Source organism: Crinia signifera, chromosome 6 (assembly GCF_055691185.1).
Source record: "Crinia signifera chromosome 6, ASM5569118v1, whole genome shotgun sequence".
NCBI classification, from domain to species: Eukaryota; Metazoa; Chordata; class Amphibia; order Anura; family Myobatrachidae; genus Crinia; species Crinia signifera.
The window spans coordinates 36,020,219-36,139,512 of record NC_139222.1 but is presented as its reverse complement, the minus strand read 5'-3'; the positions used below and the strand labels follow the sequence as shown (position 1 = coordinate 36,139,512).

The 119,294-nt window shown below is 47.0% G+C and overlaps 4 protein-coding genes across 6 annotated transcripts; all 4 read right to left on the bottom strand.

The window, feature by feature from the left end:
- Positions 1-6,122: 6,122 nt before the first annotated feature.
- LOC146009584 (membrane-spanning 4-domains subfamily A member 4D-like) lies at positions 6,123-16,391 on the bottom strand. The gene is made up of 7 exons (XM_083150031.1): positions 16,380-16,391; positions 13,692-13,817; positions 13,130-13,252; positions 11,751-11,807; positions 10,407-10,532; positions 9,613-9,732; positions 6,123-6,642 (listed from the first exon to the last, which is right to left on the bottom strand). The coding sequence occupies exons 1-7, from the start codon at positions 16,389-16,391 to the stop codon at positions 6,451-6,453; spliced, it is 756 nt and encodes a 251-aa protein (XP_083006157.1). The 3' UTR covers positions 6,123-6,450.
- Positions 16,392-28,056: 11,665 nt separating this feature from the next.
- Positions 28,057-43,634, bottom strand: LOC146006911 (membrane-spanning 4-domains subfamily A member 4D-like). The gene is made up of 6 exons (XM_083145348.1): positions 43,250-43,634; positions 42,903-43,025; positions 39,303-39,359; positions 38,855-38,995; positions 37,994-38,116; positions 28,057-29,530 (listed from the first exon to the last, which is right to left on the bottom strand). The coding sequence occupies exons 1-6, from the start codon at positions 43,415-43,417 to the stop codon at positions 29,351-29,353; spliced, it is 792 nt and encodes a 263-aa protein (XP_083001474.1). The 5' UTR covers positions 43,418-43,634; the 3' UTR covers positions 28,057-29,350.
- Positions 43,635-49,568: 5,934 nt separating this feature from the next.
- Positions 49,569-59,312, bottom strand: LOC146007534 (galactose-specific lectin nattectin-like). Of its 3 annotated transcripts, XM_083145966.1 has the most exons (5): positions 56,264-56,684; positions 54,805-55,055; positions 52,269-52,403; positions 50,190-50,295; positions 49,569-49,757 (listed from the first exon to the last, which is right to left on the bottom strand). In XM_083145966.1, the coding sequence occupies exons 1-5, from the start codon at positions 56,316-56,318 to the stop codon at positions 49,699-49,701; spliced, it is 606 nt and encodes a 201-aa protein (XP_083002092.1). In that variant the 5' UTR covers positions 56,319-56,684; the 3' UTR covers positions 49,569-49,698. The 3 variants fall into 3 exon arrangements, 1 of the variants encoding a protein (XP_083002092.1); XR_014444349.1 differs by lacking the exons at positions 54,805-55,055; positions 56,264-56,684 and adding an exon at positions 58,832-59,312; XR_014444348.1 differs by lacking the exon at positions 54,805-55,055 and having other exon boundaries at positions 56,264-56,514.
- An 8,483-nt stretch (positions 59,313-67,795) lies between these two features.
- LOC146006910 (bone marrow proteoglycan-like) lies at positions 67,796-79,347 on the bottom strand. Its single transcript, XM_083145347.1, has 6 exons — positions 79,269-79,347; positions 79,132-79,188; positions 77,722-77,963; positions 72,085-72,219; positions 69,096-69,195; positions 67,796-68,001 (listed from the first exon to the last, which is right to left on the bottom strand). Exons 2-6 carry the CDS (start codon positions 79,184-79,186, stop codon positions 67,943-67,945), a joined length of 591 nt encoding a protein of 196 aa, XP_083001473.1. The 5' UTR covers positions 79,187-79,188; positions 79,269-79,347; the 3' UTR covers positions 67,796-67,942.
- Between the last annotated feature and the right edge of the window lie 39,947 nt (positions 79,348-119,294).

Genomic DNA, 119,294 nt, shown 5'->3' with positions numbered 1-119,294 from the left:
CCCTCTATCCCTCATTACTCTAGCAATCTCCCTCATGTCACCTAGCCCACATTACACTGTTACATCATAGTTACCTCTCCTCCTGCATTCTGCAGGAGAATCCCTGAAATAGCAACAATCTCCCTCTCTCCCTTATTGGTCTTGTAATCTCCCTCATGTCACCTAGCCCACATTACTCTGTTACATCATAGTTACCTCCCCTCCTGCATTCTGCAGTAGACTCCCTGAAATAGCAACAATCTCCCTCTCTCCCTTATTGGTCTTGTAATCTCCCTCATGTCACCTAGCCCACATTACTCTGTTACATCATAGTTACCTCCCCTCCTGCATTCTGCAGGAGACTCCCTGAAATAGCAGCAATCTCCCTCTCTCCCTTATTGGTCTTGTAATCTCCCTCATGTCACCTAGCCTACATTACACTGTTACATCATAGTTACCTCCCCTCCTGCATTTGACTCCCTGACATAGCAGCAATCTCCCTCTCTCCCTCATTAGTTTAGCAATCTCCCTCATGTCACCTAGCCTACATTACACTGTTACATCATAGTTACCTCCCCATCTGCATTCTGCAGGAGACTCCCTGAAATAGCAGCAATCTCCCTCTCTCCCTCATTAGTTTAGCAATCTCCCTCATGTCACCTAGCCCACATTACACTGTTACATCATAGTTACCTCCCCATCTGCATTCTGCAGGAGACTCCCTGACATAGCAGCAATCTCCCTCTCTCCCTTATTAGTCTAGCAATCTCCCTCATGTCACCTAGCCCACATTACACTGTTACATCATAGTTACCTCCCCTTATGCATTCTGCAGGAGACTCCCTGAAAAAGCAGCAATCTCCCTCTCTCCCTCATTAGTCTAGCAATCTCCCTCATGTCACCTAGTCCACATTACACTGTTACATCATAGTTACCTCCCCTTATGCATTCTGCAGGAGACTCCCTGAAATAGCAGCAATCTCCCTCTCTCCCTCATTAGTCTAGCAATCTCCCTCATGTCACTTAGCCCACATTACACTGTTACATCATAGTTACCTCCCCCCCTGCATTCTGCAGGAGACTCTCTGAAATAGCAGCAATCTCCCTCTCTCCCTCATTAGTCTAGCAATCTCCCTCATGTCACCTAGCCTACATTACACTGTTACATCATAGTTACCTTCCCCCCTGCATTCTGCAGGAGACTCCCTGAAATAGCAGCAATCTCCCTCTCTCCCTCATTAGTCTAGCAATCTCCCTCATGTCACCTAGCCCACATTACACTGTTACATCATAGTTACCTCCCCCCCTGCATTCTGCAGGAGACTCCCTGAAATAGCAGCAATCTCTCTCTCTCCCTCATTAGTCTAGCAATCTCCCTCATGTCACCTAGCCCACATTACACTGTTACATCATAGTTACCTCCCCCCTGCATTCTGCAGGAGACTCTCTGAAATAGCAGCAATCTCCCTCTCTCCCTCATTAGTCTAGCAATCTCCCTCATGTCACCTAGCCTACATTACACTGTTACATCATAGTTACCTTCCCCCCTGCATTCTGCAGGAGACTCCCTGAAATAGCAGCAATCTCCCTCTCTCCCTCATTAGTCTAGCAATCTCCCTCATGTCACCTAGCCCACATTACACTGTTACATCATAGTTACCTCCCCCCCTGCATTCTGCAGGAGACTCCCTGAAATAGCAGCAATCTCTCTCTCTCCCTCATTAGTCTAGCAATCTCCCTCATGTCACCTAGCCCACATTACACTGTTACATCATAGTTACCTCCCCCCTGCATTCTGCAGGAGACTCCCTGACATAGCAGCAATCTCCCTCTCTCCCTCATTAGTCTAGCAATCTCTCTCATTTCACCTAGCCCACATTACACTGTTACATTTTGGGGGGAAAAGGAATGAGAGATAGATACATTCACATTGAATCATCACCCATACTTGCCTACTTTTGAAAACTAGTTTCAGGGAGATTTTAACTGCTAGAAGAATGCGCCGTGACGCTGACAGGGTGTGTCATGCTCCACCCAGAGGGTGAGTCTAATTTCACCTATGGGCATAACTATTGCTATTAAGGGTTGTGTCCTGCAGTGGCAGAAGAAAACTCTGACACAGGGAATGAGACGAAATTCACGTTCTGACACAGGGAATTCTGTTATGCGGGGGTGTCTTCACAAGTGCAAGTTCATCCCAGTTTCTGCCTGCGATGGGGAGCACAAAAATCCATAACAGGCAGCATCTGGGATGAACTTACAATTGTAAATACACCCCTCCCCCATCCCACTGCATAAAAGCATATACAAAAAAACAACAACCTGTGGACTGTATAGAAACTCATCCCCCACATGCAGGGCATATACCCGCATTCTGATACCCCTTTTACACCACCGCAAAACCCCGGGTCTTGGGCTGGTCAGACCCGGGTCAGCGGTGGTGTAAATGGGACATGCCGTGTCCCCTTACATGGGACTTCTACCCTGGTCCTGACCTGGGTAGAACACGGCTAGCATAGGGGTTTACTCCGTGAGGAGTGGGGTGTGTATCCGCACAACCTTGTGGTGGGTTAATTAATCGCTGATTTTTACAGGATAGAGAGACCCCAGAAAAATGTTAATTTATGTTGGGGGTGCAGTTCCCTACAGCATGGCTATGTACATTTTAGTAGTAGTAGTAGTACGTTTATTTATAAGGCGCCACAAAGTGTCCGCAGCGCCGTACATAGCAAACAAAAAACAAATTACAAGGTAACGTACAGGGTGTGTTGAAAAATACAGCATAAATAGGGGTATAGCTGGTAGAACTAAAATCAGCATCAGCTCAGAAGTAGGTGTGGAAATTGTCGAGGAGACTGAAGATGAAGTAGAGGAAGGGAAAAACAGGACAGGAGGACAGGTGAGGTAATGAGGTAGGGTGAGTACGTGAGGAAGGAGGACCCTACTCATAAGAGTTAACATACAAAAAAAAAGAGGGAAAGGACTGTTTAGGGGAATGCAATGGTCATTTTAAAATATAACTTTTATTAGTTAAAATTTTAATATTCCCTATATCAGGGTTGGGAATTCATGTAAACAGCAAAAAGATTTTTTAGGGGTTAAAATCACATACAACATATACACAAATACATATGGGGCCTTATTCTAGTTCACTCTTTCTGACAAATTCCTTCTTAGATGGACTAAACCATGTGCACTGCAGGTGGGGCAGATGTAACGTGCAGAGAGAATTCGATTTGGGTGAGTTATTTTGTTTCTGTGCAGGGTAAATACTGGCTGCTTTATTTTTACACTGCAATATAGATCTGACTTTGAAGTAAAACCCCACCCAAATCTAATTCTCTCTGCACAAGTAACATCTGCCCCACCTGCAGTGCACATGGTTTTTCCATCTAAGAAGGATTTTGTCAGAAAGAGTGAACTAGAATAAGGCCCATAGTGTGTTGAAAGAAAGAAAAATATTAGTGTGTTTAAAATTACACAAATGTCTGTATGAGAGAAGTATCTATTTGATATAGCCAAGAAGAAGACATTTTATTGACCACCAATAATGATCTGTGGTTATGACTCTGATATAATTTTGGTGGCTGTATTGTATGCTTAATCCTTACAAATATCAGCATGAAAAAAAGAGGGATGTATCGTGTCCTTATTATAGGACAATATGCTTGTTGTAACAATGTTTCAATTTCTAGTATAATACTGGTATACATTTGACACTAAGCACAGTAATTGTAAAGTGTTACTGTGTATTACAATTCATTCAGATGTAGTGATCTTTTGGCGCCCTCCTCTGGTCATCCCATATACATGGCTATGATGGTCAGAGGTACAAAATGATAATCTCTAGATGCCCTCCTCTGATCACTGCATATACATTATTTTCAGTGATTCAATGTGCTGTGTTGTAAATAATGATATCATGCAACATAGCAGGAAGCAGGAAGAGCAGGGACTGGGAGAGCTGGCCTCATGGAGCTCAGACTGTGAGGTGGGCGGGGCCAGCCTCCGGGAAGTAGCAGAGCTCTGGCTGTCAGCTCTCGGCTCTTTCCGATGCCTTGCACATGTGTCTCCTTCCTGTCAGCGGCAGCATTACAGGTTACAGCAGCACGGCCACCGCTACCCTGCGGTGGCCGGCTGCGAGCCCTGACCCCACCATTTCCAGACGCGTGCATGCGCACTCTGGAATTCTGTGGAGGGGTCCCAAAAACCAGGAGGAAAGGGGTGTATGCAGGGTAGTGGGAGGCTCCTGTAAAAATCGGGAGCGTCCTGCTAAATTGGGAGGGTAGGCAAGCCTGTCATCACCACCATTTCCTGGGGCTCATCTACATTTGGATATGTAATTTTAACAGATTCCTCTCAGATGTAGCAGTGCACACCCACGCCGTTTTTTATTTATTTTTTTTTTCTATTTTTTTTACACATTGCAGCCTGCACGGATCTGACTGATCCGTGCAAACTGGCTATACAAATTCGTATTAGCGGCCGTATATACGGCCACTAATACGAATAGTTACGCCATCGGAGGGTTACAAAGCAGTCGTATTTGACTGCTTTGTAAATTATCCTCCGGAACACGAATTTGCATACGGCTGAAACAGCCATATGCAGTCGTATTCATTCATATTAAGAATACGAATACGAAATTTCGTATTCGTTTTCTTAGTAAATTTCCCCCTATGTGTCTATGTTTCAGTTCCAATAGACAAACAGATTTCTTTTCAGCCATAAATTATTAGAATTATCTTTAATATATAAGGTGCCATAAAGTAGGGTAAACAGTAACAAAGAATGAGTACAAAACACAACAGCTCACCATTACGTAAGTACAAAACACGACTATAGCACAACAGGGTGGGTGAGTAACAGCCGCGGCACATGATGACTCATAGACAATTTACAAATAAGCAGAATAAAAATGAATGGATGGGATTTTAACCAAATTGCATGGTGGACAGAAGGAGACCTGCAGACATACACAGACGTGTTCTGCACAATAAGATGCAAGGGTGCAGCCAGGGCGAGTCGGGGTGGGGGTGCCCCGGTGCCCGGAGGGGGGTGTACCTGCTGCGCCATCTGGGGAGCGGGCAGGGGGGTCTGTGACGGCGTCTGACAGGAGCGCGCAGGGGTGTCCGTCCGTGCCGTGGGGGTACCTGCGGCACTGTGTATAAAGTTGGCAGCGGCGGCGTCCCTGCAGTGATTAAGAAATAACTAGCACTATCCGCCTGGCTATGCGGTAGCACGGGAAGCGCTTCTGATTTTGAAAAAACTGGCCACACGCTGATTGGCTGAATCTCAGCCAATCAGCGTGAGGCAAGTTTTTTCAAACCCAGCAGCGCTTCCTGCGCCACCGCATAGCACTAGTAATTTCCTATTCACTGCAGGGACCTACGCTCACCTCCATGTGGAGGGCGAGGGGTGAACTGTTGCCCTCCAGTAGCCGGCGCCCTAGGCAAATGCCTAGTGGTGGCGCCGGCCCTGGGTGCAGCTTGACCTAAATACACATAGGGGTAATTCAGACCTGATTGCACACCCGCAAATTTGCAGTGGCCAGTTAAGCCACCGCCCCTTTACAGTGAAATCCCGCCTTGAGGATTTATGTGCTCGCCGTGTGAATAGATGTGTACTGCTCAGAGAAGCCAGAGACTTACTCAGCAGCTGCAATGCAAACAGGTATATCTGGCCTGTAGCTGACATCACCAGTGGCGTCAAGAGGGAGGAGACCAGTTGCAGGGAGAGAAAGATGACTGGCTGCAGCCGCAGCGCAGCCTCTCTCCCCAGCTCAGTGCATGCTGCTCAGTGCTGTATGCTGAGCTGGGGAGAGAGACAGCTGCAGCAGCAGCCTGACCGCTCTCTCCCTCTGTGTGTGTGTGTGAGATGAGGATCCCGTACACCACACAAATTATGTTTTTTTTGTTTTTTTTACAAGGCATGGCTGCGCCACCTCCATTTTACCATGGCTCGGCCAACCTATCAGCATCTCTGGACATCACACACCCTCCCCTAAAATGTTTTGGCACGCCTGCATTTTTCTTAACACTAACCCACTAACCGGCCAGTTACAACCAAAGATGCCGGCTTTCTGTCAATCACCTTGCAAATGGCCAGCGATCAAAACAAAGTAGCAGAAATTCCTCGCTGCCGGGCATCGCGCCCTCACATTGTGTTCCATATACATGCACAGCAGATCGATAATCAGCCAGTGTACGAATTCACGGCCATGCAATCAGGTCTGAATTAGAACCATTTCAGCATAAGTCGAAACCGGGACACAAGATAAAGATGGAGAGAGGGCAGACATGAGGCATAAGGCGGAGGGCCCTGCTTACTTTGTAATGGGAAGGTAACAGGAGACAACAGGAGAGAGTGGGACAATAAGCATAGTGGGGGCCTGGACTATAGTGAGGCGTGGAAGCGGAGTCCTGGATTGTGCTGATGATGCTGGTGATGCCGAATTCTTTGCAGGATTCTTTATTGTGATGTCACAGCAGTATTTGAGTTATTTAAGTTGAAGTTGTTGCTCTTTTGCTCTTCATAATAGATCTGAAGATTTGGATACTGAGCACTGACAGGTGCGGGTGCGGGAGCAGATGGGTGGACGCCAAGGGGAGGACTAGTTGGATGAGGGTTCCTGGACAGGCCATTATTCGGCATTACAAACACCTGATGGGAAAAGATCACATACTAGTAAATATGCTTACATTTAGGTCCATATATATATTTGGATGTGGATCACTACGTCGACAATGTCTATGTCGACAGTCATTAGATCATTGCACTGTATAGTCATTGGGGTGTCAGTCATTGCGCTGTATAGTCATTGTTGGTCAGCCGTTGGGGTATCAGCCATTGTGCTGTATAGTCATTGTTAGTCAGTCATTGGGGTGTATAGTCATTGTTGGTCAGTCATTGTTAGTCATTGGGGTGTCAGTCATTGCGCTGTATAGTCATTGCCAGTCAGTCATTGGGCTGTCAGTCATTGCGATGTATAGTCATTGTTAGTCAGTCATTGGGGTGTCAGTCATTGTTAGTCATTGGGGTGTCAGTCATTGCGATGTATAGTCATTGTTGGTCAGTCATTGGGCTGTATAGTCATTGTTAGTCAGTCATTGCGCTGTATAGTCATTGTTAGTCAGTCATTGGGGTGTCAGTCATTGCACTGTATAGTCATTGTTAGTCAGTCATTGGGGTGTCAGTCATTGTTAGTCATTGGGGTGTCAGTCATTGCGATGTATAGTCATTGTTGGTCAGTCATTGCGCTGTATAGTCATTGTTAGTCAGTCATTGCGCTGTATAGTCATTGTTAGTCAGTCATTGCACTGTATAGTCATTGTTAGTCAGTCATTGCGCTGTATAGTCATTATTAGTCAGTCATTGGGGTGTCAGTCATTGCACTGTATAGTCATTGTTAGTCAGTCATTGGGGTGTCAGTCATTGTTAGTCATTGGGGTGTCAGTCATTGCGATGTATAGTCATTGTTGGTCAGTCATTGGGCTGTATAGTCATTGTTAGTCAGTCATTGCGCTGTATAGTCATTGTTAGTCAGTCATTGGGGTGTCAGTCATTGCGCTGTATAGTCATTGTTAGTCAGTCATTGGGGTGTCAGTCATTGCGATGTATAGTCATTGTTGGTCAGTCATTGCGCTGTATAGTCATTGTTAGTCAGTCATTGCGCTGTATAGTCATTGTTAGTCAGTCATTGCGCTGTATAGTCATTGTTAGTCAGTCATTGGGGTGTCAGTCATTGCGCTGTATAGTCATTGTTAGTCAGTCATTGGGGTGTCAGTCATTGCGCTGTATAGTCATTGTTAGTCAGTCATTGCGCTGTATAGTCATTGTTAGTCAGTCATTGGGGTGTCAGTCATTGCGCTGTATAGTCATTGTTAGTCAGTCATTGGGGTGTCAGTCATTGGGCTGTTTATGTTTTGTAACATGATAGTGTGAGAACCGACCGTGCACAAGGCTGTAGTAATTAAATATTGGTCACTATAGACACGTTAAGTTTTACATAAAAAAACAGGCAGCCAATTGAATATGTGCCTTTGTATGCCAATAACAATTCAAGTGAAAAACATATAGATATTTTTTAGGTCATAAAAGTAAATAGAAAAACAGCAATACCCTAATTCCGCACAGTAAGTGGGCGTATGCTTCCATAACAGGGCCATAGCCATAGTCATAACGTCACATCGCATTCTACAGCAAATCGTGTATTAAAGTGATTACATCGGCCAGCAATGAAAGTCATTCTAATTAAAGCTAAATAAAGGTCAGCTGCTCCTATTGGGATTACCCATGGTCTGCACGGGGCTTTCAGAACATCTACTCTGTCACAATGTTGAAAGACAATGTTCTTGGCACTGCAATGCCTTACCGTGGTACCATGCAAGCACAGTGGTGTAATGGTTGTGGGCAGGGTCAGTGATGCCTATTGTGGGGCATCCCCGAGGGCTCACCCAAGGCTTCCACTGCATTCCACCTAGGACTTCCGCTGCGCTCCCCTGGGACTTCCACTGCACTCCTTCATGACTTCTACTGCCCTCCACCAGGAATTCTACTACCCTCCACCAGGACTTCCACTGCACTCAACTAGGACTTCCACTGCACTCCCCTGGGACTTCCACTGCACTCCTTCATGACTTCTACTACTCTCCACCAGGACTTCCACTGCACTCCACTAGGACTTCCACTGGACTCCACCACGACTCCTACTTCACTCCACTATGACTTCTCCTGCGCTCCACCAGGACTTCCGCTGCGCCCCACCATGAGTTCCACTGCACTCCCCCAGGACTTCTACTGTACTCTACAATGACATCCACTGCCCTTCGCCATGACTTCCACTGCACTCCACCTGGGCTCCCTGCCCCCAGGCTTCCTCTCTTACCCAAGGAGCCTTTTAGAAAGTAAGTTCTGTCTACAAAAACCTTTTAATCCATTTTTAAACAAAACTTTAAGTGATGTGTCAGCTAAGTGTGTAAGTCAGAGCTGCCTACAGGAAACTGTATTTATTTAAATGTGGATATAAAATGTTGAGCCAACCGATATCCACTTGGTTTATCTACAGTAAAGGGATAGACTGTCGGTAGGTTGACCCCAAGTCGACAAGGCCAAATGAGCGACAGGATCAAGCAGTCAACGGGTTAACGGTAGACATTACAGGTACATAGGGTAAACATAATCATGGTCATCAAGTTTTATATTTTATTTTTCATATGTCATTTACCATCCACGTGGACTATGAGTGGAAATCATAACCTTGCAAGTGTGGCGAGTGAAGAGGGCCCAAAATTGCACTTGTGTTCATTAATTACATCCCATTGGTAGCTATACCAGCTGCTTGGCCCCTCCCATATTTAACACATATTGGGGGTTATTCAGACCTGATTGGACGGCTGCTACTTTGCTTCCTATCAATATGGCCAGCATAGTAGCAGGATTTTACCACAGAATGGCCTCGCACATGTATACTAAGGGCCGTACACCTGGGCAGTCTATCGATTATCGCCCCGGCTTGCAAATTTGCAGCTGTGCGATCCGGTCTGAATAACCCCCATAGGTAAGTAGATTTTAAATTGGCTTTAATTTACACTGCCGACATAGATATATACTGTACAATGATGCTCCTCTTACCTGCTGAGAGACAGAATTATCTACCAGTGAGCTACATCCGAAGGAGGAGATGGCAATAGACAGACACAGCTGGAGGAGACTGGCCATTATCAGTGATACGAATATAATCTCCCTGATTACCTGCAGCAGGAACCAGCATAGACCTCAGTTAGATTTATAAGAGGACATGAACTGAATAACAGGACATCTATGAACATGTGTTACAGTGAATGTGTTTTTTCTCTCAATATTTTTGTAGCCCGTTGCTCACGGGTGGATCGGGAAGGGGGGCATTGGGGTGATTGCTACTCCCCCAGCAATTGCATGGTTGTGCCTATCCGGTATAGTCAGAGAGGGAGGATGGTGGGGGTGGTTTGGCTAATTCAGTCAATCAGGGCACAAGGCCAACATGCACTAGGTTGACATTGACAAAAAGTGGACACATGGCAAACGATAACGCATGAAACTGTTGACATGAGTTTTTCATGATTTTTTTCAATCTGTCATGCTTTATCATCCACGTTGACTCTTATTGGGAACAGTAAAGTTGCACAAAGCAGGACGAGTGAAGTGAGCCATGTGAGGGTATGCAGTACACTATTTGGGGGTCTGAATGCTCTGGTGTTGACATTGACACCCAAAAAAATTAGAAAAACTCATGTCGACGTTTTGCTTGTGTTGACCTTTTGTCATTCTTGACCACATTCATGTTGAACTTTTGTCACAATGCGATGTGTATGATGTATAAATGTGTGGTTTGTATAGCAGCGGTGTTATGTGTATACGTGTGCATGCACATTAATCTGCTTTCTCACCCATATTGCACCGCAAGACTGATCGCAGACATAATTTCCATTTATCACTGCATCTATCGTGAGAATAATTAACTCCACAGAAGATATAATTGCGCTTATAATGTTTAAACCCAAACTGGCTCCAATCTGCAAAAAAAAACAACCAAACAAAAACACATAAGGACAATGGCATCTCCCTGTCAACACCTGGTGTGGCAGCTGCTGAAAAGGGGGAGGAAACCTCATGGGGCAGAGGCGTGGCTTCACGGGAGGGGCGTGGCTAAGTGTCCTAACTGCCTGATTTGCAGTGTCCACTTCTAAATGCTAAGAGGATATGGAGGCTGAACGTACTGTAACACCCGGTACCTATCACTGAACAGGAGCTGGAACGTTGATATCAAGAGCGGCCCACTCCCCCTTGGGATGCCACTACATAAGGATGACTGAAATTAAAATAATCACCTGAAATATTCATGTTTTAGGTGTTTTCTTATTAATTAGACTGATGTAACTTGTGGCGGCTTCCTCTCTGACTGTGCTTCACTGACCTTAACTTAACCCTAACTTCCCCCTTCTGCTCAGCCTACTGCAGGGTACACACCAGGGCGACGAGGGTCCGACGGATTGGATGTAGCTTGTATGTTGATTGGGCCCTTTTCTGTCCTGTTCCACTCCAGCCCCGTGGGTCAGTCGGTCGTTATTCAGATCCTACCTGCAGCAGGGGGGGGGGGGAGTGGGACCCAATTTTTGGGAGCCTCCTGGCCATTTCGGGAGGGAAGGCAACCCTTTATTCAGTGGCGTAACTAAGTTTTGGGCGCCCCCCCCCCCCCGCCGTTAGGGGGGGTGCCCCCCCCCCGCCCCGCCAAGCACCCCCAATCCCCCGCCGCCCATGCAAACCCCCCCCCCCCAATCCTCTGCAGCCTTACCTATCACGCTGGTCCCAGCGGCTCCGTTCTTCTTCTGCTGAGGACCACGACAAAATGGCCGCCCCCATACAGCAGACATTTTGTGGTGGTCCTCAGCAGCAGAACGGAGCCGCCGGGACCAGCGAGATAGGTAACTCTGTGGGGGATTGGGGGGGGGGGGTGTAACTATAGCACCGCAGCCCCCGGCGCCCCCACATGCACAGCGCCCCCCCCCCCCGCGGTGGCGGGGGCAGCGGTGCTATAGTTACGCCGCTGCCTGTATTTACTGAAACACTAGGTTTAACACCAGTGCCGTATTTATAATGGGTGCACCCATTTTTCTAGGAGGGGGCCTGGTTGGAGGAGGCTGCACACCGGCCTACTCCTCTCTCAATACGACCCTGTTTAATCCCCTCTTTTGCTGGATGAACCCAATTGAATGACATATCCTGTAGCTTACCAGACAGCGTGACTCTTTATTTTCGGCTGCGACTGCCAGAGATCCAGACATAACGTACTGCAAAGATCAAAGCCGATCAGAGATATTTTGGGGCCTTCACATTTTGTAAACCAGCAAACAAATGAGCGTTGCAGAAATGTAATATTTGTGTGTTGTGGAATAAAATAACAACCAGTCACAAATTACTAGCTGATGGGTGGAACATTTTACCCCTGATATTTCCAGAATCCCTGGGTGGCCGCAAATAACTGTCACAGTTTCCAGACCACCCAGTGGTCCCATGTTCCAGAGCACAATAGTGATACATTAGATTGACAGTGTCTAAGGCAACAGTCAATAAGTCGACCACTGTTGGTCGACAGGCAGAAGTTCAACACATTGAAAATGTCCGCATGCATTTGGTTGACATGGTCAAAAGGTCCAATCAAGCAAAATGTTGACGTGAAAAAGGTTGACATGAAAAATGGTCAACGTGAGTTTTTCATGATTTTATTTATTTAAACGACCTGTAACGTTTGATTGTGTGGATCCTTTGACCATGCTGACATAATGCATGTCAACCTTTTGGCATGTGTCGATATTGTGCCTGAGTCGATGTTCTGCCCGATGATGACCATTAGTGTTAGGTAATAGGGAGAGGGTTAAATTAAGGCTGCAGGAGGGGTGTTTTAGGTTAAAATGCTCACCAAAATGCATCAGGATTTTGGCCATCGTAATTCCATTGCCGGTGTTTTGACCATCGGCAAGGTCACCACCAGGATATCGTACCCAACCCGTCCACCCTATGTGGTTGATGATTGGAAGTCTATGGCATCAGTCTAACCATTAGCCTCATACTCTACACTTCCAACTCAAGTGGTCTCTGTGGCTTCTAGCACTGAATGATTGGGCTCAGGAATGTTATCTGTGATCGTGCCGGAGATGGGGACAGTAGCTAACAAGGTTGGGGGCCAGATGTATCAAGCTTTAAAAAGTGATAAAATGGAGAGTGATAAACAGCCAGCCAATCAGCTCCTACCTGTCACGACTGGGTTTGAAAAATGACAATAAGGAGCTGATTAGCTGGGGTTTTTTTTATCACTCTCCAACTATCACTTTTTGAAGCTTGATATATCTGACCCTTTGTGCGGATTGATATCCTACCCGGGCATGTGTGAGTCGCCTGGGTCAGCCGCTCCCCTGTGCGCTGTGTGCCATGGCTAGGCACATAATATTTTTCATCATTATTTTAGAGAGGGTGTGGCCATGACTACCTCATCCCACCCCTCACCCGCCTCTCTCCCTGCCCCGCCATGTTTCTCAAAGGCCCTGCTTATACCATTTCCACTGATTTGAATTATCCCTTTGCATTATAAAATGCCCCATCACTTAATACTCACAACTCCAGCTGCCCAAAAGTTGATCACCGTTTCTACAGTCAGACTGTTATTGTAAACTCCGTCAGAGAGCACCAGGATGATCCCAAATACGATTTGTATGAAAGCCATTGAAATTTGAGTAATCTGAAAAGAAAATCAGTATCGGCACTTAGTAGCAGCCAGGTGAGTACCACTTACCCCCATGGGTCTCTATGCCCACATTCATTATTCGTACATTACTGCAGTTAAAAGCCTGTCAAAATAATGGCGTTTGCAATATACTTTCACTTTGAGCTGTAACAGTTTTTTTTCTTTTACTTTGAGCGGTGACAGTTTTTAGCTCACGAACACTGCACCCCCACCCCCAGTCCCTATCTGCTCCTACTTCCAATCTCTGTCTTCACAGCTCCCTCTCGCCATATCTAGCAAGTTTGAAACAGATCAGTGTCCCTGCAAAAATAGCTTTCACTTTCAAGGAGTAAATTGGTCTGTTGAGGGGCCTCTAGTGGCCAGCGGCGGTACTTCACCTCATAGAACAAGTGTCAGTACTTTAGCTTCATTGGTTACCTTGACGGTTACTCACCCCAAGCGGCTTTGGTTGTCCTTTCAGGTATATCAGATAGAATGTAGCTTTCCTTTGTGGGGGCAATAATGGCTGATTCCAGTTCGACGATTGGCTGTTGGCTGCAAGAGACATTTTGGAAAATTCCTGTAGAACAGAAAAACACAACAAAAACCATGAAATGTTCAGACATGACCGCGCGGCTGCTAATTTTGGGAGATCAGGTATACGCCGCCCCGCCAGAGTGAGATCCCGCCCCGTGCAGGCCTGCAAATTGCTTGTCGCGGCTTGCAAAAATATCTGGGTCTGTGACAGCGGCGTAGCTACGTTTTGGGCACCCCCCCGCCGTTAGGGGGGCGCCCCCCGCCGCCCATTCAAACCCCCCCAATCCCCCGCAGCCTTACCTTTCACGCTGGTCCCGGCGGCTCTATTCTTCTGCTGAGGACCACCACAAAATGGCCGCCCCCATACAGCAGACAGTTTCAGAGAACTGTGTGCTATATGGGGGCGGCCATTTTGTGGTGGTCCTCAGCAGAAGAACGGAGCCGCCGGGACCAGCGAAATAGGTAAGCCTGCGGGGGATTGGGGGGAGGTGTAACTATAGCACCGCAGCCCCCGGCGCCCCCATATGCACAGCGCCCCCTCCCCCCCGCACGGTGGCGGGGGCTGCGGTGCTATAGTTACGCCAGTGGTCTGTGATTAGCTGCAAATCAATTCGCAAGGCGCTCGCCAATGAATGGTTATTCCAGTGTGTGCAGTCTGTGCGTAGCCAGGACTTAATCAGTGGCTGCGATAGAAACAGGCTGATCGGGATCAGAGCTGACGTCACATGACTTCCGCTCAAACCCCCCGGCACGCCTGCGTCTTCCTGACACTCCCAGAAAACAGCCCGTTACCACCCCCTAATCGCCGTCTTCCTGTCAATCACTTTCGGAATGGGCAGAGATTAAAAAAAAGTAGCAGGGTTTTATGGCTGGACGGCCATGTGCAGGCACGCTATCGATAATCGCACATCCTGCTAATTTGCAGCCATGCGATAAGGCCTGAATCAGTCCATATGTGCATCTGTGCACAGTAGCAAAAGTACCCGGGGATCATTCAGGTGAGGTTGGATTTGCTATCACTGTGCTTCTTTGGAGGTAGCAGTGATAGCGCTGTAATGCTGCAAAAGGTGTATATTACAGTGCAGCAAAAGGTGTATATTACAGTGCTGCAAAAGGCGTATATTACAGTGCAGCAAAAGGCGTTTATTACAGTGCTGCAAAAGGCGTATAATACAGTGCTGCAAAAGGCGTATATTACAGCGCAGCAAAAGGCGTTTATTACAGTGCTGCAAAAGGTGTATATTACAGTGCAGCAAAAGGCGTATATTACAGTGCAGTAAAAGGCGTATATTACATTGCAGCAAAAGGTGTATATTACATTGCAGCAAAAGGTGTATATTACAGTGCTGCAAAAGGTGTATATTACAGTGCAGCAAAAGGCGTATATTACAGTGCTGCAAAAGGTGTATATTACAGTGCTGCAAAAAACGTATATTACAGTGCAGCAAAAGGCGTATATTACAGTGCAGCAAAAGGCGTATATTACAGTGCAGCAAAAGGCGTATATTACAGTGCTGCAAAAGACGTATATTACAGTGCTGCAAAAGGCGTATAATACAGTGCTGCAAAAGGCGTATATTACAGCGCAGCAAAAGGCGTTTATTACAGTGCTGCAAAAGGCGCATATTACAGTGCAACAAAAGGTGTATATTACAGTGCTGCAAAAGGCGTATATTACAGTGCAGCAAAAGGCGTATATTACAGTGCTGCAAAAGGCGTATATTACAGTGCAGCAAAAGGCGTTTATTACAGTGCTGCAAAAGGCGTATAATACAGTGCTGCAAAAGGCGTATATTACAGCGCAGCAAAAGGCGTTTATTACAGTGCTGCAAAAGGCGTATATTACAGTGCAGCAAAAGGCGTATATTACAGTGCAGCAAAAGGCATATATTACATTGCAGCAAAAGGCGTATATTACAGTGCTGCAAAAGGTGTATATTACAGTGCAGCAAAAGGCGTATATTACAGTGCTGCAAAAGGTGTATATTACAGTGCTGCAAAAAACTTATATTACAGTGCAGCAAAAGGCGTATATTACAGTGCAGCAAAAGGCGTATATTACAGTGCAGCAAAAGGCGTATATTACAGTGCAGCAAAAGGCGTATATTACAGTGCTGCAAAAGACGTATATTACAGTGCTGCAAAAGGCGTATAATACAGTGCTGCAAAAGGCGTATATTACAGCGCAGCAAAAGGCGTATATTACAGTGCAGTAAAAGGCGTATATTACAGTGCAGCAAAAGGCGTATATTACAGTGCAGCAAAAGGCGTATATTACAGTGCAGCAAAAGGCGTATATTACAGTGCAGCAAAAGGCGTATATTACAGTGCAGTAAAAGGTGTATATTACAGTGCAGCAAAAGGTGTATATTACAGTGCAGCAAAAGGCGTATATTACATTGCAGCAAAAGGCGTATATTACAGTGCAGCAAAAGGCGTATATTACAGTGAAGCAAAAGGCATATATTACAGTGCAGCAAAAGGCGTATATTACAGTGCAGCAAAAGGCGTATATTACAATGCAGCAAAAGGCGTATAGTACAGTGCAGCAAAAGGTATATATTACAGTGCAGCAAAAGGCATATATTACAAGCAGACAATTTACTAGAACTCCCATCTTAGTAAATTTACCCCCTTGGGTCTTAGTTGAATTGCAGATTCAGTGAAATTACATAATTTTGTTACTTAAGACCAACGGCGGCTCCTACCTGTAACCATTAGGGGGCTGCTGCTGCCTGGTCCGCTAGAGGAGAGCCCCTGCTGCTGCAGCTGCTGCTGGTGCCGGGGTCCCAGGCATCACTCAAACACTTGGCTTTTATTGACTGCTCCGACTGCAGCCCAAAGAAGCCAAATTGGACTGCACAGCAAGGCAGGGAGTGGATTTCTACAGAAAGTCATCTCTCTGCCTATTGTAGCCCAGACTGGCAGTCCTGGAGGGAGGAAGTCACTACCAGTCACGCTGAATGCAGTGCAGTCTCACGGACTACATCTGGCTCAATCCCGCAGTGGCAGATTTCACTGGGGGGGGGGGGGGGCTGCAGTTCTGCAGCCCATACAGTATAAGATCCGCCACTGTTTAAGATTCACAATTTGGGAATGTCTTGGAGCATAAAGACGGGGCTATTTGGCGTGCCTGTAGCAAGAGTAATAAAGGCTTATCTGTAATGTATCTGTGTTTATTTAAGCATCACGTGAAAGGAAATTTCAAGAGTCCCAAGAATTACTTGAAAAGATCAAAATACACTAAAGAAATCCCTAAATTGATACAGGAATGACCAAATGAAAATATCAAAATAAATGTACCAGTTACTATATTAAAGGTACATTACTATATTAAAGGTACATTAAAGAGTACAGAAATCAAATAGGAAAATAAACAACTAAACAAAAATATTTATATATTATGTATAGAGATAAAAGTAGCAATTAAAATAATAAGAAATAATCTGCCACCCTTATAATTACTTCAAGGTCCTTGTAGGGTGTGGATTTTTAGTGTCGACAGTAAATCAATAGGTCGACCACTATTGGTTGACAAACGGTCGACACATGGAAAAGGTTGAGTTGCATTAGCTCGACCTGGTCAAAAGGTCGACACAGGCAAAATGTTGACATGGAGAAAAGTCAACAGGGAGAAAGGTCAATATGAGTTTTTCAGTTATTTTGGTCCGTTTAAATTCATGTCGACCTTTTTCCATTGAGGCCTTTTTTCATGTCGACCTTTTTGCCATGTCCACCTTTTGACCATAATGACTGAATACATGTGAGCCTTTTTATGTGCCGACCTATGGCCTTTCCACCAATAGTGTCGACCTAGTGACGGCAAACTGACCTTGTGATGTAAGTGATTATTTTCTTGTTTTTGCTCATATATGTATTGTTAAGCGCTGCAGAAACATTGTAGCACCATATAAATAAATAAATAATAATAATAATAATAATAATAATAATAGTAATTATAATTCATGGGTTAATAGAAACAAATGTAGTCAGGCATTCTAACCAAAAGTAAGAGATAAGTTTCAGCACAGTAACTGGATATCTTGCATACTAATACTGACACCTAGTGGCAATATTGTAGAAGGCAATATGTTCTTGTCACATAAAAGATATATTACCCAATTGTAAATGACACCTTTTTACTGTTATTATGTTTCAGTTATCTACGAGGCATAAAACATTATGGTTTTGTTGCACTATAAAAACCTAAAGCACCGTACACACGGGGCAACAGGGGAGCCTGTGCTGTGTGGTGTGCTGAGAGACTGAGGGGCAGATGTATTAAGCCTGGTGAAGAGATAAAGTGGAAGTTCATAACGCACCAGCCAATCAGCTGTGTTTGAAAAATTACAGTTTGGAGTTGATTGGCTGATACGTTATGACCTTCCACTTTATCTCTTCACCAGGCTTAATACATTTGCCCCTCAGGTGAAATAGCACCTCTTCACTCTCAGCTCTTGTACATCACAGAAATCTGATGGCAGGGTCTGTGAAAAAAAAGGTCTGTAATCATTTTACCAAATACAGTTGTGTGATCTTGAAGCCATTATCACACTGTTTTTAATTGCCCTACAGTAAATAAAGGACTGCACATCTATATAAAGGACTGCACATCTATATAAAGGACTGTATATCTATATAAAGGACTGTACATCTATATAATGGACTACACATCTTTATAAAGGACTGTACATCTATATAATGGACTAGACATCTTTATAAAGGACTGTACATCTATATAATGGACTAGACATCTTTATAAAGGACTGTACAGCTATATAATGGACTACACATCTTTATATTGGACTGTACATCTATATAATGGACTACACATCTATATAAAGGACTGTACATCTATATAATGGACTACACATCTTTATAAAGGACTGTACATCTATATAATGGACTACACATCTTTATAAAGGACTGTACATCTATATAATGGACTAGACATCTTTATAAAGGACTGTACATCTATATAATGGACTACACATCTTTATAAAGGACTGTACAGCTATATAATGGACTACACATCTTTATATTGGACTGTACATCTATATAATGGACTACACATCTTTATAAAGGACTGTACATCTATATAATGGACTAGACATCTTTATAAAGGACTGTACATCTATATAATGGACTACACATCTTTATATTGGACTGTACATCTATATAATGGACTACACCTCTTTATAATGGACTACACATCTTTATAAAGGAATGTACATCTATATAAAGGACAACACATTTTTATAAAGGACTACACATCTATATAATGGACTACACATCTTTATAAAGGACTACACATCTATATAAAAAACTGTACATCTATATAATGGACTATACATTTTTATAAAGGACTGCACCTCTATATAAAGGACTACACATCTATATAGCGTACTGTACATCTATATAAAGGACTACACATCTATATAGCGTACTGTAAATCTATATAAAGGACTACACATCTATATAGCGTACTGTACGTCTATATAAAGGTCTGCAATTCTATATAAAGGACTGCACATCTATATAGCGTACTGTACATCTATATAAAGGACTACACATCTATATAGCGTACTGTACATCTATATAAAGGACTACACATCTATATAGCGTACTGTACATCTATATAAAGGACTACACATCTATATATCTATATAAAGGAATACACATCTATATAGCGTACTGTACATCTATATAAAGGTCTGCAATTCTATATAAAGGACTGCACATCTATATAGCGTACTGTACATCTATATAAAGGACTACACATCTATATAGCCTACTGTACATCTATATAAAGGACTACACATCTATATAGCGTACTGTACATCTATATAAAGGACTACACATCTATATAGCGTACTGTACATCTATATAAATGACTACACATCTATATAGCCTACTGTACATCTATATAAATGACTACACATCTATATAGCCTACTGTACATCTATATAAAGGACTACACATCTATATAGCATACTGTACATCTATATAAAGGACTACACATCTATATAGCGTACTGTACATCTATATAAAGGACTACACATCTATATAGCCTACTGTACATCTATATAAAGGACTACACATCTATATAGCCTACTGTACATCTATATAAAGGACTACACATCTATATAGCGTACTGTACATCTATATAAAGGACTACACCTCTATATAGCGTACTGTACATCTATATAAAGGACTACACATCTATATAGCGTACTGTACATCTATATAAAGGACTACACATCTATATAGCATGCTGTACATCTATATAAAGGTCTGCAATTCTATATAAAGGACTACACATCTATATAGCGTACTGTACATCTATATAAAGGACTACACATCTATATAGCGTACTGTACATCTATATAAAGGACTACACATCTATATAGCGTACTGTACATCTGTATAAAGGTCTGCAATTCCATATAAAGGACTACACATCTATATAGCATGCTGTACATCTATATAAAGGTCTGCAATTCCATATAAAGGACTACACATCTATATAGAGAACTGTACATCTATATAAAGGGCTGCACATCTAGAAAAAGGACAGTACCTCTATATAAAGGTCTGCACCTCTATATAAAGGACTATTTATCTATATAAAGGACTTCACCTTTATATAAAGGACTGCACATTTATATAAAGGACTACACATCTATTTAAAGGACTGTACATTGGTATAAAGGACTGTACATCTTTATAAAAGACTACACATTTATACTGTAAAAAGGTATATACATCTATGTAAAGGACTACACAACTATATAGAGGACTAAACAACTATATAAAGAACTGGACAACTATATAAAGGATTATACAACTACTAGGTGATTCATCGCACCCTACGGGCGCTCTTCACACCGTCGTAAGGGGCTGCGCCCCCTTAATTTGTGAACGTTTGTATATGAGAAATATGGTTAGAATTGTATGAAAGATGCCCTGTATTGCAACTTAGGTGTCCGCGAATCGCGGGAGGGGGGGTCGCGGGGGTGCCGCGAATTGCAGGAGGGGGGGTTGTGGGGGGGTGGATGCTGCGAATCGCGGGAGGGGAGGGATTGCAGAGAATCGCGGGAGGGGGGTCGCGGGGTGGGTTGCCGCAAAACGCGGGAGGGGGGTTACGGGGGCGGGGGTTGCGGCGAATCATGGTAGGGGGGGTCGCGGGGGGTGTGCCGTGAATCACGGGAGGGGGGGTCACGGGGTGGGGTGCCGAGAATCGCGGGGGTGTGTTTGTGTGCCGTGAATCGCGGGAGTGGGGGTTGCGGGGTGGGGGGGGTGTGACGCGAATCGCCACAAGAAAAAATCAACACAGAAAGGTCAACACATGTAAATGTTGACATAAGTGTGGCACTTCATTGGTGTCCATGTCGACACATGAGAATGAATATGAAAACATTCAAAAAATGAAAAAAAAACTTCAAAAACTCATGTCAACCTTTTTCATTGTCGACCATAGCCATGTCAGTGTTTTCCATGTGCAATTTAATTCTGGAGCTGCCGCGAATCGCGGGGGGGTGCCGCGAATTGCGGGAGGGGGGGTCGCGGGGGTGGGTGCCGCGAATCGCGGGAGGGGGGGTTACGGGGCGGGGGTTGCGGCGAATCATGGGAGGGGGGGTCGCGGGGGTGTGCCGTGAATCACGGGAGGGGGGGTCACGGGGTGGGGTGCTGAGAATCGCGGGGGAGGTGTGTGTGTGTGTGCCGTGAATCGCGGGAGTGGGGGTTGTGGGGGGGGGGGTGACGCAAATCGCCACAAGAAAAAATCAACACAGAAAGATCAACACATGTAAATGTTGACATAAGTGTGGCACTTCATTGGTGTCCATATCGACACATGAGAATGAATATGAAAATATTCAAAAAATGAAAAAAAAAACTTCAAAAACTCATGTCAACCTTTTTCATTGTCGACCATAGCCATGTCATTGTTTTCCATGTGCAATTTAATTCTGGAGCTGCCGCGAATCACGGGGGGTGCCGCGAATTGCGGGAGGAGGGGGGTCGCGGGGTTGGGTGCCGCGAATCGCGGGAGGGCGGGGTTCACATGGGTTCAGGTGGGGTGTTGCCGCGAATTGCGGGAGGTGGGGGGTCACGGGGGTGCCGCGAATCGCGGGAGGGGGGGTTGCGGGGGTGTGTGACGCGAATCGCCACAAGAAAAAATCAACACAGAAAGGTCAACACACGTAAATGTTGACATAAGTGTGCCACTTCATTGGTGTCCATGTTGACACATGACAATGAATATGAAAACATTCAAAAAATGAAATAAATCTTCAAAAACTCATGTCAACCTTTTTCATTGTCGACCATAGCCGTGCCAGTGTTTTGCATGTGCCATTTAATCCTGGGGCTGCCGCGAATCGCGGGGGGTGCCGCGATTTGCGGGAGGGGGGGGGGGTTGCGGGGGGTGGGTGCCGCAAATCGCGGGAGAGCGGGGTTCATGGGGGTTCCGGTGGGGGGCTGCCGCGAATTGCGGGAGGGGGGTGGGTTGCGGGGGGGTGCCGCGAATCGCCGGAGGGGGGGTTGCGGGGGGTGTGACGCGAATCGCCACAAGAAAAAAATCAACACAGAAAGGTCAACACATGTAAATGTTGACATAAGTGTGGCACTTCATTGGTGTCCATGTCGACACATGAGAATGAATATGAAAATCTTCAAAAAATGACAAAAAAACTTCAAAAACTCATGTCAACCTTTTTCATTGTCGACCATAGCCATGTCAGTGTTTTCCATGTGCAATTTAATTCTGGAGCTGCCGCGAATCACGGGGGGGTGCCGCGCATTGCGGGAGGGGGGGTCGCGGGGGTGGGTGCCGCGAATCGAGGGAGGGCGGGGTTCACAGGGGTTCCGGTGGGGGGTTGCCGCGAATTGCGGGAGGTGGGGGGTCACGGGGGGTGCCGCGAATCGCGGGAGGGGGGGTTGCGGGGGGTGTGACGCAAATCGCCACAAGAAAAAATCAACACAGAAAGGTCAACACATGTAAATGTTGACATAAGTGTGCCACTTCATTGGTGTCCATGTCGACACATGACAATGAATATGAAAAAATTAAAAAAATTAAAAATAAATCTTCAAAAACTCATGTCAACCTTTTTCATTGTCGACCATAGCCATGTCAGTGTTTTGCATGTGCCATTTTATCCTGGGGCTGCTGCGAATTGCGGGGGGGGGGGGGGGGGTGTGCCGCGAATCGCGGGAGGGGGGTCGCAGGGGGGGTGCCGCCAATCGTGCAAGGGGGGGTCGCGGGGGGGTTCTTTTTGCCACGAATCGCGGGAGGGAGGTCGCGGGGCAGGTGTTTTTTCCGCGAATAGGGGGGGGGTCACGGGTGAGGGTTTGCCACGATTCGCGGGAGGGGGGGGTCGCGGGGTGGTGGTTATGCCGCGAATTGCGGGAGGGGTCGTGGGGGGGTTCTTTTTGCAGCGAATCGCGGGAGGGGGGGTCGCGGGGGTGTTTTTGCTGTGAATCGCGGTAGGGGGGGTCGCGGGGGAGCGGGTGTTTTTGCCGCGAATCGCGGGAGGGGGGGCGCTCGGGGGGGGGGAGGTTTTGCCGCAAATCGCGGGAGGGGGGCGCTCACCTGGTGGCTGTGGAGTAGCAGTGCTGGGCAACATGGGAAGTCAGTGGGTGTCTGGCACTGTCTGTGGGCTCACTGGGCTGGTTCTCTGTCACATACCTCCCAACATGACCCTCTCCAGGAGGGACACAATGCTCTGTTTCTAGACTTCCCCTTAATGTATGATTGCCATCACCTGTTTTAAACTTCCCCTTAATGTATGATTGCCATCACCTGTTTTAAACAGGTTAATTTCTCAGAAAGGTGTTCAGCACAGATGAAGGCAATCACACATTAAGAGGAAAGTCCAGGAACAGAGCGTTATAGACACAGACACCCACTTTGAGTGACAGATGTAGCCAAATATATAGGAGATGTAAATGACTACGCAACTATATAAGTACTGCATAAGTACTGTACATTTATGCAAAATACACACACACACACACACACACACATAGGACTGTACGACAATGTAATGGACTGTACTTATATATAAATGACTGCACATGTATATAGACTCTGATTATAGTATATTGTATGTCTATATTACTCTTGACGGAATAAATGTATTTCTCTGGCACCCATTATCCTCACCTCTTATTCCTATGTACTGTAGACGATCCTCACTGTGATACCATCCATACACCAAAGCCTGCTCCTTCTGCTTCCCTTATTGGTTATAGAAGAGCCAACAGATAATCCGTGTTCCCTACACATTGCCGTCTGATATTACATTCTATGTTCTGTGCTGTTTCCATGGCTGGCCTGTATTGTGTCATCCGGCACTGACTGATATTTCACACCTTCAGGCTACGTATCATTGTACCACTGTAATTCAATCTATTTAGCAGTAATTATTATTTATAACCTCTCGTCATTTACATGTGTATACTATGTAAACACCATAGAGCAGCCGCTAAATGTGTTTTATCATGTGTGTCAAACAGGGCTCAACGTGGACCTGGAGAGGTGGTGGAACTCATTTCACCCCTGCCACCTCTCCCCCCAATAGGAGAAGCCCATGCCATGGCCAGGGTTTTCAGCACCCCTCTCAAACTACAAAATTTGTTCCCTACCTTCCATATTCTATAAAGGGACAGTGGCCTCGCAATAGGGCCCCCAATTCAAAATATGCCACACAGTAGCACAGTCATATTCACATTACGCCACATGTACTGACCCTGATTCATATTTCACCATAATGTAGTGCCCCTTATACATGTTATGACACACAGCAGTGCCCCTTATTCAAGTTACACTACACAGTAGTATTCCTTAACCATGTATGCCAGCCATACAGTAATGTCACTTACAAATAATGCCCACAACAGTATTGCTTATATACATAATGCCCACAGCAGTAGTACCCCCAGGCATGGTCAAACTGTGGCCCTCCATCTGTTGTGAAACTACACATCCCAGGAATCCTTGCCATAGTTTTAGCATTCCCTAACAGTAAAACTGTGGCAAGGCATGATGGGACTTGTAGTTTCACAACAGCTGGAGGGCCATAGTTTGACCATGCCTGCCTTACACAAAATGTCCACAGTAAGTGACCTTTATACACTTATCTATTTCTGTCCTTCTAGCAGGTACCTCTCCTCTCTTGTAACCTCCAGCGATGGAGATGGCATGACAACACTTATGCCGTGTCAGAAAAAGAAATCCGCTGGGACAGGCTTTCCTGTTGTAATTAATGTGCAGGGCTGTGGTGGAGGTGGAACTGAGTTCCCCCTACCATTCCACCCAGCCCCCCCCCCCCCCCCCCCACACACTTTAAACCCTGGTGTCAAGTCTAATGTGTAACTCCATACACTTCCAGTTTTAGGGGGCAAGTCATGAGGGCCACCAGTCATCAGACATTTCCCCAGCATTCATGTAAAAAGCGTTGGTAAACTCATACCCTCAACATGACCCATTGCATTCGGTACGCAATGCTCTGTTCCTGGACTTCCCTCTTAATGTAGGATTGCCATCACCTGTGTGGAACTAGAAAATTGACGAGAAGGGTGTTTCAACTCAGGTGACGGCACTCATACATTACCAGGGACGTCCAGGAACAGAGCATTGTGTATCGAATGCAATGGGTCATGTTGGAGGGTATGTAAACTGGTAAGGGCAGCAGCAGTGCCAGATTAAGGGGGGTGGGGGCAAAGGAGATACTGTACTCCGGGTCCCCTCAGTCAAGGGCCCTCCTAGCCAGAGCACATAGAAATCAACATCTCTCCCTCTTGTGCAGCAGCAGGAGGAAGAACATAGATACTTGGGGTAATATTCATGAAAAGTAGCCTGATAAGGCTGCAGAGGGCATTCCCAGAGACAGAGCTTTCTTGCAAGCACTTCACACCCAGTTGTAAAAACTGACAATTATAAAGTAAAGCTGTCGCCCATAGCAACCAAATAGTGTCTACTTTTCATTTTAGAGAATATACTTGATAAATGCTAGCTGGTCAACTTTTACGCTCGCTGACTTCTTTTGTTTAGAAAGCTTGATACTTCCCCCCAAATTTATTCCTGAGGGAGAAAAAAATGCTAATAAGAAATAAATAATATGCAAAGACTATATCACAGATATTAATACACACAACAAAATAAACACTCACATTTACTGGTATAAATGCTTTATTAATGGAGGTTTTTTTTAATTCAGAACTTTATTGAAAGTTTTACAACAAACATAGACAAAAGAATAAACAATTTTCAATTTGCAAAATATAGCATATATTGCTGTTTAACAACTCAACTAAGGGGTGAAATGTCATAGGGTGAGAGAATCAGAAAAGTGAGAGAAATCTCCAGGTTTTTTAAAGCGGCAATCATTTACACTGCAAAATAAAACTAGTTTTGCGGTGTAAATGATCGCCGCTTTAAAAAACCTGGAGATTTCTTCCCAAATCTCTCACTTTTCTGATTCTCTCACCCTATGACATTTCACCCAAGGTGTGAACCTGGTCTTATTGACCCGAGTCACGTCTCAAAAGAAAATGATTAGTCAACAGTTTTTAATATGCCTGCATATAATGAAATATTTTTTATTTCTATTATAAAAGGTGTTTAACCCTTTGAGTGTCAATGTTGCTCTGAGAGATCGTCAAATCCGATAAAAATGCCAGTGACTGTTCTGGGTCAAACACTTTCATAATTAACTGTTTTAATAATAATAATAATAATAATAATAATAATAATAAAAATATATCACAGCATTACGGACTAGGTAAAAAACCAGACAGTCTCCTACTAAAAGATCATAAATTTTCGCACACACATCAGGAACACAAGAATGAAATGAGAAATCCCTACCAGAAGGGTTACACAATTTGGTACTTGTTTCCTAGCACGGCCACACCGATTTTAATCGGGTCGGAAAAATTGCGTCAATCGCATCGCATGCGACCAAATCGCATGCGATGCGACCGACGCGATGGACCCGATTTTTACATTGATTCCAATGTGAATAGGGTCCTTGGGACCCTATTTTACATTGGATGCAATGTAAAATTCTCCCCAGACCCCAATTTTAACCCCCCTGATGGCTCAAATGCCCCCATTGTGAACGGCACCCCACGATTGACGCCAACCCAAAGCGTGGCGAGCGTAGCGAGCCCGCGAGGAGCGGCGGTGCGCGTCTTCCGACCTTTTCATACCCCTACTATCCACGTCGGCGTGGAGTTGAGAATATAAAGTGTGGCGAGCCTGAAGCGTGGCGAGTGCAGCGAGCCCCGCGAGGGGACGCGCATAACTTCACAGGTATACGTGTCCCCTCGCGGGGCTCGCTGCGCTCGCCACGCTTCGGGCTCGGTGGCTTGCTGCGCTCACCACACTTTATATTCTCAACTCCACGCCGACGTGGATAGTAGGGGTATGAAAAGGTTGGAGGACGCGTACCGCCACCCCTCGCGGGCTCGCTACGCTCGCCACGCTTCGGGTTGGCGTCAATCGTGGGGTGCCATTCACAATGGGGGGCATTAATTAATACCCATGACGGGGGCATATAAAATGAGAAATGGCCCATATTGGTCCATTTCCCATTGTTTCCTATGTAAAATGTAGTTAATCGCGTCCATCGCATCTTGTGCCATTATAATGGCACAAGACCGACGCGATCAACGCGATTGCAATGTTAAAAATATTTAAACATTGAACCCTATGGCAAAATAGCGTTAATCGTGTCGGTCGCGTCGCGTGCCATGTTAATGCACGTGACAGACGCGATTAACGTGATTTTGCCTTTGCCGGCAAAATGTACCAGATTTCAAAGGAAATCGGGTCCATCGCGTTACTTGTGTACCTTAACTTAAGGTACACGATTACTAATGACTGTGGCCGTTCTAGGAAACAAGTACCCACAATTTCATATATACAGTATATATACTGGCAGATGCCTAATTAGTTGCTTGAAATACTTATTAAGAGAAAAATACATTCAGGACCCCTAATGCACAGAGAAGCCTTGACGACGGCTTGAGGGCTTATTCATATATTTGCAAATATGTGTAAACAAGGTCTCTGAATTTTATTATCATGTAGTGTTTAAGGGTCAGATGTACTAAGCTTCAAAAGTGATAAAATGGAGAGTGATTAACAGCCAGCCAATCAGCTACTGCCTGCCATGTCACAGACTGTGTTTGAAAAATGCCAGGCTGGAGCTGATTGGCTGGTTGTTTATCACTCTCCATTTTTTCCACTTTTGAAGCTTAGTACATCTGGCCTTAAATCTGGTTACTGTTATCATCATGTGCTGGGTTGAAACAATGTATTTTTCTCTAACGGTTATACAGAACACATTGGGTTTTTAAATCAAGTGATTCTTATTACATTTAACATTTTTACATTTTTACATAAACATGACAACACTCGAACAGTTTCACAAAGTGGATCTTCAAACACGAAGATCAAGGCTATAAATAGAAAACTAATGCTAACAGTGCAAACGGTCCAGTTTGTCAGGAAAAAAAACATAAATTTTGCCTAAAAGTTAAAAACATACAGTATAAAGCTGGGACTTTAATATGCAAACAACAAAAAAAATAAAATACAAAAAAGAAGGTAGGGGGAAGGAACAAGCTGGGGATCCTAGAGTTGGCTCCATGGGTCCAAGGAACTGTCCTTACGTTTACCCAACCTGGATTAACACCATTTGTCCCATATTTATGGTATTAAACCATGGAAGTATGACTCTTATAAAGAAACCTTTCTTGTTTGGAGGCTTTATTAACTAAACGCTAAATCACCAAATGATGAGATTCTTAAAGATCAAGGTGAAATAAACATATCCTAGGGCCACCCTGTCAGATTTTACAGATTTTCTCATTCAAATAAGCCATGTGAACCATTGATCACCGGTCTCCATACAATATCATACAAATGACAGTTGTACGCCTGTGATGCTCTTAATCAGGGGTGTTCAAACCGGTTTCCGAGATCTACCAACGGTCCATATTTTCAAAACCACCTAGCTGGTGTACAGCTGTAGTCATTACTAACTGTCACATTTCCCAGATCACCTAGCTGGTGCCCAGCTGTAGTCATTACTAACTGTCACATTTCCCAGATCACCTAGCTGGTGTACAGCTGTAGTCATTACTAACTGTCATATTTTCAAACAGGTGCTGCATTCATTCCTACTATAGATCCACAGGTTGCCTGGAAAACATGAACTGTTGGTAGATTTTAAGGACATGTTTTGCCACCCCGGCCCTACAGCACTGTCACTCTGTTCTGGCCCTCAGGAAACATTACTACTAGTAGACTGACTGCCTGTGGGTGAAGGCGGTCTACTGTAGACATCCCTGCCCTTACTGATACTGGGATAGGTCCATATAAACTAGTCCCAGTGGAAGGTATGGCTCTATGTAGCAGGGACATATTGGTTATTGAGCGCAATTCTCATTATGCTGATGGCTGAAAGAAATACAGTTTCACCGCACACAAAAGGCAACAAATACACACTGGTATGTTCTTCTTCTATATTCTGGTTCCGTTGAAAGATTCATTTAATCCATTTAAGGTAAAATCATTTGTGGCAGCATTCCAGGGTTGTGCAAAGCAAACCCGGCGTTCTTCATGTTTTCATAGTTCATTGGAAGGCCGGGGTACTGGGAGGCGACGGTTGCAGGCCCAGAGTTTGGATACAATGGCTGAACATTCCTGTTTACGTAGTCATTTGGCGCTACAAGGGCTTGCTGTAAAACAAAACATATAAATATATTACCGTACAAACATTACTATGAAAAATAAACTATCAAAAAGTTGATTTATACCTATCCCACTTCAGCCAGATAAAAGACAGATAAGACTATTCATGACCCATCTCAAAACCATAGAATGTCCCAATCTTCCAGACATGACCGATTTCTGGTCAGCAGAAGACTGTGGCGGTGATACTCCTCCCACATCCTTGAAAGTCCCGCTTCTTTAAAGGACAGGGTTCCAATGTGCAGACAGTGTCTCATTATACAGTTGACCCCATGTGGTCAACATGAAATAGGGCAATGTGGTCAAGAAGTGGACAGATAAAAGTCCAGTGTGTTTATGGTTAAAAAGACAACAGATTCAAAGTCTCGACATGCCGCTCAATGCAGAGTTACCCCACTTTTTTGGATTTTTTTTCAACTTTTGATTCATTTAACATTCATGTGGAATATCGCCCTCATTCTGGTTGACTCTGCGAGTCAACTAACGCTGCCCACCACCTGCACTTATACGCCACCCCTCCCCCGCTGGACGCTGAATGTTCGCGCAGGCCTGCGATTGGATGTTTGGCATAAACATCCATTCGCAGCCTTGCATACGGGCCCGAAATCATTTGATGGTCACTGACCATTGAATGATTTCTCAAGTGCTTGCTAATCTAAGTCACATTTTTACAGGAAAGAAAATGGATTGTCATATGGTGGTGCATCATTTATAGAAAAGATTCATAAAATCTACCTTTTATTATTTTTATTTAAAAGTGAAGAACACGAAATATGACAAACAACAAAACAAATAACATTAACACAAGTGAGAACAGTGTGCTATTTAAAAGGCACGTGCGAGTTCCTGGAGCAAAAATCCCTCTATTCAATACTATTAATAACACTTCTAATTTTCTCCTTCTTGACCTTTAAACAATTGTAACAGCCTGTAGATTAAATAGCTCAATTAATTACCAGACAATCTCAACCAATTGAGTGCCAAGCATCGCATTAAAGTAGCTAATCTACAGGCTGTTACATTTGTATATAGAACACAAACTAATTAAGATTGACACACTTCTCTCCTCAAACAATTGTTTAAAGGTCAAGAACAGGGGTGAAAGTGTGGCGGTACGGGGTGGTACGGCGTACCGCTATAACATATTGCGCCGGTACCCCGTACCGCCATAACAAAATCCCGGCATGTCACTGAGCATGCGCAGGTTTGCGCAGTGACTTTAAGCTGAGGCACGGCGTGAGCACGGGCGAGCTTGCCTCGTTCACTCTCCTGCCGTCAGAACTCCGTCCTCAGTCCTTTACAGCACTACAGCAGCCGCCTCCTCACTGCCCCGCCCACCAGAGCAAGATTGGAGGCTGCCTGTCAGGGCCCAGGGCACCGGATGATGATTACTACCTGCCGGCAGCTGTGTTTCCGGGATCTGCGTTCAGCCTGTGCTGAACAACATTAGCAGGAGCCGGGGCTTGCAGAGCAGAGACAGTTCAGCCTGGGAGATGAAGAGAAGACAGATAGCAGCAGAAGCTCCGCCCACTTCCTCTATGTTCCAGCAAACTCCGGAGGCCAGCCTGCTCCCCTCTTCAGCCTGTGGTCTGTCTGTAAGTGTGATTGCTATGTGTGATTTATGTATGTACAGTATGTATGTATGCATTCATGTATTTTCTGTGTGTGTGTCTTTGAATACACTCTGTAGCTTTGTGTGTATGCAGTATGTTTTTTATGCTATACTGTAGATGTGTTGTGTAAATTAAATAATGCTGTGTGTGTGTTTATGTTTGTAGGCATGCTGTGTATATGTATGCCATGTGTGGGTTTGCTGCAGGGGCAGATTGGTGGGATGTTTCTTGGATGTGGGACATTTTTGCTGGTGGGCCGGTCTCATTGACCCTCGGCCTGGCTGGTTTCACAGCTTCATCAGCCAGCCCAGACACACAGCCCCTCTGGTGACTGGGCAACTGGCATATGCTGCATTTTCCCAGCCATTCCCGTGCACCTGAAGCTGCCTGCTGCTCCTGACAGACACTTCCTTGCATCAGCTGCACAGTGTAATGCCAGTGGGCAGTAGAGAGCGAGCATGGCGTGGCCAGGCCTCAACATCTGTGCGCTGCGCCGGTCCAACTGAAGAAAGCAGACCCAGCGGCTGCTGTGTGACATCCCAGAGGTATACGAGTGCGGGGATGCGGAGCCTACTGCAGATCAGATCCCACCACAGCTCAGACCCCATGGTGAGCACGTGTGCGATGGAGTGTGTGCAGTCAGTGTGCATGTTTGCGTGCTGTCAGTGTGCATGTATGCGTGCTGTCAGTGTGCATGTATGGGTGCTGTCAGTGTGTATGTTTGGGTGCTGTCAGTGTGCATGTATGCCTGCTGTCAGTGTGTATGGTTGGGTGCTGTCAGTGTGTATGGTTGGGTGCTGTCAGTGTGCATGTATGCGTGCTGTCAGTGTGCATGTATGCCTGCAGTCAGTGTTTATGTTTGTGTGCCGTCAGTGTTTAGGTTTGTGTGCCGTCAGTGTTTATGTTTGCGTGCCGTCAGTGTGCATGTATGCGTGCTGTCAGTGTGCATGTATGCGTGCTGTCAGTGTGCATGTATGCGTGCTGTCAGTGTGCATGTATGCGTGCTGTCAGTGTGTATGTTTGGGTGCTGTCAGTGTGCATGTATGCGTGCTGTCAGTGTGCATGTATGCGTGCTGTCAGTGTGTATGTTTGGGTGCTGTCAGTGTGTATGTTTGGGTGCTGTCAGTGTGTATGTTTGGGTGCTGTCAGTGTGCATGTATGCCTGCTGTCAGTGTGTATGTTTGGGTGCTGTCAGTTTGTATGTTTGGGTGCTGTCAGTGTGTATGTTTGGGTGCTGTCAGTGTGTATGTTTGGGTGCTGTCAGTGTGTATGTTTGGGTGCTGTCAGTGTGCATGTATGCCTGCTGTCAGTGTGTATGTTTGGGTGCTGTCAGTGTGTATGTTTGGGTGCTGTCAGTGTGTATGTTTGGGTGCTGTCTGTGTGTATGTTTGGGTGCTGTCAGTGCAGTGGAGGTCTGTCATATTTAAAGCATTTTTTTCCTTCTTGCACTGCAAGAGCTTCATTGAGGAGCGTGGCAGCAGAACCAACAGCTACAGGGACTCATTGACATGGGACCATCATGGAAACGGACGCCTCAGACTACTGCCTCCCCTGAACACAGGCCACAAGCAACAGTCAAGGTGAGTGGGGGTGGTGGCTATGGTGCTGGGATCCATCCCTGCACTGTGACCGCAGAAGGGAGGCTGATTAGGAGGTGGCAGGCTGTACAGGGAGATATCACCTGTGACTGCCCGGGGAGCAGGGAAAAAAGAGTACAGGAGGCAAGCTGTACTGCTGGGGGTAGAAGGAGAGGAGGCTGGGTCTACTGCTAACCCTTCTCTGCTATGGCGTAAACCCCCTAACCCTGACTTCCACTGCCAAACCCTCCTGCACCCTAACCCCCCTCCCACAGTCTAACCCTAACACCTCCTGCAGTCTAACCCAACTTCTCCCTTCCCACGGTCTATACCTCTCCTTTAGTAGCCTAATCCTAACCTCCTGTCCAGTAGCCTGACCTCCTCCCGTGTCCTAACCTTCCCCTCCAGTAGCTTATCCCTAACCTTCCCCTTGCGCATCCTAACCCTAACATCACTCCCGTAGTAAATCCTATCCCTCCCCTCTGGCAGCCTAGCCCTGACCGTCTCCTCCGGCAGCCTAACCTTACCCTCGCCTCCCATAGCCTAATCCTAACCACCCCCTCCGGCAGCCTTACCCTAACCCTCCCATGTTGTAGCTTAACCCCAGCCTCCCTTCCCTCAGCTTAACCTACACTAGAGGAATATGTCACAGGCACAATGAAGTGCAGATGCAACTTCAGCAAAGATGCAAGGAAGGTTGCAATTGTGATAAATTCAAAAACAGGCCTTATGAGGAGTAATTCCAGCCCCCTCAACAGACCCCGCCCACTAAAAGACCCCGCCCCATTAGGGCTGCTACCATACTTTTCCCGGGCTGCATTTCAATCCCAATCCGCCCCTGTCCGTCCATCCGTTTCCTCCTCCCTCCGGCGATCCGCCCTGGTTCCCTCATATACAGCGGCACAGCTGCGGCAGCAGAGCAGGACTTAAAAAAAAACGCCCATACAAATGAATGGGAAGCCATTCATTGGCTGAGACTTCTCTTAGCCAATCAGCGATTGGCTGAGAGAGGTCTCAGCGAATGAATGGCTTCCCATTCATTTGTATGGGCGTTTTTTTTTTTAAGTCCTGCTTTCCCGCCGCAGCTGCGCCGCTGTATATCAGGGCACGGCCGCCTGCATTGCCGGGTGGTTGAGGAGCCAGAGCGGGGTGTCCTGCTGTGCCGGGTGGGTGGGGGGATAAGCTGCTGCTGGATTGACTGAGGACTAGAGCCTAGTGGACAGGTGGAGTGGTTTGCGCTGTGCTGGACGAGGTCATGCTGTACCGGGCTGGAGGGGACGAGGGGAGAACAATGCATGGAGCCTCCTGTTTGCTTTGAGAGAGACCGGAACACTGACATGGAAGGTGGGCGCCCACACCATCACTGGGACAGCTGACAGATGTGGACGCAAATACCAGGCTTTACAGCCCATAGTGGCTGACTGCTGTGAGATTGAGGGTCCGGCTGGGAGAACAAAGTCCTTCTGGCTGCTGAAACTTCTCTCTGGTGAGCTGGGCTTCATGCAGCAGCAATATTACTATACTGTAATAATAAGTTTAAAATGTTTTATTTAGTGTTTTTTTTAGTACAGTATGTGTTTGTCTCAGCTATACAAATGTAATGTTTGTTGCAAATTACTGACTCACAGGATGCTGACAGCATCCCATATATAACAGGCATTATGGTGTGTGTGTGTGTGTCATAATGTGTAATGGGCATTACTGTGTTTAATATAACGTGTAATGGGCATTACGTTGTTTGGTATAATGTGTAATGGGCATTATGGTGTTTGGTATAACATGTAATGGACATTACGGTGTATGGTATTATTTGTAATAGGTATTGAGGTGTGTGGCATGTGTAATGGGCATTACAATGTGTGGCATAATGTGTAACGGGCATTATGGCATGGGTAATATGTATTGGGTGTGTGAAATGTAACAGGCAGTCCTGTGTAGATTTTTGCAGCGCGCCTTAGGCGTGCAATACCCCTATTTATGGTTTGTCTGGCTCCTACACTTTGATCCTGGCCCCTACATTTTGTGTTCAGGATGCAATGCACAAGCCCAAACAGAAATGCCATCGTGTTCTAAAGTTTTGTCATGTAGTCACTCCCCCTCGTGTCATATGACTACGCCCCTAACCACGCCCCTAACCACGCCCCTAACCACGCCCATTTTTCGACGCACGCCTTCGGCGCGCACCACAGTACCACTAAGACATTTATTCTACTTGCACCACTGGTCAAGAAGGAGAAAATTAGTAGTGTTATTAATAATATTGAATAGAGGGATTTTTGCTCCAGGAACTCGCACGTGCCTTTTAAATAGCACACTGTTCTCACTTGTGTTAATGTTATTTGTTGTTTGTCATATTTCGTGTTCTTCACTTTTAAATAAAAATAATAAAAGGTAAATTTTATGACTCTTTTCTATAAATGGTGCACCACCATATGACAATCCATTTTCTTTCCTGTAAAAATCTCATTAATAAGTTGTCGGTGGGAGCACACCCCTGGATCTAACAGAAACTGTATAAACTTGACCAGAGGGGGCCAATTAAAGAATTAAAAATTAAAAAAACAGTCTGATACCCATCTCTCTTCCTGTGCAACTGATCACCAAAAGCTCCTACATACCTAATCTAAGTCACTCCCTGATAACTTAGATTAGCGGCGCCCTGCTCCGGTGATGTCAGCTGCCTGCCCCCGGAAGGCATAAAGGCACCCCCGTTCGCATGGGGAGGCCCAGCATTTTCCTGGTGCGTCCAGCATTTTCATGGGTACACCCAGGAAATGCTGGGTATTGACATGCGACCACCCCCAGTACGCCTCCTGGGTGCCTCCTGCACGCCCCTGCTGCAAGCACCTCTGATGCTATGGAAGTCTCCGAGGGCGCCCACAGAGAAGACCTGCACATGCGCATATTTGCTTATGCGTATGGCAGATCTTCAACATCGGTTCACACCGGGGCAAACCGATCAGAACGAGGGCCTGTGACAGCTGTATTACCCATTCTGGAATTAGTAGAGGCATATAATGGGCCGGATGTAATGAGGTGTGAGTCCGGCGGCTGTGCTAAATCTGACCGCTATAGCACACGGCCACCGGGATTCAGTACGAAATCCCGGCGGTCAGAACCCCGGCGGTCGAAATACCGACGCAGGAATCCCGACCGCCGAAATACCGACATGGGGGGGCCGTGGATCCCCCCCCTTCCTTGCGGGCTTACTGCACTCGCCGTGCAGCGGACCCAGAATCCCGGTATTTCGACTGCCGGGATTCCGACCGCCGGGATTTTTACTCCATCCGGGCCACCGGACTCGCACCGGATTACATCTGGCCCTGTGCTTTGTCTATGGTTGGAAGTGGTCTAGTTTTTAATCTAGGAACCTGTAGAGGCTAAACTGATGGTGGGGGAGAAGGGGTTGTGGACAGGTTGTGTCCATCTGGAAGACTTGCCAGTCCAAATTTTGGGAGTCTCCCAGCCGTTTAGGGACAGTAGGCAAATATGCATTGAAGCCACTCTGCGTCTGACAGCCTTAGGGGTAAATTTATTAAGTTAGGTCAACATTGGAAAAGTAAAAAACTCATGTTGACCTTTTATGCCAACAATGACCATATCGACCTTTTGCTTGTGTCAAAAATCGGGTCCCCCTCTCGGTCCCCTGGAAGGGTTGACAAGCCTCCCACATTTAGGGGGGCCCCGCATCAGCCCCCCGCACTCCATCCCACTGCCAAATACCGGCATTCACAGCTCTTTGGTTGGGGAGAGGGCGGGGCTAAAATAATGCAAATGGCAAATTGAGTCATTTAGTACCACCCCCTCCCCAAAGAGCCACAAATCACGGCATTTGCAGGAATGGGGAGCAGGGATTAAACCCCGCCCCCTGGAAAAGCCGCAGAGAGGAGACATTTAAGGTAGACAAGTATAGGTGCCCATACACTTGTAAGATTTATCTTCAAATCAGGCTGGTTGGAACAAAAACATGGTTATGGATGAGTGTCAGTTTTCCAGCATTTCCAAGCAAATGGTCAACTGTCATTTGCTCTCATCCATAACCATGATTTTGTTCCAACCAGCAAGATCTGAAGATAAATCTGGGTACTTGTGAGTTATCCGGGCTGCCGATTTTGTCCTTAAGTTTAGTTAACTTAAGGACACCCGACCGACGCGATGCCCGCGATTTAGCCCCAAATCGGGGGCATCGCGTCGGTCGTGGCCGTTATAAGGGACCGCGACGCGATGCCCGCGATTTCCCATAGACAGTAATGTTAAAAGACACGATGGACCTGATTTCCCATAGACAGTAATGTTAAAAGACGCGATGGACCCGATTTCCCATAGACAGCAATGTTAAAATAAAATGACAATGTTAAATTGGCCAATATGGCCATTTCACATTGGATATGTTTTAAAAAAAAAGGTTTCATGGCCCCCCCCCCCCCCCGTTAACGCCACCCCGCTATTGAGACCAACCCGAAGCGTGGCGAGCGCAGCGAGCCCGCGAGAGGCAGCGGTACGCGTCCTCCGACCTTTTCATACCCCTACTATCCACTAGGGCGTGGAGTGAGAATAGAATAGTGTGGCGAGCGCAGCGAGCCACCGAGGCCCGAAGCGCGTCGAGCGCAGCGAGCCCCGCGAGGGGACGCGGATACCTTCACAGGTATCCGCATCCCCTTGCGGGCTTCACAGGTGTCCGCGTCCCCTCGCGGGGCACGCTGCGCTCGCCACGCTTCGGGCTCGGTGGCTCGCTGCGCTCGCCACACTATTCTATTCTCACTCCACGCCCTAGTGGATAGTAGGGGTATGAAAAGGTCGGAGGACGCGTACCTCCGCCCCTCGCAGGCTCGCTGCGCTCGCCACGCTTCGGGTTGGCGTCAATAGCGGGGTGGCGTTAACGGTGGTGGGGGGCCATGAAACCTTTTTTTTTAAAACATATCCAATGTGAAATGGCCATATTGGCCAATTTCACATTGTCATTTTATTTTAACATTGCTGTCTATGGGAAATCGGGTCCATCGCGTCTTTTAACATTATTGTCTATGGGAAATCGTGGGCATCGCGTCGCGGCCCCTTTATAACGGCCACGACCGACGCGATGCCCACGATTTCTGGCGCGATGAAAAAATCGGCAGCCCGGATAACTCACAAGTACCTAAATCTGTGTGTGTATGGCCACCTTAAGTCTTGTGCATGCCGCCCAATAGCAGTCGACCTATTGACATGTTGACCCAAAGTCCGGATCACCTTCATCTATTGTAAACAATGTAATAGTTACCTGTGGATTGATGACTGAATTATAACTCAGAGAATAGCAGCCAAAGGAGGACACAGAGATGGACACACAGAACTGCAGCAGACTGGCGATGGTCAACGATATTAAAACAATCAATCTAATGATCTGCAAAACAAATGCAACATAAGCGCTCGGTCATATCCCTGACATGTAATAGTCACATATTAGCAGCCTCAACTGAGAGATTTATCAAACCTTCTAAAGACAACAAGCGAATGAAATGGTTGCCGTTATCAACCAATCAGATCGCAGCTGTCATTTTATAGACTGTACTAAATGAAAGTAGGAATCTTATTTGTTCCGACCTACTTCGAACACTTTATTTCCTTCTTTATTTGGTCCTTACTCATTTACTATTTACAAGGCCACCATCCATTATGACACACAGTTAAGTTGATTTCATCACCAGTAACACCTGTTGTGTTACTGCATGGTGCTGATAGGGGGCGGAGGTTACTAAGAGGATTGGACCTGCAGTCAAGTAAAACGCGTCGGTACACTAGGAGAAATCAGTCCCTGGTAATGTCTTGTGTATTTAGTATGTGACTGCATCTAGATTTAGTTTGCATTGTGATTGTGTAGGCCAGGCATGTCCAAACTGTGGCCCTCCAGCTGTTGTGAAACTACACATCCCAGCATGCCTTGCCATAGCTTTAGCATTCCCTAATAGCAAAACTGTGGCAAGGCATGATGGGACTTGCAGTTTCCCAAAAGCTGGAGGGCCATAGTTTGGACATGCCTGGTGTAGGCTGTATCTGTTTGTTGGATGTCAAACACAAAAGGTTAAGTGTACAGCATTTATCATCCGCTCACGTGTGTTAGATAGTATACTGTAGTACTCACCCATATTATGCCTTGTGCAAATGTGCATGGTGTGTTGGCATCGCAGTAGCTTGCAATGAGTGACATATCGGCGATAAGAAAGCCTATCTCAATGGCAGATACTATGGCGCTTATAATGTTCATAGCCAAACAGCCTCCAATCTGCAAAGACAGCGTAATACAATGTAAGAGATACATAACTACGATAATCCCTTGTACCGATATCCAGGGGCTCTGGGAAAATGGAGGGGGCATGGCCACTGGGCAGGGGCAGCGCCACACCTCTGTGAAAAAGTAAACAAGAGGGAGAGAGAGGCTGCCGCTTAGCAGAATCTGCTGAGCTGGGGAGAGAGGCTGTGCTGCGGCAGTGGCATGTCATCTCTCTCTCTCTCCTCACTGCCCGGCTCCCTGCAGCGCCGCTGCCGATATCCCAGCACATTTACTCACGTACCAATGTTCTGTAACTCACCAGACAGCTAGACTTGGTGTCTCCAGCCGACACAGACACAGCCCCTGAGACGATGTACTGAAACAGAAGGAACAGATGAGGCTGGGGCGCTTTATGGAACGTATGACATGCAGAGCTAACACTCAGGGCCAGATTGGGTGTACGAACACATAGGAGTCCTTTGATGGAGATAAACTAGAGAGTGATAACGTGGAGAGAGAAATGCAGCTCCTAACTGCCATTTTCAAAATCAGCCTGCAATATGTAAGGAGCTGATTGGTTGCTGCTTTATCAATGTCCACTTTGTCTCCATTCAAGGCTTAGTAAATAGATACAGTAGGGGGAGTACAATTGGGCTTCACATGTTCATCACAAAATAAGAAGGGGGAGGGGCCTGTTGACCAGTGGGCGTGGCGGGTAAATTGTATCATTCCCAGTCTCTAGCCAATTCCATACCTCCCAACTGTCATGATTTTTGGGGCAAGCAGTGTCCCACGGTGGTGGTCCTGGTGGGGTGTGGGGGGGGGGGCAGTTGGGAGTCCGTCCTGCCCGTTGTTGCTCTCCAGAGTAGGGCAGCAAGGAATAGACCCTGTGCGCATGTGCAGTGCCTATTTAGGGAGACAGAAGGGCAGGGAGCATGGCCTGGCCATGCGGGAGGTCACACCCCCTGACATGAGGCCACACCTCCACATCAGTTTCAGGCACACAGAGATGCTGGGTTTTTGGACTTAGCTACTATGTATACCAGGACAGCTCTCCAGATGTTGTCAAACTACAAATCCCAGCATGCCTTGCCACAGTTTTAACACTCTCTTATAGCAAAACTGTGGCAAGGCATGATGGGATTTGTAGTTTGACAACCTCTGGAGAGCCACAGGTTGGCCAGGCCTGATGTATACAGTAATTATAATAATGCTGCAGGCGGTGTCTTGTGTAAATAGACCACTCCTGCTGCCTTTAGTGATCCGCTGCTGCCTCTGAGGACACAGCATCAGATCATCAGTGTACGCATGGTGGCAGGTGGTTTCACTCTCTCTCGGCCAGGAAATCTGTGTCAGAAGATGCAAACCCTGGAAAAGGCATACTGTACCCCTCACATCTGTCCCCATTACAGAGAAACAGTCCCGCTTATTGGAGACTGCCCCGCTGTCCCTCCTGATGCTCGGGCGGACACACACACGGTTTTTATCAGTATGGGCGCATGGCCAGCAGGGTGTGAGATGTTGGCCATGCCCCCAGCCCTTCTGTCTCTATGAAAAGATACTGTGCACCGCTAGCGCACTGCACCTATTCAGTGGCGTAACTACGAATTGGGCGCCCCCCCGCCGTTAATGGGGGGCGCCCCCCGCCGCACCCCCCGCCCGCAGCCTTACCTGTCTTGCTGGTCCCGTCCCGGCTCCCTTGCTGGCTTCATTCTTTTGCTAGTGAGACGGACCAACACAAAATGTCCGCCCCCATACAGCAGACAGTTTCAGAGAACTGTCTGCTATATGGGGCGGACATTTTATTGTGGTCCGTCTCACTAGCGGAAGAATGAAGCCAGCCAGGGAGCCGGGACGGGACCAGTGAAGTCAGGTAAGGCTGCGGGCGGCGGATTGGCGGGCGGCAGATGGGCGGACGGGAGGGGGCTAACTATAGCACCACAGCCCCCCGGCGCCCACACATGCACAATGCGCCCCCCCCCCCCCCTCCCGCGGCCGATGGGGCTGCGGTGCTATAGTTACGCCTCTGCACCTATTCCCCGCTCCTCTGTCAAGCAGAGCATGAAGGGGGGGGAGCGCGTACTCCCAACTGCTACCCCCCCCCATAGGTGCCGATTTATGCTCATGCCAAAAATATAGAGGAGTGGCTTCACGGGGAAGGGGTGTGGCCACAAAATAATACCAGTTTATATTATGGAGCACAGTTGTCTCCAATATTCAACTTACGGCAACAGAGTCCCACATACATAAATGCCCCCACAGTGCAGGTACTCCGCGGACAGAATACACTCTTCCTGGCATACTGTTTCCCAGTGGCGGGTCCGGCAATGTGGGTGCTGCAGCTGCAAATTAGCAAGTTAATATGGCTGTCCAGCAACAGGACTCGGGCCCGTGGGTGCGCATCCATTTCCGTGGGTGCTCGGGCCCTTGAGCACCCACAGAATCGGCACCTATGACCCCCCTCCCCCAATGTGGGAAACTTGGCCAGCCCGGGCGGGATTCATAACCATCCCTGAAAAACAGGTTGGTCCTGCAAAAATCATGGCAGTTGGGAGGTATGCAGTCCCATGGTGGGGAGGAGGTGGAGATCACCTCGGCAGAGCAGCCGCAATGTGCATGTGTATGTGCTGGGAGGGACCCAAGCAAGAAAAACGGGGGTTGCTGTGTTAGGCCATGCACCCTCAGCTCGATACCAAGCTCACCTTCCGTGTAGCCCCGCCCATTCTCGGGCCATCCTCGCCTTTGGCACGACAGGTCCCTCTTTTGAAAAAGCAAAAGTTGGGAGGTATGGCAAAAGGCATGCGTGGTGCGGGAAGCTAACCCAAATATTGGAAGCTTTGCAAAGGGATGTATTAGGAAGACACATCCCCCGCATGTGCCCACAGCAGGAGAAATCATTCGATGGTCAGCGAACATCGGATGATTTCCCCAGCCTTCAATTGAGACTGACTTATATTTTTGGCCACCGGGACGAAGACTGGGCGTGCGTCTGACATCATGTGACATCAGCCGCCTGCAACCGGCATGGCTTCGGCCCGCCAGCGTACTCATAGAAACACCCAGCGTTTCCATGGCTCATTGCCACCAATGCCCCGTTGTGAACGACCAAGCGACTATGGGCGGTATTCAATGATGATTCGCCAGGTTTTTATGGCGATTTTGTGCTGTTTGGCGAATTTTTGACTAAAACGGTGAATCACCCTATTCAATGACCACATGGCGAATACATTTGAAGGTTTTTTTCGCCATGATTCACCGAGTAGCAATCGCTATCTTTTTATGGAGAAGTGGAATGTGAACTTTTTAAATAAAGTGTTTTGTTTTTTACATTTGGTGTCAAAAAATCAGGAATTTTATTCTGAGGAGGGGCATGCTATTTTTATTCATGTGCTGTAAGCACATGAATATATATTTAATTAAATATTTTTTTTTTTTTTACACAGACCAGCCAGCAGGGGGCGCCGGAGCCGAGCCGCTCATTAGATATTCATATATTCACTTCACCCGATCATTACATATGCATGATCGGGTGTAGTGAATATACCCGGTCCCCTGCTGGCACCCCCGGGGGGGCAGCCTGTGCTGCCTGGCACCCGGGGAACCCACCTCCCCCCCACAAACATTTTGGGGCAGGCAGGGAGACTTCCATCTCCCTGCCTGCCGCCGTCCTCAGGCTCCCTGCGGCATCGCCGCAGGAGTTAAAATTCGCCAGTCAGGGGCAGTGAGCCCCTGACTCGTTGAATACTGGAGCCGGCGAGGCTCCGGAACGCAGCAAGCAGTGGCGAATGTGCAGCGAATCCTAAACAGGATTCGCTGCACGTCGTCAGTATTCTCATTGAATACTGCCCTATGTCATTTGCCCTGACATTTTAAAAGAAGGATATTCTCCATATCCCAGTGTTATTTTGAGGACACTTACTAGCACAGATGCCCAGAACGGAATCCCGCTGTATAGTGTCACATTTTCACTGAAGTAGAAGGAGCAGAACACCAGGATCACTGCCAGCACAGTCTGGATGAACGCCATGGAAATCTGCAGAGTCTGAGAATAAAACAAAATGAGATTGTGGGGGCATGTGCGATAATGGGCATGTGCCAACCCCCACAGCAAGCGCCTTCTGCGAATACTAGAAAGCCCCATTCTTATGGGGCTGTTGTGGAGAGGTGTCTCTCACGAAGCATTGGGACAGGGGCCAATTCAATATGTTGCTATGGGACCCACAAAGTTCTGGTTACACCCCTGTATGGTGCTGTTCAGTGGCTCACCCCCAGCGCTTTCGGTTGTCCTTTTTGGAATATCTGGTAAAATGTTAGTTCTACCACACCAGGATGTGAGGGCTGGTTCCACTGGGGGGACATTATAATGGGCCCCCTCGCTGCGTTCAGGGCTATCGCCATTTGTAATCTTCCTGTAAGAGAGAAAGAGGCATTCATATTTAGATGATAAAACACAGAAATAGTATATACAGTATATGTTTGATGATATTACAAATAAATATCTGAAATAGGCGACCATGCTATCCCTTTTAACTGGGACATTCTATTATTTGTGTCATAGGGCCTGATTTTGAGGCCTTTGTAAGCAGCAGTCATTACAGAGGAGTAACTAGGTGACATGGTGCCCGGGGAAACGGTATGTTTTGGCACCCCACCCAGTCATCTTTCCTTCTTATAGTAATGCTCCTTACACACATTATTACACACAAACTGTAATGCCCATTAAACATTATGCCACACACACCGTAATGCCCGTTACACATTATGACCCACACTGTAATGCCTAGTAGACATTTTGCCACAAGTAACTTTATGCCACACACCGTAATGCCCATTGCACGTACAACACACCATAATCCTTAATTCACTTTATGATACACATCATAATGCTTCAGGGTAACAATTTACACACATTGGTGTAATTGTAAATTTTGCACCCCCCGTTGCACTTTAGTGCCACTTACACAAAATGCACTCTGTAGTGCTACTTACACGCATATTGCCCCCTGTAGTGTTTCTTACAAATATATTGCCCCCCACCAGTGCCACATTACACACATAATGGTCCCAGTAGTTCCGCTTACACATATAATGCCCCAATTGTAGTGCCACTGCCTCACACACATAACGGCCCCACTGGTGTTTACAAATATAATGCCCCCATTAGTGCCTCTGCCTTACACACATAATGCCCCCACTAATGCCGTTTACACATGATGCCCCGACTAGTGCTGCTTACATATATAATGTCCCCCACTAGTGCCGCATTCACATATAACGCCCCCCACTAGTGACGCTTAAACACATAATGCCCCCTGAAGTGCCGCTTACCTACACATGCTGGTTGCCAGGGGTAACATGCTCATTGCCTGGAGTTCCATGCTTGTTGCCAATGGGGATTACATGCTTGTTGCCAAGGGGCATTACATGCTTGTTGCCAGGGGTTCCATGCTCGTAGCCAGGGGGGCATTACATGCTTGTTGATAAGGGGGATAACATGCTTGTTGCCATAGGGGTTACATGCTTGTGGCCAGGGCTTGATGACATCATTTGAAGTGAATTGCATCATCACAGCCCTGCCCACCGCTGCCCGATACTGCTCAATACGATACTGCCCCTCCCCCCAGATCTGCTTCTTCTCTGATACTGTATAGTGGGGGGGGGGGGGGGGGGGGGGGAGTGAGGTCATGCCCTACAGTGCCACGCCCCCAGCATATCCCACCTGGGCGACCCCAGAAGGTAAAGGTAAAATAAACTAAAAATGCCCAAATTAGGTACACATACACTTAAACATGCCTATTATCCACCCCATGCTCTAGCCCCATTGCATGAATCAGAAGACCCCCATATGTATATCTGAGTATATAGACATGACCAAGTCCCCTCTACTTCCAATATCGTTTACTTGCTTAATAATAGACTTACCTTGTATTCCTTCTGATCTCAGTGCCGCCTTCGCTGCTGTGTTTCTCCCCCCCCTATAGGACTTGTATATCACTTTGGGTTGTTATATAGGAACAGGACCTGTAGAAGAACATGACATGCACAACACACAGTTGCGGTGCTGAATATTTGGTCTTTTCTGTGCTCCCGCTCAGATGTTACCTTCTGTGTTCCGTGGGGTTTCCATGGTTGGGATCATCCAGTGGTGACTGATATTTCACACCTTCGGGCTATGTGTCTGTACATAAAGGCCGGTGTAATCTAATCTATTGGCGTGTACATGGGTACATGCACATCTGACAAAGACACGGACAGGTCCTCGCTTAATTACTTAACATGAATGGCTTCCTTTCTGGGTCTACAGCAGGGTTGAGGAACAACAGCAAAGTTTCCCGCTCCCTGGTCTATAGTATTTTAAATATGTGCGTAAAATAATGACGGGTGTCATGTGACATCTTGTGCCACCAATCCATAGTTACCTACCCTCGCATTTATTGGGGGCCCTCACACCCCCTTCCTCTGCCAGTCAAGTACTGGCATTTGCGACTCTTTGGGGAGGGGCTAAAATGACGCAAATCACATCATTTAGTACCACCCCCTCCCCGAAGAGCCGCGAATCACGTCATTTACAGGAATGGGGTGGGGTTTTAATGACGACAAGCCCTGGGATGGTAACGTATGGACAAGTCAGTTTAAAGGAAATACAAGGAAACACTCATGCTGACCTAATGACCACATAGCGGATGTGCAAACGGGAAAATGCGACCAAAATCCCATATTTTGCCCATGTTTTAAATGAATAAATACTTGTCCCCCCAGAGCCATTGCACTCTCAGGGGGGGGGCAGCCTGCATCTCCCAGACCCCTGCAATGATGACAATAGGGGGTTTTGGCCATAAGGCCACAACCCCAACCAGGGAGGTAACACCCCTCAACCTGAGAGACCAACTGCTTCATTGTAGGGACTTAGGGGGTTATTCTGCTTGGTGCGGTGGGACCGTACGCGGTCGGTTCGGGGTTTTTTTTATCTGCGCATGCGTAGCTTTCGCTATGCGCATGTGCGGCGACCTCACACCGCTCATGGACGGGTCTCTCCGTGCGAAAAAACCTGTCCGCAAGAACACGGTCATTGTGGGCGGCATGTGGGAGTTTTTATGGGAGCGGCCAGAACTCTGCTCCCAGAGGCGTAACTCTGGGAGGCCATGGAGTCATCTGCCGCTGGGTTCCTGCACCAAAGGGGGCACCTCTACTCCCCTGCAAGTTTGAATCAGTTAATTAAAAGCCATCAACTTCACTTCTGTGGCTGACTCTCTCTCCTAGCAGGACCATAGAGGTCACAGTCTCTTTATTTTAAACATAATTTCCATAATACACATGCATAAATTTATGTAAGGTGGTGTGTATGTGTAAATATTTATCTTGCTTCCAGGCAACTCGGATGAACTTACACCACTGACTGGGCGTAAACATGGGCGTGCACACAAAATGTACGGTGCCACAACCGCCTCAATTGGCGAACGCGCCGTGCATTTTGGCACAAAACAGGCGGACGCCAAAGAGTGCTCATGACCACCCCTAGAGATACCGCATGAGAGCGGACGCCTGGGTTTGCTAATTAACACTGATTACTACTCAAACACATACACCTGAATGTAATAAGCATTGCTGCAGGCTATTAAGTGAAAACCATTATTTCACTACCTGCAAGCCACACACAGCCCTCAAACACATTGGAAGCATATCCATAGTGTGTGTGTGTGTGTGGGGGGGGGGGGGGGGGGGGTGTCGTGTGCAGAGGGGTGTTGTGCAGTGCAGAGGGGTGTTATGCTGTGCAGATGGGTGTTGTGCTGAGGGGTGTTGTGCAGCAGAGGAGTGTTGTGCAGAGGGGTGTTGTGCGGCAGAGAGGTGTTGTGGGGGGGGTCGTGTGCAGAGGGGTGTAGTGCAGTGCAGAGGGGTGTTGTGCAGTGCAGATGGGAGTTGTGCAGATGGGTGTTGAGCTGAGGGGTGTTGTGCAGCAGAGGAGTGTTGTGCAGAGGGCTGTTGTGCGGCAGAGAGGTGTTGTGGGGGGGTCGTGTGCAGAGGGGTGTTGTGCAGTGCAGAGCAGAGGGGTGTTGTGCAGTGCAGAGGGGTGTTGTGCAGTGCAGAGGGGCGTTGTGAAGAGGGGTGTTGTCATAGTTACCTACCCTCCTGCATCCTGCAGGAGACTCCCTGAAACAGCAGCAATCTCCCTCTCTCCCTCATTAGTCTACATTGAATCATCAGCGCCATTTCCCAGCACTTTACCAAGTATAGTAGCTCTTACTAACTGCTTTGGGGCTCATCTACATTTGTATATAAGTCATTTTAAAAGATTCCCCTCAGCTGTAGCAGTACACAGCCACGCTTCTAGGGGCCAGGTTCACAATCTCTTTTCACAATCTCTCCATATATGGAACTAGACACGCCCTTTAAGTGGAGCGTGACACGCCCCCTCATTAGGGCACTGTGCAAATTTCTACTACTAATTGTAATCTCCCTGAAACTAGTTTTCAAAAGTAGGCAAGTATGGGTGTTGTGCAGCAGAGGAGTGTTGTGCAGAGGGGTGTTGTGCAGCAGAGAGGTGTTGTGCAGAGGAGTGTTGTGCAGAGGGGTGTTGTGCAGCAGAGGAGTGTTGTGCAGAGGGGTGTTGTGCGGCAGAGGAGTGTTGTGCAGAGGGGTGTTGTGCAGCAGAGGAGTGTTGTGCAGAGGGGTGTTGTGCGGCAGAGGAGTGTTGTGCAGAGGGGTGTTGTGCGGCAGAGGAGTGTTGTGCAGAGGGGTGTTGTGCAGCAGAGGGGTGTTGTGCTGTGCAGAGATGTGTTGTGCAGTGCAGAGGAGTTTGTGCTGTGCAGAGGGGTTTGTGCTGTGCAGAGGAGTTTGTGCTGTGCAGAGGGGTTTGTGCTGTGCAGAGGGGTTTGCATACCTCTCAACTTCTTCCGATGTGAAATAGGGACACTTGCGTGGTGGAGGGGGTGATATATGCTAATGAGGGCATGGCATATTCAAATATTAGGCCACGCCCTGTTTCTCCCCGTCTGCACCGCTGAATAAACGCTGTGCGCATGTGCACAGCGTCTATTCACTTCATGCTGGGGGGACTCCCAACTGCCCCACCCCCACCGTGGGACACTGCCGGCCCCCGGGTGGGACGCGTGACCATCCCAAAAAATTGGACGGTCCCGTGAATAATGGGAGGTATGGGTTTGTGCTTTGCAAAAGGGTGTTGTGCAGTGCAGAGGGGTTTGTGCAGTGCAGAGGGGTTTGTGCTGTGGGGTGTGGTACAGGGGTCCGACAGTCGGGATCCCGGCAGTCATTAGACTGATGTCGGGATTCCACTGGCCGGACCCAGACAGCATGGTGAGCTCAACTCGCTGCGCTCGCCACGCTGTGGGTACAGTAGCTCGCTGCGCTTGCCACCTATTCTATTCTCCCTCTATGGGGGTCATGGAGACCCACGACGGAAAATAGCATGTGGCCGTCGGGAACCCGGCTGTCTGGGTTTTGACAGTCGGGATCCCGGCGTCGGGTAAATGCCTGTCGGGATCCCATCCGGCACCCTGTGCAGAGGGGTGTTGTGCTGTGCAGAGTGGTTTGTGCTGTGCAGAGGGCAGAATGGAGATGCTGCACTTGCTCAGTAACAGCCCATTCTCCTCCCGAATCTGCAGTGTGTGTGTCTGTGGGTCAGAGTGCCCAAATCATCACACCAGAGAAAGAATCAGGAAAGTGGGTTACGGTGATCATTGGGCCTGCATAGGTCTGCACACCTCCCAACTGTCCTGCTTTTCGTGGGAACATCCCAGGTTTTTGGGATGTTCCCGTGTTCTGCCCAGGGTCGGCAGTGTCCCGCGGGGGGGGGGGCAGTTGGGAGTCCCCTCCTGTCACCCTGAATAGACAGCATTTATTCCTGCAGACAATGGGGCTGGGGTATAGCCAGAAGCTCGCGGAGCTGCTAGGCATGCCCCCACCATGGCAAAAACAGGGTGTGGCCTCACTGGAGCACCGTGAGCATAGGCTAGGCCCCTTCCCTCTAGGCCACACCCCTAAAATGTCCCTCCTTACAACAACCAAATGTTGGGAGGTATGTGCCTGACGTACTGCATTACACAACCTGCACCCTGTTTGAGGCAAGCGCGAGCTTGTTACATGCTTATTATAACATGTTACAGTTGTCCATTGCAACCAATCAACCTCTTCCTATCATTTTATAGAATGTACTTGATAAAGGAAAGCTAGAAGCTGATGGTTACTATGGGCAACTGCTGCCTTTGAAGGTTTGTTTGAACTTCCCCAAACTGTAGTTAGGAATGGTGGAATTTCTGCTGGACGTTTAGCTGGACTTGAATAGGTGGAATTTATCGCTTCCCTTCAGTCCCAACTTGTTCGTAAATGCCCAAAATGGAGATTAATGGGACAGAGTATATCCCCATACACACTACCCAATCTGCGCCAACACTGACATTGTTAGCGCCCAGGAACCGACAGGTTGTCAGCATCGGCAAGCGCATACACACTTGGTAATGCCGATGGGGAAGGGACCACCAGCGGTGTGGTTTGGTGGAATGGATTTCTTTGTGAGGCTGCGATAAACATGTAACCCTGTTTCGTTCACAAATACACAAGTCACCATAACTTAAATTGCATTGCGATTTATTGAATTATTGCGGATAACCACCTTACTCCCAGTGCATCAATGTTTAATAGGATACCAGTCTAATTGGTGCAGCCCGCCATGGCTTTGACAGCAGGGATACGGCTGACTCTCAGACGGTGCAAATGAAGGGCAGTTGAATGTAGCAGGAGGCAGAGACCCACTGGCCGGCTGGTAGAATAAAATAAGAGAGGGGAGTTAGTGTCAGAGCGGATGTATCTACACAACAGGTTCATAATGCTGGGTACACACTAGGAGGACAGATCGGCCCGTGGGGCCTTGCAAGTCACCCATTGCAGAGGCCAGGAAATCTCCGTATAGAGATCCCTGACCTCTTCCCGCCACCCTTAATGGCAGAAAAAACATCTGACTGTACATGGACACCAGTGCTCTTCTGACACAGTCCTTAACAAGGGCACGCTCGGAACACGCCTCAAGGCGAGTTGACCTTCTGTCATTGTTAATCTAGTGTATGCCGACCATTTTTAGGCGTCTAACTGGTCACAGTCGACTCTTAGCGGTGGACCAGGTCCAAGTCATTGCCAACATCTAGACATCATCGATCCGTTGACCGGATTTGCCTATAATCTTACTGTAACTTACTGGACAGATTGAGGGCAGTGCACCATGTTCCAGAGTTGTGGTTTTGTCCGTGTTGCCAGTTGACGAAGTTCAACTTGCTGCCGTCTACATTTTGGTATCCACAAGTCTAAAAGATAGGGCAAGGTCAAGACATATATGGTAAATAAACATAGAAGATTTTGTTGGTCGCACTAGGAATACAGGGTTAATCAAAGATTCAATATACCTCCGTTTAAATATTAGGACCGGAGTCTTTATGCTATTGAGGTGTGCTAGCACTAGACAGTGGCGTAACTATAAATTTAGGTCCCCCCTGTTCCTCCTCCCCCCCTTCTTCAGTAATACATGACAATGGTGCAGACTGGTTACCTGGGCCACTGTGCGCCGCCATGTGTAGTGCTGCAGCTCCCCAGGAGTGACGTGCACCCGTGCAGCGTAACAGGGAGGACATCCCGTCTGCTGACATACTGTAGCCTTCCATCACCAGTGGATACTAGTGGAAGTGTGTGCGGGTAATGACACCGGCTGCCCCCAGGCGCAGAGGAGGTGAGGAGACTGGGGAAGGGGATGGGCTGTCACCTACGGTACGCAGCTACAGTACACAGCCACCGCCGCCCACTACTACTGAGTGACAGCAAACTGTGTGTTAGTACAGGATATCAGGTATTTTTCAGTGCGCCCCAAGACCGCTGGCTCCCCCAAGCCACAGCTGGGGCTGCCACACCATAGTTACGCCACTGCCACTAGACAATCAGCAGAATAATATACTGTCAGTAGAGAAAGAAGAATGTCTGTGTGTGGTGCACTAAGAGTGTCGGAAATAGTAATAAAAATAAACTTTATTGGTATAATCATAAAATCATAAAATTCTGCGACAATATAAAACAAACAGGATACGTGTAGAGACGTGAAAAAAAGTGTTTAAAAAGGATATAGCAATCCTGACGTGGCGTGAAAACATTCTGTAAGGTTACATTACTTCCTATAATAGTAGGTTTGCAATTGCTAAGTCCTGTAAAAGTTTGTGTGTGTGTGTCATACTTGCCTGCCTTAATTGTTTACTCTCCGAGAGAAGCCTCAGAGGTGTCTCTCTGTAGCTTTTCTGGGGGGACAGGACCATACTTGCCTACTTTTGAAAACTAGTTTCAGTGAGATTATAGTTGGTCATAGGATTTTGCACAGCGTGTCATGCTCCACCCAAAGGGCGTGTCTAGTTCCATATATGGAGAGATTGTGAAAAGAGATTGTGAATATGGCACCTAGAATTGGTGGTGTGTACTGCTGAGAGGAATATTTTCAAATGACATATCCAAATGTAGATGAGCCCCAAAGCAGTTAGTAAGAGCTACTATGTACTTGGTAAAGTGCTGGGAAATGGCACTGATGTGTCAGTGTAAATGTATCTGTCTCTCATTCCTTTTTCCCAAAAATGTAACAGTGTAATGTGGGCTAGGTGACATGAGGGAGATTGCTAGACTAATGAGGGAGAGCGGAAGATTGCTGCTATGTCAGGGAGTATCCTGCAGAATGCAGGAGGGTAGGTAACTATGATGTAACAGTGTAATGTGGGCTAGGTGAAATGAGGGAGATTGCTAGACTAATGAGGGAGAGAGGGAGATTGCTGCTATGTCAGGGAGTCTCCTGCAGAATGCAGGAGGGTAGGTAACTATGATGTAACAGTGTAATGTGGGCTAGGTGACATGGGGGAGATTGCTAGACTAATTAGGGAGAGAGGGAGATTGCTGCTATGCCAGGGAGTCTCCTGCAGAATGCAGGAGGGTAGGCAACTATGGGCAGGACTTGCCACCATTGAGCCCACCCCAATTCCCATAAATGCAGTGATTCCAGGCTTTTTGGGGAGGGAGCCATGAATGCTGGTATATGACTGGCAGAGGGAGGGGATGCGGGGGCTGATGGAGGGACCCTGCTAAATGTGGGAGGCTTGCCCACCCTTCCGGGGGGCCGGGTGGGGGGGGGGATTCAATTTCCAGGACCCTCCCAGCCATTCCTGAAGGCTAGGTCAGTATGTCTTGTGTGTTAGTGTGTGTCTACAGCATGGACCTCTGACTAAGACGAATGTTGTAATCTTGCGCTACTCACGTTGCTGGGCTTCCACACGCCGATCCATGCAAAATTCTGCCTAGTGCACACTTTCTGTCCCAGCGCTCGGAGGTGGTTATTAATGCCACTGTTCTGTATAGAGCTTAGATTCCCTCCCAAGCGTCTGCAGATGGCCTGATCCGGGAACAGGAAAGAGTCAGTAACAGATCAAACCAACTTTATGCAGCAGCATCTACGTGTACGTGGTAACGAAATAACATTCAAAGGGGGATCGCTAGGTCTACAGCATGATGGACAACAAACATTAGGTCGACAGGCATTAAGGTCGACAATGAAGGAAAGTCGACATGACCGTAGGTCGACAGGGTCATTAGGTCGATACAAACAGGTCAAAAGGTCGACATGGGGTTTTTCACTGTTTTTTGAGCCGACATGTGCCGACAGGTGGTATTTCATGCCCTACCATCCACCAGGGCGTGGTGGGAGCATAAAATAGTGTGCCGAGGGTACTGTGTAGAAATTTGGGACAATTTTTTTTGAAAAACACTGTGTCCACCTTTTGACTCTCAACCTTCCCCATGTCGACCTAATGCTTGTGTCGACCTAACCCATGTTGACGTACAGTCATGCCGACATTCCTGCATGTTGACCTTCCTGCATGTTGACCTAATGGTGTCTACCCAATGATCCCAACCCTTTGAAAGTAAGCCCTCACATATCTGCCTCTGACACCTTTGTAAAACCATTTTGTGCTAGTTTTCTGCGTTGGCTGATAAACCTGACAATATCTGCTCCTAACTGCCAAGTTACAGGCTGGGTTTGAAAAATGACACCTAGGAGCTGATTGGCTGGTTGGTTATCACTCTCCATTTTATCACTTTTTTACATCTGGCTCTGAAACTGAGAAACCACCAACCTGCAACCTGCTTCCATTTCGTTATTGCATACCTCCCCACTGTCCCGATTTTCGCTGGAATGGCCCTCTTTTTTTGGGATGTTCTCGTGTCCCGCCCGGGTCCAACAGTTTCCCACGGCAGGAGGGGGGGGGGGCGGGCAGTTGAGAGTCCCCCCCGTCATGCCCACAGCATCTATTTTCGCAGCCAGAGGGGCCAGCAGCTCACATGCCCCCACAGCGGGAAAAATGGTATGTGGCTTTGTGGGAGTGGCGCGATTGGCAGGCAATGCCCCCTTGCTGCCAGGCCACACCCCCCAAGAGTCCCACTGCAGAAATTTGGAAAGTTGGGAGGGATCATGTATACATTGCTCCCAGCATTCTGCATCATGGTCTCGTTTTGCCAAACAGACACCATGACTGCCCCCCAAAGTAAGTCTAAAGGGAGGCAGAGATGGGAGGTATTAGATACCTGCACCCAAGCTGCTGGAGGGCCCCGGGTCTGTATACCTATTCTCATACCTCCCAACTTTGCCGGACCAGGAGACGGGACACTGCTTATGCGCGCCGCAGGCGCATCAAAATTTTCGGGGCGTGGCCTAATTTCGGGGGCGTGGCCTATACACGCAGCTCTTTTGTGAGGCCACGGGGCGTGGGGGCCATTGTGACGCTATGGGGGCATAACCCAGAGGCTCTGTGAGCCTCTAGCCATGCCCCCAGCCCCCTAGATGTTTATTCACCGCTGCTTAGCAGCTGACTGGGGGGACTCCCAACAGCCCCCCCTCACCGCGGGACACTGCCGGCCGCGGGAGGGACAGCGGGACAGGCCCTGATAATCGGGACGGTCCCGCTAAAATCGGGACTGTTGGGAGGTATGTATTCTTATGGCCAGCACCATCTTGTCAGTGATATCTTCGGGAAGATGGCTCCAGTACAATGAATGCAAAAACTCTGCGCTCTCTAGTGCACACACCCCATCTTCCCAAATATCACAGGCAAGATGGCGCAGCCGAGCAGGAGGGACTCGCTTCCCGCATCTCCGTCACCTGTATATGGTTGGTTCCAAAATTGCTTCAAAATAGCAAAATGTATTGAGATTTTTTTTTCACTTATTGAACTAGATTTTTAATGATATAACATTATAGAGGAAAATATAAACACTGTTCCCATGGGTTACAGTCATTAGGTGGACCCAATGAAGATGGACGGGGCTTAGGTCAACACCTGAAATAAGTCGACATGGCTAAGGTCAACAGGGTTGGAAGTTCGACGCAAGCATTAGGTCGACAATGTCTAGGTCGACAGTTAAAAGGTCGACATGAGTGTTTCATGTTGTTGTTTTTTTGAGCCGACATGTGTCGACAGGTGGTATTTCATACCCTACCATCCGCTACGGCATAGTGGGACAATATAATATTGTGTCGAGCGCAGCGAGTAAACAAACGCGGTATCCATGTCGACTATGTCGACATTTGGGACAAAAAACGTGAAAACCTCATGTCGACATTTTGACTGTCGGCCTTCCCATTTTCAACCTAATGCCGGTGTCGATCTTCCAATCCTGTCGACCTTAGCCATGTCAACTTATTTAAGGTGTCAAACTAAGCCCTGTCGACCTACAATGGTCGAGCTAATGTATGTGGACCTTCATTGACTTTATGACCCATACCCGTTCCCACAAACCTGAGCGGAGTTAAAGTTCTGCAAAAAGTCGAAAGCAATGTTGAAGATATAGGAGGTCACTTTGCCAGGACAGGTGCCAGCGTGCCCCCTTCCTATGGTGACTGCCATTGAGACATTGTAGAATTTATTCAAGTGGAGGGGTGTGGTCTGTAGGTCATCTGGCATATAACTGCCATCCTCCAGGCTGTCTGGGAAAGCTGTTTCTTCTGAGTCACCCTGAACTGCCGTTTCTTCTGAGTCACCCTGAACTGCTGTTTTTATGTCACCAAAATCATTTAAAACTTTTTAAACAAGATAAAGCATAAAAACAACTGGTGGAATGGGTTCTGTTAATTAAAAAAAATCAAAATGTAGATAATTATCTTTCTGTCAATATCAATTGAAAAAGAAGAATAACTGAGCCAGGGCCGCTGCAAGGCACCAGAGCGCCCCAGGCAAGTCGGGGTGGGGGCGCCCCGGTGTCTGCCGCTCGGGTACCTGTCCTGCGGTGCTGTAAAGCTGGCGGCGGCAGCAGGGGGTCCCTGCAGTCAATAAGAAATAACGAGCGCTATCCGCCGGGCTATGCGGAAGCGCTTCTGTTTTGGAAACACTGGCCGCACGGCGCACGCTAATTGGTTGAATCTCAGCCAATCAGCGTGCGGCCAGTGTTTCCAAAACAGAAGCGCTTCCGCATAGCCCGGCGGATAGCGCTCGTTATTTCTTATTGACTGCAGGGACCCCCCCGCTGCCGCTGCCGCCAGCTTTTACGCACATATACGCCGCAGGACAGGTACCCGGGCGGCAAGGGGGGGCGAAATACCGCCCTCCAGCCGGCCCTGAACTAAGCCCATTTGATGCAGACGCACTACTACAGTGATTCTCAACTTGGAAATAATACACTAAATAAGTAACCCTCCATCTTAGAGCAGTGGCGTAACTTCAAAATTTGTCAGCGCCCCCCATTACCCCCAGTAAAATTAAACCCCCAAACTCTGCCTTACCACTCCACTTGCCGCCACCACCGCCTCCTCTAGCATCCTCAAAAACATTCTGATTTATCGCATGTAAAGACTCTTTTTGATTATTATTTTTTTAAATTCTGCTACTGCAGCGGGCCGATCTGGAGTTTTATCGCATGCAATGTGTTTTAAACTCCTTGCGTGCAATGAAGGATGACCCAGCCAATCAGCTCCTGACATGTGTTTGAAAAATGGCACTTGGGAGCTGATTGGTTGGTTCATCATATGCAATAAGTTTTAAAACTCATCGATAAATCAGCCCCTATCTTTGAAAAATGACAGATACACTGTCTAATTGATTAGTATTTTCTGTCTCTCCAAGATTTGATCACCTTTCCCTCAATCTTTGATGAAATATGTCAAGGATAAACGGGAATTAGTAAAACATATGTAAAGCACAAATACACTCAGTACATGAAACACTCTATAATACAGGGATACTGTTTAGATTGTCAGCTCACCGGGTTCCTGAGCGTAGATGGCCCCCACCAGGAGCAGCAACAGAAGACGGAACATGTCTGCTGGGGAAAATCAAGGTTTGGACCCTTTGTGCGGTCACAGTCCTGGACGTCCCTCAGGTATCTGCAGCAGCCAGTGATCTGCAGTCTGCTTATTATACAATGATTTTAGGAAGTTGTGGTTTTACATGTATGAGACCATAGTATAGATATGGCCTGGATATCGCACTGGCAGTGGCGCAAATGCTGATAATCATCATACAGTTATATTTCCTAAGCGCAACCCAGCAGCAAGGGTCCAACCCAACGGTCACCACTGCTCCAATATACACCACAAACTCAATAAGAGGGGCAGAGAGTGATCTTCTCACATGAATAGACGTAGGGTAGCATACCTCCCAACTGTCCCGCTAAACGCGGGAACATCCTGGTTTTTGGGGATATTCCCCGCGTCATTCCCGCGGCCGGCAGTGTCCCGCTGCGGGGGGGGGGGGGGGAGCATTTGGGAGCATCTATTCAGAGGCACAGTGACAGAAAACGGAGGCTCAGCCCTCATTTGCATACATCACAATCTCATTTGTATAAGCCACACCCCTTTTCAGGTGCTCACGCGGCTTTGCCGTGCGAGTGTCCCTATTCTTGCAATGGAAAAGTTGGGAGGTATGGGGTAGGAGTCAAATTGAACAAGACCAGTGAGTACAGATCTTCAGTAATTATGTATATAGAGGCCCCCTTATCTAATATTGACTATCTACCGGAATCACAAATTCTACTAGGGGCGTGCTAACACTAGACCAGTGGTCAGGGAACAGGGGTAAACTACCGCAAATGGGGTCAAAATGCAGTGTGTCAGGCCCTTGTCTATAACACGCTTCCGGGCCCTGCCACCAATTCTGCCCGTTTCTTCTGTAGCGACGACTAGTTGCTGCGCCATCTCGGCAATGCACAGTCTGTACTGCGGCGCGGAGTTTCTTTGCCTGGTTATAGGCTCCTGACAACGTACACCCATCTCTAGTCTAGGAAAAAACATTGCACAGAGAAGCCCGGAGAGGAGATTCTCAGCAGGAGTTATGGGGTGGGGCCTAAGCGTGCCACCATTAAGCCCCACCCCCATGATGGAAACGGACCCGATGTGCCGATTTCCTCAGAGGGGGTGGGGTTTAAATGACCCGATTATGCCACTTTAACCCCGCCCCCTCTGCGGAGATCGGCAGGTCTGGTTATTTAAACGGCGAGGTGAGAGCGAGGAAGCCGCGATCAGGGGGGGAGCGGGGATCCCCCAGAAACCGGGAGGGATGCCCACCTTTCCACCTTTCTGGGGGACTGGGAGGGTGACCTGATTTTCGGGACCCTCCCGGCCATTCCGGGAGGGTAGGCAACCCTCTAGTATATCATCTTGTAATACTGACACTAATAGTTACCTGGACGTCACATTATCAATATACCACACACAGCCCGGCAGCCATTGATGATGATGATTACCATGTATGGCTGTGTGTGGTACCACACACAGCCATATGTGATACTCTCTCAGATAAGTATCTTTATCCTTACAGGTTATCTTGCAACAGCAATTATCAACAGCTCACCACAATAACTCACGAGGAAAAATAATAGAGTAATTTTATTAAGCTGGAACTCCGTTTTTCTTAAAGGAACTGATGGAAATCAAGGATACTATTATGCACAAAATATCAATATATAAATACAAACATCAGAGATTCTTCCCACGTAACATTGGTGAGATATTGATGTATAACAATATTACTTAGAGCATAAGTTGTACTATTCTGCAACAAACAAATAAGCAACTATCCATTCACCTGCAATGTATAACAAACCGTTACATTATCAAAACAGGTTATAGCGTTTTACCAGAACTAGATTATCATTGCGCAATAATTGTTTATGTCTACAATAGTCTTGGGTTAACCCTATTATGACTGCAGTCACCTGTTCTTTAAGAGCTTATTTATAACAAATATTCTTTCTTTTTTAGGTCCCACGCTGCAAGGTCAACTCTCTGTGTATTTGTAATCCAAAGTCAAGAGAATACATAAGGTAAGTCTTGCGTAATAATGCTGCTGACTTTTAACTTGAACGTCAAATAATCTGATAATAGATGACAGAAGCTAGCAATATTTTTGGAATATCCTGAGTAGAATGATATAAGCAATTCTCCCTTAGCAGTATAATTGCCACAAGTGTCTCTATAAGTGTCAGTCCACTTCTGTAATATGCAGCTTTGGGGCTGATTCAGCAGCCACTACTCCCTTCCTCCTAACTTGTAGCTAAGGACGACTTGGGTATTGTGTGCAGTATTAACTACTAGAGTCTCTCCCCAAATGCCAGTGTAGGTACTGCTTATTGCTGCCTGGATGAGGTGAATGTTACACACAATGCTTTCTTTAGCCGGGAGAGGTGTTAGGCTGGCTATGAGGTTATTGCAGGGGCGTTACAGCTATCTGTGGGCCATCCTGTAGGCTGTCTCCGGCTGGACTATCTCTGGGCTGATCTGTGGGATATGCAGGAGGCTGTACTGTGCTGCCTTGGGGCTGGACAATCACTCACCACACCCTCTTCTTTATCGATCACAGCTTGGATCAGTCACCGCCTCTGTCACCGCTGCTCAAGGGGACCTCGGGAAATCACCGGAGCCCTTTTGGTAAGTATTCTCCTAATTACAGCAACGCATCACACACTTTCCAGCTGCGCAGCTCTGCTGCCTTAACTTTCTCTCCACCACTGCTACACAGTGTCCTTTCTGCTGCACTTCAGCTTTCCTCATCCCCTATCCACAACACACCTAACGCTCTTTCCCCTGAGCATCTCTATAGTCCCTGCTCTGGGGTTTCCTGATGAGCAGGGGCTCTGCCAACTGTCAGAGTATATTTTCCTTTCTGGAATATTCCTCACAGTTCTCCCCTTTAAAGCAGGGTATATGGTATAGTCCACCCTAATGGGCTAGGAGGACAAGTCCATTGTCAGTTCAGGAAAGGGGTAAACAGTGTTCAGTCCACAATATTCTATTAATAAGGGGTATTAACACATTAATACTTTTCCTAAATAATTAATTAACTACTAATATTACTTTTGATATCTGCTACATTTACTGTATCACAACCATATAACATTTTAGTTTATGTATAAACATTAACCCTTATTGGGGTGTTACATTACTTCCCCGCTGGAACGTTGTGTGTCCTCACACAACAGACAACATCTTATATAGAACAGTCTAATATTTGTGGACACACACACACGCACTCAAAAAACCCCCCACACTTTTTACAATTAATATTGACAAAAGCAGAACTTATTCTGACTTTTATGTTCAATCTAATGCCTATACTGTATAAATGGGGCACTTCTGTTTCTCATTCCAAATTTTCTCAAAATCTGGTGCATAATTAATGCTGTTTCACTGGAACTTATCTCAATATATTTACTATTTAAAAGTTTGTACTCTGATGGAACAGAAGTTAAGGGCTCTTTAACTGAAATATATGGTTCTTCACATAAAATAGATTCAGACTTTAGCATAAAAGAACCAAGGCAATTAAGTTCATGGGAACCCAACCTCTCTGCTGTGGTTGAGTGGGCAACTCTTTCAATGTCTTCCTTATATTCAACAGTTTTAAAATCTGGCTGGTTGTAGTGAACTTTACCGGCATGTGTGTCATCCATTCTAGGTTTAATCTGGTATTCTGGCTCTGGAAGAGATTGTGGTTTGTTAGTATCCTGTAGGTTCTGCTGCACCACTTCACTCTGTTGCTCTACATTTTGTTCAACTGTCCTCCCAACTGATTTTCTCTGCACTGGGACATTGGCATATGGACTGCGACCTGCTGCATATTTGCTGCCTTGCACTGAAACACCATTAGGACCAGTTACATTAGTAGCTTTGGTGCCCTTCTCTCCAATCACCACATTGAACTCCACCAACTCTCCTTCTTCCAAACTGCAGAAGAAGTTCCTGGGGTTGTTCTTCTTAATGGCAGTATAGTGCACAAATACATCTTCCTTGGTGTCAATACAGTTTATAAAGCCATAACCCCGTTGGACATTAAACCATAATACTCGACCCAAAATGTTCTTTGTGCTGGCTGGCAGAACACTGCCTGCATTAGGTACACCAACATTTTTAGCCTGGTTTTGCAATACTGTTTCTGGACCTATATCTTGTCTGTCATCCACAGGTTGATCAATTCTTGCTGTGCTTCCTGAGCACTGATCCTCTGCCTCAGGGTTTGAGTTTAAATTCTCATGTTGCCTGCAGTTGAACTGAACATGTTCCTTTTGTCTACGGCATTGACATACTGGCAATCCCTGTGCGTCAAACTGGTAGGTCCGTTTTATTCTCGAATTCCTGGCTCTCTTTTCGATATAACCTTTCTGTTGTTCTTGAGGAAGCAATTGCTCTTTCGTTGGGTTTTCCACCTCCCTGCACAGTTCTGTAAAACCCTGGATAGATTCTTCAATCTTGCTTTTTAATACTTCACTTTGGTCAGGGCAGGAGGATAACTGAGCATGCTGTATGACTGCCTCTTTGGGTGCCATGGGTGTTTTTCTTTCATTATAGCTGATTTTAGAGGGACTTCTGGCCTCAGAATTTTCCACTGATAAGGAGGAGGTAGTTTCAGAAGATGTATTCAGTCCCAGAATTTTGATAACAGTCTCCTTAAATTCAGGGAAAGGGCAAGTTGGATTCTGTGATCTCACCATGCATAATGTAGTACGCACTGCATCCCCGAGAGCTCCTTCTATAAATTGACTGGTCAATGTTTCATCCTCTTGTTGTTTTTCACGGGGGTCAAAGTTCTGTAGTTCTTTGAGTGATTCCTGCAAACTGAGAGCAAATTCTCTTAAGGATTCATGGGGCTGTTGCTTTCTTCCATAGAAGTTAATTTTAAGTTTAGATAAAGTTTGCAAATCAAAAATAGTGGACAATTTTTTAAATATGTCTTCTACGTTCTTCTTCTGTTCAGTAGACCAAGAGTTTACTTCCCGAAGGGCTAGGCCTCTTAACTGTCCGATCAATATTTCCACCTTCTGTGGCTCATTAAGGGAACCTATGCAAAATAGTGACAGCAGTTTTGACTTGAAGTCCTTAAATATACTGTTACCTGGAGTACATGCTTTCCCAGAATAAGTTGGCAGCCATGGGGCTCCAGGGTAGTAAGGCATTGTGATTGGTGATGCCATTGTTCTTTGCCTGGGTGACATGGGTAACAATCTCCGTCTCAAAGTTAACACAGGAGTCTGGATATCCAACATCTTGTTCCTATCCTGTTCGCGGACGCCAAATGTGATACTCTCTCAGATAAGTATCTTTATCCTTACAGGTTATCTTGCAACAGCAATTATCAACAGCTCACCACAATAACTCACGAGGAAAAATAATAGAGTAATTTTATTAAGCTGGAACTCCGTTTTTCTTAAAGGAACTGATGGAAATCAAGGATACTATTATGCACAAAATATCAATATATAAATACAAACATCAGAGATTCTTCCCACGTAACATTGGTGAGATATTGATGTATAACAATATTACTTAGAGCATAAGTTGTACTATTCTGCAACAAACAAATAAGCAACTATCCATTCACCTGCAATGTATAACAAACCGTTACATTATCAAAACAGGTTATAGCGTTTTACCAGAACTAGATTATCATTGCGCAATAATTGTTTATGTCTACAATAGTCTTGGGTTAACCCTGTTATGACTGCAGTCACCTGTTCTTTAAGAGCTTATTTATAACAAATATTCTTTCTTTTTTAGGTCCCACGCTGCAAGGTCAACTCTCTGTGTATTTGTAATCCAAAGTCAAGAGAATACATAAGGTAAGTCTTGCGTAATAATGCTGCTGACTTTTAACTTGAACGTCAAATAATCTGATAATAGATGACAGAAGCTAGCAATATTTTTGGAATATCCTGAGTAGAATGATATAAGCAATTTTCCCTTAGCAGTATAATTGCCACAAGTGTCTCTATAAGTGTCAGTCCACTTCTGTAATATGCAGCTTTGGGGCTGATTCAGCAGCCACTACTCCCTTCCTCCTAACTTGTAGCTAAGGACGACTTGGGTATTGTGTGCAGTATTAACTACTAGAGTCTCTCCCCAAATGCCAGTGTAGGTACTGCTTATTGCTGCCTGGATGAGGTGAATGTTACACACAATGCTTTCATTAGCCGGGTGAGGTGTTAGGCTGGCTATGAGGTTATTGCAGGGGCGTTACAGCTATCTGTGGGCCATCCTGTAGGCTGTCTCCGGCTGGACTATCTCTGGGCTGATCTGTGGGATATGCAGGAGGCTGTACTGTGCTGCCTTGGGGCTGGACAATCACTCACCACACCCTCTTCTTTATCGATCACAGCTTGGATCAGTCACCGCCTCTGTCACCGCTGCTCAAGGGGACCTCGGGAAATCACCGGAGCCCTTTTGGTAAGTATTCTCCTAATTACAGCAACGCATCACACACTTTCCAGCTGCGCAGCTCTGCTGCCTTAACTTTCTCTCCACCACTGCTACACAGTGTCCTTTCTGCTGCACTTCAGCTTTCCTCATCCCCTATCCACAACACACCTAACGCTCTTTCCCCTGAGCATCTCTATAGTCCCTGCTCTGGGGTTTCCTGATGAGCAGGGGCTCTGCCAACTGTCAGAGTATATTTTCCTTTCTGGAATATTCCTCACAGTTCTCCCCTTTAAAGCAGGGTATATGGTATAGTCCACCCTAATGGGCTAGGAGGACAAGTCCATTGTCAGTTCAGGAAAGGGGTAAACAGTGTTCAGTCCACAATATTCTATTAATAAGGGGTATTAACACATTAATACTTTTCCTAAATAATTAATTAACTACTAATATTACTTTTGATATCTGCTACATTTACTGTATCACAACCATATAACATTTTAGTTTATGTATAAACATTAACCCTTATTGGGGTGTTACACATACATGGTAATCATTACCATCATCAACATCTTCATCTATACATCCGATCTATCCTCCTCTATGACCAGACCCCGGGTTTTCTGCCATGCTCTGGTCACGGACGTCATGGTCTAACTGACCTGGGGAAGGGTGCAGGGGCACCAGTGCCGGTTTCACCTCCTGATTCCTCGTATCAACTTACGCCTCTGATGGGTACTGCCATTTTCAGGTGGTGTTACCCATTAGAAGCCGATGGGCTCTCTTCCGGCATGTGCAGTGGCATTCCTGGGTATTAAACCTGAAGTTCCAACACTGCTAAGGGCAGCTCTCTGCTGAGATAGTGATGGCATACTGTGTATAAGTACATATATTCATAGTATGTTTGGTGTAAGTGGCACGATGTATGATGTGATGCTTAGTACATACTACCCCAAGTCTTAGTACATACATGCCCCCTCTTCGGCCATCGCCGATGCTAACAAAAGTCAGCGCAGACTGACTTTTATTAAAGAAGGGGAGATAAATCATTGGGTGGTTGGCATCCAGCAAATAATTTATCTCCCCTTCGGCCACATGCGAGGGGACGTGGTCTCATACACGATCCCCTGACATGCATAGCGAGGGGCAGTGGCGTAACTATGGGTAGGCAGCCTAGCAGTCGCTGGGGGGAGCCTGCGCCACGGGGTCGCAGGCAGTGGCACAACTATGAGGCCGCAGACCCCACGCCAGTGTGCACTGGAAGGAAGCCCCTGCTAGTCACTACTGACCGGGTAACGTTTCGAGCTAGCAGCTGCTCACTTTGGTCCACACTTTCTGACAAAATCCTTCTTAGATGGACAAAACCATGTGCACTGCAGGTGGGGCAGATGTCAAATGTGCAGAAAGAATTCGATTTGGGAGAGTTATTTCGTTTCTGTGCAGTAAAACCCCACCCAAATCTAATTCTCTCTTCACAAGTTACATCTGCCCCACCTGCAGCGCACATGGTTTTGTCCATCCAAGAAGGATTTTGTTAGAAAGAGTGAACAAAATAACCCCCTGTATCAGCTGTCATAGCCGCCAGCGCTACAGTGCCGCGCTGTGCTGCCGCAGTCTGGCTGTGAATCTGCAGCTGGTGCAGAATGACAGAGTCATGGCTGAGGAGGACTGGTCGCAACCGGGGCTGTGCATGGGACTCCACCTCCCTCCTCTGTCCATCCCACTGCCTGCCGCTCACCTGTTATCTGCCCCCAGCTGCATCTCCCACCTACTGCCTCCTGAAAGAAGTTAGAAGAGGCTGCAAATGTTGATGGTAATTTTTATGAACTTTATGTATTTTTATTTCAGTATGACACACTGGTGCAGGGAAGACATAGAATTGCGGGATGGACAGGTGCGCGGCGGTTTGGGGGAGGCAGCACCTTGCAGTGTCTGCGGCAGATGCACTGCAAATACAGAGGATGATGAGCTGCTGCTTCTTCCACGGCAGGGAGAGACCAGCATCTAAAGGAGATGCCCATAATGCAGACGGTGAATAAAGGTGGCACTTCAGGAGTTTTTTCACCCGCACTCAAGTCCTGAAGTGCCACCTTTATTCACCGGTGGGGGGCAGGTGTTCCCTGGGGTTCAGCCTTGAAAAGGTTTGAATCAGGCCTTTGGTCCTTGTCACTGAAGAGACAAGTTGGCCTTTTGGTGTCACCTCCTGGAACAGTGACCGGACTTAACATTTACAGTATGAAACGGTTGGTAGATCTTAACACAATGAAATCTAGGAACTAAGTAAAAGTCGTCTTCATTTTCACACAATCTGTTTTATTTATTTTTTTAAAAAGCTGTAGGTACTTTCCTCAGTCCGTTACACAACTGCTGTACTGCGAGCCATCAGAGGGGATGCGGTACATGTCGACCTATGTTGACATAGACACCAAAAAAACTGCCGACCTTTTCCAATCAACCTGTTGACCAATAGCGGTCGATCTATTGACGGTGGACCTTTTGCTTCACCCCCAAATTTATCAACTGGCACAATGTCATACCTCTAAATCACCACCCGTTTAGGGTAAACCAAATGCAATTAGTCTGGGCAAATGCTATATAGCACCGGCCCTCTCCTGGGAACGCTGTATCTGTATAGTTTTACCCCTTGAGTGGTGGGTTTTTCTGGGGCAGGACAAACCTATCAGGGCAGCCCTCTCCCCTGTGGCCTACACCTCCCTTTCTGTTCTCACTGCCATCTAGTGCCAACTCCCCACCCCGGATCACCGGGGTTCTCTTGCCGCTGCCTCCACCGCCATTCACAGCAGTGACCGGGTGGCAGGCTCAGGGATGTTTGGGGCGGTTCAGTGGGAATTCGGATGGCCGAACTTCAGAGAGCTTCCGAGCAGCCCTGAACTTTCCTGAGTGGGGCCTGCAGCTGGCGCCTGCTGCTCATTGCTACGAATGGTATCGGGTGCAGCAGCGGGTGAGCCAATCGCCGGGGTGGGGGGTTGAGACTGACCAGGGGGTGGGGGAGTGACAGGGGTAGGGAGGGTTTCAATAGAGGTCTTTTTTAAACTAAAATTTGCATAATAACCAAATCGATGGTATGCCCGAAAATGGAGAGCCCGCTCCTGCAGAGTGGTTCAGTCTGGAAAATTTCCGGGCATACCACCGAAGTGGTTAATAAAACACATGCGACCTTTAGTGCAATAAATAAAATATGTGCCAGTTTATTATACACAATAAGTGATCATTCCTGATTGGCCTGCCTCCGAAATGATGAGTCGTGCAGCAAGGTTCTCCATCCAACCACCAGAAGGCCCACCCCTTTTCAGAGACTCAGCTGCACTCACAGCAAGCCATGTTCCAAATTGACACCACCTAAAGTAAGGAGGTCTGATTTCACTTTGATTTCACCCGATCCCTTAGATTATAGGGGTAATTCAGACCTAAATCGCCGACCATCGAATGATGTGGAACATGCACGCAGATCTAAGGTTGTACAGAGCAACCTTAGATCTGCGCGCACATTCTGAGGGAAGTGGGTGGGCAGCTGACATCCGGTGATGTCATGTGCCCGCCCCTCACACCCGCGTCATTGGCCCATTAGCATGAGAACTCAAAGCTGGGCTTTCCCATAGGCTAATGGACTACCTCCCGGCCTCCGCTCACAAGGATTCCCCCAGGAACAGTTCGTTCGTCATGGACGCACACACCCAGCGCATGCACATGTTCAGAAATGCGCAACGCAAAAACATCGGCCCCGTGTGAGTGCACTCGGCAGTGCGAATGGACCTGAATAAGGTCCATGCTTTCTTATGTATTCTATGTTTCTTATATAGATATTGCAGTAGTATTACTGTGATCTTTTTATTTTATTTTTTTATTTTACACCACCCTTAAATGCCATCCAGACCACCTTGCGTGCCCCTTTTATGCCATCTGGTCCCCCCAACGTGACAGTGCTTCTCTCTCACCCAGCACAACAAAATTTGGAATTAAAAGCACTTAACTAAGAAAGTAAAATAAGAAAATAAACCTGGGATTGTACAGTAAGAAAAACCTGTATGTATTTTTCCATATGCCGAGTGTTAAACATCTTGTTGTACGTCCGTCCTGTGTGAAGGGTGACGATCTCTAGACATGACCCCCATTTTGACATCATTCTGGGGGAGAGCCCAGAACTCCGGTACACTGCCTGAGCCTGTTCCGTACATTAATTGGATGCTACACTCATTTACACAGCATCTATTAACCTTCAATACTAACAGCAGCGGCTGTGACAGCTGTCCCCCAAACCTCCCACCAGCCCTGGGACACTACATCCCATGGGTGGCAAAGTGGGACTGTCCCACTAAAATCAGGATAGTTTCAAGATATAGTTAAGCACCTTCAGTGCAGAGTTGCTTGTCGCGTTTGTATCTCCTGTAACTGTAGGGGATGGGAACTTGTTTGTTATGGCCCCTAACATAATTAATTTATTGGGGACACGGGGAATTCTCCACTTGTCTTTAACTTCATTTTTTTTAGTTGACAATTTAAATGGTTACATATTGTGTTTAAACAGGGGTTTGTTTAACCAGTGCAGTATTTCCCTGGTCACAACTGCACTGTAGAGGGCTAAAGAAAAGCCATCCAGCCTCAGAGATGGTGCTTTGTAGTCAGGTAAGAGAGCCTGGTTCAGTGCAAAGCAGGAATGGGTCTCTGAGGTGTGCTTGAAGGAGTGAAGGATGGGCTCTCAAGCACACGGCTCCGGTCCAGGTTTTCTCACCTTCACAGCCACAGCTGGGAAGTGATCAGGTTGTAATAGCAGGGATTTAAACCCTGCTCAGTCTGCTGTTCCAGGCACTGATGCCTAGTAGAGGCCAGTTCACAGGCCAAGAATAGTAGTGCCAGGGACTTGGACCAGTCAGTGCCCAGAAGCCACTGAGACATCGTTGGGTTAAAAAAATTAGTTTCTTTTGTTTTTCATTTGAAGTTTGTTTGCTGTGAAGTTATTTTGCTGCATGTATGCATGCATTAACTTCCTGTACAAATGCTGTATACTGACCTGCTGTGTCCTGACTTGACTGCAACCCTTTTACAATATGTAAACCTGTTTCCTACGCAATAAACACACAAGCCACCACAGATTATACTGCATTGCAATTTATTGATCATTTTTCTGCTAAAAAGCTTATTCCCAGTGGGTCAAATGTTATATTTTCAAAGGAAACACACACACACACTTTAACTGGTCTAATGTGATCTGTCTATGACCTCAGGGATACGGCTGTCTCTCAGAAGGTGCAAATGAAGGGCAGTCGGGTTTGGCAGTTGAGAGTGACCCACCTGCCAGCTGTAGAACAAAACAAGAGAGGGGTGTTAGAATCAGAGCAACAAATTGTATCGCCGAAACTAGTTTCCCAAGTCATCTTAAAGACAGTCTGTCTATTTCATAAAGGATTCACTGTAGTTGTCAAAGGATTGACACGCACAAGGTGCTGCATTGACAAAAGGTTGCCATGGAAAAAGTCAACATGAAAAAGGTTGACGTGAGTTTTTCACTTTTTTTTTGGTGTCACTGTCGACACCTGAGAGTGTGGACCGTTAATTAGCGTAGCACGTTCCATTGCATGGCACGTTTCACTCACCATCCTACAAGTCACTTTACCGTTCCCAACTGGAGTGCACATTAACAGTTAAGTATCCAAAAATGTAGAAAATTGTGAAAAACGCAAGTCAACCTTTTTATGTGTCGACCTTTTGCCAATGTTGACATTGTGCCGTTGGCATTTTGATTTGTTTAAATAGACACTGTCTGTCAGCCATCTGGATAAAAAATGTCAGAATAAAAAGGAAATTAAAAAAATGCCAAAACCATAAACGGTAAACCTAAGGCTTTCTAGCAGATGGGAAACTACAAGTCCCAGCATGCCCTGCCACAGGTGTAGCATTGCTTTATAGCAAAATTGTGGCAGGGCATACTGGGACTTGTAGTTTCCCAACAACTGGTGTGCCGTGGGCCGGCCAGGCTTGTAGTATACTATTATAAAACATTTGGAAACACGCAACTGTCACTTGCCGGCAATGGTCCTAATTCAGACCTGATCGCAGGACAAATTTGTTCTCAAAATGGACAAAAACATGCTGCACTGCAGGTGGGGCAGATGTAACAGGCGCAGAGAAAGTTAGATTTGGGTAAGTTGTTTTGTTTCTGTGCAGGGTAAATACTGACTGCTTTATTTTTACCCTGCCATTTAGATTTCAGTTTGAACCCACCCCACCCAAAGAAAACTCTCTGCACATTTTAAATCTGCCCCACCAGCAAGGATGTGCCCACGTTGAGAACAAATTTGCCCTGCAATCAGGCCCTATGTTTTATTATAGTCATTTCTTATTCTGTATTCTTATGTATACCGATGTTTGCCCATATTCTTCCCCTTCACTTACTTGACAAATTCATGGCGACGCACTGATTTCCCCAAGATTGTTTTTGTCCACAAGACCAGTTGGTGTAGTCCACCCGGCTCCCATCCACGTTTCTCACACACTAAAGGACGGAGGAAAGTCAAAATAAAAAAAGTTATGAGACTCCCAGCAATATTCCTCCTAAAAGTAAAATATACAGGATTCCTGCGTGCAGGGCCGTAACTAGGGGGGGGCTGGGGGGTCACGCGCACCGGGCGCTGGAGGGGGGGGGGCGGGCTGCGTGTGCGCCGAGAGCCGGCACCCACCCGGTGGCCGGCGCACTCACTACACTGCCTGCGTGTTGAACTTGTGACAGGGCCGCCGTCTGCCGCTGCCCGTGCGCTCGCTGATCACAGGCGAGTCAGCGCGGGCGCGGCCATGACACTGTGTCTGTCAGTGTCTTAAAAAAAAAAACATTGTCCAATGGGAGGGAGGGAATGCGAGCGGGCTGTCCAATGGGACGGCGGGCGGGGGCGTGGCCTGGGATGAACGTGCCAGAGGAGGCAGGGGAAGGAAGCAGCAATGTCTACTCTACAGGTACAAGCCAGGCACAGTCTCCAACTTTAGTGTGCCAGATATATCATATACTGTAAGCAGTGCTCTTTTGCCCTCTGACTGCTCCTGTGCTCCCCAGTCCAGCTACTTGTTAGGACTCACAAGGCAGGCACGGCAGCTCAGCAAAGAGGTATTCTTCTTTGGGAGGGAGAGGGAATGCACACCCCTGGTCTATAATATATGTGTGTGCCCATGCCATGTGTTTGTCAATGTGCCCATTGTGGGGCATATGTATAATAGGCATCATGTGTGTGACATATGTTTAATGGAGCATCATGGTGTGTGTCATATGTATAATGGGCATCATGTGTGTGGCATAAGTTTAATGGAGCATCATGGTGTGTGTCATATGTATAATGGGCATCACAGTGTGCGTCATATGTATAATGGGCATCACAGTGTGCATCATATGTATAATGGGCATCACAGTGTGCGTCATATGTATAATGGGCATCACGGTGTGTGGCATATGTATAATGGAGCATCATGTTGTGGGGCATATGTATAATGGACATCATATGTGTGGCATATGTATAATGAGCATCCAGGTGTGGGGCATATGTATAATGGAGCATCACGGTGCGTATCATATTTATAATGGGCATCACAGTATGCGGCATAGGTATAATGGGCATCACGAACTGCAATTTTGGGGTCATGTGTATCTGTAACTGCACTATTGGGGGCACCCCATGTGGCTACAGCTCTTAGAGAGCTGACCATGCCCTCATAGTGGAAAAAATGGGGGATGTAGCCTCGCAGGAGTTCAACGGTAGTAGGTGAACCCTCTAATTTTTGAGCGCAGATGTCTCCTCTCCTCTGCCTCCAGAGTTGGGATGTATGTTTGTGGCATATTGTGTATCATTCAGGGACAGTGTTCTATCCAGTGGCAGCAGCAATTAACCATTGCTTATAATGTGTACTGGGGGGGGCATAACGGTGTGTGCTATAATGTGTACTGGGCATTACGGTTTGTGGTGTAATGTGCTCTGGGCATTACGGTGTGTGCTGGAATGTGTACTGGGCATAACGGTGTGTGCTGTAATGTGTACTGGGCATTACGGTGTGTGCTATAATGTGAATTGATACTACTATGTGACCACACCACTTCTCCCCCCCCCCCAAAAAAAAACATGCCCTATCCCTGTTTTACGGTTCATATAGTTTCTAGTATATATGTATCTTGATGCAAGTGGACCAGTTGAGGGATAATTTATAAATATATATTTCATTTCAGAATACAGTGTATATATAATAATATATGATATATTGTCTTGTTTGTTGGTTTAATATCACCCTTCTGTTGTCTGTAAGCACATATATATATATATATATATAATTATTTATTTATTTTTTGGGGGGGGGGGCACTAAATGAATGTCTTGCCCCGGGCACCAGAGACCCTAGTTTCGGCCCTGCTGCGTGACACTTGATGGAGTCACAACTAATATCATGGTGCATCTGCAAACGTCAGTGGGTTTGGCAATGATACAGTCTTACTGCAGGTACACACTTGACCTGCATGCTGTTTAGTTGACCGAGTGGATGATCCAGGTAAGTACACACTTACTGGTCAGCTGCTTGCGTGACAGTCAGGATGCCCAGCTGGACAGGTGTCGAATTTGACCAGCAAGCTGTGACATCAGACCCCTGCAGCAAGTACAGGTGGAGCTCCATCTGACTGAGACGCACGAGAACACTGCCCGTCTCCACTTCAGGGGACCGGTGGGGGGCTCTATTTAAAGGGGACGCATGAGCCTGCGCGCCATCTGAGGTCTGATGTCACAGATGTTGTTCACAGACATACTGTATCATGGGTAGATACACCGATGGGGCTTGCAAAATATACTGTATCAGTCGTTTGATTGAACGGACGATCGGGGGAGGATTGGGAACTTTTTTGTAAAAAAGGCCTGACATGGGCAGCACCAGAGGTATAACATGCCGTGTAGTCATTGCAGCATCACTGGAGGCCAGAGTGACTGTACTGCAGAGATGGGATAACAGAATGAATGGGGACAGTGCAGTGCAGTGTAATGAGCCACATAACAGCAAACAAAGCAGGCCTATGATATACGACGGCCACCAGGAATTTTCTCTGTGGTCCATATGGCCAGTCCACCTCTACAGCAGATATATTGTTCAGTGTGTGCCCAGCTTAACAAAAGCCGGAAGAGGGTGCCTTTAAGTGACCCATAGATCTCAGGGAGCCTCCTGGCTGTTCCTGGTGGGTGTACCTTACAATATACATTTACTACTGTACTGTATATACCACTGGAGAAAATGATTGAAGCTACAATCCTTGCTATAGTAGTAAGTATTAAGTTCCTAAATACAATATGTTGGGTGTGCGGCTCTATGGACAACCAACTTGTGATTACGCCTAAGGTATTATTTACATTCCTGCGCTACTTACGTTGTTGGCTCTATACACGCCGATCCATGCAAAATTCTGATTAACACAGCTTCTCTTTGCCAGACACCGCACCTGGTTATTAGCCTGTGCGTTGTGTAGAGAACTTAGATTCCCTCGCCGACATTTGCAGACACGCTGTAGGGGTAATGGGAAAGGGTCGTTAATATTTCAGAACATCTTTAATCTACAGCATTAACATAATATTTACTCTGAGCACAATAAGTAACCTGCAGTAACAATAAGTAACCTGCATTAACAATAAGTAATCTGCATTAACAATAAGTAACCCCCAATTACAATAAGTAACCAGCAGTAACAATAAGTAACCCCCAATCACAATAAGTAACCTGTAGTAACAGTAAGTAACCCCCAATCACAATAGGTAACCTGCTGTAACAATAAGTAACCTGCAGTAACAGTAGGTAACCCCCAGTCACAGTAAGTAACCTGCAGTAACAATGAGTAACCCCCAGTAACAATAAGTAACCTGCAGTAACAATAAGTAACCTGCAGTAACAGTAGGTAACCCCCAGTCACAGTAAGTAACCTGCAGTAACAATGAGTAACCCCCAGTAACAATAAGTAACCTGCAGTAACAATAAGTAACCTGAAGTAACAATAAGTAACCCCCAATCACAATAAGTAACCTGCAGTAACAATAAGTAAGCAGCAGTAACAATAAGTAACCTGCAGTAACAATAAGTAACCTGAAGTAACAATAAGTAACCCCCAATCACAATAAGTAACCTGCAGTAACAATAAGTAACCTGCAGTAACAATAAGTAACCCCCAATCACAATAAGTAACCTGCAGTAATAATAAGTAAGCAGCAGTAACAATAAGTAACCTGCAGTAACAATAAGTAACCCCTAATCACAATAAGTAACCTGCAGTAACAATAAGTAACCTGCAGTAACAATAAGTAACCTGAAGTAACAATAAGTAACCCCCAATCACAATAAGTAACCTGCTGTAACAATAAGTAACCCCCCAATCACAATAAGTAACCTGCTGTAACAATAAGTAACCCCCAATCACAATAAGTAACCTGCAGTAACAATAAGTAAGCAGCAGTAACAATAAGTAACCTGCAGTAACAATAAGTAACCTGAAGTAACAATAAGTAACCCCCAATCACAATAAGTAACCTGCAGTAACAATAAGTAACCCCCAATCACAATAAGTAACCTGCAGTAACAATAAGTAAGCAGCAGTAACAATAAGTAACCTGCAGTAACAATAAGTAACCTGAAGTAACAATAAGTAACCCCCAATCACAATAAGTAACCTGCTGTAACAATAAGTAACCCCCAATCACAATAAGTAACCTGCAGTAACAATAAGTAACCTGAAGTAACAATAAGTAACCTACAGTAACAATAGGTAACCCCCAATCACAATAAGTAACCTGCAGTAACAATAAGTAACCTGCAGTAACAATAAGTAACCCCCAATCACAATAAGTAACCTGCAGTAACAATAAGTAAGCAGCAGTAACAATAAGTAACCTGCAGTAACAATAAGTAACCTGAAGTAACAATAAGTAACCCCCAATCACAATAAGTAACCTGCTGTAACAATAAGTAACCCCCAATCACAATAAGTAACCTGCAGTAACAATAAGTAACATGCAGTAACAATAAGTAACCCCCAATCACAATAAGTAACCTGCAGTGACAATAAGTAAGCAGCAGTAACAATAAGTAACCTGCAGTAACAATAAGTAACCTGCAGTAACAATAAGTAACCCCCAATCACAATAAGTAACCTGCAGTAACAATAAGTAACCTGCAGTAACAATAAGTAACCCCCAATCACAATAAGTAACCTGCAGTAACAATAAGGGTACTTATGTAGTATCTGGGCTGCCGATTTTGTGATTATATGCCTTACCTTAAGGCATACAATCAGATGCGATGCGATGCGATGCGATGCGATGCAATGCGATTTTGCATAGGATTCAATGTTAAGAAGGTCCTGTTTATTTCCCCACTATCCAAGTGGGCATAGAGTTGATTTTATATAGCGTGGCGAGCGCAGCGAGCCACCGTGCCCGAAGCGTGGCGCGGGGACGCATATTTCTTAAAAAGTATTCTGTGTCCCCTCGCGGGGCTCGCTGCGCTCGCCACGCTTCGGGCTCGGTGGCTCGCTACGCTCGCCACAGGTTTATATCCAACTCCATGCCCACTTGGATAGTGGGGAAAGGAAAAGGACCCCTTTTTCCCATTGAATTCTATGTTAAAATGGACTCAGACCATTTTAACATTGAATCCTATGGAAAAATCTTGACCATCGCATCGCATACGATTTGGTCGCATGCGATGCGATGCGATCCGATTTCTAAATCGGACGCCCAGATACTACATAAGTACCACAATAAGTAACCTGCAGTAACAATAAGTAACCTGCAGTAACAATAAGTAACCTGCAGTAACAATAAGTAACCCCCAATCACAATAAGTAACCTGCAGTAATCCCTTGAACAGGAACCGGGTCCCTCGACCCAATTAACCCGTTCACACTCCTCAGCAACCCGGCAATGAGAATCCATCTTTTTTACCGGTTGCCGGGTTGCTGTCGGTTTGCTGGACCAGGTAACCCCTTTCAAACCGCACCAATTGCCGGGCCAAAACGGCAACAAACCAGCATAAACCTGGTAATTAGGTGCGACCTGAAAGGGGTATTAGTAACCCCAGTCACAATAAGTAATGTGGCCCATACACCTACAGTGTATCAGGGCAATACACCGATCCTCTGACTGTTGTGTCTGGGGATTGGAGATGTAAACATGCTTAAAAATCCCGGTTCCCCATTCCAGTGGGGATCGTGGGATTGGGACTTTTACATGCTAAAGGTCAGATGCAGAGCCGGCCCTAGCCTAAATGACGCCCTAGGCAAGATTTTGGCTGGTGCCCCCTAGCACCGCCACTAGTTCCGCCTCTGACCCTGCTACCCCTTTCCCAGCACCATCAACCCTCATCATAGCAATCATAATTCTGGTGCTCCTACCAGCAATATTTTAAATAGAAACAGTGCACACATTCGGTGCGCAGCCCAAACAGGGGTGTGTTCTTGCTGGGAAGGGGCATGGCTACCCAATAGTACCCCCAATTCAAATTATGCCACACAGTAGTGCAACTTTATTCACATTATATCATGCGATGGTGTCCCTTATTCACGTTACATCACACAGTAGTACCACTTTACCTTATGTACATTACTTCTCACATTATTCACATTATACCCTTAGAAAAAAATCCTGAGAAAATATTGTATTTTAAGCACCTCCATGGCCACAATGCAACCCAGCACAAAGCAGTATGTGCTGGGCAGAGGAAAAGAGCGGAAGCTGCTGCTGTCACTTAAGGGGAGGGGGCCCGGGGCCCCCACTGGGCCCTTCCATCAGACTTTGGCCTGGGTAATTTGTACCCCCTACCCCTTTCTCTCGGCACCCCTGATAATACCACACACTAATGCCCTTACACATGACACACATTATTAATGTCCTTATAAACATAATGCCCCTTACACATATGCCAACCTTTATTAATGACCTTCATACACATAAAGACACACATAATGCTCCTTACACAAATGTTGCACATTATTAATGCCCTTATACACATGACACACATAATGCCCATTACACATATGTTGCACATTATTAATGCCCTTATACACATGACACACATAATGCCTGTTACACATGTCGCACATTATTAATGCATTTATACATGACACACATAATGCCCCTTACACATATGCAGAACACTATTGCACAACCAACCCACCCGCAGATAGCACTCGCACAGCCGCTAACACTGTGACCTCTGCCTCTGCTTGGATACAGATGTTACCTCATACATCTTGCCTCAATGGCCATGCAGCTCCTGGCCAGTTCTGCTAACGTTGGGTGCCTTTTTTGCTGAAAATTCATCTTATTTGCATTGTTATGTGACAAGGACACCCAAGGAGCATCCGATGATTAAAATGATATGCGGCATGCCTATATTCTGTGTACGACTGTGGCTGTACCTGCATACATTACAGTACTATGTTACAGTGATTTCCATGAATACACTATTTCATATGCAGATACAGCCTCACTCACATACAGAATATAGGCATGATGCATATCATTTTAATCAGCAGAAGCTTCTGATGCCCCTAGGCATTCCAAATGCCCTAGGCAATTGCCTAGTCTGCCTATGCCTAAGGCCGGCTCTGGTCAGATGCACTAAGCTTCAAAAGTGATAAAATAGAGAGTTATAAACCACCAGCCAATCAGTTCCTACCTGCCATGTTACAGGCTGTGTTTAAAAAATGTCAGACAGAAGCTGATTGGCTGGTGGTTTATCACTCTCCATTTTATCACTTTGTGAAGCTTAGTGCATATGGCCCCCTATATGAGTTGGTGGAATAGTGGAACGGCGCTGGAGGGGGGTCAGATTATCGGCAGCGCAGGTGCGTGGGCCCCTTATACCATACTCATCAATATACTGTATTTATTTAATCACAATACATTTTTAGTGCTCCAACTTCCATAGACAGGGGAACTGATATGTGTTACTATGTGGTTGCGTTTTGATTGGGTGGGGATTATTAGATAGACAGTGTCTAGGTAGACAGTCAATAGGTTTATTAGGAGGGGCGTGGGGGGCGGCAGGCCGATCCATTAGCATATGAGAAAGCTGGGAGTTCTCATGCTAATGGGCCAATGGCACGGGTGCGGGTCCCCGAGCGTCCACACATATATAAGTCAGAGTCACTTTTATATGCGTGCGCCTTCGCCATCATTCACTGACCATCGAATGATGTGGGCGGATCCCACAAGGCTGCAAATGGATGTTACTGGGAATCGCCCTTGCAAATGATGGGCCAACGTACTACCATTGGCAAGGCGGGATCTGGTTGACTCACGAGGATGCAAATTCACATCCAAGCCAACCAACCACAATAACCCCCTTAGACCCCGGAACCTCTCAAATGAATTGTAAAGCAGCGGTGACAGCATTATGGAAAGGATCCCATAGCACTTACTTATTCTAACTGGTGATGATAATCAAGTAAGAATTACACAGCTGATCCAGCCTCAATAGTAATTAGGGATGGCCATCGACCATCGATGATTAGAAATCATCGATGGTTTATGGCTGATGTCGAATAGTTTTGCCATCGATGGGGGAGAACCAGATGGTTTCCCACCATCGATGTAAAGCTTAAACGAATGGATGAACATCGATATACAAAATCATCGATGGTCATCCATTGAATAGTTATACACTATTGATGGTCAGTTGCACTTTTGCCATCGATGACAACCATCGATGGCAAAGGCAGCGATGGCCATCCCTAATAGTAATAAGAGTTGTCCATTTCTGAAACAAAAAGTGACCCCTCAGGGTCTAACATTTATAATTACTGATCTCCGAGTGAACGACATGACTGTTCCTTGCATTATCACCTATATATGGGTTGCTTTTTTGTAACTTTTACCTCATAAAATATCAATATTAATAAAAAAAATGTATTCCCTACTAAAATATTCAATCATTTAACAATGCCAAATAAAAATCTTCTACGGCTTTTGAAAAACTCGCTGCCATCCATTGCAATACGGTCATTGGTTCCACAAACCTGAGCGCTCCAGAAATTACTCAAACATGTAAAGACACGATAGGAGCAGGTCCCCTTGTCGGGACACATTCCGCCTTTAACCTCCACTGTGACACTGTGGCATTTATTCAGGTCATCTGGCATATCGCCTCCATCCTCCTGACTGTCTGGGCAAGCGGGTTCATCAGAGTCACCCTGAACAGCGGTTTCTTCCGAGTCACCCTGAACAGCTGCTTCATCCGAGTCACCCTGAAAATATTCATCTAAAAACAAAAATATAAAGAACCGGTGGAAACAAATGTATTTCTTCCTTCAAAATCATCAACTAGAAAACTATCTTCCACTATTAACTTAAATAAGAAACATAACTGAGAAAAGACGGTGCATTTGTTTATCCCTTGTGATTCAAGCTTACTCCTACAAGTAACAGTACATTTAATAAAAGGTAAATAAAAATAAAATTCAATTATTCGGGGTTGGCGCATGCTCGAATATGCTCAAGGAACGGTGGGTAGGGGGCGAAAGCAGGGGAACGTTCAATGTTTTATGGTGCACTATTATAATCTAACGCTATACCCGTTTGGATGGTAAAGTATGAACCAAGTCGAGGTCTAAAGCAAAAAAAAAACATGAAAAACTCGTGTCAACCTTGTGATTATCGATCACATTCCCATCAATCTAACACCCTCATCTAACTTTCATTACTGTCTTTGTTATTGGCTGCTTCGGCCCATGGAAGCCAACTCATTGGCTGTGGTGCCTGTACAGTGCAGGTGACAGGCACTGGGACCGGCGCATGTGCAGCATCGGCCTCAGTACCGCGCATACATGGGCTGCCCAGTAGTAACCAACAAGGCAGCCCGGTAGAAGGAAACACCTCCCAATGGGACTGCCTTGGGTGACTGGCAGGTCAGACCTCCAATAGGAAGTCACAGTGAAGCCAGTGCAGTCTCTCCTACTGCAACTGGCTTCACTACATTGTCAGACTGTACATAGGGGGCTGCAGTCCTGCAGCCCATAGGTAAAAGCCGCCACTGATTGTTGTAACCCATATCATTTGTTAAGGATAAATATCCATACCTAAAACATTTGTAAAACACAAAGGGGTAGATGTATCCAGTCTTGGAGAGAGATAAAGTGGAAAAGATGTGCAGGTGCAGGGTACGTGCACCCACGGCGAACATTCACGCGCATGGGGGGGGGGGGTTGTGTGGCTGGCACTGCGGGTGGCGGCGCCCGATTGACTCGCAAGGCTGCCAATTTTGCAGCCTTGCCAGTCAATCAGAGTAACGTCCATAATGGAAGCTGATTAGTTGCCAGGGGCAACTTCTCCAGTTTGTCTCTCCCCAAGGCTTCATCGATCTCCCCTAAATAATCTCAGTACATGAAACAGCCTCTAATACAGGAAGACTGTATAGATTGTCAGCTCACCGGGTTTCTGAGCGTAGATGGTTCCCACCAGGAGCAGCAACACAAGACGGAACATGTCTGCTGGGGAAAATACATACAAGTCATTTCAAACTCTTCTGTTTGGGTTTTAGTCTGAGCGGTGACTTTGGAGAATTTACCTTTTCGGAGGATTGAGCCCTTTGTGCGGTCACAGTCCTGGACGTCCCTCAGGTATCTGCAGCTTCCAGTGACCTGCAGTCTGCTTATTATACAATGATTTTAGGAAGTTGTGGTTTTACATGTATGAGACCATAGTATAGATATGGCCTGGATATCGCACTGGCAGTGGCGCAAATGCTGATTATCCATCACACATATTACACAAGGGCAACGGCTGGCTCTGTGGTATATATTGACTTTATGTATGCATTATAATAACCCTGTATATATATCTCATTCTATATAGCTGCAAGTGCATTGGAAACATAGGGGCTGATTCACAAATCCTCGATGGTTCATTGGCCGATGTCATATACTTTTGAGATCGATAGGGGAGAACCAGATGGTTCCCTCCATCGATGGCACTGCAAAACCGATGTTTTGTTTGTGTTTTTTTCCCCCAAGGTGCCTGGACACGGAGCATAGCTCCACTCCCTGACAACCCTGAACCCCCCGTTCCCACGTTCTGGTTGGTCCATGGGCCAGTCAGTCAAAGAAAATGGATGACCATCGATAGGTAAAACTATTGATGGTCATCCATCACATAGTTTGTTACTATCTATGGCTGGTTGCATTATTTCCATTGATGGCAACATCAATGGCGACTGCACTGATGAACATCCCTATTGCATGATAGTGAGGGTATTTGGGCGACAGGGGGGGCGGCGTTTACCTGTTCACTACTCTGCAGCTAGCAAACATGTCAGAATCAGGCCCATATAGTATAATATATTGCAGACCTAACAAATAGCATCAAAGCACCTAAAAACAATTCTAAAGGAATGTATGACTCACATAGGAGCATCATGGAGACTGCGCAGCAGAAGCAGAGAGAGAAACGCAGACAGCTGAGAGAACATGGAGCTGCACAGTACAATTAAAAGGGTTTGTATACCTATGTCTGTCCGGAATACGTATGGGTGACCAGCAGTGGGGATGCCAGCGGTCAGAATACCAACCCAGAATCCCCTGCCCTATCTAACCCTTTCTTCCCTCTGCCTAACCCTCCCCCTGCAGCCGACTCTAACATGACTTTCTTGGCTCCTGATTGGCCACTAGGCAGCCAATAGAAATCATTCTGAGAAGAGGTGCAAAAGATGAAACATCTCTGCGTGTCTCCTCAGTCCGATGCGGAGTGCGGGTAGCGTCTACATGCTGAAGAACACCTGGACTACGGCGGATCAAGAGAAGAGATCTTCGCCAGAGGACCAGGTGAGTAGGATTTCCTTCCACAGCTCCACCATGGGTTACTTTGGACCCGGACACCGCCATGGACGTGATGGACGACACGGACCGCCGACATGGACCTGGAGGACGTCACGGATGCCGACACAGGACCAGGATACCAGACACCAGGACCGAGGGCTACCTACGGGCTCAAGATAGGTGTGTATCAGTATGTATGGGCTTTGGATGAATTAAAGTTTTATTTTCATTGTGTCAGTGCGTATTTATTTTACTATTTTTATTACTGTGGAACTACAAGTGCCAGCGGGCCCTTTAATGCCCCGCAGGCTGGGACTTGTGGTTCTCCAAGTCCCAGCTTGCGGGGGAGGCTTGCTGTTGCATAGTTCCACAGTTTTAAACAATAGTTTTTCATCTATTTTTTTACACTTCAATTAGCCCTGTGGCCAACGCACAGGGCCACCGGGGACAGCACCAGGCTTCAGCCTGGTCAGGTAAGTCCTGGTGGGGGGGGGGCCTTTAGGGGGGGGTCCCCACTCCCCCAGGGCCCCTGGCCAGGCTGACTGGTCAGTAGGGATGAATGTTTTGGCCGCGGGACCTTATATAATAAGTGTCTTCCGGCTGTGACATTACCCTGCTGGCTGGTTTGGCCTGGGGCTGGTTCTTAAAATACAGGGGACCCCTACTCATTTTGTCCCCCGTATTTTGGGAACCAGCCCCGGACCTGGAGCCTGGGGCTGGTTGTAAAAAATCGGGGAATCCCTATTTGTCGGGTTCCCTGACTTTTTTATTACCGGCCCGACTCTTTCAGCCTGGTGCTGGTTACAGCTGTGGGGGGACCCCACGCTGATTTTTTTCATTTATTTATTTATTTTTATATTTTTTTTACACTAAAGCCTGCACGGATCTGACTGATCTGTGCAGGCTTCTGCCAAATAAAGTGTATTTTCCTGCCGTATATTCGTGGCAGTTTTACACTAATTAGCAGCCGTATTTTCATTACGGTTGCTTAGTAAATCAGGAACCACCATTCTTTTGAATGGTGATTCCTGTCGTATTCTATCGATGGTGTAGACATTCGTATTTGTAAATACAAATACGAATGTCCCATCAATATGAATACGAATATTTGTATTTTTGGCATAGTAAATGCCAAAAATACGAATACACCCAAAAAATTAGTATTTTCGTATGGAAATACAAATTTTTTCTACTAAATCACCTTAGTAAATTTCGGGGTGTCCGTGCCGCGGGGATACCTGCGGCGCTGTCATTGTGTATAAAGCTGGCGGCGGCCGGCGGGGTCCCTGGAGTGAATAGAAAATAACTAGCGCTATGCGCGCGGCGGCGCGGGAAGCGTTAATTATTTTCTATTCACTGCAGGGACCCCGCCGGCCACCGCCAGCTTTATACACAATGACAGCGCCGCAGGTATCCCCGCGGCACGGACACCCCTGCCCGCTCCAGCAGGGACGCAGGCGCCGCAAGTTTTTTACACAGTTCGCTAACCCTCCATGCTGGGGGTGAGGGGCGAACTGCCGCCCTCCAGGTGCCGGCGCCCTAGGCAAATGCCTAGAGCTGCCTAGTGGTGGCGCCGGCCCTGGCATCATAAGTGTCTAACACTCCCTAAGTGTCTAACCCTAACCTCTATAGCCCGCATCCTAAGTGTCTAACACTCCTCGCTAGTGTCTAACCTTAACCTCTATATGCCGCATCCTAAGTGTCTAACACTCCCCGCTAGTGTCTAACCCAGTACTTGTGTATTTTAGCGGCGCCCCCGATGTTGGTCGCGCAATGTTTTAATCGCATGCCATGTACCAGATGGCATGTGATGCGATGCGACGCGATTTTGGCCCCCTATACCATTAAAAATTGTATAAGCACCCTAAAGGGTGCTTACGATGTTAAATGCAGCCCCACGCCAACCCCCCACTATAAACGTGACCCCGGGTGTGGCGAGTGTAGCGAGCCCTCGAGGGGCGGCGGTACGTGTCCTATGACCTTTTCATACCCCTTTTCATACTATCCACGTCGGCGTGGAGTTGAGAATAGAAAGTGTGGCGAGCGCAGCGAGCCACCGAGCCCGAAGCGTGGCGAGGGGACGCGGATACCTTCACAGGTATCTGCGTCCCCTCGCGGGCTTCACAGGTATCCGCGTCCGCTCGCCACGCTTCGGGCTCGGTGGCTCGCTCCGCTCGCCACACTTTCTATTCTCAACTCCACGCCGACGTGGATAGTGGGGGTATGAAAAGGTCGTAGGACGCGTACCGCCACGCTTCGGGTTCACGTTTATAGTGGGGGGGGGGTGGCGTGGGGGTGCATTTAACATTGTAAGCACCCATTAGAATGCTTATACAATGTTTAATCGCATCGCATTGTATGGCATTGTATGCCATATACAATGTCGTACAGTTTAAAAATTGTATGACATTGTACAACATCGCGCGATATCGCATGCCTTTTGGTATGCGACGCGATGGGCGCCGCTAAAATACACAAGTACCTCTAACCCTAACTTCTATATGCCGCATATGAAATTAAAGGTTTTACTGTGTCTAGGTAGAGTCAATAGGTCAACAACAAAATGTCGACACAGGCAAAAGAGCAACAAGCAATAGGTCAGCAGGGTTAAAAGGTCAACATTGACAGTTAGTGTAACTTTTTAAAATCATATTGACTTTTCCATGCGTCGACAATGTTGACCTCTTGCACGTCGACCTTTTGTTAAAGTCAACGTCGCTTCCTGTAAACCTAAGCCTCCCGCCTCGCAGCCTATCCCTAACCTCCGCCCCCCCAGCAGCCTAAACCTAACTCCCCCACTAATGTCTACCCCCGCCTAACCCTAACCTGCCCCCCATCCATACTTCCAATCGGAATGCCAGGCAGATGTGGAACTACCATTGGTGCAGCAGGTGTATTACAACGGTGCCTCTGAGGACCAAGGGGCCCACTGCTGTCACTCACTGCATTGTTGCATATTGTGAACTTGGGATGGGGTGGAGGAGAGGGACCCAGGCATTTCTCTGTGGGTATGGTCTAATACCAGGAGGCGTGGTCACATACTCTTAAAATACAGACTAAAAGTAGTCCTTTAAGCACCTCCCTTACCACACTGTACCCCAGCACCCTATATATTTAACCCAAATTATATTTTTGCACCCGGGCCAACCACTCACAAGTTCCGCACTCAGAATTCAGGCTTTGGCAATGTCATTGATGTTGGCATCCCGGTGTCAGTCTTCTTGTCGCTATTGGGGATGACGGTGTCGATATTCTAACTGCCGGTATCCCATCCGCTGTGAAGTTAACTGTGTCCTGTCTGTCTTGGCCTGCCAGTTTGACGGCTGTGTGGGATGCCGGCTGAACTTGGAGGATTTTTTTAAAGGGGCAATCATTTACAAGGCAAAACCAGGCAGGCGTGGCATCATCTTAACACAAAAACTCCTGTTTTTTTGCTATTTTGAGTTTTACAATAGAATTCATTGACCCTTTGTCATTGTCGACCATGTGCACATGGGTGGGAAGAGGGGGGGGGGGGGGGTATTAATAACCCATGTCTGATGGTGGGGCCCTGGTCCTCCACCCATAACCTGGAAACAGTAACCTAAGCAGTTCTTGTCCTCAATCCAACATATGTCACAACAGTGTGGTAAGGGAGGTGCTTAAAGTACTATTATTTTCTGTATTTTAAGAGTATGTGGCCACGCCTCCTGTGATTAGGCCACACCCCCAGAGAAATACCTGGGCCCGGCCTGACTCTCTATTGCCCTGCATGTGTAAGTCTGCCATTTGCAAAAAAGGCTAATTAAAGAACCAGTAATAAATACAATAACAAACAGAACCTGCTTATAATCCTGTTGAACATCAGAGATTCTAGACTTTGCGGAGCAGTTAGTGTCCCCTTCACCATTTCCAAATCCAATTTGATTGCGCTACTTCGTCCTGAGTTTGTCCTGTTCTAGTGTTTAAGGGGAACAATGGCAGGGATAATGATGACGTGTATATGCTTGTACAAGTTGATGATAAAGAATGTGTTCTACTATAGCAGCTGTCACATTAAGCCTGTCCCAATGACTCGCACCCCGTGCTGCCCCAATTCCTGGAGGTTTTCACAATAAGATACATCCAGTGGTGGCTTCAGGGGCGGGGTTTCAGCACCAATCCAAAATTCAAATAGAGGAGCAGCACCAACTGTCAGTGAGTCAGTTTGGAATGGCAGTTGGTGGCAATGAGTGTGGCTCCCCTATTTGAATTTTGAACTGTGCTGAAACCCCTACTCTGGAGCCTCCCCTGGATACATCCCATATAGAAGCATACAGTCCTGCACCAGGCATCAGCCAAACTGGTAGTTACCCGTCCTGTTAATGTGCTCACCAAAAACAAGTCATAACAAGGCAAAGTGGCAATGGCAATATCATAAACATATTCATATCTTCCCAAGAAGAATTGTGTCTTAAGGTCACTGGTAAATCTACAGTATAATGGGTGCAGAGTGTGCAGTACATATAAGCCGCTGGGTCTAGGGGGCCACAAACAGTGCACCCTGTACCCATGACACTGGCGTAACTATAGCACCACAGCCCCCGTCACCGCGCGGGGGGGGCTGTGCATATGGGGGCGCGGGGGCTGCGGTGCTATAGTTACACCTCCCCCCAATCCCCCGCAGGCTTACCTATTTCGCTGGTCACGGCGGCTCCATTCTTCTGCTGAGGACCACCACAAAATGGCCGCCCACATATAGCACACAGTTCTCTGAAACTGTCTGCTGTATGGGGGCGGCCATTTTGTGGTGGTCCTCAGCAGAAGAACGGAGCCGCCGGGACCAGCGCGAAAGGTAAGGCTGTGGGGGATTGGGGGGGGGGGGGTTTGAATGGGCGGCGGGGGGCACTGAACTACACAGAATCCGTGGCTGGCTGACCTCAAGCCTATATTTCACCTAGTTTTAATCAGCCACAGAATCTGTGTAATCCATAAGTGTCCGGGTTTAAATGGGTAGTTTGGGTAGCCTATAGATTCTGAGTTCTGCTACACTGTTGCTGCATATTGCAGTTTACTGCTGAGAATTCTTTTTGTTGACTTGCTTCAAAACAGGGTCTCCTGGTGAGAGCTACCCTCTGGACTTTTATTTGGTCACTGTCACTTATTTATGGTTTATCCTGCTATCTATACATATCATGATGAGACTCCATGATAAGATGCTCAGGTAACTTGGACTAGGGTCGGAATTTGGGCTTTGGGGTGGGACAAACCTCCTAGAATCTACCTTCTGTTTTTATTTTGATGTGTCCTGTCATAAAACAAAAATCACAGGGAAAATGGCATGTAACCCCTGGTAATGGGCATGTAACCCCTGGTAATGGGCATCAACATAGGTTTGTTGTACATATACATTGAGGAGGTTGACTATTGAATACAATATTTTACTTCTTATATTCTAGATGTGAGAGGGACACGCACTAAAGAGGAACAAACCACCGGGTAATCTAGCACCAGATTTGGAGGCCTGAGGAACTTGAGTAAGAAACACCGTTGTTCTGTGCATATCGGATAATTGTGAAGCAGTAGGTGGCATCAATACCCACAGAGATAAAGGTTAGGGTGCAATGGCCGCACACACTGTTGCAACTGACACAATGTGATGAGTTGCACTAACACACTTATATGGAAGGCTGTTATCTGTTGGAAAACTATTGTTCACATTTTGTATAGTGTACAGTATATGCATTTCTGAAAACAAAGTGCTGCATCTTTACACAGCACACACTATACAGCAGACACGCCTAAGGATTCCACGGCAAATGCTAGGTATTTATTTAGCTACGGTACTTGTTTCCTAGCACGGCGTAAAAGCGTACTGGGCTATTCTCCGTAGTGAAATTGCATCGGATCGCACAGCGTGTATGGTGCCATGCGATACAATGCGATGTCCATTGTAAGTGCACATGAGTGCTTATACAATTAAATATGCATGGGATCGGACGGAAACATAGACAGGGTGTGATCCGATGCGATGCGATATTTCATTGTAGAAGCACCCATGCTATGAGATGTAATGGGTGCTTACTATTGAAAGCACCTATGCCATTATTTTTCGTCACCACCACTATCCACACCACCCCGAAGCGTGGCGAGCACAGTGAGCCCCGCAAGGGGCGGCGGAGCTCGTCCTCTGACCTTTTCATACCCCCACTATCCACGTCAGCGTGGAGTCAATTTTAAGCGTGGAGAGCCCCGCGGGGGACGCAAATTACTTTACATGTATTCCGCGTCCCCTCGCGGGGCTCGCTGTGCTCGCCACGCTTCGAGCTCGGTGGCTCGCTGCACTCGCCACACTTTATATAATCAAATCCACGCCAACGTCGATAGTGGGGGTATGAAAAGGTTGGAGGACACGCTCCTCTGCGGCTCACCACGCTTCGGGGTGGTGTGGATAGTGGTGGTGTTTTAGGAACACATTTACACCTGCAATATCATACAGCTGACACAGTAATGACGACATGTGTTAATGAATAACTGTAATTTACTTCAATAATAAGATTAAAGAAGAATAAAAAATTAATCACATTGATTACAATAAATAAAGATAATAATAACAATATATCAACTTAAAACATTACAACATTAATTACTAAAAATCATGAAAGCAAACATAGTAAAAAACACTCAATCTTTAGGGAGGAGCTTAAGTGCTCGAAGTATGCGGTGAAATGGGTTATCAGCTCCCAGTGTCTTTCTCCACATAAATTCACTATCCACACCACCCCGAAACGTGGCGAGCGCAGTGAGCCCCGCAAGGGGCGGCGGAGCTCGTCCTCCGACCTTTTCATACCCCCACTATCCACGTTAGTGTGGAGTAGATTTTATAAAGTGCGCTCGCCACCGAGCCCGAAGCGTGGAGAGCCCCGCGTTGGACGCAAATTACTTTACATGTATTCCGCGTCCCCTCGCGGGGCTCGCTGTGCTCGCCACGCTTCGGGCTCGGTGGCTCGCTGTACTCGCCACACTTTATATAATCAAATCCACGCCAACGTCGATAGTGGGGGTATGAAAAGGTTGGAGGACACGCTCCTCTGCGGCTCACCACGCTTCGGGGTGGTGTGGATAGTGGTGGTGTTTTAGGAACACATTTACACCTGCAATATCATACAGCTGACACAGTAATGACGACATGTGTTGACGAATAACTGTAATTTACTTTAATAATTAGATTAAAGAATAAAAAATTAATCTCATTGATTACAATAAATAAAGATAATAATAACAATATATCAACTTAAAACATTACAACATTAATTACTAAAAATCATGAAAGCAAACATATTAAAAAACACTCAATCTTTAGGGAGGAGCTTAAGTGCTCGAAGTATGCATTGAAATGGGTTATCAGCTCCCAGTGTCTTTCTCCACATAAATTCCTGTAAATAGGATTGGAGCCTCTTTGGCGCTTATTGCGCCATTTACATGCGCCCCAAAGTCTCTCCACATTCTGGGTATGAACACCTGTGGCCGGGTCAATGAAATTGAACCGATGGTTGACTTGAAAATACTGATAACCAGCCAGTTCCAGCTGTTCAGTGCTGTACGCCATCCAGCAGTCCGTATAAATAGTGGTGCCCTGCTCAATATGTTCAATTATAGACTCCATTAAAGTGGTGGCATCACGTCTGGGCATAGGGGCGGGCTGGGCCGGAGGGCAGGGTGCCGTGTGCCCCCCGGGCCGCTTAGCCGGTCACTGGCTGCGGGCCACGCTGGTCACCATCCACCTCCTCCAGGCACAGGCAGCCCTCCTGCGCTGGCCGCGGCTTCCAGAACACGGCCGCAGCTACAGGAAAATGGCCGCCGGCCCCCTGCACTGAGGACATGTCCTCAGTGCAGGAGGCTGGCGGCCATCTTCCTGTAGCCGCGGCCAGCGCAGGAGGGCGGCCTGGAGGAGGTGGATGGTGATCCAGCGCGGCCAGCAGCCAGTGACTGGCTAAGCGGCCCGGGGGAGCAGGAGGGCTGTCTGTCCCGGACCCCCCAGCCCAGCAACAATGGTGAGTTGCTGGTGGGGGCATGTGTGTCTCCTCTGGCACTGTGGGGGCATGTGTGTCTCCTCTGGCACCGTGGGGGCATGTGTGTCTCCTCTGGCACTGTGGGGGCATGTGTGTCTCCTCTGGCACTGTGGGGGCATGTGTGTCTCCTCTGGCAATGTGGGGGCATGTGTGTCGTCTCTGGCACTGTGGGGGCATGTGTGTCGTCTCTGGCACTGTGAGGGCATGTGTGTCGTCTCTGGCACTGTGGGGGCATGTGTGTCTCCTCTGGCACTGTGGGGGCATGTGTGTCTCCTCTGGCACTGTGGGGGCATGTGTGTCGTCTCTGGCACTGTGGGGGCATGTGTGTCGTCTCTGGCACTGTGAGGGCATGTGTGTCGTCTCTGGCACTGTGGGGGCATGTGTGTCGTCTCTGGCACTGTGAGGGCATGTGTGTCTCCTCTGGCACTGTGGGGGCATGTGTGTCTCTGGCACTGTGGGGGCATATGTGTCTCTGGCACTGTGGGAGCATCTCTGGCACTGTGGGGGCATATGTGTTTCTGGCACTGTGGGGGCATATGTGTCTCTGGCACTGTGGGGGCATCTCTGGCACTGTGGGGGTATCTCTGGCACTGTGGGGGCATCTCTGGCACTGTGGGGGCATATGTATATCTGGCACTGTGGGGGAATATCTGGCACTGTGGGGGCATATGTGTATCTGTCACTGTGGGGGCATATCTGGCACTGTGGGGCATATGTGTCTCTGGCACTGTGGGGGCATATCTGGCACTGTGGGGGCATATGTGTATCTGGCACTGTGGGGGCATATTATGTTTCTCTGGCACTGTGGGGGCATATGTGTCTCTGGCACTGTGGGGGCATATGTGTCTCTGGCACTGTGGGGGCATATCTGCCACCGTGGGGGCATATGTGTATCTGGCACTGTGGGGGGAATATCTGGCACTGTGGGGGCATATGTGTCTCTGGCACTGTGGGGGCATATGTGTCTCTGGCACTGTGGGGGCATATGTGTCTCTGGCACTGTGGGGGCATATGTGTCTCTGGCACTGTGGGGGCATATGTGTCTCTGGCACTGTGGGGGCATATGTGTATTTGGCACTGTGGCAGAATATCTGGCACTGTGGGTGCAAATCTGGCACTGTGGACATCAAATTGTGCGGTGTAATGGGCATCATGGTATGGGGCGTAATGGGCATTACGGTGTGGGGAGCATTGGGTAATTGCCATCACAATATGGGGTGCATTGGGCATCAAGGTGTGCGGCATAATGTGTAATTAGCATCACAATGTGCAATCTGCAGGTATACAATCAAGGTACAGGCCACGCCCCCTTATGATAGGCCACAAGCCTAATTTTTCTGCGCGCCACCGGCGCGCACAAGCATTCAGCTTTCCAGAATGATGGGGGTATGGGCCAGTGCTCTGGACTTGCCCCCTAGGCTAAAAGTTGCCAGCCAGCCCCTGTCTGGGCACCATTTTAAGGAAACAATGTCCAGTTTCCCATCAAATTCCACCAAAAATCCACTGCTGTGGTAAAGTCTGCCCATCGTCACTTTTGCTCTTCATAAATAAGGTTTCATCCACCTCCACAATGTGGCCAGGTCCACCGATACGCCGCTGGGGCTGCGCCATAATGTCCATGGCGCAAGCCTCCCGCATCCAGCGGTTAGTAGTAGTTTGTTTATTTATAAGGTGCCACAAAGTGTCTGCAGCGCCGTACATAGCAAACAAAAAAACTAATTACAAGGTAACGTACAGGGTGTGTTGATAAAATACAGCATAAATAGGGGTATAGCTGGTAGAACTAAAATCAGCTTCAGTTCTGAAGTAGGTGTGGAAATTGTTGAGGAGACTGAAGATGAAGTAGAGTAAGGGAAGAACAGGACAGGAGGACAGGTGAGGTAAAGAGGTAGGGTGAGTACGTGAGGCAGGAGGGCCGTACTCATAAGAGATAACAGACCAAAAGGAGGTGGGTGGACGAACGAAAAACAGTAGGATAAGTGGGAACGGATGGGAACGGATGGAGGGGTAGGCAGGGTAGGAGGAGCGAAAGAGGTTAGGACAGAGAGCGGTTATATAGGACCTCAGGTTTTGTTTCGATATTTCAAGCTGCTGCCCACAATATTCGATGGAGGTGAGCTCCTGGGCCCAGGAATATATGAAGCGAATCATAGTCACGAATGATAAGCGGCACCCTGGAAACCAGTGGGCCGCTCTGAGGCTCACCTTGAGCCGGCACGTTTTAACATGACACCGCCACAAACATTCCTTCACTGACAGGCGCATTGCGTGCAGATTCGCGCAATTCTGCGTCAGCGGAAGAAGTTCATGCTGATGGAAGAAGTGTATAGCCTGCTCCTCCGTCTGAGGCAAGCTGAACATGTTACTCGATGCAGCCATTTGCGAAACTTGCTATAGTTCTGCAATAGTTCACCAGCAGCTTCCAGTCCTGTCAGAAAATCACCTCAGAATGATTCCGTATACCGTGCTAGGAAACAAGTACCTTAATTACAGTTTCTTATATAGCACCATAAGCAAACGCAGAGAGGGGGGGTTCTGGTTTCCTGAAAACCCCCCTCTTATTGGAAAGTGCCTTAAATTGTGACAACAATAGCTGGTAAATAATCTGACCAATAGAGCTGCTACCACATGATGCAGTGTATGGGACAGAGCAGAGCTGCTGCACATGCCCAGTGTACCAGCTTCTTCTACCACATTTACTGTATGGCCCTTTTCAGATCTGATTGCAGTACAAATTTGGTTGGAAAATGGGCAGAACCATGTGCACTGCAGCTGAGGCAGATGTAACATGTGCAGAGAGAGTTAGATTTGGGTGGGGTGTGTTGAAACTGAAATCTAAATTGCAGTGTAAAAATAATGCAGCCAGTATTTACCCTGGACAGAAACAAAATAATTCACCCAAATCTAACTCTCTCTATACATGTTACATCTGCCCCACCTGCACTGCACATAGTTTTGCCAATTTTTCAAAAAACCTGTACTGCGAACAGATCTAAATAAAGGCCTATGGCCCTTATTCTGTTTCGGTCGGTACGGCCCGCGTGCGGCCGTACCGCCGATGTTTGGACTCTGCACATGCGCAGAGGTCAATCTGCGCATGTGCAGCCCCCTTCGCCGCAGACGTATTTTGTCCGCCGCAAAGGGGGCGTATAGGGGCGTGAGAGGCTTCATGCCCTCATTTCCCTATGTGTACGCCCCGCGTTTCATGGGCGTTCCCATGCAAACGCGGGGCGTATGCATGGTAATGAGGGCATGACGCCCTCATTACCATGACATGGGGGCGGAAAGCTGACGTCGCCGGATGTCAGCTTTCAGCCCCCATACAAGCTACCACACGGACGATTGTCCGTGTGGTCTCAGCTTGCGGGAGCTGCCGCGGCGTGCGGCCCTGCCTTCGATGGTCGACGACCATCGAATGCAGGGGGCAGCTCCCACCATGGTGGAGGCGTACGCCTCCACCATTTTTGTGCGGATCGCCAGCCGTCCGTGTACGGACGGCCGTGGCGATCCGTCTGGTGGGCGGCCCTTGGTTTGTGCGGTCGGAGCCCCGTGTGCGGCTCTGACCGCACCAACCAGAATAAGGGCCTATGTGTGGATCTGAGCCCTCAAACATCGTAATGGACCAGAGAGTAGCTCCCAGGAGCAAGAGACAGGAGCTGTACCATTAAGTGGGAGATTGTGAGCTTAGGAAGTTCACTTATTAGACTACAGGGTGATCCAAAAGTCACAGTACACCTGCCAGCCAGTTACACCCCCCCCCCCCAGATACCAACTTCCTATCAATCACCTTGCAAATATCCAGCAATAAAAAAAAAGTAGCAGTAGCTCATCACTGCTAAGCGTCGCTGTGCAAATTTGCAGCCGTGCGATCAGGTTTGAATTGCCCCATTATGTTGAGCAGTGCTGTAAAACAACTGTTCATTTCAAAGACTGTGCTGGATAAATGGCAGATGAAAGCTGGTTGGACGCTTTGGGAAAATTCTCTACTTTATCTCTCTCTATTAGCTGCAAAGGAAAACTCAGAGACATTGGAGGCAGTGGCCACCGGTCTCCAGCTGTCAAAGGGGCCCGAAAAAGGGGGCTGCTGAACTAGGACATATCTCTCTCCACTCATTTCAGTCACTACTTACTAACAAACCCTCTTTGCAGCCCCTCTGAGCTGAATAGTCTCGGAATCAGAGATAACAGATCAAAGAGTTTATATAGCGAGATACTGCTCTTTTGCTGTGTCTTAAAGAAAGAAGAGCATAAGTTGATTAAAGGAAATGCATTAATTAATATAATAAAACATTCAGAGGTTTATCAGAGCTCAGGGAGAAATAAAATTGTGAGCCTATCCCGCCCTAGAATACTTACGTTTGGCATCCCAGCAGTCGGGACTTCAGCACCAACATCCTCATTGAGATTCCAGCACTGGTCTCCTGGACGGCAGTTGGGAACCCAGCATCGGAATTGTGACTATAGCCTAGTGAGCAATCTGAATTAGGCCCTATGTTATTTTGCCGACCACTTCTCCTACTGTTAGTTTCTTATGGGGAGATCAAGTTAATCATGAGGTTCTGTCAGAACGTTACCCCACAGGCGGTTATGGGAGGACCTCTGTTTGCACATGGGGTAAGTAAACGTATAAAGAAGGTTTCATATTGGGGTAACCCGCATTGTGTTAGTACCCCTGAATCCCAGAGGGGCCCACACCATGGACACTGCACCCGTTTTGTAATACTTACCCCTGCGAAGTCCCACAAAAAAGGCAGCAGTGCTGCCGGAATCACCGAAACAATGGCCACGGCGGAGTTCTGCAAATATGCAGTAGAGTCAGAGCTGTCTAGTACTGTGCTGGGTATCCGGACAACGGGTAGAAAGCAAAAAGGTCGACAACCATTAGGTCAACATCCATTTAGGTCGACATGCATTAAGGTCGACATGGGGTTTGGTCGACACAACCATTAGACATTTAGATGAGTGAGGATAATAATTTATGCTTAGCTTGTTTGAAGTTCCTTCCCCTCAGATGGATACATTGCACAGGGGAAGCCATCTTGGGTCAATCTTATTTATTATCAGACCACAGATAAGAGATTATTCTGTGTAACCGCCAGGCTGCTGGTATGAGGAAGTGGTGTAGGTATCACTGGGCCTCAGATCATATCAGATCTTTGACCAGAGAGATAAATGTAGGGGAACATGGCATAATACTTATGTAAGACCAACGGCACCTATTCATAATCCCAACAAACTTGCAAAAGATAAAAAGTGATGCAGTGAAATGTGCAGTAAAATTACATTTGTGTGTGAATAACCTTCATATCCTTTTGCAGTAGTTAAATGTTAATAGAGGAGGGCTAACAGTCTTTAAAAACAGGAAAAAAATTATTGGGGGTGATTTATCAATGCTTGGAGAGGAATAAAGTGCTAACCAATCAGATTCAAAATGTCATTTGACAGACTGGGCAAAATGCAATACAATGCGATTTTATTGTATTTGACGAAATCGCACCATTTTGCACATTTTAAAATTGTATTTTTTTGCCGCGAATTAATATATTTAATGAGATGCAAATTTGCCCCCCCTTCCTGAGCATAACCAGCCCCGGGCTCATTGAGCCGGACCTGGTTCCAAAATATGGGGGACAAAAAGCATAGGTGTCCCCCGTATTTCTGAAACCAGCCCCGAACACTTGGACCGGTTCTGGTTCCAAAAATATGGGGGACAAAAAAACTGGGGGTCCCCACGTATTTTGGAACCAGCACCGGGTTCCTACAGCCCGCGGTGTCATGCAACAGCCGGGGGACACTTTTTACATGAAGTCCCCCGGCCGTATCATGCTCACCATGGCTGGTCAGCCCTGGACGGGGTACCTGGGGGAGTGAGGACCCCGCCAATAAAGGCTTCACCTGTCCAGGGCTGAAGCCCGAGGCTGTCACCGGCATCTGTGGGCGGTGGACATTAACGGACTGGGCCACTGAATCGGCCCTGGCATTTGAACATGCGCAAACCTCCTATACAACCCCCTCTCCTCCTCTCCTCTTTTACCACCCCCTCTCGTCCTCTATAACCCTGTCTCCTGCTCTACCAAGGAGATGCAGCCCTCTGCTGCCAGCACCGTGAATCAGAAGGGGAGACCCGTTGCTGTGGATGGCGGAAAGGAAGCCTGTCACTGTGGATTGGAAGGAGGAGGCCCAGCGCCGGGGATCACGAGAAAAAGCCAGGTGCCGCAGATACAGTAGGAGTTTGAGGCTCTGCACCAGGGAACCGCAGACAAGAGGTCCGGCGAACTTGTGAGCGGGAGGAGGAGGCCTGACGCTGGAGAGAGGGAGATCTGCCTGAGGTACAATCGCCACTTTGATAGAAGGGGAGGAAGGATTAGGAGGCCCAAAATAGTTTCTTTAACTTTCAAACACCTGCCTGCTCTGCCTTTTCTACCACCCTGTCTCCTCCTCTACCACCCCCCTCTCCTCCTCTCCCCCTATACCACCCCTCTTCTCCTCTACCACCTCCGTCTCCTCCTACACCACCCCTCTCATCCTCTACCACCGCCTTCTCCTCCTATACCATCCCCTCTCCACCTCCTTCTTCTCTACTACCCTCCTTTTCCTCCTCTACTACCCCCCATATCCTCCTCTACTACCCCCCTCTCCTCCTCTACTCCCCCCCTCTCCTCCTCTAACCCCTGTTTCCTCCCCTACTCTTCTTCTCTACCCCCTCTCCTCCTCTGCCCCCTCTCCTCATCTACCACTTCCTCCCCTTTTACCACTCCCTCTCCTCCTCTAACCCCTGTCTCCTCCTCTTCAACCCCATCTCCTGCTCTACCACCTCCTCTAACCCCAGTCTCCTGAGGGTATTAGTGTGTGTATGTGGGAATATGGGGGGAGTAGACAGATAGTTTGCCTAGGGTGCGGCCCCTCCCTCTCTCTTTCACTCCCCATCTCACACACTCCTTATTTCCCTTTCCTCTCACTCTACCTTTCTTTCTCTATCTCTCTCTCCCACTATCCCTTCCTCTCCACTCTCTTTCCCTCTGTCACTCACTCTCCCCCTCCTCTCCCCCTCACACACTCTCCCTCTTCCCTTTCTCATTCTGCCCATTTCTCACTCTCCCCTCGCCCTACTATCCTCACATCACTCACTTTCCTCTCTCACCAAACCTCTCTATCCCCTCACTCTCTCCTTCTCTAACCCATCTCTCTCTTTATTTTGCCACCACTCTTACCCCCTCTCCCTTACTCACCCCTCTCATGCACCCCATCTCACTTTCTCTCTCTCTCTTTCCTTTCTCACTATCCCTCCACTCTCTGACTTCCCCTCCCTCTATTATACCTGTCACTCATTTCCCTCTCTCCCCCCCTCTCTCTCTCTCTACTCATCTCACCAACCCTCTCTCACTTGGGGGCACATTTATCATGATCGCATTTACAATGCGATCTGAGCGGAATATTACCACCCAGGATCGCATTGTAAAATTCGATCATATCGGGGGAATGTATAAATTTTAAGGGCGCAGGGACAGGGCTCCGAAAAGAGCCCATTCCTGCGAAGCCCTAACCCAGAAGCCGGGGGGTCTGCGCATGCGCAGTTATGCGCTGAACCCCGCCGACCCCTCTTACTTACATATCAGAATGGCGATAGCCCAGGGGTGCGATGCCGGGCTGCCCGATGTTGATACATCGGCAGCTTCGCATCCACCATAGAAACCTATGGGGGATGCGGCCCTCGGTGCTGTAGGGGGGGATCGCAGCAGGGATTGGATACATCCCCTTTGATACATTTAGGAGATACTTAATATTTGCGGCTAAACCCCGAAAACGTGTGTTTTCCGGGATTTAGACGCAAATATGGTTTGATAAATGGGCTCCTTTCTCTCCCCTCTCATGCATCCTCTCCTTCTCTACATTCTCTCTGTCTTCCCTCTCTCCCCCCTATTTTATGTCTCTCAATCTCACCCCTCTCTTTGTCTCTCACTCACACCCTCCCTGTCCCCTCTCTCTCTGCTTATTTCTCTCCTACCTCTCTCTCTCTTCCACTCACCTCCTCTCTCCCCTCTATCTCACTCTCCCCTTGCTCTATGTGACTCACTGACGCACTCCTCTCCCCTCTTACTGTCTCCCGTACCCACTCTCACTCCCATCCCTCCGTCCACCTTCCCTAGCTCCCTACGTCTCTCCCTGTAGCCACATTTGCCTCTCTATCTCCTTCCATCACCCACTGCATCACCATCTACCTCTCCTCTGAGGCACGATATCTCCCCATTTTCCTCTCTCTCTTGTCACTTTGCCTTTCCAAGACATCACCCTCTGCCTCTCTCAATCATCTGTTCAGTGTCACCCACTGTCTCTCCTTGTCATTCCCTTTGATGCCATGCCCTTGTTTTGAATCAATGCCAACTGTTTTGGGAACATGCACAAATAACCCCCCTCCCTTCCCTGTTATGGTGCCCCCCTGTCATTTTGTTCTGGATCCACCCCTGCCGGCAATGTATCAGCGGCGGCAACACCGCACAGGGCCCTACTGCTGGGTGCGGCCCCACCTCCTCCCCATACACTGCTGTAAATATAAGGCCGAGCGCTGCTGGATGCAGCTCAGTGTATTGTTATGCTGGCTCCACCCATTAATGATTTGCTGACGTCTACATGAGGCCACTTCCAGATATTTTCCAGGGCCACTTTTAGTCCCCAATCCGCCCCTGCCAGCAGGCCTCCCCCGCATGCTGCTACTTGGTGAACCACATGTCCCAGCATACGGGGCATTAATGGGCCCGCTAGGACTTGCAGTCCACCTGTAAAATGAATGTTTTAAAAAAACACAGACACTGAGAACAGTACAAGTTTATCACACACACACACACACACACACACATTCATTTTACTGTGTTTTTTTAACAGTCTCTTTACAGGTGGACTACAAGTCCCAGCGGGCCCATTAATACCCCACATGCTGGAACTTGTGGGTCGCCAAGTCCTAGCGTGCGGTGGAGGCCTGCTCGGACTTGTAAAAAGCAATGTCTTTTGGTGTGAGTTTAACGTATCAGGCCGGTGTCCACCGCCCACGGATGCTGGTGACAGCCCCGGGCTTCAGTCCTGGACGGGTGAAGCCTGCGGGGACCCGTTTATTGGGGGGATCACCACTCCAACAGGTACCCTGTCCATGGCTGACCAGCCACGGTGAACATAATATGGCCAGGGGACCTTATGTAGAAAGTGTCCCCCGGCTGTGGCATGACACCGAGGGCTGTTTTAGCCCGATGCTGGTTCTAAAATATGGGGACCCCGTTTTTTTTGTCCCCCGTATTTTTGGAACTAGGACCGGTCCAAGAGTCCGGGGCTGGTTTAAGAAAGTATTTTTGGAACCAGGTCCGGATCAATGAGTGGGGCTGGTTATGCTCAGGAGGGGGGACCCCATGCCATTTTTAAAAAAATGTTTTCACTTTGAACACATTTTTAAAGACAGAACCATGCACAGATCACAATGATCTGTGCAGGGGTCTGCCAAATTCGCCGGTACAATCGCGGGCATCGTGTACCTTAAAGTTAATGGGCGATGGACCCGATTTCCTTTGAAATCAGGACCATTTTCCGGCAAAGGCAAAATCGGGGGCATTGTGTTGGTCGCGGGCATTAACATGGCGAGTGCAGCGAGCCACCGAGCCCGAAGCGTGGCAAGCGCAGTGAGCCCCGCGAGGGGATGCGTATACCTGTGAAGTTATACACGTTCGCTCGCCACGCTTGGAGCTCGCCACACTTTATATTCTCAACTCCACGCCGACGTGGATAGTAGGGGTATGAAAAGGTCGGAGGACGCGCACCGCCGCCCCTCGCGGGCTCGCTGCGCTCGCCACGCTTCGGGTTGGCGTCAATTGTGGGGTGGCGTTGAGGGGGTAAAATTGGGGGTCTGGGGAATAATTTACATTGAATCCAAATCGCACCCTAGTACACTTCGCCCACTGTGTTTGAACTGTCAGATGCTCATTGGTTGGTTTTCTCTTGAGTCTGCACGTTATCTTTCTACAAGCTTTGGTAAATCCCCCCAGTGGTGTAACTAGCTTGCAGCAGACCCCGCCGTGGCAGGTGCAACAACCCTAGCCAGTGTATGTGCAGAAGGTCCTCACGGTCTCTGGGGCTGAACTGGGTCTATTTTACAAGGCTTGTGATAAAAAATTTGCCCTTCACCTATTACAAAGCACTATATACACATTACTTCCCTGGTTTAGGTGAAAGTCTGGTGTAGTCCTTCTGGACTTCTCTTATTGATATATGAAAAACAAGAGAGAGAAGGCTTCCGCCCAGAAACTACCCCCCCAGGAATATGATGGCATTAGACTGAAAGCTGGCTCTGGGGAACTGGAGATATCTGACTTCAAAGCACTGGTCCCCATCCAAGCCCGTTAATTGCTCTTCCCAGTCAGAATTTTCAGGTTCTTTCTGACTTAAGGCCACATGTGTCAAGCTTCAAAAGTGATAAAGTGGAGAGTGATAAACAATCAGCCAATCAGCTGTGAACTGTCAAGTTATAGGCAGGGTTTGAAAAATGACAGGTAGGTGCTGATTGGCTGGTGGTTTATCACTCTCCATTATTATCACTTTCCAAGCTTAGTACATCTGGTCCTTAGAGTTTTTCTGAGGGTACATTCCAAAAGCTGGGACTCTCCCCCTTTGATGGACACTAGTAGCTTGTCTCTACTGTTCCCAGAACCAGAGATATCAACCCTCCAGCTGCTGGTTACTGCTCCAGCTCCACACACCTGGTATGTAGTATTATATACTCGTTGGCAGATTGCTCTGCCTCCTGAACTCTGATCCCCTAGTCCCCAGTACCATTTGGTAGGTGGGATTCTCTAGAAATCTATTTCCGGGAACTGGAGATATCTGCAGTCAAGCAAGCTGTCCTCCCAACAGAACATTATGAATAATAAGCCCACTCCACTATACACCCCTCCTCTGCGTATTAAACATCCTCTACCACCCTGGAAGTTATATGTCAGGGCCCCTTCATTCAGCCCAATGCCCCCTTCTACCACCCCATATCCCACCATCTGTGCAGTAAAGGGGTAATTAGTGGAAATTACTGATCCAGTCCCACCTGCGGGACATTCCGCTCATAGCACTCCCCACCCCTACCGCTGGAGGATAGGTAGGGGCCCCAATACATTGCTATGCCCAGGGGTCTACACTGTTGTTATGTATATATATATATATATATATATATATATATATATATATATATATATGTGTGTGTATTATTATTATTATAATTATTTATATACATTTGGTCTATCTATAATACTTTAACTGACCCGGCAATTACTGGGTCACCTAAGTGTCCATCTCCGTGCTTTGCTCCGCCCCTCTCTGGAAACCCCCTTCTGAAAATCCTGCGTTTGCCCCTGCAGCCCTCGTACAATACTGATATGACAGCTTATAACTTCTGTCTCATCATTTCAATTTTAAATGACTAAAAAACGGAGGTATGAAGTCGGGGAACTTCCCCTTTCAGGGTACTCACACTAGTGATGTGGAAAGGTGCATAACAGAAAAAGGGGAAGTTCCCCAACTTCATACCTCGGTTTTTTAGTAATTTTAAATTGAAATGATGAGACAGACTTTATAAGCTGTCATATCAGTATTGCAGGAGGGCAGAAGCTTTCTCTCTCTTGTTTTTCATATATCAGTAAGAGAAGCCCAGAAGGACCACACCAGACTTTCACCTAAACCAGGGAAATGTGTATATTGTGCTTTGTAATAGGTGAAGGGCAAATTTTTTTGTCACAAATGTATCTTCCAAAGGGTTGGTGATCCCTTTCTGCTCACATTCACCTTATACTACAGCTGCTTCCGCTACAGAGATTCCCATCTATCCTAATTACCATTTGCCTATTTTACAAGGCTGCCTGCACGGACAGTCCCCTCTCCATCAGGTTTACTGCCCTGCCTCTCTCCAGGCTCCAGCTAGCCAGGACCACAGTGCAGTGCAGTGGGAGTGGGCCTGCTGTGTGACAGGCTGTCTGAGGAGCTCTTGCACCCCTGGACCCTGCTGACACCCAGGGCCCAAGCTGCACTGCCCAGCAGGCCCAGACAAAGCTCCAGTCCTGTGTGTGTGGGCCCCCTTCCTGTGGCTGTCACTGGCTGGCTGTCTCTGAGGAGCCCCAAGTTGTCCCCCTGCTGCACTGCCCTAGTGTAACAGGCCCTCCTACTTGGCCTGTTGGCCAAAGGGCAGGCTGAGTGACACTGACACCACACTACGTGTCACTGGCTGGCTGTCCCAGAGACCCAGTCACTGAACTGCAGCCCAGTGCTGCCTCCAGCCCTGTGTGGGCCGCCTGTGGCTGTGCCTGCCCTAGGCTCTGCTTCTGCCCAAAACAGGAATCCTCTCTGCTCCTGCTGCCCTGACTGAATGAGGGGAGGCTGACTAAGCCGAGGAGCAATCCAGTGTCCTGCAGCTGCTGCTCTAAGTCCTGACTGACACTGGCCCTGCCTGGGACCCTGAGCCCTCTGCTACGACCGACACCAAGTAGCTGCTGCCCTCTTCTTCCTGAAATCCTGCCTCTATCCTGACCTGTCTGCTGGGCTTGCTGCTTGTTAATAGATGGTGAATCTCAGTCTTTTGTGGCATGGTAGAACACACACAAACACTGTATAAACACTATATATGTAATTGGCATCACGTTGTGTTGCATAAAATGTAATTGGCATCATGATGTGTTGCATAATGTGTAATGGGCATCACATTGTGTTGCATAATGTGTAATGGGCATCATGGGGGGCGGCATAATGTGTAATGGGCATTATGGGGGGCATAATGTGTAATGGGCATTATGGGGGGGCATAATGTGTAATGGGCATCACAGTGTGTGGCATAATGTGTAATGGGCATTATGGGGGGCGGCATAATGTGTAATGGGCATTATGGGGGGGCATAATGTGTAATGGGCATCACAGTGTGTGGCATAATGTGTAATGGGCATTATGGGGGGGGGGGGGCGCCAGAAACCTTTTTGGCAGGGGGACAAAAATTTACAGCTACACCACTGAATCTCCCCCTTTATCGGCAAACTATTAAGTCAGTCAGTCAGTAAGCTAATATTTGACATGAAAAAGATCTACATGCATTAGGCCAGCCTGGTCAAAGGTTGACACAATCAAAAAGTTGACATGGAAAAAAAGGTCGACATGGAAAAGGGTCAACATGAGTTTTTTGTGATTTAAAAACAAACAAACAAACATGACTTGTTTATACTGTACCCTGCCAGTCGGCATAGAGTTACATTATAATAGTGTGCAAAGCCAAGCGAGGCCCCCTGAGGGAAGCAGGACAGGCCAGAGCCGCCCCTAGCCTAAATGACACCCTAGGCAAGATTTTGGCTGGGGCCCCTAGCACCGCCACTAGTTCCGCCTTTGACCCTGCTCCCCTTTCACCATCAACCCTCATCATAGCAGTCGTCATTTTGGTGCTCCTACCCGCAATATTTTAAATAGAAACAGTGCACACATTCGGTGCGCATCCCAAACAGGGGTGTGTTCTTGCTGGGTAGGGGCATGGCCACACAATAGTACCCCCAATTCAAATTATGCCACACAGTAGCGCAACTTTATCCACATTACATCATGCGATGGTGTCCCTTATTCATGTTACTGTACATCACACAGTAGTACCACGTTACCTTTTTTTTTTTTATTTAACTTTCTTTTATTGAAGCGTAATATCAAAGAAAATCAGTACATTTCATTTCATTTTTTTGTATATATTGTACAGTTTCAAATACAAAGTAGTTCAATACACCTAATCGTCCTCCTAACATTAGGGTATTCTCTCTCTAATACAGAAAACAAACAAAAAAAATGACATTCACTTATGCCCCTTTCCCACTGCAGCCTTAAAACGGTATTTTGCCGATTTTTGAGGGCAAAATACCGTTTAAGGCTGCAGTGGGAAAGCGCCAGAGTTGAAATACCGTTTAAAGTTAAACGGTATTTCAACCCGTTTTCAGAGCAGGGTTTTAGCCGGTAATCTACCGTTTAAGAGGCAATGGGAATGCCTCTTAAACGGTTTTACCAGCAGATGCAGCGAGGATGGCTCATATTTGAGCCATCATCGCTGAATCTGTATACAGCAGCCGGGCTGAAAGATGCGCGGCTTTCAGTCCAGCTGTCTGCTCCCTCCCTTGCCACCCCCCCCTCCCCGCCCGCAGCGTCATATACTCACCACTGCTCACCGTCCCGCTGTCGCTCACCGGCGCCGTCCCGCTGTCGCGCACCGGCGCCGTCCCGCTGTCAATCACCGCCCGGCAGTCCTGATCCCCCGCCCGGCCACACAGGCTGGGCGCTCCGCCCCTCCCGGCCTGCTCGCCACGCCCCCCGCCACGGAGACCTGCTCGCCCCGCCCCCCCGCTGAACACGGAGCCAGAACACGGAACAGTAACGTATATATCAGCCAGTAATATATACATTGCTGGCACAGGCCAGCAATGTATATATTATTGGTACCACTGCACACCAATGATTATTTATCAGCCAGTAATATATACATTGCTGGCACAGGCCAGCAATGTATATATTATTGGTACCACTGCACACCAATGATTATTTATCAGCCAGTAATATATACATTGCTGGCACAGGGCAGCAATGTATATATTATTGGTACCACTGCACACCAATGATTATTTATCAGCCAGTAATATATACATTGCTGGCACAGGGCAGCAATGTATATATTATTGGTACCACTGCACACCAATGATTATTTATCAGCCAGTAATATATACATTGCTGGCACAGGGCAGCAATGTATATATTATTGGTACCACTGCACACCAATGATTATTTATCAGCCAGTAATATATACATTGCTGGCACAGGGCAGCAATGTATATATTATTGGTACCACTGCACACCAATGATTATTTATCAGCCAGTAATATATACATTGCTGGCACAGGCCAGCAATGTATATATTACTAGCACCACTGCACACCAATGCTGTAAAAACGTTTTGAAGAGCTAAAACGTTTTACCTGCAATGGGAATGGGACTTAAATGGCATTTCAAACTGTAATCTGCTGCAGTGGGAATGCTAAATACCGTTTAAGATTACCTGTAACTTAAAACGGTTCTGCAGTGGGAAAGCAGCATTAATTTCTGCATGGTTTGGTCGGGTTCGGTTCCTTTTCCCCATCTGTGTTCCCTCTTTTTAGGTCGTTATTTTAAAAAATCTAGACTTTTGTCTATCGGCTATGTTATTACCCTAAAGATAGATCGGTGGGTCTTGTGCATTCACTCTCTCCTCATACCATAGTGTATTTCGGAAAAAATTCCAAATCTGAATCTCTATGGCCCTTATTCTGATTGACGCGGACTTTACCGCATACTTTCGGATCGCGTCTTTTCGGCGTCTGCGCATGCGTGGAGAACGCAACGCGCATGTGCCACGCCTTGACTCCGTACCAGTTCGGCCAAATCCCGTACAAAACTGTTCCCCGCAATCAGTCGGGAAATATGGGCGTATTATGGGCGTCATGCGGAATGTCACATGGGCGTAGTTTCAAAGTGGGCAAAACGGGGCGGAAACATGGGCGGACACGGGGGAGTACACTTATGTTGGGGGGCGTACATTCGGATAGCACTCCGAATGCACGCGATCAAAAAGGGAAGAAATGTGCGGTGTCCACAAGTGTACTATTGCTTTGCGGACACCACTCGTTCATGCGGTAGGCGAACGTACCGCCTAATGACTACAAGCATTAACACCTGAACCCAATAGAATCTACTCCTTTACTCATTACTCACTAATAGGCCGCTTGTCAGTGCTTTAATTGAAACCATTGCTGCTTCAAGGAAACCTTAGTAATCCCCCACATATGCTGTACTTGTCAGACACTTTAAAACTGCTAACAATGGACATGACTGAATCTTAATACTATCAATACACATGTGTATTCGACATGTACTCATGAAACCACACATTTTTGGTAAAGTAAACAAATTTATTTCTATACATGTCACAGTCAATGCCACTGTGATGCAATGACCAAAAAATACAAAATACCAAAAATAAACAACATGGCAGGAATGTCCCAAAATAAATAATAATACAAAACAAATATAATTGCACACAGATGGACTCCAGCACCTCCTATGTGCCACTGCACATGCAGCCAGTGGGAAATGAGGAGGCTGCTGGCCCTTCTACAGCAGGGCAACCTGCACCTGACCATTCTACAGCAGGGCAACCTACACCTGGCCCTTCTGCAGCAGGCCAACCTGCAGCTGGCTCATATGCACCATCAGCAGAATCATTTGGAACACAACCGGGGACTTCACAAGATAGTACCATGGCCATCACTTCAAGTACAGCTGACAGTAATGGCAGGCAAAAGAGGGCAACAGGGGAACCAAAAAGGACATATGAAGCAAGGGCTCATCTGGTTACCCTCAGCACGTGATTGGACACAAGAAGCTGACACACACAGCACAATGGAAGATTTGGGACCACATAACGGTGGAGATTAATGCAGCCACAAGTTCATTTGCGACCACGTTTGGCCTTGGTAGGCTCCTTGGCCTGTGCAGCAGCTCTTCGGGGACGGCCAGATGCTGGGGCAGGTGGAGCAGATGATGTTGAGGGGTTGGCTGGTCTACCCCTCCTGCCAGCAGGGAGTGTTGCCGGTGGTAATGCACCAGAAATGGATGACATTAGGACCCTGTTGCTGGTAACCAGCTCCACCATAAGCTCATTATGGTGGAGGAGGAGATCATTTTGGCGGGTGGCTTGCTCGGCCAGCACCTGAGCACTTGCAGCCATGGCCTGATGTGACTCAGCCATGGCCTGCATGCTCGCAGCGATGGCCTGCTGGGTGCTGACCAAGCTCGCCAGGATCTCCTCGGTCCTATGCATCCGTTCTGATGCCAAGTCTCCCTGCTGGTTGATGTCCCCAAGCATCTGGGCCAAGGCGGCCAAATCGGCTTGGGCCGATGGCTGCTGCTGCACAGGCCTACCACTGGGGCCAGGTGGCACGGACTCCTCCACCTCCTGAGCAGAGTCGTCACCAAGCGGTGGGGTGTCTGTGGAAAAAGATAAACACAATTAGGAGACATTCTAAGATAATTACTTGCACAAGTTTATGGCATGACCAATATTTACCTTCCAGAAAAGACGCAAACACTTCAGCTGGGGCCTCGCTATCCATCGTGCTCACCCCCCTGATCTCCTCAACTGATATACAGCTCTCGGCCATCAACTCCAGGGGGGTGAGCTCTAGCCCTGATGGCATGGGCCCGGCCCCAGATGTCTGGCTGTGTTCCCACCGCTTGGTCATCTTCCTCTTCAGGTTGGTTTTGAAGTCCTGCCACCTGCAATGTAAGTTGACATATTAATACATGTCACTCCAGATGTTAGCTGTTGCAGCCATTGCTCTGTGCTACATATTACGACATGTGATTAATGTCCAAAAGATAATATTACATGCAACTATGATATCCACCGTTACAATACACATTCACAATCACCCTACTCTAACTCTCACCGAAATAACATGGCAATAATGTATGTGTATCGTAACAACCTCACGGGCCATTTGCAAAATCCATCTAAGCATCAATTCAATCATTACTTGGCTATTACTGGGCACATGTATCACAAAACAACTTGCCTCTTCTTCACATGGTCCGTCTCACGAACTTGTGGCGCTACTTCATTAATCTCTGCCGTTATCTGTTCCCAAATCTTCCATCTGCGTGTGTGTGTCAGCTTCTCCGATGGACACTCAATCCAATCACGTGCTCGGGGAACCAGGATGGCAAGCTCCTGTGCTTCATATGCCTTATTTTTTTTGGGTGGTTCCTCTGTTGCCCTGGCTCTCCCCTTGCCACGTCCTTGGCCACGCCCCCTGGCACGTGTCGCTGCACTTGAAGTGCTGGCCATGGTACTACCTTGTGAAGTCCCCGGTTGTGTTCCAATCAATTCTGCTGATGGTGCATATGAGCCAACTGCAGGTTGGCCTGCTGCAGAAGGGCCAGGTGTAGGTTGCCCTGCTGTAGAATGGTCAGGTGCAGGTTGCCCTGCTGTAGAAGGGCCAGCAGCCTCCTCATTACCCACTGCCTGCATGTGCAGTGGCACATAGGTGGTGCTGGAGTCCATCTGGTCAAATAGTTGCTGCAGATCTGGGTCCACCTCTGGTTGTGATCCAGACATGTTAGCAACAACATGGTCACCTTCTAATACACCTTTATATACTGTTTGTGTATCCTGTTTGGCGGACATCAGCGGCAGCTGCGTTCCGTGCGTGAGCGTACGTCGCTGTTTTTTCGCGCCGCATACGGTGGCGGAAATTCCATTGTGTAAAACCTGGCGAAAGTTCTACATGAAATACTGGGCACCAATGCTAACATTGCATAGAATCTTCTGATACACCTGTGACTATTGCACAATACACATGCTATTTGCTAGCATGACATGACATTTGATTCATGACTACTGTGGTATTGTGGCGTTTGATTGCAAGCTAAAAGTAGCCCAATCCCTTAGATAATCCAGGCCACAAGTCATGCAATACTCATCTCTACTGTTATAGACCACACATGTGAGAGGCCTATAAATAGTGACTTGCTGCTAGAATCATTTGTCTCCAGATCTGGACTTGTCAGGGTCTAAGGTAAGCTCTTCCATGCTCCTTGTAGATATGATATCCATTAACAATGTAAGTGTATGAATGTATGCACCATTGCCTCACTGACTACAGATTGTTGGGCCAGCAAAGTGCGTGTAGCATTATTGCAACATGTCACATGTTCACTATTTCACTCACAGGTCTTAAACCTGGGTGGGTTCATCTATTGCAGGACAACATGTCCCAGCAATAGATGAAATGTCTCATAGTACATGATGTCGGCAAAAAATGCTGACACCTTTATCTGAGTGTTTTGGACGGTGTGTATTGAGTTCATATTATTGTGTCATCATTATAGAGTCAAATGGATCTGAGGGATTTCACGGGGCGGCCATCTATTGTACGTATTGAAGGCTACAAATCTATTTGTAGTGGGATATGGCCATTATGTGCATAGGTGCATCAGTATTTATGTTCATTTCTTTATAGGTTGCTGAAGCAATGATGCGCTACATGGAGAGGAGGCTAAGGGCACTTGCGGCTCTCCCCACTCGTCGGCCAAGGAGGCCAGGACGTGCTAGAATCTATCGCACACGGGTGACTCTGTTTGCTATGCCCGATGATGAGGTACTTACTAGGTACCGGTTACCGCCACATGTAATTCTGGATCTGCTCACCTTAATTCAGAGCGATCTGGAACCTCTACACGGGATCACGACAGCAATTCCGCCTCACACACAGCTGCTGGCGGTGTTGCATTTCTGCGCCTCAGGATCATTCCAACAAGTAGTGGCAGTACTTGCTGGAATATCTCAGCCGGCCTTCTGCCGAATCCTGAGGCGTGTGACGTCGGCCATGTTCAGGCGCAAGGGGCACTTCATGGCCATGACATTTGCCACCGAGACCCTGCGCAGAAGCCAGCAGGCCTTCCATCAAATTGCTGGCTTCCCTAATGTGATAGGGGCTGTGGATGGCACCCATGTACCATTTGTGCCTCCATCTCGAAGTGAGAAGATATATAGGAACCGCAAATTGTTCCACTCACTGAACGTGATGGTGGTATGTGGCCCATCCATGGAAATTCTCGCCTTCAACTCGAAGTTTCCCGGAAGTGCCCATGACTCTCATGTCATCCGACAAACCGGGATATGGCAAAGACTCCAAGAGCTGGAAGGCCGTGATGCGTGGGTTCTGGGTGACTCCGGTTACCCATGTACGCCCTGGCTACTTACGCCGTACAGCTACCCAGCACCGGGCCCACAGGAGGCATTCAATCGGGCGCATGTTGCCACCAGGCAAGTGGTGGAGCGCTCAATTGGCCTTTTAAAAGGTCGATTTAGAGTGCTCCACCGCACTGGTGGTGACTTACAATATGCGCCTCAAATGGTGTCGAGGATCGTGGGCCTGTGTATATTTTTCCACAACATTGCTGTGCGGCGTGAGATACCCTTTGATGAGTGGGAGGTACCATCTGAGCCGCAAGATCCGCCCATGCGCCCATCCCGCGCCCCTGAATGCCGGAGGGGATACCAGCTGCGGGACTCTGTGGCGCAAAGATACTTCAGGTACATGTTATCGAGTTGACAGAACACACCAATTTTAGTCAAAATCAGCCCTTCAAATAAGTACAGTGTGTTAGTTGTCAGTGTTACAAAACTAAAATTAGCCAGCCTGCCCTCCTAATGGCAAAGAAATAGGAGATATTTATCATATGTGCTTAGTTTTGGGGGAAGTTCAATATAGGTGCTAATTATTATACCTTGTACAAGGGATCTTATGTGTTTGTTATATCTTCATTATTGTAGTTGATACTATCCCTGATGACTGGTGAGTACATTGATTTATTCTCTAATGTGTTGGGGATTTTTTCCTGTGTTGATGTATGATTTGTTTGCAGATATATATATATATATATATATATATATATATGATATTTGAATTTATTCACATGTTTCAACATTTCAAGGAGCAGGCAGGCAGGCAGGCAGGCAGGCAGGCAGGGCTGGTGTATAATGCTGGTCTCAGGATACCTGCAAGTATGTGTATGTGTCTTTTACACATAAATGTACGCATACACATAGATGCATAGAGTAAGTAATGCTAACTACAGCTATGCGTTGCTAAGCTATAGCACGCGTTGCTTGGCGGAGCGAGGCGTCATTGGATTTGCTAAGTGCATACACACTGTGTTTTATATATATCAGATTTGTTCATTGCCATACATCAGCACTACTGTTTTTAAGGCATGCGAATTTGTCACCATTTGTGTTGGCGCAGAGACGCTGTTCATGTAAAGATGAACAATAAAGTTATTAACACAAATAACTGTGATCAACCAATGCCACCACCTGATTGGTTGATAGATGCCATTGTTAACATGGCGGAGACACGAAGGGCAGACCCCTTTACACATGCGGAGCTGAGGGTTCTGGTCTCCGTCATGGAGACAAGGCTGGGCCGTGCGGGGCCCTTTATCACTAACCGCCATAAGCGGAGGGCCTATGCTGCGGCAGGGCGCCGTATTTACGCCCGCACTCGGGTGCGGAGGTCCCTCGGGCAGCTCGAGAGGCGGTGGTCGGACCTCCGCAGGCGCCAGCCCCAGCTGTTGCAGCAAATCAGGGGCGAAATTGCTGATTGTGAGTATTTTAGCTATGAAATTTCGCACTTACAACATAGCATATATAAACAATAACATGTGTCTCATGATAAGTGGGTGTCCATGGGTTTAAAAGTCCATAGACTGTTATGTGTGCTTCTTCCTGGTTAACATGCAGTCATGTGGCTTTTATATGTAATGACATAGCATTGAGGATTCTGATGCATACAATGTGCCAGATCTAATATGTGTTACACATTGATAAATGCCAGGGTTGTAATGTTTGAACAAATTACTAACAATCACATAATAATTTAAATGTCACATTTTTGAGTCCATTAACAGTAAGGAGCTACTTGCCTGCATCGTTTGCCATCATTATCACCCTTCCATGTATGTCTTGTTATGGATTAATACATGTGCCCCAATGACCCGACATTGACCATGATTTTTTTTTCTACCACACAGCACGAGCCCGAGCCCGACAGGCCCGTGAAGAGGCCGAGGCAGCCCTGGCCCAGGAGGAGGCCCAAGACCCTGAGGAGGAGGTGGCGGCAAGGGTGGAGGAGGAGGAAGTGGAGGAGGAGGAAATGTTGGAGGAGATGGTGGAGGAGATGGTGGAGGAGGTGGTGGAGGAGGAGGAGGTGCCTGAGGAGGTGGTGGTGGAGGAGGTGGAAGAGGAGTTGGTGGCGGAGGAGGAGGTGGAGGAGGAGGTGGTGGTGGTGGAGGAGGAGGTGGAGGAGGAGGAGGTGGAGGAGGAGGAGGAGGTGGAGGAGGAGGTGCTTGTGGCGGAGGAGGTGGACGTGGTCATGGTGGCAGAGGAGCTGGCGGAGGAGGGGGCTGAGGAGGCCACGGTTGCCCCAGAGGATTCAGATTCCGAGGGGGAGGAGGCGTGCCAAGCCCCGGAGTCCCAGCAGATCGGTATGTTTACATAATGCATCATTCATGAAGTAGTTGTACTGGTATTTGTTATGTAGCACTGGTGATTAAAAATTTTGTTCCAATACTATTCATATAGACCCCAAAGTGGGTAGCTACAGATACAGGTACGGGTTAGATGGGGTGTCCAAGGCATCCCTTTCATCCAGGACACCTCTCAATTACACAGGTTTGTGGGATGGGTTGGAGCTCCATTTTGACTGCCACATAACCGTTGTAGTTAAACAGGATCCTGGAGTAAAGGGATGAGTGGATCATTTGTGGATTAAATTCACCTGCTGCAATCGTAGATTATGACCCATCAAATAGTGGAATCTATATTGTTGGTGAATGATATTTATAAACTCTAGGATGTATGCTATAAATGGAGTATGGGCCGGCCTACCTTGGAATGGAGTCAGAAGTTGCCAGTGTCCCAGGAGCCTCCTCTACCTAAACACCCCCTGTAGTTCAGATTGTTTTTTTGCCCTCCCAGAATTGTAGGTTGGTTTAGACAGAATTATGATTTTGAGGATGTGTACTGTGCATTCTTGACATTTGCATAACTCCCATGCCACGAACCATCACTGAACTTAGACTGAGCAGATTGTGACAAGTTCTTATTGACGGAGGCCATGACATGCTTGTCATTGGTTAGTCATGGGTGGGTTGTGACTGAGAAGAAACACTATGACTGTTATGTCTTCTGCAGAGTAAAGGGTAGAGGCAAAAAAAGACAGTATGTAGTAAATAAGTTTGCATGTATGTATATATGTATGTGTCATATCTATTTATCTATGTGTGTCTCTATCTCTCTACATAGATATATATATATATATATATATATATATATATATATATACACACACACATGTCACCTAGCATTTGTGCAATTTATGTCGCAGTATGTGAAATGTATGCATGAATAACATGACTAATTTTTGCCCCTTTGACATGCCCACAGATGACACCACACCGGCAGATGAGAGGGTGCGTGGGGCCCTCCTGCGGGCGGAGCACCATTTGAGGCTCCTGCTAGCCGACCTGCAGGACCTCAGAGATCTCCTGATTTAATTTATGATTTGATATTTTTTTATTTATATGTTAATTGTGTTTTCAAATAAATTGTTTATGCAAGTTCACAGTTGTTGGTTTTCTTTGCACATTAAACAGTATATGTGTAGATTGTTTATAATCTTTTACACAGGGTCTAATACAAACCATTGCACTTAAATTGCTGTAAGGGTTAATGTGTGCAATGCATGTGTTAGGCATGCTTGTAAGGATATATTGGCATCTAATTGATTCCAATTCCAAATAAGCAGTTTTTTATGAGGATAGGTAATTGAATAAGTGGGTCATGTGATGTATTGCAGAAGATACTTAATAGTGGGTTGTTTGGCGTAAATACTCCGCTTACGGGCGGTAGCACCGCTTGGCTCCCGGTCGGATGCGGTATTCCCGAGCATACTCTGTAATACTCTGTAATACCGTGCAGAATCGGAGTGTTTCTCCCGCACACGCATGGTTTGTATGTCGTCCGTAAACACGCCCTGTTCTTAAAGAGTGAGTCCGTCCGAATGCGGAGGACACGTGGGCGTTTCTACGGACGATGGCCGCATGCGGCAAAACACCGTGGCGTGCGGACCGCTCCGTAAGAATGCGGGAATATCCGCACCGATCTGAATAAGGGCCTATGTCATTTGTTTGTGTTTCAATGTAGCTTTCCCATGTATTAAAAAACTTTTCAGTATATATATATCTTTTCTCAGGGATGTTTCCAGCCACTCCAATTTAAAGATATAGTTTAATTTACTAAGGAAAAGGGAGAATGGCGGGGCTGTAGTGTGCAACTAGCATTGTAGTATACACTTTTTCGAAGTCGCTGCTATTATAATCAGAAGTTTTCGTGCTCCCTGGTTAATACGTGTGCCCTCCGGCATGATTCCAAAGATTGCCAATTCAGGGGTTAACAACATAGCCGAGACTAGATACTGTGTAGTGTAGTTCCATACCTGAAACCAGAATCTCTGTATTATTGGGCATTTCCACAAGCAGTGGAATAATTCCGCCCCCTGAATACCACATCGCAGGCATCGATGGTCAGGGATTAGTCCCATCAAGTATCTACGATGTGGCGACAAATAGGTTCTATGTAACACATTGAGGAATAGTTCTACATATGAAGCAGCTGGTACCAGTTTAGAAGAAACTTCTAGCGCTTTCAATAGTTTTTTTATAGTTAACATAGGTAGGTGTTCTCTCCATTGTATCATCCCAGATTGTATGGTGTCATGTTGAATGGGCACGTGCAGAAATGCATAATGGATCGAAATCACTTTGCATGGGACATTTTCCCGTGATAGGAGTGTGTCCAACGGGTTATTATAATCTTCTGGTGAGAGTATTCTAGAGAGGCCAGCCACATAGTGATGTATTTGTAAAAATGCTAGTGGGAATTTTTTTTAAATGGGAAATTTGTCCGTAGCTTGTGTATATGTCATTGGTTTATATGATTCCCTGTCAACCAGTTTGCCCACGTTAGTAATTCCATGTCTCTTCCACAGAGTAAATGGGTGCTGAGCAAGTCCATGTTGGAATCGTGGGTTAGATACTAAAGGTAGATGCAAGGAAGTATATGGATTTAATGATTGTTTATGGCGCAATATGTGCCATACTTTGCGTGTGTTCATGAGTATAGGATTAATCTGTAACGTCGGATGTAATTCCCTCTCATGTCGATGTAAGAATACAATTAAATTGTCTCCATTTAGAAAAGCGGTTTCTAAAGTAGTGTTGGCATACATATCTATGCCATGTAGCCAATCCCGAAGGTATCGCAAGTGTGAGGCATAGCTATATTCCGTGATGTTGGGGAGGTTGATGCCTCCATTTGCTCTAGTTTGTTGCAATTTTATTAAACTAATTCTTGGTCTTTTATCGTTCCATATAAATTTCCGTATAATCTTATTGATCTCTATTGTATTTTGATTTGTTAATAAAATTGGGAGAGATTGAAGCGGGTATAGCATTCTCGGAAATAAGACCATTTTAACTATATTTGCTCGACCCAGGTAAGATAATTTTAGATGCTTCCACCCTTCAATGTCCCTTTTTATCCGGTTGATAATAATTTTCATATTCAGATCATATAATTTACTCACATTTTTTGGTATCTGAACACCTAAATATTGTATGGCTTCCTTTGCCCATCGTATAGGTATATCCGCATGCCAACCAGGTCGGGCATATCCTGGTTTCAAATAGAGTGCTATTGTTTTATCGAAATTAACCTCAAAACCCGAGGCTATACCGAATTCCTTTATGCGATCTATTAAAGGTTTCAGTGATTTTCTCGGAGAGGATATAAATACCATTACATCATCCGCAAAGGCTGATAATTTCACTTCTTCATTAGCTATTTTAATACCTTGAAATATAGGCCAGTTTTGTAAGACTCGAAGCATGGGGTCTAGAGCTAAATTAAAAAGCAGGGGTGAAAGTGGACACCCTTGCCTTGTGCCCCTATTTAATGTAATTTGTTCTCCTCTAGATCCGTTAATTAACAAAGATGTTGTTGGTGATGTATAGATAAACTTTATCATATGTTGAAATTTAGGGCCAAATCCTCTCCAGGATATTATAAAGATATGTCCAAGACATCATGTCAAAAGCCTTGGTTGCGTCTAGACTAAGGAGCATATTTGACTTCGTAGGTTGTAAGCTTGCTGCCATTACAGCTGCTAGAACTGATCGAATCCCATACACCGAGTGTCTACCCTTAGTGAATCCCATTTGATGTTTGGTAAGCAATGTGGCCAAAATGCTCTGCAGTCTACCTGCCATTATTTTAGATATTATCTTGAAGTCAACATTTAATAATGTTATTGGGCGGTAGGCCGAAGTAAGTGTTATATCCTTATCAGGTTTTGGGATCAATGAGGTGAAGGCCTGGTTAAAAGAAGGAAAGACCGGATTGTCCTGCTGAATATGATTATACAGTTGCAAAAGTGCAGGTGTAATGTCCGGTTGCAATATTTTAAAATATTCAGCGGACAGTCCGTCTGGTCCTGGCGACTTACTTAAACACATAGAGGATATGGCCTTAATAATTTCCTCCTCTGTTATTGTAACTTCGAGACTCTCTTGTTGTTGTGGTGTCAAACAAGGTAAATTAGCCTCGTCTAGTAACCTTTTTATTAATACCTGATCTGTCGGGGTAGCCGTATACAAAGATCTATAATACTCCTGGAATACAGATAGTATTTCCGAGTTCTTGGTTAGCATCATATCCGACTGTCCATCTTTAATTACGGCTATATGGTGTCTCCTTTTAAAGGTTTTGGTCATATTTGCTAATAGTGACCCGGTCTTATTGCCCCAGCGAAAGTATTTTTGTTGGGTGTACTCTAATTTCACTTTAGCTTGTGTTAGCAAAAAACTGTCCAATTTGATAATCCTGAGGATGCCCGAAAACATATCTTGCCACTTAGTACCCCAAGCAACCCAAAATCGCGCCCTAATCTTGGTGATGTCCAGGGAATGGGAAATATATAGAGTCCTCGTACAGGGAGGGGAAATATGAAATTATCTGTATTGATAACAAATAATGGAAGATTCAATTTTAAGTGAAGTTTTGATTTGTTATATTTTATATGTATTATGTTTTGCAAATTATACTCAACGAAGTAATCTAATGATCCTGCCTGTTCCTGAGATGGTTCTTGGGAACCGGCGTGAAAATGTTTTGGAAGGAAAAAATTTAGAAAAAGTATTGAAGCGTAATTATGGAGGTTATTCTGATCGGTGCGGCCAAACGTGCGTACGTTCACTATTAACGTACGCTAGCCGTACGCGGCCGTTAGGGTTAGGTCCACCCACAAATCAGCCGCTTACGTACGGGCAGAAATACCGTAGAAGGGGAGTGGCGTACAAATGAGCGTACGGCACCGTACGTGGACGGCCCAGCCCTTGCACTCCGACAACAGGCGTACAACTGAGCGTACGGCGCCGTTTACGGAAGTCTTTCGTCCGTCTTCCCACCGACTTCTTGCGGAGATCTGAGCGTACGCCAGCTTGCACGGACGGGTCCCTATTGTTTTCAATGGAAAACACAGGTTATGTCACCGCTCGTGAGAGTGAGCGTACGTCCGTGTACGCTGCCATACCCTTCACATATATGGACCTGCAAATCTTGCCTCTCAACTACTAATCTGACAATTGATTAATTAATCTATTTGTTATTCAATTATTGTTTTCTATTAACTCAATTGTCTACCTTAATAAAGACCTAATAAAACTACATTTGAACCCTCATTACATGTATATTTGTTATGTTCTAATGTGGCATTTTAATCACTATCTATGTGTCCCCATATTGCTGTTACTTTTACATCAAGTTATGTTGGTGTTTCTGTATATGTACTAAATTATGTCCATAATTACTTTGTCCACAATGTGTAACATGTATACCTACCCTGATGTTATGTGTGATGTTTTAATCTAACAACATTAAACATGCATGCATTTTCACTATGTGTTATTTTACTCAAAAACACACACATTCACACATCAATCATTACCCCTCACCTCAAATTACAAGTATAACGTACAGTACACATCTGTATGTACCTACCCTTACAAGCCCTCTAACATATTTATTAGTAAAAACACAGGCAATTTCGAACTGTACATAAACGTTTATTTTGGGCAAAAATAATAAGGGGGGGGGGGGGGGGGGGGATAAAAAAAAATTAAATGAGGTCGTCCAGTTGGGCAAAAAGAATAAATAAATATAGCAGGGTCAGGAATATTTCCCTCCGGATCCGTACCACCTCCTCCTGCTGCTGTTCAGTGTCTGTAGTGAAGGGATAAAAAAAAAAAAATTTATATATAACATACACAAAAGTTTGTTGTATTTGTACATAATAAAAAGTTCAGAGTTATGTGTGAAGGCCACATACATTTGTAAACTACATTGAAGATGGGTCTGCTGTAAACACAGTACTAAAAAATAATATGTTAACACACACATACTGTACATAGTAAATAACATTAATTCAATTACTCCTTCATCAATGAATGTATGCTGTATCCAGTGGTGCAAGTAGGAAAAAGTTCTTAGTGGTACTGTGGCGCAAAAATGGGCGTGGTCAGGGGGTGTGACCAGGGGCGTGGTCATATGACACTAGGGGGAGTGGCTGGAATATTGCATGCCGAAGGCACTTGGCCAAAGTTTACACAGTAATGCCTGTTACGCGTCACCAGGGCCGTTTCTAGACAATTTAGCTCCCAGGGCAAAGGAATAAAAATGCGCCCCCCCCCCAAAAAAAAGTCAACACGACATAGAAGAAATTGCGCTCGCGCGACAAAATAGGGGGCGTGGTTTATTTTAAAAGGGGTGTGGCTTAATATAAGGGCGTGGTCTAGCAGGAAAACAATTACCTTACATCTCACCTTTGCAACCTGCATGTCCAGACATTGGTTACCGCAGGAATTGTCATTGTACTCCCGCACTTTAGTTGGCGGGCTGAAGGCCACACAGTGACATAAAAATATAAAGGCCCACACAGTGACCTAGTACGCAGGGGCGGATTGGGAATTAAAAGCAGCCCGGGAAATAATTTGAAGCAGCCCTAGGGGGGACGAGGGTACCCGTTGCGCGCCGCAGGCACGCCAACATTTTTAGGGGGCGTAACCTAGTGACATGGGGGCGTGGCCTATTTCAACGAGGTCACGCCCCATTTTTGCCGCTGTGGGGTCATGGCTAGTAGCTCACCCACACCCACAGCCCACCCATTGACCCACCTTATTTTTTACATTTGCTTCAATCTTTTCTTGATTTCGCACACGGTAATACCACATACACGTTACGTCACACACTGATGCCCATTATACATTATGGCACACACCGTGATGCCCATTACATGTTACGCTGAAGGCGCGCACCAAAAATTATATTATATTATACCACATGCCTTAGTGCCTATTACACATTATGCCAGGGCTCAACAATTTTTCATAAAAGAAAGACAACAGTGACAGTGCGCACCAGAGGCCATGATGCCCATTACGAGTTATGCCAGGGCTCAACAATTTTTCAAAACCAAGGACAATAGGGAAAGTGCGCGGCGAAGGCGCGCGTCAAAAATTTACACCGTTATGCTTGCTACACGTCACACACCCAAAACATATTATACCACGCAACACACCGTAATTCACACGCAACACGCTATAATGCCCATTACACGTTATACCAAACACTTTCATTCCCATTACACATTATGCCACACATCGTTATGCCCATTACACATTACTCAACACACTGTGAGGCCCATTACACATTATGCCCCGCACCGTGATGCTCCATTATACATATTCCCCACACCTTGATGCTCATTATACATATGCCACACACATGATGCCCATTATATATATATGCCCCACAGGTTGGAGTCAAAGGCAAATTGAACTACTGCGCACTTCACAAAGCAGATGCGCACTGCACAAATAGCCAGCACACACACGGTTTAAAAAAAAAAAAGAAAGTTTACCAGACACAAGAGGCCCAATTGGACCAGCGGCGGCGACAAATGAGCACAGCATGGGGCAACGGAGAAGGCGCAAAATCTCACGATGGGGAAGTCACCTCACTCAGCAGAGAGAGGAGGTCACTGCCCCAAGTGAGGACCCGCAATGCGTCGGAGCTCAGCCAAGCTACTGCTGAACACCCGGCGAACCGGACGGGTGGTGACCCTACACACACATTGTATAATGACATGGGGCACACTGACACACACATTGTATAATGGCATGGGGCACGCTGACACACACATTGTATAATGACATGGGGCACACTGACACACACATTGTATAATGGCATGGGGCACGCTGACACACACATTGTATAATGGCATGGGGCACGCTGACACACACATTGTATAATGGCATGGGGCACGCTGACACACACATTGTATAATGACATGGGGCACACTGACACACACATTGTATAATGGCATGGGGCACGCTGACACACTCATTGTATAATGGCATGGGGCACGCTGACACACACATTGTATAATGGCATGGGGCACGCTGACACACACATTGTATAATGGCATGGGGCATGCTGACACACACATTGTATAATGGCATGGGGCACGCTGACACACACATTGTATAATGGCATGGGGCACGCTGACACACACATTGTATAATGGCATGGGGCACACTGACACACATACAGTACAGCATACAGATGTATGCAATCCCTCCCATCCCTCCTCCCCCAGGATGAATACCTTTGTGGTGTGCAGTGTGCTGCCTGTGCATGTCTTGCCCAAAACTTGTGCACATTACTGAAGGGGGGCTGTGGAGCGACGACAGCGGGCTTGCCATTTTGAAAAGTAAAGTAAAGGTGAACCGCTGATTGGCTGAGAGCCGTGACAGAGGGATCTCTCAGCCAATCAACGGCCGCTGATTCCCCTGTCTGCCCGGTGCTCCTCACTGCGGGGGGTGGGGGGTGGCGGGGGTTGCTGTCGCCATGGCCAGGGATGGTGGCGGGTGTGCGGACATCACTCACAGCCGCGCTTCCGTCGGCATCCTGCGTCCACTCCTCAGACAGTGCAGCATTGCCCAAAA

Excerpts from the sequence above, each read along its gene's own strand:
- LOC146009584 (XM_083150031.1), bottom strand. Across the intron at positions 13,253-13,691 it reads GACAACCAAAGCCGCTTGGG|ATTACTCAAATTTCAATGGC; the intron begins GTGAGTAACCGT and ends TTTTCTTTTCAG. Across the intron at positions 10,533-11,750 it reads ATAAAGAGTCACGCTGTCTG|ATTGGAGCCAGTTTGGGTTT; the intron begins GTAAGCTACAGG and ends TTTTTTTTGCAG.
- LOC146006911 (XM_083145348.1), bottom strand. The coding sequence starts at position 43,417 with ATGAATGCCTCTTTCTCTCTTACAGGAAGATTACAAATGGCGATAGCC. Across the intron at positions 38,117-38,854 it reads TTGCACAAGGCATAATATGG|ATCATTAGATTGATTGTTTT; the intron begins GTGAGTACTACA and ends TTTGTTTTGCAG. Across the intron at positions 29,531-37,993 it reads ATTCAGTCATCAATCCACAG|CAAGCCCTTGTAGCGCCAAA; the intron begins GTAACTATTACA and ends TTTGTTTTACAG.
- LOC146007534 (XM_083145966.1), bottom strand. The coding sequence starts at position 56,318 with ATGTTCCGTCTTCTGTTGCTGCTCCTGGTGGGGGCCATCTACGCTCAG. Across the intron at positions 55,056-56,263 it reads CATCTACGCTCAGGAACCCG|CAGTTCAGGGTGACTCAGAA; the intron begins GTGAGCTGACAA and ends ACATAAAAACAG. Across the intron at positions 50,296-52,268 it reads GCGTGTGGAAGCCCAGCAAC|ACTTGTGGATACCAAAATGT; the intron begins GTGAGTAGCGCA and ends CCTATCTTTTAG.
- LOC146006910 (XM_083145347.1), bottom strand. The coding sequence starts at position 79,186 with ATGTTCCGTCTTGTGTTGCTGCTCCTGGTGGGAACCATCTACGCTCAG. Across the intron at positions 77,964-79,131 it reads CATCTACGCTCAGAAACCCG|ATGAATATTTTCAGGGTGAC; the intron begins GTGAGCTGACAA and ends TTTTGTTTTTAG. Across the intron at positions 69,196-72,084 it reads GCGTGTATAGAGCCAACAAC|TGTGTGAGAAACGTGGATGG; the intron begins GTAAGTAGCGCA and ends TCCGTCCTTTAG.